This window comes from Bos indicus, chromosome 1, assembly GCF_029378745.1.
Source record: "Bos indicus isolate NIAB-ARS_2022 breed Sahiwal x Tharparkar chromosome 1, NIAB-ARS_B.indTharparkar_mat_pri_1.0, whole genome shotgun sequence".
NCBI classification, from domain to species: Eukaryota; Metazoa; Chordata; class Mammalia; order Artiodactyla; family Bovidae; genus Bos; species Bos indicus.
In genome coordinates this window covers 99,888,402-100,025,091 of record NC_091760.1, presented here as the reverse complement: position 1 = coordinate 100,025,091, position 136,690 = coordinate 99,888,402, and the positions used below count along the sequence as shown (strand labels likewise).

The 136,690-nt window shown below is 37.5% G+C and overlaps 1 protein-coding gene and 1 pseudogene across 5 annotated transcripts; one reads left to right on the top strand and one right to left on the bottom strand.

The window, feature by feature from the left end:
• Nucleotides 1-65,806: 65,806 nt before the first annotated feature.
• On the bottom strand, nt 65,807-75,029 carry LOC139181280 (peptidyl-prolyl cis-trans isomerase A pseudogene; annotated as a pseudogene).
• A 5,562-nt stretch (nt 75,030-80,591) lies between these two features.
• On the top strand, nt 80,592-111,352 carry LOC109564383 (leucine-rich repeat-containing protein 23-like). Of its 5 annotated transcripts, none has more exons than XM_019967856.2 (8): nt 80,596-80,755; nt 88,886-89,030; nt 94,068-94,161; nt 100,053-100,171; nt 103,226-103,368; nt 107,703-107,900; nt 110,008-110,069; nt 111,184-111,299. In XM_019967856.2, the coding sequence occupies exons 1-7, from the start codon at nt 80,730-80,732 to the stop codon at nt 110,051-110,053; spliced, it is 771 nt and encodes a 256-aa protein (XP_019823415.2). In that variant the 5' UTR covers nt 80,596-80,729; the 3' UTR covers nt 110,054-110,069; nt 111,184-111,299. The 5 variants fall into 5 exon arrangements, with proteins under 5 accessions (XP_070635710.1, XP_070635568.1, XP_070635527.1 ...); XM_070779555.1 differs by having other exon boundaries at nt 110,871-111,299; XM_070779467.1 differs by lacking the exon at nt 110,008-110,069 and having other exon boundaries at nt 80,593-80,755; nt 103,247-103,368; nt 111,184-111,352.
• The last annotated feature ends 25,338 nt before the right edge of the window (nt 111,353-136,690 follow it).

Genomic DNA, 136,690 nt, shown 5'->3' with positions numbered 1-136,690 from the left:
GGTTCCTGATGGTTCTGGAATACACTTGTGTTTGAGACCTCTTGAGAGATACGTCCTTTATGTAATGTTTTGCTTTTATTTTCTAGTACAAATGTTGTCAATTCCAGTGGGGACAGTATCAATTTCTTAAGTTCTCTAGTAAATTATTTTGTTATCCTGTGGCTGAAATAACGGCATTCCTTTGTTGGGGGATGGGTGCATGGGGGAAGGAATAATCTCATCAGATTCCATGAATGGAACCAGACTCATTTAATGCCAAATGTTTGATTCTTTGATTAATAATTTCTGAAAAGGTTCTAAATGTTTCAAAATTTAACAGAAACAGTTTGATTGTGACTTTCTTATATGTTAGGTATCTTGCTATGATTTGGAGCTGTTAAAAGGATTGATATTGTTAACTTTAATTCTGTTCAGGAGAGCTGTGGTTTAGAGCAAGCAGGCCTGACTTTGACATACTGAATTCTAAACTGAGAGGAAAAACTTGAAAATCTGCATTTTTAAAAAGTTCCTTTGGTGATTTTGTTATACACTAAATCTTGAATATTGCTAAAATAAAGGATACATGTGGAACACTTAAATATTATTTGTTTGCATGCATGAGTACTCAGTCGTTCAGTCATGTCCAACTCTGTGACCCTGTCGTCTGTAGCCCACAAGGCTCCTCTGTCCATGGGGATTCTCCAGGCAAGAATATTGGAGTGGGTTGCCATTTTCTCCTCCAGGGGATCTTCCTGACCCAGGGATTGAACCCACATGTCCTGTGTCCCTTTGTATTGGCAGGCAGATTCTTTACCAGTGAACCCCTGGAAAGCTTCACTAGTTTCAGATCAGATCATGTGGTTAATTTATAGAAAATTAGATCAATCAATGAAGTACCCTAAATTGGTTTTTTATGTGTAATGCGATCACTTGGGTATCTAATTAAAAATGCAGATTCTCATTTAGTAGCTTTTGGGTGGGACCTGAAATTCTACATTTTTAACAAGTTCCCAGGCCATGCCATTACTGTTGGCCCGTTGACTCAGGCCCCCTGACTTAAGTGGAGCAAGGTTTACCTATTGAAACAGAAAAATTTTATAATTTTCATGCAACTTGGAGAGATTCAAGAGAGAGGGTTGTAGTTTACATTAAGAGTGCAGTAAATTTATTAGAAAATTATTGTACTTGAGAGTTCTTTTTTCTATTACACACTATAGAAAAATGCAGACTTCCTTCGCATATTAGAACACTTGAAATATAGTCTTTAAAAATATAAAGACATTTATAGGCAATGCCCACAAAAGAATTTATGAGTATCCAAGGACACAATATTTAACATTTAATCTTTTACTACTTGTATATTCATAAGACTTATAGTTTATTCATAAAGCTGAGGTTATTGGAGACCAGCGTTCTTGTTTTCATTTATAATGTACACAGGCTGTTGATTCAGTATTGATATCCTGAGTTTGTGATGTTCTTTATTACCATTTCACTACTTCTTAAGCATTACCTATATTGTTATACCTGTGTAGCCATCAGTCAACTAAATGAGTTACCTATAAGGGACAGTAAACATCATTAGACAAGCATGTGAATTTTATAAAGTCCAAAATGTAATTTTTATTTGCTGATATAAAATTAAACTTTACCATTCTGAATGTTTACCTTCAGTTCAGTTCAGTTCAGTCACTCAGTCTTGTCAGACTCTTTGCGACCCCATGAATCGCAGCACGCCAGGCCTCCCTGTCCATCACCAACTCCCGGAGTTCACTCAAACTCATGTCCATCGAGTCGGTGATGCCATCCAGCCATCTCATCCTCTGTCATCCCCTTCTCCTCCTGCCCCCAATCCCTCCCAGCATCAGAGTCTTTTCCAATGAGTCAGCTCTTCGCATGAGGTGGCCAAAGTACTGGAGTTTCAGCCTTAGCATCAGTCCTTCCAAAGAACACCCAGGACTGATCTCCTTTAGAATGGACTGGTTGGATCTCCTTGCAGTCCAAGGGACTCTCAAGAGTCTTCTCCAATACCACAGTTCAAAAGCATCAATTCTTCGGCGCTCAGCTTTCTTCACAGTCCAACTTTCACATCCATACATGACCAGTGGGAAAATCCATAGCCTTGACTAGATGGATCTTTGTTGGTAAAGTAATGTCTCTACTTTTGAATATGCTATCTAGGTTGCTCGTAACTTTCCTTCCAAGGAGTAAGCATCTTTTAATTTCATGGCTGCAGTCACCATCTGCAGTGATTTTGGAGCCCCAAAAAATAAAGTCTGACACTGTTTCCCCATCTATTTCCCATGAAGTGATGGGACCAGATGCCATGATCTTAGTTTTCTGAATGTTGAGCTTTAAGCCAACTTTCTCACTCTCCTCTTTCACTTTCATCGAGAGGCTTTTTAGTTCCTCTTCACTTTCTGCCATAAGGGTGGTGTCATCTGCATATCTGAGGTTATTGATATTTCTCCCGGCAATCTTGATTCCAGCTTGTGTTTCTTCCAGTCCAGCGTTTCTCATGATGTACTCTGCATATAAGTTAAATAAGCAGGGTGACAATATACAGCCTTGACATACTCCTTTTCCTATTTGGAACCAGTCTGTTGTTCCATGTCCAGTTCTAACTGTTGCTTCCTGACCTGCATAGAAATTTCTCAAGAGGCAGATCAGGTGGTCTGGTATTCCCATCTCTTTCAGAATTTTCCACAGCTTATTGTGATCCACACAGTCAAAGGGTTTGACATAGTCAATGTTTACCTTAAAATATTTCAAAACAATTTAGATGTCCCTTAAATGAAAATGGAGTCTACCTTATTATTAGCATGTTTATGGAGTGCTTAAAAATAGAATATTTGATAATACCAAGGTTTTCCTATTGTTTTGTCTTGTTTATAATTTCTTCAATATTTCCTTTCTATTGAAAAATAAATCTTTTTTTAGTTTCTTTTTATTTAAATTGGGGTGTAGTTGATTTACAATATTATATTATTTTCAGGTATACAACATAATAATTCAAATTTTTTATAGCTTATACTCCATTTAAAGTTAATATGAAATACTGCCCGTATTCCCAGTGCTATACAGTATATTTTTGTTGCTTGTTTATTTGTACATAGTAGTTTTTACCTCTTAACCTCCCTATTTTATCTTGCCCCTCTGCTCTTTTTCTCCCCATTGGTAACCACTAGTTTTTCCTCTACATCTGTAAGTCAGTTTCTTTTTCATTACATTCGTTTGTTTTATTTTTTAGATTCAACATATATGTCATAACATACAGTATTTGTCTTTCTCTTATTTTACTTAGCAGAATATCCTCTAGGTCCATCCTTGGTTTTGCAAATGGCAAAATTTCTTTCTTTTTATGGCTGATTAATATTCCATACATATACATATGCCACATCTTTGTTATCCATTCATCTGCTGTTGGGCATTTAGGCTGCTTCCATATCTTGGCTATTGTAAATAATGCTGCTATGAATCTTGGGGTACATGTATCTTTTCAAATTAGTGTTTTCATTTTCTTAAGCTGTATGCACAGGAGTAGAATTACTGGATCATATGGTACTTATATTTTTAGTGTTTTGAGGAGAAAAATTAAAAAGTATAGGCCAGTTTCATTTCCTTTAAAATGTGTGTTAACACACAAACACACAGGCACACATATATGATGTGCACAGCCAGCTTACGAAAACTTTTCTATTTGTCTCATATCTGGGGGGAGGAAATCAACAACAATCATACATTTTCTGCTTTTACTTTAAATCATTTTTCCAGCTTCACTGAGGTATAATTGACAAACAAAACTGTATATATTTAAACTTTACAACACAATGATTTGATGTACGTATATGCTGTGATTAACACAACCAAATTGATTAACAAATATATCACCTCGTATGGTTACCTTGTGTGTGTGTGTGTGTGTGTGTGTGTGGTGAGAATGCTTTAGATGTATTCTCTTAGCAAATTTCAAGCATATAATATAGTATTCTTAGCTATGGTCAGCATGCTCTGCATTAGATCTCCAGAACTTATGCATCTTATAATCAAAAGTTTGTATCCTTTGCTCAATATCTCCCTATTTCCCCCACCCCTCAGCATGTAAAACCACCTTTCTACTCTCTGTTTCTATGAATTTGACTGTTTTTTGAGGGTCTCACATATAATTGATATCATACAGTATTTGTCTTTCTTTTTATGACTTATTTCACATAGCACAAGGCCCTCCAGGTTTATCCCTGTTATTATAAATAAGCCCCTCAACCCTGGCAACCACCATTCTATTCACTTTCTATGTACTCTTACTTTTTATTTTATTTATCTTTTATTTTTAGATTTTTCATTATGAGACCATACAGTATTTGTCTTTATCTTATTTCACTTAGCATGGTGTCCTTCAGATTCATCCATGCTATTGCAAATGGCAGGATTTCCATCTTTTTATGACTGAATAATATTCCTTTGTGTGTGTGTGTGTGTGTGTGTATATATATTTATATATGTATTACACAGGAATACATATATTACACTTGTATATATATGTATTTGTGTATATATATATATATGCGTTACACAGGAATACATATATTACATTTCTTTATCCATTCAAACATCAATGGATGTTTAGGTTATTTTATGCCTTTATGAATAATGCTGCAATAATGCAAGAGTACAGATATCTCTTTAAGATACTAATTTTTATTCCTTTGGATATATACTTTAGATATTAAACCCTTGTCATATATGGTTTGCAAATAATATTTTCTCCATTTTTTAGATTCCCTTTTCATTTTGTTGATGGTTACTTTTGTTCTGCAGAAGCTTTTTAGTTTGATGCAACCCATTTGTTGTTTTTGCTTTTATTGCCTGTAATTTTGGTGTCATATCCAAAAACTGATGGCCAAGACCAAAATCAGGATCTTTTCCCCTGTGTTTTGTCCTAAGAGAACAAACATAGAGAATATGAAGCTTAACTCCGCTGCTTTGTTTCCTGTCTGCCAACTAAGTTATTCCTGAGGGAATTCTGAACTCTCTACATGAACATAAAAATACTTCATGTAAAGAACTCCATCTTATGAAAACTGGGAGAGAGATTTCCACAAAATAATCAGTCTACAGATAGAATACAGTTTAACATTAATAAGCTAAAAACTAAAGGTGCATCCTAAATATATTGGCTTCTGATTTTGATGAGACAAAGATGCACAGAGTTGTGAGAAAAGTGTTTAATTAATGAAAATAAAACCAATTTCAAATAAGATACATACTGTCCTTTGTCCAAATCTGGGCCTTATTATAAGTGAAATATAGATAAACTTTTCCTCTTGTTGAAAATTGCAGAGATCTTTCTCTATTTGGGGGAAAACTGCATAATTATTTGTGACATATGGCATGTTCCAGAAAATGTTTCTTTAGCAGTCATCATAGCTACTGGCTGATATAGCAGTTTTTTGTCTTCCTCAAATAGAAGACAATGTTTCATCTCTCCCCTCTTCTGAAAGTTTCGTGATAATTCACAAACATACAAATCTGATATTTGTTCACACAATTGCTCTTTGTCTGTTATTTAAGGAAAATTGCCAGTGGAGAGCATATTCTCTTCCATATGATTGAGTCACCCCTGCTTCAAATATTTTCTGCTTAAGTATTTATAACCAGTTTCCTATGGAAAAACACAGATCGTGTGGCAAGAGAGAAAACCAAATTTAAACACCAGATCTGCCACTTACTAGATGTCTGTCCTTGGAACCAGTTGTTTGATTTTCATCTGTGTATTGAAATAGTAACATCTACTTCGTAGGGTTATCTGAGGATTAAATGATATAATGTGTATGAGGAATACAGTAAGTACTTGACACATAGCAGTCAGTCACAAAAGGCTAGCTGTTAGCATTACATGACCATATTTCAGCTCTTCTAAGGCACATCATTTTTCAGATTTTAACATTCAGAGAATGGAGTGATCAATGGTGTCTTACAATTGCTGGTGAAGGTAACAGCCATGACTTAGATGGTATTGCTTGTATACGCAGCAATCTTGTTACATGATGGCAGTCTAACTCTTGACTTCTTAGTCCACAAACCACTGAGAAAGAATCATAATGACTGTCTGAGGAAGCACTGTGAATTGTCTAAAAACTTTTCATTGATTTTTCTGTCAGATAAAGTGCCAGTTTCAAAACTTGTGAAACAGGTGTCAATAGCTTAAGGGAAAGTCCTAGAGACAAAAGTTACACTCTGGGAATGTCTGTGTCATGCCGCGGCTCTTAATAGCATGGAGGACAATGGTGTGGGCAAACGCAGACCTCAGTCACCGCATAGGAAGGGACTTGGAGCTGGACTCTGTTGAAAAACATTGCATTTTGTTCATATTTTCACTTTAAAACATACATAAGTATGATCCATAATAAAATGTATTTAAATAAGTCTAAAAGATACACTTAATGTCTCAAATGAATTTTGAAATACACCTTCTGTTTAATGTGTCATAGTTTAACTGAAAGCAGGTTTTTCCTTCTAAGCTTACATAAAACAAAGGAGTGTCCTAAAACTGATGTCTTGAATTGGACGAAATATATTAATCACAGCAAGATGTGTGAAGGAATCATATTTGTTAAAGTACATAGTGAGTGGAAATGTTGTTATATATCATTTTCAAAGGAGATTGCGTTCCAGACTTTTAAAAGAGGGGAGGGAGGCAGTGTGTGAGCAAGAAAAGGAAAATGGGAGCAGAACAGCAAATATGCACAAGCTACCTGCAAGTGGTAATTATTTTCAGCAAAATGACTCTACAATATCTAAAGTAGACTGAACTTGGTCATTAAAAAGCATCTGAAAGAAGAATTTTTCTGGCATTCATCACACAGAAGTGAATGTTAATGACTGGAATATGTGTGAGGAGGGCAGAATGGGAGGGTGGGAATATTGAATCTAGTTTTTCTTTTTTTCTTAATTTACACCTCTTAATGTAGTTTAATGACATTCTAACCTTACATACTCTACATACTAATTAGAGGCAGTCCATGAGGAAGCTGATAAGTATCAGATTAAATGGCAGAGGTTTAATTTTGTCCTGAAAATTTTTTTCCTTCCTATAAAAACCTTTCTTCCAATAAGACTGTTTTTAATTAGCTGGTCTTGACAATTCACAGAAGCTATAATCACACAATACTTCATTAGCAATGGAATTTTAATTTTTAATTTCATTGTCTGCATGGATCAATTTCTAGGGCCTTTCCTGTGTCATAATGATGCCAATGGAATAAAATTTTAAATGAATGCTAGATCTTGGTATTTTCGAAAGAAAATATTTTTCTAATTGAAATTATCCAGAAGTATTTACTTGAACCAAATAAACTGGATTGCATTTTATTCATCTGACTTGTATTTCAAATAGTAGTTACTGAGTTTTTTCATTAATATCTATTCCATTAATAAAACTAAAACTCTTTAGCAAGAACTAAAATCTTAGATTTTGACCTGGGCAAGTTTTAAAAGGGAAAATGACATGCCACAAGATGTCACTGTAATCCTAATAAACCAATAAGGGTAGTAACTGCTTTTATTTCAACATTAAAAGAAGTTAGGTGAGAAAACACTCAAAATAGGCACAAAGCACCTGGTAATGTTACAATCTATCTTTTCAAATCTATACACAACTCTTAAAAAATACACCTTGGAATGAGCCTCTGGTATTCAATGACAACTTTCATAGAATAGAATATGAATCTTTCATTCTTTTGAAATAAAATCATCTTCATTTTTATGACAAAATTCTATCTAGCCTATTTCTGATTCAGATTTCAAGTAGAATAATACTTTGGACTGATTGGAAATAAAAACTTCAGGTTTAAGATCCACTGAAAGTTCTCTATACCAGTTCTATGATGCTTTTGATGGAGATAAAATTGTGAGAAAAACACAGTGTAGGCCATTAAAGAAAAAAAAAAGGAAAAAAATCTCTCTTGGTAATATATTTGAGACAAAAACCATAAATGAACTACTCATTCTTGTTAACTTCCCTGTAGAAAATCTTCTGATTCACATCCTACAGTCAAAGCACACAGATTAAAAGGGCATCTATGAACCTCTGTTTCAACTATAGTGACAAGCTCATGGGGAAAAGTGAGTTTAGTTGGTTATTTTACTAATAAAACAACCTGTCACTTATTAAAGCAAGTCCTTTTAATGCTCTGAACATGTAAAATGATACTACATTCAGAAGTTTTATGCTGTAGTTACAAGGAACTGATTGTTTTGTATATATTGATTTGGGGGCATTTTTTAAAAAGTTGTCCCTTTTTTAAAAGGAGTGTCTCATCAGATAAACGTTTTGAAAAACAAATTCTTCTGTACACCTGAAACTAGTAAAATACTGTAAATAATTATACTTTAATTTTAAAAGTTACAAAAGCAACTCATAACCAGTTATACGAAAGCCTTTCCACCAGTAACTTTGGTCATCACTTTTCTTTTACTGAAGTTTTTTCCATATGTATTCACTTAATTACTAATTTATCATGCTACAGAGAGCTACAAAGATGAATGAGATAGAGCCGCCAGACTCTTAAGGTTCTTGATATCCAGCTGAAGAGAGCAACTCTATTAGCAGATGATGTTGGGGTAGGAGCTCATACCGGGTGCAGCTGGGGCAGAGATGAAAAGGTGAGTTCCCCAAGAGGCAGAGTAAAGAGGTCCAGTCTATATAAATTTCAAGCAGGAGGCAACATAGACCTTTAGATGACTGCTATTTGTTCACTAGATATGCTGATTTATTTTCCTCTACGATGAAAAAAAACCTGCCAAAATGCATCATTTCAGCTTTCTTTCTGCTTTGATAAATTTACTTAACTCATCAAACCATTGTTAATGTGAAAGAAATGTAAGAGATTGTTTACTTGAAGATAGAAAATATTCCTAAAGAGAAGTTATCTGAAGCAATGCTCATGTGGCTGCATAACCATATTGAATTCCACACTTGCTTGCTTCTGCACATAACTTAGTGCAAAAAAAAAGTGCTTGTCTATTGATCTCCTGGTCTGTAAAAAAGGAAAAGGTGAAAAAAATTAATGGAGAATAGAGATACAGCAAAGCTTAGGAGTTTATCTTGTCAGCTAGAAGTTCTTTCCTTATTAGTAAAGCACGTTTTGATCCCTAAACCTAGTCTCTGGAGTTAGAAAAACGAGTTCTCCCCTGTAATAGTCACAGCTAGACCTTCCCTTTGGAAAGCCCCAGCTCAGGCATAAACATCTCCGTTGGCCTTGATATTCAGGGTCATGTAAAAAGATTATTCCAGTGCTGGCACAGAAAGATCTCTGTGGTCAGAGCTTGTATATCATTACAAGGTGACAAAAGTTCCTAACTGGTAGATTTAGAGCCATGGACAGCATATTAAAAAGCAAAGACATTATTTTGTCAACAAAGGTCCATATAGTCAAACCTATGGTTTTTCCAGTAGTCATCCAGTGCGGATGTGAGACCTGGTCTATAAAGAAGGCTGAGACCGAAGAATTGACGCTTTGGAACTGTGGTGCTGGAGAAGACTCCTGAGAGTCCCTACTACAAAAAGATCAAACTAGTCAATCCTAAAGGAAATCAATTCTGAATATTCATTGGCAGGACTGATGCTGAAGCTGAAACTCCAATACTTTGGCCACCTGATGTGAAGAGGTGACTCATTGGCAAAGACCCTGATGCTCAGAAAGATTGAAAACAAAAGAAGAGGGTGGGAGAGGATGAAATGGTTAGACAGCATCACTGACTTAATGGGCATGAATTTGAGCAAACTCTGGGTTGAGAGTGAGTGAAGGACAGAGAAGCTTGATGTCCTCTCGCCCACGGGGTTGCAAAGAGTCAGATACAACTTAGCAGTTGAATAATAACAACAGATACATGAGCTGTTTCTGAACAATGACCTGGTCAGAAGTAAACAGGAACAAGTTCATTCTTATGGTCTTCCAACATTGGGGCAATCCCTTTCCAAAAATGTCACCAAAACCACCAATTCCTGGGCAACCCCTATAAGGGAGCCATGGAGTACAGTACCCACCTAGTCACATCTGGCATTTGCATCTTTTGAACCACTTCTTTGCTATATGGGGGATAAACCTAAGTATAGGCAACCTAAACTAGGTCTGAGTTATTTCCATATCCATCCTGCAACCCCAACTATCTTTCTTGATCTGACCTAGCACCTGCTGTCTATTACTTCTTTTTTTGACTTAAAAAAAATCTTTTTAGTATTTGTATTTACAAAATTGAATGTAAATGTTTTATCAGTCTTTAGGTGTGTGTTTTGTTTGTTTGTTTTTAACTTTTTATTTTGTATTGGGGTATAGACAGTAAAGAATCCACCTGCAAAGCAGGGTATTGAAGTTCAATCCCTGGGTTGGGAAGATCCCCTGGAGAAGGGCATAGCAACCCACACCAGTATTCTTGCCTGAAGAATCCCATGGACAGAGGAGCCTGGTGGGCTACAGTCCATGGGGTCGAAAAAGTCAGACATGCTGAGTGATTAAGCACAGCACACGTAGCCCATTAACAATTTTGTCAGTTTCACGTGAAGAACAAAGAGACTCAGTCATACATATATTAATACATGGATCCACTCTCCCCCCAACTCCCCTCCCATCCAGGTTGTCTATGGCTTTTCTTAGAATAAAAATGTCAGCTACTGTCAAGAAGAAGATATTTTCTTCAGAGAATTAGATTTTTAAAAATTAAAAACAATTGGCAAAACAAAAAGCTTCAATAGCAAAAAAAAAAAAAAAAAAAATCCCAAACCATCTGATTATAAAATAAGCAGAGGACCAGAGTAGATATTTTTCCAGAGAAGATATTCAGATGGCCAACAGGTGCATGAAAAAATGTTAACACTACTAATCCTCAGGGAAATGCAAATCAAAACCTTTTAGAATGGCTGTCATCAAAAAGACAAGAAGTAGCAAGTATTGGCAAGGATATAGAGAAAAGGGAATGCTGTGCCTTCATAGGAATGTAAACTTGTGCAGCCACAATGGAAAACAATATGGAGGTTCCTCAAAAAATTAAAATTAGAACTACTACATGATTCAGCAAGTCCACTTCTGGGCATATATCCAAAGGAAATGAAATCACTATCTCAAAGAGATATCTGCACCGCCATATTCACTGTACCATTGTTTACCATAGCCAAAACATGCAGACAACCTTAAGTACCCATGGATGGATGACTGGATAAGGAAAAGGTGATATATTATTCAGCCATAAAAATCCAGGAAATCCTGTCATTTGCTACAACATGGACGGACCTTGATGGCATTATGCTAAGTGAGATACTATATGATATCACTTATATGTGGAATCTAAAAAAACTCAACTCAGAAACAGAGAATAGATGGGTTGCTGCCAGAGTCCAGGGTTTGGGGGAGTGGAGGTTGAGGGTGGTCAAAAGATATCCCCAAAGCCAACAGTTCATAGGATAAGATATGACTAGCTCTGTGACAAAAAATGACTACTTTTCACCACTGTTTCATTTTCTCCTGGTGTTAGCAGAGGAGGGTCTGGAGACTCCTCCTCCCATGGGCCTCTGTTCTTGTTAAGGAGGCAAAGAAGAATCTGAGGTCTTACACACTGTAAGAGAATTTATTGAAGATAAGAAAAGAGAGAACAGAGTCAACACCTCAAGAGAGAGATGGGCCTGGCCAAGGGAGGCAATGGCCCTGGGGAGCTGGAGTGCAGAGTTTTTAAGGCAAGGTTATTTGCATAATCCAGGAGGTCATTGACTGACAGTCTTGATTGACAGCTGCAGGTTATGTAACAAGAGGCTCTACTCTGCATGTCCTTCCCATAATTCAGTCTGTTATACTTAGATGCATGCATTCATAGAATATTTATGAATATTTAATGAGTACAATGGCCACCAAAGATTACCTAAGTACATGATAGTGTGAGGTGTATGCATATACCAGAGTAAGGAAAGTCCTGCCAGTCAGTCAGTGGGGGATTTTTTCCAGTCCCCTGTTTTGGAGTACTGATGGGGGTATATCTGGGGTGGGGTTGGTAAATAGCTTGGTAGGATTAGGTGGCCATTGAATGTTTAGCCAGTGGGGTCACCTCTCTTTGCTCGTAGCTAACTTCCTGCCTAACACTCCGAACCCAGCAAATCCCAGCTTGCCCCAGTTATGTGCAGTCAAGTAACTAAATTTTGACCAGCTCTTTCTCTCCCCTTATCTGTTGACTGGGTGCAGAAAATCTCTAGTGGGGCTCAGGCCTTCAGAGCTGGAAGAACCCCAAGAGGGATGGAGCTTGGTTTCCTGAGCCGCCACTTGTAGAAGAGATGTCCAGAAGAGCCATGAGACCAGGAAGATGCATTTGACCTGTGCAGGAGCAAAAACTAAAATATGTATAGTTGAGTCACTAAATTTGAGTTTGTTTATTATAGCAGTTTGCCTACTGTGACTTTTCTAGGCATACATATGACTGATTTATTCTTATAAGCATGCTGTATACCTTTACACTTTTTTCCATTTTCCTTTTCCTTGACATTTTGTCAAAATAATACACTACACAGTATACTTACTCCAGATACCAATGTGGTCTCCAATCAACATATTTATTTTACATTAATGTTTGATCATTATGAGGTTGCTTTCATTAGAAACTGAATAGAGTTCCCCTGGTGGCTCAGATGGTAAAAGAAACTAATGAACAATGCAGGACACTATTTTCAGGAAGGATTTTCAAATGCTGGCAGCCTGTACAGCCCCCTTGCACAAGCTTACTGTGTCAACTAATAACTATTGATAGGATTTTTACCACTTCTCTGCTTTTGATTCTAAGAGCCAGGTATTTGAAATAGCTCGTTTCCTGAACCAGTCAGCCCCAGGACACTACATCTTTTGCCCAGTTATCTTTCTCAGAAACTTCAACCTGCACTGAAGAAGAGCCCTGACTGGTAGATCACCCTCCACACCCTCAAGCCAAGGCTGCCACAGGTATTCACAACCCTTATTCCCCTCCCATCTCTTATCAGGCCAGAGCCACCAAGAAAAGCAGCTAGGCAGGATAATAAGATATCCTATTCATGAATATTTATTCACTTATCAATTTATTCATCTTTCACTGAGCACCTTCCGGCTCTGTGAGGTCACAGAGAAACCAGAGAGCTTGGCTCAGACCTTACCTTCAGAGAGCTTACACTCTTACAGAAGGAGGTAGAGACAAATGTCCACTAAGGCAGTTAAAAGCCTTAAGAGATATGTGATAGAGGGAAGCTCTGTTAAAATTAGGTCACGCAAACTTTAGATTTGTGCCTTTTATTGCATGCAATGTAAGACATTTAAAAAACATTGTCTAAAAAGGAGCCTATTAAAGCATTTTTTAAAATAGCATTTGTTATTAGCCTTCTGCTGTAAGAAACACTTCCTTTAGATTCATTTTCATGCTGCATTTATTTAAATATATTTTCCTGTTATTCTGATTTTTAGTTTGGGTCTTTATTTTCTCTGAAAAATCAAGATGTTTACTGATATTTTATAAACTAACCTACTTTGGGAGTATTTATGGCATTCTCATTTCACAGGCATAACACAAATTAAAACAGTGCTAAGATACTTTGAAAATATAACATGCAGTGGAAGCTCCAAGTGATAACAGAGCAGATGAGGGAAGCATTGCAGGCAATTAGTAGTTTTGTGTGCTTTTCTCCACCAAGAGACAGAGTTCAAGCTATCAATATAAGAACTCAGCTCTGAATTCTTAAGTTTCAAAATCAAAACAGAACTGGTGAAATCCCAAAACCCCAAATGTCAAGCAAAAACAAATAAAAGCAATGGCCTAAAACAAACGATCTGCCCCAAATATTATAAGTGGCAAAGATAAAAATAGAGCGATTTTTAATAAAATTATAGGAAAATAATAGATCACTGAATATGACCTTTGAAACATATTTTAAAATTGATTTTTAAAAATAAATAGTTCTATTCCTTAAGTTCTAAAATCATGACACATTTAGTAAATATAATTATCAAGTAATAATTTACCTGGTATTAAGACTGTGCATATTTACAAGGTAGACCTTAAAAGTTTTGCAAGTATGTAAAGAGTATTATCAGAGTTCCTCTAATGGTGACTATTCAGCTTTGATCCTGACCAAGAACACTTTATTTCACTGTTTTAAAGAAAGTATGACCACAGCTAGGTCTTGGCATGAGGTACAGATGTGGCAACATAAGCATTATGGACACTTAGGCTGTGCACACCTCAGGAACAGAATTTTTATCTTTGTGTGTTTTGCACTTCCAACTAGCCCTTAAAGGCCTCCCGGGATGCCTAATTTATTCTAAGGGAATGGAAGTACAAATATTTTCTGCTGTAGTTCTTCCCCGCCCATGGCCCCCATGTAATCAATTATTTGCACTTAAAGATAACCTGGTTCAACTCCGCATTTTATAGTTGAAGAAACAGAGACCCAAACAAGTGCAGTTCTTGCTGGACTTAACCATTATTATCAACTTAACCATTGTGTTGACTCTTGCACTCTCTGTGCTGGCCACTATGCTTTATATATTGCACCATATCATCCTCTTACTCCTGGGTGCTATTTTCATTTCCATTTATTAATAAGGAAACTGATGCCCGAACCATTGTATACTGTGCTCAGGATCACACAGCTAAAATGTGATTCATGGGGCTTCTTTCTTCAGAGCCAGCATTCTGAATCATTGCACCAGATGGTTGTTGGTTGTGGAACCACAGAATCCAAGCCTCGGGACGACCAAGTATAGTTGGTATAGTTATTAAAAAACTCGCCACATTTTAGGCATTCAAAGATGCTGTTGAGCAAATGAATGAATGAAAATTAAATGCATAAAACATAGTGCTTTGTCATCACAAATTTATCTGTGGCAAATTTTCACCAACACGTTTGAAGGAGTGGTTCCATCCACATAATTAGTTAGACATCAGTTTCAAGATTATCTTTCAAAAATTACTTGTACATTACAATCACTATGTTGACAGAAAATAAAATATAAGGTAGTTCAGAGGGGAGAAATGTGTGTTATCTGTTGAGAACAAGGCTGAGACATCTGAGTGTGTCTTGAAGAAAATAAGAATAAATGTAAAGAAATTATCAATGATAAAACTGAAACTCTAACATTTTAAAAGAATTAATATAACATCATTTTTTGAAATTTCTAATAAAAATCTATGTAGAATATAATAATAATATTTATGTAAAACATATCCATATTTCCCTAAATGGGAGCTGATTTCTATTCTAAAATAGTGCCATCTGATACTTCTTCTTTTTTTTTTTTTTTTTTACTTTTAACAGTTAAGTTTTTTTTTTAATTTTATTTTATTTTTAAACTTTACATAATTGTATTAGTTTTGCCAAATATCAAAATGAATCCGCCACAGGTATACATGTGTTCCCCATCCTGAACCCTCCTCCCTCCTCCCTCCCCATACCATCCCTCTGGGTCGTCCCAGTGCACTAGCCCCAAGCATCCAGTATCGTGCATCGAACCTGGACTGGCAACTCGTTTCTTACATGATATTTCACATGTTTCAATGCCATTCTCCCAAATCTTCCCACCCTCTCCCTCTCCCACAGAGTCCATAAGACTGTTCTATACATCAGTGTCTCTTTTGCTGTCTCGTACACCGGGTTATTGTTACCATCTTTCTAAATTCCATATATATGCGTTAGTATACTGTATTGATGTTTTTCCTTCTGGCTTACTTCACTCTGTATAATAGGCTCCAGTTTCATCCATCTCATTAGGACTGATTCAAATGTATTCTTTTTCATGGCTGAGTAATACTCCATTGTGTATGTGTACCACTGCTTTCTTATCCATTCATCTGCTGATGGACATCTAGGTTGCTTCCATGTCCTGGCTATTATAAACAGTGCTGCAATGAACATTGGGGCACACGTGTCTCTTTCCCTTCTGGTTTTCTCAGTGTGTATGCCCAGCAGTGGGATTGCTGGATCATAAGGCAATTCTATTTCCGTTTTTTAAGGAATCTCCACACTGTTCTCCATAGTGGCTGTACTAGTTTGCATTCCCACCAACAGTGTAAGAGGGTTCCCTTTTCTCCACACCCTCTCCAGCATTTATTATTTGTAGATTTTTGGATCGCAGCCATTCTGACTGGTGTGAAATGGTACCTCATAGTGGTTTTGATTTGCATTTCTCTGATAATGAGTGATGTTGAGCATCTTTTCATGTGTTTGTTAGCCATCTGTACGTCTTCTTTGGAGAAATGTCTATTTAGTTCTTTGGCCCATTTTTTGAATGGGTCATTTATTTTTCTGGAGTTGAGCTGTAGGAGTTGCTTGTATATTTTTGAGATTAGTTGTTTGTCAGTTGCTTCATTTGCTATTATTTTCTCCCATTCTGAAGGCTGCCTTTTCACCTTGCTAATAGTTTCCTTTGATGTGCAGAAGCTTTTAAGGTTAATTAGGTCCCATTTGTTTATTTTTGCTTTTATTTCCAATATTCTGGGAGGTGGGTCATCTGATACTTCTTTATTGAAGCTTTAATGTCATCTACCAGATATTGAATGAAAGGGATAGCAAAGCATGCAAGAATCTATTATAATCTACCAAAATCATGTCTCAGACTTTCTAGGAAAATATCAATTTAAAAGAGATATTCTGCCCACACTACTTTTTTATAAAACACCCAAGTGTTTCTGAAATTTCCAAGTTTTGATGACAACATGCCCTCTCCCAGACATTTTCTCAAAGCCCAAAATCAATAGATTCAATATCAACTTATTTAATGAATATTTACTGTCCATCTATTATATGCCAGGCCTCAAGAAGAGAGGAGTGAGAATTATTCCTACCCTTAGGTTCAGAAAAATAGGTAGCTTTATGTCAACTTGATGGTAAATTGTACATTAAAATTCAGTTGACCTTTAAAAAAGGCTAAAACTGTCTCTTTCTGCTGGATGTGTGACTGCCTAGGAAGCTTCCATTACAAAGAAGCTAAAATAGCTTTTTCTTCTACATTCTTTTTAGTATTTTAGAGAGTAAATGGTTTTTTAAAATTTTAAATGAGAAAATTATGTCATTATAAGTTTAAATAGAATTTACCTTTATATAAGGGGAATTTATATAAGAATATTTGCATTTTAGTGGCAAAATCAGATAATCCCTGCAAGATATCACAGCCAATGTATTATCTGAATTTCATCATGTAATATTTTTTAGTAGTGCTCAATAATCTCAATACTTTTGTGATTTTTAAAAGATAATATCTATTTATTTGTATAAAATATGAACTGGGTCCATCAAAACTGGAATGGATGAATAGATTATTTCAGATTCATACAATTTAACACTATATATCATGGAGGAATATGAAAAAAATCTCAAAAACATAGCATTGAACAAAATTTCTATAAAATTTTAAGCCACACAAAATAGTACCATATAATGCTAAATGGATGTACATAGTAAAAATATAAAACCCTGTTTTGATCAAAAAGACAAGATATGAGATCAAACAAGGGTATCCAAGGGAGGAAGATATCAAATGTATGTGTCATACAGTCCAACAGTTACCAGCAAGTAGAGTGATTTTAGGGCTCATCTGCCTTTCCTCAAGCGTCCCAGTGCTATCTGTAGTCCAATGTCAAGAAGTGGTTGTTTCCTATAATTTAAATTTTTAAGTTGTTTAATCCTCTTATTTCCTTATGGTTTGAAGTGCAAGTATTAATTAATTCTGAAAAATAACCTGAAAGAAGGAGGGAAGGGAAGGGAAGGAATAAACTCAATAAAGCACTTTGAGTTTCCAGTTCTGAGATGGTTATTATGTTATACCCCACACTTTTCTATAGGTTTGAACTATGTCATAATTTTATAAATTATTTAAGATAGAAATAAGAGAACATTTGAAAACCTTCTGACAAGCCAAAGGAGAAACGAATTTTCATTATGCTACCACCATAAGTCAACCGTCTAGAAATAACAACTGTGACTGTATTCTGTAGTCATATGTATGGGAAATGACACCATGCTTTTTGTTGCAATTTAAAAAGTTATATTATACATATATTTTCAAAATATTAAATACTTATTCTTACATCTTTCCTGAATGGCATTTCATTATATGTCTATAACATGCTTTATTTAATCAATCTTCCCTTCCTGAAAAAGTAGGCTGTTTTAATTTTCATAATTTTAAATAATGTTTTAATGAATATTCTTGGATGTATATATTTTTTCATAACTGTGATAATACCCTTGAATATGGTCTTATAAGTAAAATTTATGGGATTAATCATGTTTTAAAATTGCTTTCCAAAAAGATTATATTAAGTTACATCAATAGACTATGTGACAGCCCATGCTCTCAGAGTAGCATCTATTATTTTTTTTTAAATCTCCAATAGTTACATAAAGTGGAATTTTACTATTTTGGAAAGTATTTCATGCCTTTTGTCTATATCTTAACTAGACATTTATCTGTTTTTTAATAGTTCTGTAAGATTTTGGTATTAAATACATCAATATTTTTGCATATGTTGTAAATATTTCCTCCATATTATGTTTTGCCTTTTTATTTTGGTTTAGAGTGTTTTTAATGTCCCATATTTTGTAAAGTTATATCTATAAATACTTCTCTTTATGTTTTTGCATATATATATGTATAAGATCACTTATGTAATTGTTAACATTTCTGTTTCATTTTGATATTCAACCCATATGGAGTTTATTCTAATATATTTGGACATATGGTGCTAGGATCTATTTTATTATAGATTATTACAAATAATTGATCAACTGTTTCAAAAGCATTCATTGAACAATTCAGACTTAACCTACAAACTTAAACTTTTTTCAATACTTAATTTTTATATTTCCTGTTTGTGAATTTTGTATTTTCTTCCCATATTCAGACAAAATATCAGTCCACAAAAAGGTGTATTTTTAATACAGTTTTGAAAGAACTTTAAGAATAAGTTTGTGTTAAAATTTTCAACACAAACTCACTGTGGTAACATTTTTAATGCAATCTATATAACTTAAATTATTGGTTTTTCTTACTTTCACTGATCTTAGAATTCTAGTCCTACTCATGCCTAGAGAAGAAAAAAGTATTAAAACATGATCTATTGGTTACTGACACCTAGAACCATTATACTCAAAATCCCAGGAATTTGAACTCATAACGAAAATAATTAAAATATACCAAACACAAAGATAGACAATACTGGCTTAAATGTTAGGAACAGGAAATCACAAAGCTGGAATATATTAGCCTTGACTTAAGCTACTGTATATTATCATTTAAGAGATTATCTAAGTTTTACATCTCTGTGATTTGTTTCTCCTTTGGGTCAGTGGGCAGAATGAAAATTCATAGGACACGATCTGAAAGTTCTTATTCTTATCCTCTTTCTCGCCCAGCCCACATACAAGGAGTACCTGCACTCATACATTACCTCTTCTCAAATTACATGGAATACACTGCTATGACCATGGAAGAGAGAATGTTCATAAGGTATTTCTTCATTGGACAAGCGTCCCTGAGCCTTAAAATCTATAACTGTTTGGTTTTTCATTAATTGTACTGTGTGTATGTGTTAGTTGCTCAGTCACGTCAGACTCTTTGTGGCGCCACGGACTGTAGCCCGCCAGGCTCCTCTGTCCATGGAGTTCTCCAGGCAAGAATACTGGCGTGGGTAGCCATTCCCTTCTCCAGAAGATCTTCCCGACCCAGGAATTGAACCTGGGTCTCTCGCATTGCAATGCGGGAGACCTGGGTCCGATCCCTGGGTCGAGAAGATCCCCGGAGAAGGAAATGGCAATCTACTTCAGTACTATTGCCTGGAAAATCCCATGAACAGAGGAGCCTGGTAGGCTACAGCCCATGGGGTCGCAAAGAGTCGGACACGACTGAGCGACTTCACTTTCCTTTCATTTCACTTTCCTCTCGCATTGCAGGCAGATTCTTCTTTACCATCTGAACCACCAGGGAAGCAATGTGTACAATTTAACTGATAAAAATTTATGGATGATTAGGCTGAATCTGCTCCAAAGAATACATTTCAGACCTTATCTTTCTAGGTTTCTAGAAGAGTTAATTTTGCTGTATTAGAAATTTTTTTAATTGGAGTATAATTCCTTACAATGTTGTGTGGGTGTCTGCTGTGCTATATGTATACATGTATCTCCTCCCTCCTGAACTTCCCTCCTACCTACCGGACCCCACCCCACTAGGACATCACAGAGCACAGAGCTTAGCTCCTTGTGCTACAAAGTAGCTTCTCACTAGCTATCTGTTTTACACATGGTAGTGTATGCATGTTAATACTACTCTCTCAGTTTGTCCCACCCTCTCCTTCCGATTCCTCAAGTTCATCCCCTACATCTGTGTCTCTGCCCTGCAAATAGGTTCATCAGTACCATTTATTTTATACCAAACTTGAGAAGAATAAGCTACCATGTGTCCATCACTGAATTTCAGAAACTATCAACCTTTTGTGATTTCTGTCTCAACACCTCCCTCCTTTTCTTCAGATAACACATTCTCCTAGTTTGCTTTTTATTCCTCTGGGAGCTGCTTCTCAGTCTTTTCTTTAAATTGTTAGTTTCCTCTTACATGCAACCACTCCCAGAGCTTTATTTACCAACTCTTAAATTCCTATGTCTGGCTCAGATATCTGTGAGGGAGAATACTAAACTCAGTGTGAGTGAATGTAACACATCCTCTTTCATATTCTCCGCAGTTCAGTTCCTTATTTCATGCCTCAAGAAATGATATATCCATCTAATTATTTATTCCATAAACAGAGATATGATTCTTAATAATCCTCTCTTTCACAATAAATTATCAAATTACTCAATCCAGTCTCCTAAACACTTTTCAAATATGTCTACTTCTTTCCATCTCCATTGTCAACACATGAACACTGTCTGATGAAATATAACGTAATCCATACATGCAAGTCACCCATATAATTTTATATTTTCTAGTAGTTAAAAAGGTAAAAAGAAATTGATGAAATTGAATTTAATAAGATATATTAACTCAATATATCCGAAGTATTACTATTTTAACATGTAATGAATATAAAATATTGTTAATGCAGTATTTACATTCTTTTTTTTCCTTACTAGTTCTTTGGAATCTGAAGTGTACTTTATACTTACAGCACACTGTCATTTGGACAAATCACATTTCACAAGTGCTCAGTAGCCGCCTGTGGCTAATGCCTCCCATATCAGACTGAGCAACTCTAGTCCACCCTCTGACCATCTCTTTTTGTAGGGTCTGTTAATGAGCTTCAACCATGCCCACTTAGTACCCTTTAAGTTCATTCTTCATGGGAAGCCAGAATAATTTTTTCTCAATGCAAAACTGCTTTTACGAGTAAGCTTAAACCCTTTAGTGACTTCCCATTTTTCCCTTTGGCTAAAGTTTGAAACTCCCAACATAACCCACCACACTTTCTACAATCTGATCCCATTTGATATCTCCAATCTGTGTATTTCAAAGTTTTTTTTCATATCATAGCCTCCATACAAGTTTGAAATATTTTTGCTCTTATCATCCTTAATTCTTAAAGCATAACTTACAGAAATTTTCTTTGATACCCCTTTCCTCTTGCTTCCCCCAGAACAGTTTAGAATTCCAATAACATAGCCTTACTACATACAGTACATTTATTTTATGGCAGAAATGATTTGTTATTAATTGTTCAAAGTAGGCCTCCCATTGTTTTTTTTGTGTTTGTTTGTTTTGGAAGGCACTGCACAGCATGTGGGATCTTACTTCCCCAACCAGGGATGGAACCCATTCATGGAACCAAACCCCTGCACTGGGAGTGCAGAGTTTCAACCACTGGATGACCAGTGAAGTCCCAGGCCTTTCATTTTTGTTCATCTTTATTTTCTGGCATCAATAACAGTGTTTAGCAGTGAATAAATAAATTTTGAATGTGTGAATTTGACCCTCTTAGCATTATTCAAGAGAATAATGAGAAATAATGAGAAAAAGTCAAGGTTGCCATGATCAGATTAGATCAATTGACACCCCTGGGCTAGGGAATGGATTCTTCTACCTTGAGCACAAACCTATTCCATTCTTGAAGAAAATTAATGTTCTGCTAAGACAAAAAAGAGAAAAGAGGTGGTTATTGGGTAGGCCACCAATATTGTCTAATAGAATTTCCGATTTACCATTGCGATAGACTGCTCACCTACTTTGGCTTACATCAGCACTGAGACAAACAAAGGAGAGCCATCTGGAGATAAATTTGTGGATGGAGGAGTTTTTTGTTTTGAGCTGTAAAAATAAAGAGGAAGAAATACTATTTTTGTCAGGGTGCACCAAAGACACAAAACCAATAGGATATATAAAGATACATAAAGAGATCTATTATAAGAATTGACTCATGTGGTCATGGAGCCCGAGAAGTCCCACAGTCTGTTATCTGCAAACTGGAGAACCAGGAAAGCTGATGATATAATACAATTTGTTTGAAGGCCTCAGAACCAGGAGCTGTGATGTCCAAGAACAAGAGAAGATGAACATCCTAGCTCAAGAAGAAGGAGAGAGAATTTGCCCTTCTTCTGCCTTTTGTCCAGTCAAAAAGGGACTGAGCACATCCCTTAATCCAGTCAAGTGGACACATAAAGTTAACCAACACACACGAATTATTAACCAGTATTCACAAACATTTTCTTGCATCACTGCATTTGGTCCTCCCAATAATTCTGGACAACTTCATTAACTTGGTATTATTACTATTATGCCTAATTTATAAAAAGTGAAAGTGAAAATCAGTCATGTCCAGCTCTTTGTGAACTTTGTGAACTCTGTATGAACTACAGCCCAGCAGGCTCCTCTGTCCATGGAATTCTCCAGGTAAGAATACTGGAGTGGGTTGTCATTTCCTTATCCACGGAATTTATAAAAGAGAAGTCCCAAATCAGGAGCATTCAGTGATTTTTCCAAGGGAATTTGGCAGTTAGATGCTACAACTTAAAGAGGGACACAGGTGATCTTATTCCCAAATCCAGACTCTTTTCCCCTACACCAGTGGTTCTAAGTATCAGCCTCACCAAGCAACTTACTTTGTAAATCAAATTCTTTGGTCCCACCCCCAACTAAAGAATCAGAAATTCTGGGAGTCCAGCACAGCAACCTGTATTTAACAAGCCTTCCAGAGGATCCTGATGCACACTTAAGTTTGAGAATCACTTACAACACCCTGCTGCCCACATTTCCTGCTCTCAAGTTGATCAAAGTTTTTTCTAGTTATTTTAAGATTTGAAGAAGAAAAACACTGCTATTCTTGGAGATGAACCCAAGAGATCTTGATATGGACACTCGGGTACATCATAGGAAGCCAAAGTTATATTTACCCTACTTTCAGATTCAAAGGGCTCTTGAAATTAAGAATCTATCCAATAGACTCCTTTCCCAAGGTTACATTCCTGAATTAAATGACTAGTAGCCAGTTATTCCCCATATATAGCTCAAGTTAAATTTTTATGTGAGCAGACAAGGAAAGCTAGGGAAGATGTCTCAGAGAACTTATTTTCTTAACAATGAGCAACATTAAACTCTCTCCTCTGCCAAAGAAGAAGAAATATTGTATGACATCTCTTCTATGTGGAATCTAAAAAGAAATGATACAAATGAACTTACAAAACAAAGGGACTCACAGACTTAGAAAATGTACTTATGATTGCGGAAGCGATAGTTAAGGACTTTGGGAAGGTTAGGTACATATTGCTTTATCTAAAATGGATAACCAACAAAAACCTATTGTATAGCTCATAACTGTTCAATGTTATGTACCAGCCTGGATGGCAGGGGGGTTTGGGGGAGAATGGATACATGTAGATGTATGGCTGAGACCCTTCACCATTCACCTGAAACTATCATGACATTGTTAATTGGCTATACCCCAGTAAAAAATTAAAAATTTTAAATAAAAAAATCCATAAGATCCTCCTTTAAAAGAACTTGTACTATTAACTTATTATCTGATTAAAGTTACTGTAATTATCTGGGGTGGGGGGGGACCTCTCTCCTCTGCTGAAATGAAAGCCCTTTACTTTCTAGTTTTCATATTCTTCTGTGACCCAAACTTTTTTACCACAACTTGCAATGTTTTCTGCTTCTTAAAAAAACAAAAACATTTCAGGGACTAATAATCATCTTTGACAAAGACGCTCTAATTTGAGCACAAGAGAAATTTGTTTTCTTCCAACTTTTCCATTCTTTTGCCATATTTTCAAGACCACAAGAATCCTAACACAAAAATCATGGGCTTACGCTTTGTGTACTAGCTATTCTCCACCTTTTCAGCGTATTTTGTGAGAATAAAAGGAATCATAGACACAGGGTCAATTTCAGCCCTGTGGATATATTGGGAAAGTCTGTCTCCCTCTCCTAATTTTGGAACCCCGTTTACTCTGCTGGTAATCACCTGGCCATAATGATTATCCACAGGCTTCTGCTATTGCTGGAGTTTCTGAGTCCTACTCTGTCTTACTTTATCATATTTTCTCCCCAACAGCACATCTCATACCTTGAATCCTATTAACATTTATCTCCACCCAAGGAGGAAGCACTGTGCTGACTTTGAAGTCATAGCTGATGACCTTGAACAAGCTACTTAGTCCTTTAGTTCCTCCCCTATGAAATGGGCATATGCAGTGGTTCTCAAAATGTAGGGTACCTTAGCATTACCTGGAGGGCTTGAAAAAGAGAAAACAGAGTGCTGGGCCCTCCACAGAGATTCTGATTCGGTAGGTCCAGGGCAAGGCCTGAGAATATGCATTTCCACAAAGGTCCCAAGTGATGCTGATGCTGCTTTTCTAGATCTCACACTTTGAAAACCACTGAAACAATGTCATTAGGATGAGAAATACTGTTTATAAAGTGCTTGATTCAAAGTAACCACCTCGTGAATGTTACCCTCCTGTCCTCCACCTCTACATGTCCTCAAAGCAAAGGAAATAGATGATAAAAATGAATTAATGACATTGGATTTGAATGAAATTGAGCTAAATGCAATTATCTTTGGGCTAGGTTTTTCTGGAAGCAAACCAAAAGAGATATTTCTGTGGAAAGAAACCAAAGAAGATATTTTAAGTAAATGAATCTTTAGAAGCTATTAATAAATATTGGCAAGGGGATCAGACAAAGGACATTCTTATACATCATTAGTAGAAAGAAAATGCATGTAATTTTAGAAGTTGATTCGGTAGTATCTACCAAAATGTGAAAGATGCGTATCTTTTGATCCAGCATTTCACTTCTAGAAATATATCCTTCAGAAAGACACATGAATGCACAGGAATATTGTGCAACATATTTGCAAAACAGCTTCTAAACTCAAGAAATGTAATTTTTTTTTCCCTCTAAGTCAACTTGATTTATACTTCAAGCCCATTGCACCATGTGGTAAAAATAAATCTAATTCATTTCAGGATTCATTTCCTGACATTTTTCTGGAATTGCATCTGAGAACCAGGACGCATGCAGAGAAAAGAGGGGTTGGGGTATGCGTGGATACTTGGCTTTTTGTCATAATCCAGCCATGCTGTCATCTTCTGACTTGGCCATCTTTGTATTGGTACTTGGTAGATTTTATACACAGATGTCTACTTCCTTATCACAAGATTTCCTCCTTGTGGTCCCATCCTGCCTGCTGCTTCTACAACTGCCATACAAGATGCCAGACACTTTTGGGAGGCTGGGACCCTCATTCCTTTGATGCTACTTTCAGATGCTTGGGACATTCTGATGTTTTTGTGTATCATAAATTCTGAGGTTATCTGGGGATCTAATCAACTACATAACTACTTATTTGAGTCCCACTAATAAAGTAGATTAATAAAGTTCAACTGCTAATATTCAGTGTCACAGATTGCTATTTGAAATCTTGAATTACTTTTAGTTTTTATCAAATACTAAAGAAAAGAAAATAACCATTTTAATGGTGAAAAATCTTGTTTTCAAGACAAATCCCAGAAGTAAGCCACCCTTAATCAGTGACTCAGTGATTATAACTTAGCAACATGCAAGTCTGTGTTAACTATATTTAGCTTTATTTTTGTATGCATTGAAATGAGCCTCTGATGGTCAAAATAGTTTTATGTTTTAAAAATGATAGCAGCTGCTTATCCTTAATTTTGAGAATATTCAGGGAGCTATTACTCTACCTTTTGCCCAAAAGACAGGAATGACTTCACTGTTTAGATGCAGAAAGAAATATTCAACCAATGCTACTTGGAATAGACTTCTTTAAAGCATATTTTGATTGTGTAACTGTTCTGAACTAAACTTGGCTTGTAAGTCTCTGACTGTTATGTAACCTCTGAGAAAATATTCAATACAAAAGTAAGAAATAAGGAGAGAATTAAATGAAAGACAATAATGTTGAAGCATTTCAGCATATGCATTTTTAAAGCACACATAATGTGCCAGATGTTGCAGATTCAAAGATAGATTGAACACAGTTCCTGTCAATGAGATCTCAGACTAGGTGGGGAGATAATCAAGTAACAGAAGATTCCATCAAATAATAAATACAAACTACAGAGCCAAACAGCCTTTGTCCTATCTGAAGAAAAGCTTCACAGTGGAGGTAATATTTAAGCTGCAATGGAAGAGACACATATTCAAGAAGCAGGGACAGAATTTTACCGAGACAAAAGTATCTTATTTATTAGAGACTGTTAGCTCTGTGTTGAAAGGAAATATATCTAATTTATCTACTACATCCTTAATGCCTAGAAGAGTGCTTGGATGCATAAGAGATGATATACATTTGTTGAATGAATGAAAACATGATTTTAAACAAAAATGAGCAGTTCCTGGTGGTTCTATCTGGTTAAAGCAGAAAGATTGGTGTTAACAGATGAGAGGCTAAAAAGTTGGGTATGGACCAAATTCTATAACTATGGTCTTCTAAGGAATTACAATTTTGTCTTCCAGACAGTGAGAAACCATTAATAGCCTTTGAGTAGGACCATGACACAAGTGAGTCTGTAGTAGAATGTTGGGATTAGCGCTGTGTGCTTGGGACTAGAGTTCATAACTGAGAACCAATGTTAAGTATTTCACATTATAAAAAGAACAGTCAATGATTCAGGCAACAGGTTTTACCCTGACCTCCCTTAATCATCACCTCCCTTCCCACACATGCATACAAGCAGCACTGGGAAAATGAAGAGAGGGAGTATAGCATTCTTGGTGAGATGGAATGTCCCCTCCCTTGGCCAGGATGCCTGGGTAAACCTATAGCCTCTGCTCCCTCCTGTAGCCTCCATGCCCCTTTATAGGAAGCCACGAGAATAAAAGTGATCCTCTTATATTCTTTCTGAGGGCCATGGGACTTGGGAATGGCTTCTTCCCTTTGATTTTTCTTTACAGGAAAATTACAGAACAGTCTCTTTTTCTAGGCAAACGATTACAGCAAGCATCCTGCTTTCATGCATTTCTAGACTAAAAGGAGAGACCAGTTTCTATGTTTCAATCCAAAAGCCACCTTCAAGTTTTCCCAATGATTCTTTCGCCACACTCTCCACTGCATTCTGATGCCCCATCAGTGTGGTGCCAAGATCCTGCAACTGATCAAACATTCAGCCAGGAATAGAAGCAAAATACACAGCTCCATCTCTTGCAGTGACCTTCAAGCTTTAATTTCCACCTCCTACTTTCAAACCTTATCACTTGGCTTGAAAGTGGATGAAATATGCATGTAGGAAGGAGAGGCTGAAAGCCCTTTTCTACAAACAGTGCCCTTGGGAGTGTACTGTTTGGTTGAAGTTGGGACTGTAGAAGAAAGAGTTCCCCACATTCTAATTCAGAGGGTTGTTTAGCCCAGTTTCTGGCTGCTGTTTTTGGAATGTGGGGCTAGATAGCACTTGTCCTTATCTATAGGTCCTAGAAGCCAATTTCAGGGCAATAGGAAAAGTTTCACTCAATATTCAACATTGTTTTCCAAAAGAAGTATAAAGTAAGCCACTTAGGCAATTCTAAATTTTTCTAGCAGCCATATTAAAAAGGTGAAGAGAAAGAGTTTGGAATTAATTTTATAACATACTTCACCCCAGCTTATCCAAAATATATTTCAACATGTGATCAATATAAAATATTAATTTAGATAGTTTTCATTTTTGATACTGTCTTCAAAATCTAGTGTGTATTTTATAGTTACAGGACCATTTAAATTTGGGTTAGACTCATTTCAGTGCCCAGGAGCCATTTTAGACAACTCTGTTACAGATTATCTTGTGAGGAAACCTAACAATGGTTTTTTATCACTCATAGAATAAATCCAGCTTTCTGTTACAAACATGTTTGTGCTTTAGACAAGTTTTCTGAAGGGTGAAGGGGCAGGCACCTTCCCTTACCATAGGCTTGGAGATTTCACCCTCTTAATATGTCCTTACCTATTAATCAATTATATAGAAACTCAGCTGTTTTAAAATATCCTTTAAAAAATATTTTTTTTTGTAACTCAGGTTATTGCTCAATTAAACAGAGAAAAATATCTAGAATAAGTTTTCTTTGAACTTTGTATCACAACTTTTAGAAAGAAACTGATGAAATTTATTATCTCTTAAAACACAAATCAAGCTTTTCTTCCATGAAGGCAGCTCAATATAGCTCTTTGCAGATGGATGGGTCTACTTCAATGCCCAGGTAATCGAACACAGGCTGGATATGCCCCATCTGTTCTGTTTCAGATTTATTTCTTCAGACAGAGCAAGAAAGAATCAAAAATCAGAGGTAAAATTGAAGTCATTACTTTTCAGATTTTTTTTTTTCCTGTTTTCTTGGTTTGGCAGCTTGCCTCATTCCACAGAGACTTTATGAGGTATACTTGTGTCTTAGATTTTTGAAGGTGAGAACTGTGGTCTAATCTGTATTCTATAGGTTGCCTAGCACACAGAGGGTCCCCAATAAATATTAAACAGGAAGACTTTATTGAACCACTCTACACCATACACTTCCTAGTTCATCCATCATGTCAGCTTCCAGGGCAGAATCATTATGAATAGATGGGTGGTTGGATAGATTAATGAGAGAATTTATTTGATAGTTTGCTGCCAAAATTTTGCTACCTATAATTAAATCATATTTCTTGGTCTTTTCCCATGAATCACAAGGAGAATACCTTCACTTATATTAATAAAAAGCCTAAGTCTGTATAAATACAGAGTAAGATCCTTGTCTCTGAAAATTTTAAAGGAAGTTAAAGCTCAATAAGCTCCATTTCCATCAACCCATAAAACTAGAACCCCCTAAATGACCTTCTGGCACCTCAAAATCAAAATACTTTAATGATGTCAAGATATGTGGAAGTCAATATAATATTGACTTCCAGTTATTCAATACTGAATTATACTCAGTGTAGTTTTAATGCTAAAAGGATTGTATTTCTTCAAAGCTATTAATTTATTAAATTCATTGATTTTAAAAGATTATATAGAATACCTATTATCTTCCAAGCATTATTTCCAGATCTGGACAATAGATAAAAATTCCTACTTTAAGCAAGTTTACAATCTATTGGAATACTTAATTCAATAGGTACTCAGTTAAGATATTTAAAACATTTAACCAACTATTTTCATTTAATTCCAGTATGTAATGATTTAATTCATTCTTACAAAACATAAAATCCAAAAAGTAGATAGTAGAACCAAGACAACAATCAAGATTATTTGATTTAAAAATGTATGTTCTTTCACAGTACTGTGACAAGTACTTGTCTTTCTATTCAATTTGTTCAGGATTAGGTTAATATAGCTACAAGATCTCTTCTAACTCTAAGACTTTTTTTTCTAGCTCTGTAATAAAATATTGTAATGCAAATTAAATCTAAAAAATGTGGATATCAATTTGAAAGTGAATATAATAAGTCTAAAGATAATACTGAAAAAATGACCCACACCTAAAGAGTTTCTACAAGGGAAATTTATGAAAAACTTGAGCATAAAAGGGCAGTACAGGCATATCTTTATAAATTTGATTCATATGACATAAATCATATGGTAAACTGGAACCATTCTATTTGATATTCAAATATATTACCACCCACACTTCCAGAATTGTTCCAAAATGTGTTTCTGAGACTGATTAAAATTCAATTGTTTTCTTATAAATCATGTGTATGCATTTCATGAATGCCTTCCTCAAATATCACCTTCTCCCTTCACCTGAAAGCCTCCAACAGTTGGACTGCTTTATATTACTCTTGAAGGCCCGTAACAAATATGTTTATGTTTTAAAAGGTGGATCAGATAGTAAAGAATTTGTAATGAGAGAGACCTGGGTTCAATTCCTGGGTCAGGAAGATCTCCTGGAGAAGGGAATAGCTACCCACTCTAGTATTTTTGCCTGGAGAATTCCATGGACAGAGGAGCCCGGCAGGCTATGGTCCATGGGGTTTCAAAGAGTTGGACACAACTGAGCAACTAACATTTTCACTTTATATATCAGACCGCAGAAGGACTTCCCTGGTGGTCCAGGGGCTAAGAATTTGCATTGCAATGCAGGGGACAGAGGTTTAGTCCTTAGTCAGGAACTAAGATCCCCACGTGCCTGGAGGAGCTAAGCCCGTGCACAGCTACTACTGAATACTTGAGCCACAACTAGAGAGTCTGTGTGCCACAATGAAAGATCCCACATGATGCATGAAAATCCCACATGCTGCAACTAAGATCCAACGCAGCCAAGTAAATAAATAAATGAAACAAACAAAAAAATTAACTTAAAAAAAGGTGGTAGAGGGGGAAAGTAATGTTGAGAAGGAGTTGGGAAAGACAATCTCTTAAATATTAGAGACCATTCAATTATTTAAAAAAATCACTTGTCATTTTTTAAAAAACCATTTGTTTTAAAAATTCTGAAAGATGTGCTATTGTTCTGGCCCCACTGACTTGTTTAAAGGCAGGCTAGTTTCTAAAATTAACTTGTCTTTGAAATTTGAATCACAACTTTAAGAAAATTAAATAACTGTTTTCTCTTGCACCACCCATCAAGTTTCACTGTGTACTGAGGCAAGCCAGGGCACCCCACTTGTGAATGAGATCATGGATACCCTCAGTGCCATGGCATTCTGAGCTCCTCAATTTCACTCTATATTATAACTGCTTTCTCAAATTTTGGTTTCTTAAAGAATTTGCTAGTACCTCAACATCAAAATGATACCTTCAAGTTCCCTTCCTGAACTTCTCTTGATTTCATACATCCCAATAGCATTTATTCAATAATTTTACGTGCCAGATGCTATTTCCCAGAGATGCAAAAATAACTGTTTTGCTACTTGCTTTCAATTTATTCATAACCTGGAAAAGAAAAGAGATATAAGGAATAAAAATGGAGTTGGCATAGAGATAGAGACAGGCATATCCTAACAGAAGTATCATGAAAGGGTCTCTAGTCTAACTAGGACTCAGAGAGAAGGTGTCCTCGGGGAACTGGGGAATGATGCCCAAGAGAATCCAAAAGAGCAACTGGGATTCCTCAGTTAGGCACGAAGGCAAATCGCCCCTGCATTTTTCTGGAATGTATACTCATCGTGTGCTCATGATTAGTACATTCCATATGGCGTATCTCCCATTCTAGACAGTGAGTTCTATGAGTCAAGGCCCATATCTGGCACAAATTTTTCTTTCACTGGGCCTAGAATGATGTCTTTAACATCAATTCTCAAACAGTCCCATTCTGCAGTACACAGGTGATTTGGGATTAAGAGATCTACAAGCTTAGCAAAAAGGTTTATGTTAATTACATCACAACCACATCTTGCAAGACTTGACATTTTTCTCATATGAAAGCAGGTATAGACATCTGAAACCTTTTAAGAAATAACTGAGTAACTCAGTTTTCAAAGGCCATGAAAAAAACTCTAAAGTATCATTTCTATTTTGCGTAGTGTGTGCATTTGTCAAATCTCACCTAGAACAGTGTAGACAGCATAAGTGAATACTGAATTAACCATCACTTTAGCACTGATGGTGCTAAAGAAAGTAACCTGTCACACCATACATCAAAATGATAGCATTGAAAAGCAATGCAAGACAAAGCAGTATCAACTGAAAGAGACTGATTGAGCTGTAGCCTCCTTATCCGTCTTCTCTCTCCTCTGTTGTCAGTCCCAGGAATTCACAGCAGGATACCACACAATGGTGGTATATATAATGTGTATATATTTTATTATAAATGCATACAAAATCCTGGTAAATACAGTCCTAAATGCTTACAGCAATTATCTCCAATTGGTATGTTAGAATCAAATAGCTTCTTTTATTATTTTTCTTTTTTTCTATTTTCTTTTGTCAGTGGATACATATTACATTGATAATCAGAGGATCTACTATACCATTGAAATTTTAATCCTAGCTTGTCTCACTGTGTATGTGATGAGTGTCCTGATTCAGCCTGCGATTTTCTCTCTCTCCGAAGTCCCATGCCGTGGACCCTGGTCTCTAACCAGTATATTTGTCATGAGTAGGACATCCTGTGGTGTTGGAGAAGACTCTTGAGAGTCCCTTGGACTGCAAGGAGATCCAACCAGTCCATCCTAAAGGAAATCAGTCCTGAATATTTATTGAAAGGACTGATACTGGAATTGAAACTCCAATACTTTGGCCACTTGATGCGAAGACCTGACTCATTTATTTGAAAAGACCCTGATGCTGGGAAAGATTGAAGGTGAGAGGAGAAGGGGACGACAGAGGATGAGATGGTTGGATGGCATCACAGACTCAGTGCACATGAGTTTGAGTAAACTCCAGGAGTTGGTGATGGACAAGGAGGCCTGGCATGCTGCAGTCCATGGGGTTGCAAAGAGTTGGACACAACTGAGTGACTGAACTGAACTGAACTGAACAGAGGACATCCTCATGGAAATTTTTTAGCTTGAAGAGAAAGAGGGCATTTAAAATTAGAAATCCTGGGAGAGGCGTTTTGGAGTTAATCTGCACACAAATGCTGGCTGACATCAAATATTTTATTCTCATTCCCACATTCACTGTAAACCCTGACTCTGTTTATGTGGAATGTTCAAGTTACACGTTATGTATGCAGATTATTACAGCAAGCTACAGATTCTCTCTTCTTTGACCTTCAAGGTACACAGTCCAACCATAAAACAATATTGAACTTTCTCTCTTTTATAGATATGATTGTAGACTGTAAACTCTTTGAGAAAGGCTTTGTTTCTCCTTTTTGTAACTCCACAGAGATGAGAATTCAGCTGGTTTAAACAGAATACCTTATTCACTTCTGTATTGCAGTGGGAAAGTTGAGTGCCCTGGGGAATTTGAAAATGCGATGTTTAAAAAAATATATTTTTATGCTCCTTTTTAAAAATGGCCTCACCAAACACATGTTATAATAGATATTTGGAAATCTTCCTCATAATGAATGAACTATTTACCAATCTATACTTCATCGTAAATAAAATGACAACGTGTATGCGGTTATTGTTAAAATCATACCTTAGAAATATAATAGGCTGTCTAAAACAAACCTAGGAACATAAGAAAACAAATAAAAATGCCCCTCCCTGAGCAGTTAATTTCTGCATTTTTGATAAATCTTGGCTTGCTTACAAGAGATTGTTTCGTTTGAAAAAAAATGAGATAAACAGTTCACATACCTATCGGGTGACTGTCATGTAGGAAACAGAAGTAGTGAATGTAAAATGGTATTTCCTAATGAATTTAGAATATTAAACCCTGAGATTTTGTGAGATGAGAATTAACTGGTTCAGGATAAGGATGAAAAGGATGAATTCATCAGGAGATAGTCCTTTGCTGTCCAACTGAGTGGGATTTACATTACATTCTTCAAACAGCAGGGCCCCAGAGGACCTGGAGAGCTAGACATTAAAATCAGATTCAGGGCTCCAGGCATGAATGAGACAAGCCATGTATACTGACAGCAATTCTCAGTAATCCTTGGGGCTTCCCTGGTGGCTCAGAGAGTAAAGAATCCACCTGTAATGTGGGAGACCCAGGTTTGATCCCTGGGTTGGGAAGATCCCCTGGAGAAGGAAATGGCTACAATTCTGTTTTCCTTAGTTCAAGACTTTTTCAGCAACTTAAACCAGAGAAAAGGTGGAGAAACACACACCACTCAAAGATATTAACTTTAAAACAATTTCATACTTTTTCTTGCCTCAACTCTAACTGAGAAAGGAGATGGCTTGGTAGGCAGTGTTTCTCAAATCCAAATGTGCACACTGGTTGCCTGGAGGTCTTGTCTCCCAAGTTGCTGATGCTCCTGAATTCAGGACTGGGTAGCAAGCACCCAGAGTACCAGAGTCCTGCATGGTACACTGAATCTGTTGGGTTATGAAGGACTGGAAAAGCTCTGCCTTGTTTTCAAAGCCAACCATCTAAATCAGTGGAAGGTAGCATTGGGTGGGGTGTAGGCAGCCCCTGATGTGATGGGAAGCTCCAAGCCTGATCTGAACTCTGCACTTGCTCAGGTCACATCAGATGCATGTGATGTTCAAGGAGAGGCCAGCTTCATTCCTTGTGGGGCTGGAGACCGACAGCTCCTAGGATCACAGTTTAGACAGCGGAGGTCACCTGCTGCCACAGTGTCACAACATCTGCAGTCAAAGCATCATGACATAAATGACAGTGTCCTCTTTTAGAGGAAGCAAGGTGGAGCACGGGAGAGAACACTAAATCCCTGCCCTTGTGGCTTCCCAGAATCCAACTTTCCAGAAGAAACTGAGTCCCTTCCTTCTGTCCCCACCTCCTGGTGGAGTGTTGAGCTAGATCTTTGCCTCAGTTCATCACTGCAACATTTTCAGGGCTCCCCAAATTTCTCTCTGGGACCAGAAATGTGGCAGCATCTGACCTGTACATCAGGCAAGATGCAAGGCTGTATGAATCGCAAGCTGGAATCAAGATTGCTGGGAGAAATAGCTACAACCTCAGATATGCAGATGGTTCCACTCTAACCACTGAGTGGCAGAAATTCAAAAGGAACTGAAGAGCCCCTTGGTGAGGGTGAAGAGGAGAGTAAAAAAGCTGGCTTAAAACTCAACATTCAACAAACAAAGACCATGGCACCCAGTTCTATCACTTCATGGCAAATAGAAGGGGAAAAAGTTGAAGCAGTGACAGATTTTACTTTCTTGAGCTCCAAAATCACTATGGATGGTCACTGCACCTACAAATTTAAAAGATGCTTGCTCCTTGGAAGAAAAGCTATGACAAACCTAGACAGCATATTAAAAAGCAGAGACATCACTTAGCTGACAAACATCCATATGATCAAAGCTATGGTTTCCCAGTAGTCATGTATGGATATGATAGTTGGACCATAAAGAAGGCTGAGTGCCTAAGAATTGATGTTTTCAAATTGTGGTGCCAGAGTAGAGTCTTGAGAGTCCTTTGGACTTCAGGGAGATCAAACCAGTCAATTCTAAAGGAAATCAACCCTGAATATTCATTGGAAGGACTGATGCTGAAGCTGAAGCTCCAGTACTTTGGCCACCTGATGCAAAGAGCTGATTCATTGGAAAAGACCCTGATGCTGGGAAAGATTGAAGGCAAAGGAGAAGGAGGAGACAGAGGATGAGATGGTTGGATGATATCACTGACTCAATGGACATGAGTTTGATCAAACTCCGTAAGATAGTGAGGCACAGAAGAGCCTCGTGTGCTGTAGGCTATGGGATCACAAAGAGTTGGACGGGACTTAGTGACTGAATAACAACAGCCTCCCTTCAGCCCTTCAAGACACATTTGTGCAGATCAGAAAATGACCCTTCATGTGGGAAGAAAGATGTGGGCAAACTGAGGGACCGTGTGTGTGTGGAGCAGGGCTGGTCCTGGGTGGCCACTTGCAAGGCACAACCCGCACGACTGCATCAGTGCCTTTCCTCCGGCAGCTCCCTAACACAGAACCAGCAGCCTGCTGAGAACCACCCAGATCCTTGAGAGTGTGTCCAGCTGCCAGCGAGTAGATGATGATTTGCGGGGGAAAACTGCTTGGAGCTCTTCCAAAGAGCCCTCATCTCCCAGTACCAGCAGCATCCTGCCTTTCTTGGCTCACATTGGGCTCCACCTTTGGGTGAGGCCACTTCTCTCAGAACCCTTTCTGCCAACCTGCAGGGCCTGCAGGAGGCCTTGAGGAGAACCCAGAAGGAGGCCAAGACTGCTAGTGGTTCAGGAGCCAACAACCTGGGGGAGATGCCTTAACACTCCCCTCACTGGACTGAGATGCCTCTTCTGCAGTCCTAGTGGGGAATCCACCCTGGGCCCTGCAGAGCCAGAACAGCCTGACTCATTCTGCTGCTTGTGCCAGAAAAATCATCAGAAATAGGCCTGAATCCTTGCCAGGTCTGCATCGCCATGAATTCTGTGTACTATGACCTTAAATAGCCTAGATAAGCCAGAAGCCTAAAATAGTTCAACTCTTAGAGTAACAGAATTTAGTCTTCTTCTCCTTCCTTAAGTTGAATTCTTAATTGTTAAATTGTAGGCTTTCTTTGTTGCTGTAAAAATGTTCAAGGCTACAATTCTATAGATTTTGAAGTGAAATGCTCAGAAGAGTAATTAATTTGCCATAATTAGCATCTGATTTCTACTCTGATCTGATGGGTGTTTAGAAGAGTACTTTTGGTTATTTATTCATGATTTTGTCATTGAATCCTAGTTTTACTGGATTGACTAAAGAATATATAGCTTCTATTGCTCTTTATGAGATGAAGTATATGACTCACAATTGAATATGCTCTAAAATATGGGAAAAGAAAGCATGTTCCCTTTCAGTAAAATATGAATGTTTTAAATATATGTATGTGTAATTGTAAATATTTGAAAAGGAGTCTGCTGAACTTATTTTTAATGCATTATATCTTTAGTTGATTAAATTATCTTTGTTTGTGTGAAAGATTTTATTTTATGTATTTTTGATGCTGTGTGCCTGGCAAATAAAGATATCAACTTTGCTTTGTACTTTAGCTTTTACCATGATAAAAGAACCCCTTTGTCTCATTTAATGCTCTTGTATATCTTACTTCATTTGATATATCAATATTGCCAGCCCTTCTTACATTTTTATTTGTATTTGCCTCTGTGATCTGCATATCCTTTTCTCAATTTTTATCTTCATTTTTATTTCAGGTATGTTTCTGATAGATAGTATATATCAGTATGCTGCTGCTAAGTCACTTCAGTTGTGTCCGACTCTGTGTGACCCCCATAGACGGCAGCCCACCAGGCTACCCCATCCCTGGGGTTCTCCAGACAAGAACACTGGAGTGGGTTGCCATTTCCTCCTCCAATGCATGAAAGTGAAAAGTGAAAGTGAAGTCGCTCAGTCGTGTCTGACCCTCAGCGACCCCATGGACTGCAGCCTACCAGGCTCCTCCGTCCACGGGATTCTCCAGTCAAGAGTACTGGAGTGGGGTGCCATTGCCTTCTCCGATGTATCAGTATACATCAGTATATATTTTAAAATTCAATTTGATATTCACTGTTTCATGATAGGGAATTTATTGTGAAGATTAATAGACTTTTAGTCTCATCATATTTAATATTTATTAATTTTTTCTGCTTCTACTATTTATTAATTTTTCTATTTTTATCTCTCTATGTATTTTTGCTAATCATATTAGGCCTTTTTATGGCAAACATTAATCATTAAATTAATGGTGTTTGATGAATCTCCATACCTCTAAATATTACCTTACAAATGTAAGAATAATACTTTAATTTATGTGTCTGTTGTTCAATTGCTAAGTCGTGTATGACTCTTTGCAACCCCATGGACTGCAGCAAACCAGGCTTCCCTGTCCTTCACTATCTGTCGGAGTTTGCTCAAACTCATGTCCATTGAGTCAGTGATTCCATCCAAACACCCCATCCTCTGTCGCCCCCTACTCCTCCTGTCCTCAATCTTTCCCAGCATCAGGGTCTTTTCTGATGAGCCAACTCTTTGCATCAGGTGGCCAAAGTATTGGAGCTTCAGCTTTAGCATCAGTCTTTCCAATGAATAGGGTTGATTTCCTTAGGATGGACTGGTTGGATCTCCTTGCAGTCCAAGGGACTCTCAAGAGTCTTTTTCAGCAGCACAACTTGAAAGCATCAATTCTTCAGTGCTCAGCCTTCTTTATGGTCCAACTCTAACATCTATACAAGACTACTGAAAAAACCAGAGCTTTCACTATATGGCCGTTTGTCAGCAAAGTGATGTCTCTGCTTTTTAATATGCTGTGTAGGTTTGTCATAGCTTTCCTTCCAAGGAACAAGCATCTTTTAATTTTGTGGCTGAAGTCACCATTCATGGTGATTTCAGAGCCTAAGAAAATCAGATCTGTCACTGTTTCCAACTTTTCCCCATCTATTTGCCATAGAGTGATGGGATCAGATGCCATGATCTTCGTTTTTTGAATGTTGAGTTTTAAGCTAGCTTTTTCACTATCTTCTTTCACCTGTATCAAGAGGCTCTTTAGTTCCTCTTCTCTTTCTGCCATTAGAGTGGTGTCATCTGCATACGTGAGGGTATTAATATGTCTCCCGGCAATCTTGATACCAGATAGTGATTTTGCGTGATGTACTCTGTATATAAGTCAAGTGCAGGGTAACAATATACAGCCTTGACATACTCCTTTCCCAATTTTGAACCAGTCCATTGTTCCATGTCTGGTTCTAATTGTTGCTTCTTGTCCTGCATACAAGTTTCTCAGGAGGCAGGTAAGGTGGTCTGGTATTCCCATCTCTTTAAGAATTTTCCATAGTTTGTTGTGATCCACACAAAGGCTTTAGTGTAGTCAATGAAGCAGAAACAGAATTTTTTTTTTTTTTTTCTGGCATTCTCTTGTTTTTTCTATGATCCAGCGAATGTTGGCAATTTGATCTCTGGTTCCTCTGCCTTTTCTAAATCCAGCTTGTGCATCTGGAAGTTCTCAATTCACATACTGCTGGGGCCTAGCTTGAAGGATTTTTATCATTACATTGCTACCATGTAAAATGAGTAAAATTGTACAGTAGTTTGAACATTCTTTGGCATTGCCCTTATTTGGGATTGGAATGAAAACTGACCTTTTCCAGTCCTGTGGTCACTGCTGAGTTTTCCAAATTTGCTGCTTTAACAGCATCGTCTTTTAGGATTTTAAACAACTCAGTTAGAATTCCACTACCTCCACTAGCTTTCTTCATAGTGATGCTTCCTAAGGCCCACTTGACCTCACACTCCAGGATGGCTGGCTGCACACGAGCAACCGCACCTTAGTGGTTATCTAAGTCATTAAGAACTGTTTTTGTAGAGCTCTTCTGTGCATTCTTGCCACCTCTTCTTAATATTTTCTGCTTCCCTTAGGTCCTCACTGTTTCTGTCCTTCATTGTGCCCATTTTTGCATGAAATGTTCCTTTGGTATCTCTAATTTTCTTGAAGAGAAGTCTAGTTTTTCCCATTCTATTGTTTTCCTCTATTTCCTTGCATTGTCCACTTTAGAAGGGTTTTTTTTTTAATCTTGGTTTGCTCTTCCCTGGAACTCTGCATTCAGTTGGATATATCTTTCCCTTTCTCCTTTGCCTTTTATTTCTCTTCTTTTGTCAGGTATTTGTAAGGTCTCCTCAGACAACCACTTTGCCTTTTTGCACTTCTTTTTTCTGGGGATGGTGTTGGTCATCGCCTTTTACACAATATTACAGCATCTGCTCTCTCCATAGTTATTCAGTTCAATTCAGTTCAGTTGCTCAGTCCTTAGTCGTGTCTGACTCTTTGCAACCACATGGACTGCAGCATGCCAGGCCTCCCTATCCATCAATACCTCCTGGAGTTTACTCAAACTCATGTCCATTGAGTCGGTGATGCCATCCAACCATCTCATCCTCTGTCGTTCCCTTCTCCTCCTGCCCTCAATCTTTCCCAGCATCAGGGTCTTTTCAAATGAGTCAGCTCTTTGCATCAGGTGGCCAAAGTATTAGAGTTTCAGCTTCAACATTAGTCATTCCAATGAACATTCAGAACTGATTTCCTTTAGAATGGACTGGCTGGATCTCCTTGCTGTCCAAGGGACTCTCAAGAGTCTTCTGCAATACCATAGTTCAAAAGCATCAATTCTTCAGCACTCAGCTTTCTTTATGGTCCAACACTCACATCCATACATGACCACTGGAAAAACCATAGCCTTGATTAGACGGACCTTTGTTGGCAAGGTAACGTCTCTACTTTTTAATATGCTGTCTAGGTTGGTCATTACTTTTCTTCCAAGAAGTAAGCGTCTTTTAATTTCATGGCTGCAGTCACCATCTGTAGTGATTTTGGAGCCCAGAAAAATAAAGTCTGACACTGTTTCCACTGTTTCCCCATCTATTTCCCATGAAGTGATGGGACCAGATGCCATGATCTTAGTTTTCTGAATGTTGAGCTTTAAGCCAAATTTTTCACTCTCCTTTTTCACTTTCATTAAGAGGCTCTTTAGTTCTTCTTCACTTTTTGCCATAAGGGTGGAGTCATCTGCACATCTGAGGTTATTGATATTTCTCCTGGCAATCTTGATTCCAGCTTGTGCTTCTTTCAGCCCAGCATTTCTCATGATGTACTCTGCATATAAGTTAAATAAGCATGGTGGCACTCTGTCTACCAGATCTAATCCTTTGAATCTATTTGTCACCTCTACTGTATAATCATAAGGACTTGATTTAGGTCATACCTGAATATCTAGTTGTTTTCCCTACTTTCTTAGATCCAAGCCTGAATTTTGCAATAAGAAGGTGATGTTCTGAGTCACAGTCAGCTCCAGGTCTTGTTTTTCTCTGACTGTATAAAGCATGAGATGTAAGAGATGTGGGTTTGATCCCTGAGTTGGGAAGATCCCCTGGAGAAGGAAATGGTAACTCACTCTAGTATTCTTGCCTAGAGAATCCCATGACAGCAGAGCCTGGTGTGCTACTGTCCATAGGGTTGCAAAGAGTCAGACATGACTGAAGCAACTTAGCATCCACGCATGTATCTTCACCTGCAAAGAATATAATCAATCTGATTTCTGTATTGATCATCTGGTGATGTCCCTATGTAGAGTTCTCTTATATTGTTGCAAGAGGGTGTTTGCTATGATCAGTGCATTCTCTTGGCAAAACTCTGCTGACTTTTGCCTGCTTAATTTTGTACTCCAAGGCCAAACTTGCTCATCACTCCAGGTATCTCTTGACTTCCTACTTTTGCATTCCAGTCCCCATGATGAAAAGGACATGGGGTGTTAGTTCTAGGAGGTCTTATAGGTCTTCTTAGAACTGTTCAACCACAATCATGGAAAGCTAACCAAAATGATCACATGGATCACAGCCTTGTATATGTCTTTCCTAGCACATAAAAATTAATATTTTATTTGCCCACCATCTCCTGCCCCTGCTTCCCCCTCACTCCCTTTCAGAGGAAACATTTCTACTTGTCCCCACCCCTTCATTCTGAGCCAATCCCCACCCTTGCCAACAGCCAATGCTTTGGTTTTTAGTAACAGTTTCATATTTTTAATGTTTTATATCCTGGCTAAATATTCTCAGACAGCATTTTCCTTGGTTCAGGAGTAACTACTCATAACTTAAATACATTCCATGCATATTATCTTTTCCATTTTTTATCTCTATATTTTAAAATCCATCTCATGGTTCAGCATTAGAAAATTCATCACTATGATTCATTAAGTAAACAAATTAAAAAGTAGAACATCATATTGCTTTTTTATGCTTTTGGTTTTAGTAGTATCCTTTCACATTCATAATCCAGATCATGAGATAGGCAAGATTTTATCCATCAAGGCTCCCCTTCATTACTCTGCCTAACAGAAAAAACATTGCTGCCATTTTAGTCAACAGTTAATCTTTACTATAAAATATTCTAACACTAAATGAACCTGCAACTCACACAGTGATGCTTAAATCTCATTTGGCAAATCACCAAACTAGCAGATTCTGAAACATGGTATTCTATGAGCTTTAGGGTGTGGATGTGTCCAGGCCTTCCATGAAAACTGACCTTAAATACTTCACAAATACCATACCACCCAGGAATTCACATTTTCTTTATTTAATATAGAACTGTGAAGTCTGTAGAAAATAGCTGAATCATTATTTCTTAACTATCTCCTGCTATTAAAATAAGAACTATGAAACAAATCAAGGGAAGAGAAATTTCTTTGATTATATTCATAGCTTGCCCCTGTCCAAATCACATATGAAAGGATGTAGACAAATAGAAATTAAGATTAAACTTTGAAGTGGCTGAAGAACTTCCCTAGGATATAGTAAATATATAAACTGAAAGCTGATGTACATCATGAATTCAGTCCTAAACAAATAGACTGAAGGATCACAATGGTTTTGTGGACATTTTTCTTTTCTTCTTTTCCTACTTTCCCAGACTTCTACAAAGAGATCTACTAGGAGTAATAAAAAGATAAATAAATTTTAGTGATGCTAAAGATATGTATAAACAAATTCTCTTCACTAATGGTAAAGGTGCAAATTAGCATAGACTTTCAGAAAGACTGAGATGTATATACAGATCTTTCTCAACTTACTACGATAGGGTTACATCACCATAAACCCATCGTAAGTTGAAAATACTGTAAGTTGAAAATTTGTTTACACCTAAACTACTGAATGTCATGATCTAGCCTACTTTAAACATGCTTAAACACTTGAATTAGTTGGGAAAGGGGTAAAATTGTCTAACATGAAGCCTATTTTATAATGAAGCATTGAGTATCTCATGTAAGTTATCGAATACTGTACTGAAAATGGAAAACAGAGTGGTTGTAAGGTGTTGTTTACCCTCATGATCCCATGGCTCACTAGGAACTGTGGCTGCCGCTGTTGCCAGGCATCACAAGAGACTATCACGCTGCATACTGCTAACCCAGAAAAAGACCAAAATGCAAAACTTCAAAGTACAGTTTCTACAAAATGCATATAGCTTTTGTACCATCGTAAAAATAAAAAAATAAGTTTAAACTACTATAACTTGGGGATCATCTGTACTTTTTTTTGGTATATAATTGCTTTACAATGTTGCATTAGATTTTACTGTACAACAAAGTGAATCAGCTATATGTATACATGTATCCACTCCCTCTTAAACCTCCCTCTGCTCCCCCATCCTACCCAACTAAGTATTCACAGAGCACTGAGCTGAGTTCCTGGTGCATACACTTTTAAAAATTTTAATTTCATACTTTAAAAAACTTAATTTAAAAACTAAATTTAAAACTTAAGAAACGATTTAGGTGGTTGGGCCAAATGTATGTAAAAGTAGGTTCATTCATTGTTCTCAATAGAAAAGTAATTGAAAAAATTGTACAGACATCTATTAAGAAGGGCCTGGTTCAATAATGTATTGTATATATTCAGCAATTTATTAATAAAATGGCCATTTAGATCACTATATATATATATATTTCTTTTTATTTTAATTGGAGGCTAATTACTTTACAATATTGTAGTGGTTTTTGCCATACACTGACATCAGTCAGCCATGGGTGTACATGTGTTCCCCATCCTGAACCCCTCTCCCATCTCCCTCCCCATCCCATCCCTCAAGGTCATCCCAGTGCATCAGCCCTGAGCACCTAGTCTCATGCATCAAACTTGGACTGGTGTAGATCACTATATATTAACATTAAATAATACCTGCAATATACTACATCAAAAGGCATAAATATATAGAGAAATATGTCTAATTAGAGAAAGTCTATGTATACATTTATAAATACAGTACGTGGGAAATGTCTGGAAGGCTGTGATCTAAAACCTTATTGGTGCTGTTTTTCACAGGAGTGGGGACTACTTTGACCATACTGATTATACTGTGGGCATTTTTTTTATGAATGGCTGCCAGTATTTTTTGCTTCTTTTCTTCTTTATTATTTCCTACTTCTCATTTTCCTCCCTTCACTGAGTATTGACTCATTTGAAATGAATAACACACTCATATTCCAATGAAAAAGAGGAGATTAAAATAGGATAAATATGAGAAAAATAGGGAAGATATCTTACAGAGCATAAAAATGTGGATACTGGCACCTTAACTTTTGCAAAACGAAAAGGAGAAACAAAAGAGTCATTGACTTTTTTGAATGCTGACATTTTAAATTCATTCCCATTTGAAGTAGCAACATGGATGTTTGCTATCACTACTATTATGCAACACTTCTGGTAAAGTTATATATTACCCTTGTAATTAAAACCTGTGATGGATTCATTTTGATATTTGGCAAAACTAATACAAGTATGTAAAGTTTAAAAATAAAATAAAATTAAAAAATAAAAAATAAATAAAATTAAAGTCCACATGTGTAAAAATAGCTAGCTCATGGGAAGCTACTATAGAGCACAGGGAGGTCAGTTTGGTGCTCTGTGACAACCTAGAGGGGTGGAATTGGGGCCAGGGTGGGGGGTCTGTCCATGGGATCACAGAAGAGGTGGACACGACTTAGTGCCTAAACAAAACAAAATGGCTGGTTCATGCTGTTGTAAGGCAGAAACAAATACAAAATTATAAAGCGACTATCAAAAATAAATTAAAAAAAATTAAAACCCAACAAGCTTTCTAAACCAACGTATTATAATCAAGACTAGATTTTACCTCATGGAGGTAAAATTTTAAATATATTTCACTGCTAAAATCTCCCAAAATAAAATGATATAAATGAGAAATTATGAACTAGTGCTGTAAGATATGAATTCTTTCCAGTAGGCTGGAGGTTGGGAGGAACATGAAAGAAATTTCCAGAAACAGAAAACAGCATTAAACTTATTGCAATTTATTTGACATTTTAAGTGTAATCACTCTTCATTTTTACAGCTACACATAGGGTTGATTCAGGCACATACTAATAAGTAAGATGTACAGGGTGCATCGTGGTGAAACTTCTGGTAACTTTCCCAAGTCTCTGCATTTATTCTTATTTATTCATGTGTAAATCATTCATTTTACATATATCTTCCTTTCTACTAAATTAACATTTAGGATATAATCAAATTTTATTTTTTAGATTATTAACAAATTAAAATGTTAGTGACAAACACAAACTTTTTTTGCAGCTTTACAGAGTAAACATGAACTCTTAAGCTTTAGAAGAGGTTAATGATTAAGAAGACACCAAATATTAGATGGAAAATGCTTCCTTTATCCTGCTTTTTAGAGAAAAAGTATTGGGTTTTCTATAAAATGATAGGTCCTTAATATTCCACTGGACTGAAAAAAACAAAAATGGAACCTCTTTCAAATGTACACTGTCAGTACATATACTTCAAATAGTATTTTTGAAGTGTGCTGTTTTATAAATATAAGGTCCTTCAACAACTTCCTACTTCATAGCAGAGTATCCTCTCTTCACCCAGAGTATTACAGTGCCAGCCTGAGTTTTAACATCACTCACCTCTTCTTCCAGGTCACAAGACAACTGTTTTTCATTAAGATGCTGGAAAGAATTGAGGTGTGGATGTGGCCAAGCATCAGCTACTTAGACTCTCACCCTTTATTTTGTTCCTAAAAGCAGATATTTAGTAAATGACAAAACTGTGTTTTGAGTTGTATTCCACGGTGACTGCAGAGCATAGAATTGTTCAAACATGTTATTTTGTAGATTTGTCACTAGAAAGCAGAAGTATTTCTGGTTCCCATAGAGATTAGATACTCATATTTACCCATAGGAGAATTTAACAAGTCTTCTGATAATACTTTCCTAAATTATTCTTAAATATAGCCAGCATGAAACATATGATATTCAACTGCACTCAAGTTTTTAACATTTGCAATTTAGGAAATTTTGAAGTAATTAAAAAAAAAACTTTTAACAAAGGCAATAAAAAGTAATTGCTAATTACTTACTCTGGGTCAAAAAGATTGATGTAAACTTTTCAAGTATCTTTTTTCCCTAAGCCCACACTTTGTTTTTCACTTTGTAAAACTGTAATCAATGGCTGTCCTCGAGCTTCTTTGCTTTCTTGCATCCCTTTGCTGTTATTTCAGGAAGGATGGATACAACAAGCCTTGAGGAAAAAGAGCAACAACTCAAACTTAATAGTTGAATTTCTAATGTGAAAGAAAGACATTACTGAGATTCAAAACAAATATTTTCTCAAGTTCCAACTATGATTTTTGTCTGTCTCCTTGGTGGTTTCTGACTTGCCAGTCAGAGCTGAAAAGCTCCTTCCCTGTCAATGCAAGCCAGGAATGCTAATACATCATCTGTCCTTGAAGTGGAACAAATATCCTTTACTAGCACAACTGATCCAAAATGAAAAAAAAGTTATTACAGCAAACTGTGATGGTTGTCAATAAGGACACTTTCATTGTGACTATTCATTCACCACATCATGAACAACTGCAGTATCCTCTTATCCAAATGAGAAATACCTTTCCCACTCAATCGTGTCTTTACAAAGTTAGGGAGCTCTATTTTAAACTTTGCATTGAAGACAATTCTAGTTACAATAAATCATCATATACACATTTATTAATTCATTTTTTCCCCTGAACTCTACCCCTTCAGAAAACCATGTGATGCCAATGATGAGCATGATGATTAAGCGTTTTGTTGGTGAAGTCTTTCCAGGCCTCAGCTAAATCAGCACAGGAACTGACAGGATAATACCCAGTTCATAGGGATTGTGAGAATAAAATAATACAGCTAGCATGTGCCTAAAAAAAAAAAAAAGGAATAACAGGGCCCAGATGGATTCTCTTCCTTCAGTACAGGAAACAAAGCTTAAGACCTAAACTAACTTCACTTTCAGCCTCTCCCAAGAATGCAACCTTTCATCAGTTAATCTGGGATTACCTGATCAGAATTAATCAATCAGCTGGATAGACTCCTTCCTTTTCCCTAAAGGATGGCAACCGTGCCTGAAACAGTCCACTCTTTGTCAGAAACTTCCTTTTTCATGCCCTCCTGCCTATAAAAGACTTCGATTGCATACAGTTCCCTGGAGATCCCTCCTATTTGTTAGACAGGATGCTGCCCAACTCATGAATCACTGAATAAAGCCAATTATATCTTCAAGTTGACTCAGCTGAATTTGGTTTTTTAACAATGTGAAAGTCAATCAGTCGTGTCAAGCTCTTTGTGATCCCATGGACTTTATAGTCCATGGAATTCTCCAGGCCAGACTACTGGAGTGGGTAGCCTTTCCCTTCTCCAGGGGATCTTCCCAACCCAGGTATCGAACCCAGGTCTCCCGCATTACAGGTGGATTCTTTACCAGCTGAGCCACAATGGAGAGTGATAAAATAAATACTAGCTAATTTTTCAGTCATAATTTGAGTGAACTGTTTGTATTACTTTATTACGAATAACTGAAAAATATTTTATTTGCTGTGAAAGTAGCCTAGAGTACTCAAAAGATCTCTGCATAAAAAAACTAGGTCCTTAGTATTGCATTTTGAGATACAGTTCCCATACTGCAGTCTCACAATTGTCTTTATAAAAATGTGTCAATGCTGAAAAAAACAAAGGAAGAACGAATTTTAAGAAAGGCTCCTCTTTAAAGGTCTAGCTTACATAAAAGAGGAAGCTATGATGAGGGGTTGTGCCCTCTTCAGAGGGGTTGTCCACAAAGAGCAAATTCCTGACTGTTCCCTCTGTTCATCTGATGCTTCAATATTGTAGACATTAAAATAGGGCCAGCTAACCTACTTCCATTCTCATTGACCCAGTCTTTACAGTTCACCATAGATTTTAGAAAAATACTCATGAGTTATTTTAGCAAACAGTTCTTAAAATGCATCCTTAAAATGAATAACAGTATTTCAGTATTAGAGACTTCTATCCCATGAGCAAATATGTTTCACCCCAAATCCAGCATAAACGATCTAACAAAGAATTATTTTTCCAATAATAGACATTGCGATCTGATTTGTTGCCCCCACTCTGCACTAGCAACTGCACTATATTTTATTGCCTCTGTGGAAAGGGACTGTTGCCTGGCAATTCACTAAACAAGTAATGCTGCCTGCCTATCAGGAGCAAACCTTCAGCTACTGCACATACAGCTCCCTCCCTACCCATCCTACCCTCCCTACACACCCACGAGGGTGTGTGTGTGTGTGTGTGTGTGTGTACACAACTTTTAGTGACCCAGTGGATTGCAGCCTGCTAAGCTCCTCTGTCCATGGGATTTTCCAGGCAAGAATATTGGAATGGGTTGCCATTTCCTCCTCCAGAGAATCTTCCTGACCCAGGGATCCAAACCTCATTTCTTGTGTCTCCTGCATCTCTTGAGTCTCTCGCATTGGCAGGTGGATTCCTTACCACTGTGCCACCTGGGAAACCCCTCCCAAGGTTGTACCCTGAGGTGAGTTCAGGACAGAGAAAAACAGTAAGAATCTGTACTTTGGATAGTGAGTGAAAGTCACTCAGTCGTGTCCAACTCTTTGCGACCCCATGGACTGTATAGTCCATGGAATTCTCCAGGCCAGAATACTGGAGATGGATTCTTTACCAGCTGAGCCACAAGGGAAGCCCTCAATAATTTGGATGCATAGCTAAGGAACCGGAGAAGGCAATGGCACCTCACTCCAGTACTCTTGCCTGGAAAATCCCATGGATGGAGGAGCCTGGTAGGCTGTGGTCCATGGGGTCGCTAAGAGTCGGACACGACTGAGTGATTTTACTTTGACTTTTTACTTTTCATGCATTGGAGAAATGGCAACCCACTCCAGTGTTCTTGCCTGGAAAATCCCAGGTACAGGGGACCCTGGTGGGCTGCCATCTATGGGGTCACATAGAGTCCAACACGACCGAAGTGACTTAGCAGCAGCAGCAGCTAAGGAACAGTTTCCACAAGCCCATAGTCTTGCATCTTTTCATACATAAAAAAGCACTAAATTCATTAGTTAAAATGTCTATGCTTTGTGATTAGCAATAATCTTTTGATGTTGGACTACATGTTTTATTCCAGCTAAAAATTCCTTTATATCCTGGCTCCTCTTTTCCTTCTTTGGAGCAGTTTTTCAGAGCTATCTGAGAGGCTGTCTCCTAGGCTATAATCCTCAGTATGATCCCCGAACAAAACTTAATTCACAACTTTTAGGTTGTGCCTTTCTTACAGCTTACATTGGCTATTTCAGGTTGGACATGAAAGGGTTAAAAGTGAACTTTCTGAAGTGTCATGGTCTTCTCATTCGCATTTCTGTTCAGTTGCAGTGAGTAGTAGCTACTCTCTAGTTGCGGTGCGTGGGTTTCTCATTACAGTGGTCTCTCTTATTGCGAGCTCTAGGGTCCATGGGCTTCAGTAGTTGTGGCTCAGCCCCTCTAGAGCTCAGGCTCAGTAGTTGTGGTGCATGGGTTTAGTGGCCCTGCAACATGAGGAATCTTCCCAGACCAGGGATTGAACCTGAGGCTCTTGTGTCTCCTGCATTGGCAGGCAGATTCCTAACCACTGGACCACTGGACGACTGGGGAAGTCCTAAATAGAGTCTTCAATTTTCTCATGTATTTATGGTGTATGCTTCCTGATTTTTTCTCTTCTGCACTAGAATGTGACTGCAGACTGCAACAGAGGCCTTCTCTGTCTTGTTCACCTTCATGTCCCCAGAATAAATGACAATGCTTGACACAGAGCAGGCCCCAAGTATTTGTACTACAATATACGCCAGGTGCTCTTCTAAGTTATTTAATCCCTACATCAGCAATATGATGTAGGGTCTATTATTAGCCCCATTTACAGATGGGTAAATTAAAGAACAGAAAAATGAAGTCATTTGTCTAACTTAGGAGCTAGTAAGAGGCAGAATCAGGATCTGAACTCAGGCAGGCTGTCCCTAACACTCTTATTCCAGCCAATAACCTCTGGTGATTATGCATCTATTCATACCTGTGTATATTTACTGCATAAGTAAATGAAAACTTCTTTCTGCCTGGGTGCATGGGACATTAAATTATAACTAATCCTTTTGGATTTAATTCAAACTTCTGACCATAGACAAAGTAATGGCTCATAACAGACATAATGATTATCCCACCACACACTTTGTACTACGTCATTTTTTTTTTTCAACTTTAACTACACTGCTTTTTCACTATTGTGGTTTTACAACACTTTATGACTGAAGTACCACATTCATAAAGTTATGCCTCATAAATGTTATACACTCAGCATTTTCATGAGTAGTTTAAAAAAAATCTTAATGCAGACAGATTGCTCCCAGTTTGTGTTTCCACATCTTTTGTGGGGCAACAAATTTTGTGACTAGTTCATTTTATAATCCTGACTGACTTCAATCCGTGATTATTTTCTATAAACTAGAATTGTGGGGGGGAAGGGGACACTTCCTAATATATGGGAAAATCCAGAACTGAATATTTGAAATTGGAAGTACCTGAGAAAATCATGGTGTCTGTACATCTTTGACATAAATCTCATGAAGAATGATATATTTTCTTTCCTTGTCAAGTGATGCAACCAAAGTCAGACTTCTACCAAAACTGACTGAAAATGTAAACATTCAGATGATCGGTTTGGTGGATGCTTCGCCAAATTTTCTAAACTCCCAGTTACTTATAAACCAGTTACAGAACAGCCATGGTCTGAAACAATATATGCATCGTTATTATGAAGAGGATCAAGTAACCATGCATCCGGAAAATACCAGGTATGCCTGATAAGCCTGCCCCTTCTTCCAAAATGGTCCCCAAGGGACTGGGCATCTCCAGAGTATTGTTGAAAAAACACTGAAGTAGACAGATTCTAAATTTCTTTCCAGTGCTAAAGTGCGATAGTGGTCTGAGAAGCCCTCAAACTTGGAACAGTAGGTCATACAGATTAAGCTTAAAGAGTAATATACTGTAATTCATTGATAAATGACTATTGTTCATTTAATGCAAACAACTTTTAGAGCTAAATTCATGCTTTTTGAATGGACTTTTGCACACATTAAAACGTTTAATTCAATGGTTATATTCCTCTCTGAGTACATCATAGAATCTATTGAGGTTAACAATTTAATTGGGATGTCTCAAACTCCATCACTCACCAAATGGGTGGCTTTGGTCCAATTACTTAACCACTGTCAGCTACAGTTTCCTCAACTATAAAGGGTAAAAAATCATAACAATGATTGTTTTAGTGTTGCTAAAAGGATTAAATGATGCCTATTCCCTACCTGACAAGTAGTAAGTTATACATTAAACGTTCATTAGTAGAAGAACCAAGAGTAGTAGCTACCATACTTAGAGAGCCATCAATTCTGTTTTCCAAGAATTCTGCTAGTGAGAATTATATTTTGTTTTGTTTCAGTTGCATTGCTGTATACAAGAATGCTAACTTTCGTCTTTAAGATTATTCAAATAGCAAGTCAGGAGAAAATCTATTTGTCAAGAGTCTGTCTCAATTGGCTAATAACCTCTAAGGAAGATAAAACTGCATGCCTTTCTTGGGATGTTGTTGTTTAAAAAGATTTTGAACAAGAGAAAGAAATGAAGAGTCCCTCTCAAAAGAAAGTCCAGTTTGGTAGTGAGAAAACTTTAGGGACAGTTGAGTAGAATGCAAGTCAGTAACTAGCTTTCTCATTGTGGGAAAGAAACACTAAGAGCCCATCCAGAGTTGAGAGGCAGGAGAGAGGATGGAAGGAAGATGAAAGATGAGACTGTCATCATTCACCACTTCCACCTGAATAATTTTGAAAAATAAAGTAATAGAAATGAGGAGAAAGGAAAAGTCACCATTTTATCCCCCCATTGTGATTCAATTAGAAAAAAAAAAAAAAAAGATGCAGATACCAATAGTCTCAGGTTGTGTTCTCTTGGTGGCAAGATTTGCTTGTTTCTGTGGCTCTCTGAAGTTGAAGGCAGTGTCTGCTACTAGAAATAAAATATGTGGCAACAGTAGCCCAAGACACGGAGATCTTCAGAGTGGCTTCTGAGAGGGTTCGATGTAAAGTTGGAAGAGTCTAGAGAATTCATATTTGAGCAATTATTGGGAAAGAATAAACTAGGTTAGGCACTACTTGTTCCTAGACTTAATGTTTTTCCAACTTGCAAATGAGATTTTGTTCATATTCATATCAAGAATAAGGAACATAGTGTTTTGTGCAGCTCCTATATTCCAGACACAGTATTAACCACTTTATTGCCTTTTATCTTATTTAATATTGAGCAGGTGGAATTATTAGCTCCATTATATAGCCCAAGAAACCAAAGCTTAGAGAGATTAATTAACTTGTTCATATTCATACAGCTGGTGACTGGTAGAAATGGGATTTGTAATTATTTGATGCCATATTTGATGGTGAACACAGCCTTTTATATTTTACAATAACTTTTCATTTTGTTTTATCTTTGAAATGTATGTTCATCATAATAAACAAAATACAGATAGGCAAAATAAATATATCTTTACATTAAAGGGTTTAATTTGCTTAAGTTATTTCAAAATCTTACTCAGCAGTTTTGCACACTTCTCTTCCTAAGGAGGGTTAACTTTTTGAGGGTTTTCTTTTGTCCACCCACTATTCCTGGGATAGTTCTTTTACCCATTATGGGCAATCAAATGTATGTGGACCAAATAAGTCCAAGAGAAAGTTGCTTGTTGGGGCTGTCACACCAGCATGAGATCACATTTTTTAACTGTAGTTTCCAGAGTTGGGTGATGATACTTGGCCAGACAACCCAATTTCCTGGATATAGAGCACTGTGATGCTATAATACCTTCACAAGTGCTATCAGAAAACTTGGTTAAGAGTGAATATCATGGAAGTGCTTGCTCCATAATTTTCTACTCTCGAAACATCTTTGAGTGGTAACATTCACAGACAAGAACATTTTTTTAATCTTCAATTTTCTCTTATTTTTGAATACTGTACTTGATTTTGCAGGAAATGTGCTCAGTGAAAGAAAGAACAAGAGAATATGGTTGACAAAGAATAAGATAATAAAATGTATGTATCAAACTTAGAAAGTTTAGGTTAGGGAATTTTACTCTTTAGGTGAGTCCTTATTTAAAAAATAATTAGAAATAGGAACCCAAAGATGAAAGCATTCAAATAAGATTCGTGGTCAGCTGTTTCTTTTGATGGATATATTTTATCATGTATTTGAGCTACAATATTTATTTATCAGGAAGAAGAAAAATTTAATTATAAAATTATATAACATCCTTTCAACATTTGATCTTACTATTTTCTTCACATGCATGTTGGAGAGTCATTTCTTTGTATTACTATGTCCAGACAAGATCTTTGTTGTCTTGGGGAGCTTCTCCTCTCCCTTTCCAAAATATGGTCCTCATGGGGGCTGCTAATCACATTATTCTTCCCCCATCTCCGCCCCAGGATGGGCACGGGTGCCAGACGGGGATCAATCACATATGTCACCTTTCTAGTCATGGAAATTAGCTAAGGGACAAATGTATCAATAGGACTCGGGCCAATCTGAGTACCTGCATAGAATTTTTCTAACAGAATCTGGCAGGAAATAGCTTTGTTTCTTGTTAGTTAACAAGCCTTCAGAATACAAGCCCAGAGCTTTCTGCTACCAGTTCTTGCCTTGTGGAGGTCACAGGCCTAAGATGATGAAGACATCAATCAGAAGTGGAAAGAAGTGTGTGTGTGTGTGTGTGTGTGTGTGTGTGTGTGTATGTGAGAGAGAGAGAGAGAAACCCAGTGTCCCTGAGGCTAAATCTACTTTCCAAGCTTTGCCTTTTTGCCTTTCAGAGCAAATAATTTGCCCACTTGCAGAGCAAGTTCAAGCTAAGTTTTTGTCATTTAACTAAAAGTCCTGACTAATAGCCAAAACTCAGGGTGCTAAGTAAACAAAATCTGCAAGACATCTATTTTCTAGCTTCTATTCCCCTTGACATCTGTCTTGAAAGATTTATATAGGAAATGTTGAAGTCTTTTTGGCAACAGCATAAAAATCATATTATTCAACAAACTTATTCCATGCCTTTTTAGGGCCAGGCATTGTGCTAAGCACTTAAAATACTAAAGAAACTGAGGCAAGAAAGTACCCTGTGTCCATGGCAGAAGCATACATAAAAACCAGTTACTACAGAACTGTGTTGGAGAAGGAAATGGCAACCCGCTCCAGTGTTCTTGCCTGGAGAATCCCATGGATGGAGAAGCCTGGTAGGCTGCAGTCCATGGGGTTGCAGAGAGTCGGACACGACTGAAGCGAATTAGCAGGAGCAGCAACAGAACTGTGTAAGAAAGGTTTTGTCTCTTTTTAACTTTTTGGCCGAGCTGGACAGCACGTGGGATCTTAGTTCCCTGACCAAGGATTGAACTGGAGTGCCCGATGTTGGAAGTGTGGAGTTCCAACCAATGGACCACCCAGGAAATCCCAGAACAGCTTTAATAAACATCTGTGGAAAGTGTCAAGGGCACTCAAAGGAGCAAGCAAGTTCAACACTTGAACTCTTGAGTGTATTTTAAAGAACAGTAGAATTTTACCAAGCAGAGAACAGAGAAAAGGGGACTATGGACAGAGGAAATAACAAGTTGCTAGGTCATGGACATATGAAAAAGATACATGTCATGTTTGGGGAATAACAAAACCTTTGATGCAACTACAGCATAATGTTTTAGAGTTGGATAATGGTAAGGGAGAAGGAAATAGCAACCCACTGCAGTATTCTTGCCTGGAGAAGCCCATGGACAAAGAAGCCTGGCTGGCTGTCTTGGTGACTCTAGGGTCACCAAGAGTCAGATACGACTGAAGCGACTTAACAAGGACAACAACAATGGTAAGGGATTTGGCTAAACAATTAGGCAGAACTCTGTCTAAAAAGTCTTAAATGCCATGCTACGAAGCGGACTTCATCCTACAGGCTATGAGAAGCCATCTGAAGTTCTCAGTCAAATGAATGACAGAATCAAATTTGGACATACATGGATGTAATGAACATGTGCAAACTCATCACACAGTAAACAATTATATCAACTCATGTGTAAGGTTGGACAACTTTTCATACTGTTAAGAGCAGTTTATATATCTTTTTCTATGAATTTTCTGTAGACCACTTCTTGGCCTTTTTCATCTCTATATATCAGTATACCTTTCACTGTATATTTTGCAAATATTTTTCCCAGGCTGCTACTTGTATTTTTTAAATTTTGTGAATGGTATGCTATATTTTTATAATGAAAAAAAATTTAACTTTTACAAGATAAAAATCTGTCAATCTTTTTTCTCATTGCTTCTAGATTTTGAGTAATATTTAGGAATGTTTTCTTATCTCCTGACTATAAAGGAATTCACTGAAGCTTTTTCTACATGGTGTTTTTTTATATCTTTGATTTAAATATCTGATCTGTTGGGAATTTATCCTGGCTTATGATGTAAGAAATGGATCCAATTTAATTTTTCTCCATATGGCTACCCAGTAATCAAAACAACATTTATTTAAAGGTCCATCTTTTCCCCAATGATGTGTGAAGGCACCTATAATGTATATTAATTTCCATATGGAATTGGATCTATTTCTGGATTTTCTACTTTTCCCTTTGGTTTATATGCCTATTCATGTGCTAATATAAATTGTTTAACTTACAGAGGCTTTATAGTACTGTAAAAAGTCTGATATGGGACTTCCCTGGCAGTCCAGTGGCTAAGACTCTGCTACCAATGCAGGCGGTGCTGGTTCGATCCCTAATCAGGAACTAAGATCCCACATGCCAAGTGGTGCAGACAAGAAAAAAGAAAAAAATCTGACACAGGTTTTTCTCCCAGTCTTTAAGTCAGGGAGAATTGACATCTTTATGATGTTGCCTCTTTCTCTCCCAGAATCGATATGTTTTTCCATTCATTAAGATCCAGTTTTTTTCCAAAAACAATCCCCAGTTTTGCTTATTTAAGTTTTGGACATTTCTTGTTAAGTTTATGTTATTATTTTTCTCTTTTCTTTATTTTCTATCATAAATGGAGTCTTTAATTACACTTTCTATTTTTGTTTATGCATATATATGTTTATAAACATACATACATACATATATATCCTATTAATTTTTGTATCCTTACTTTATAAACTGGGGCTTCCCTGGTGGCTCAGACAGTAAAGAATCTACCTTCAGTGCAGGAGACCCAGGTTCGATCAATGAGCTGGAAAAATCCCCTGGAGGAGGGAATGGTAGCCCACTTCCATATTCTTGCCTGGAGAACTCCATAGACAGAGGAACCTGGTGGGTTACAGTCCATGGGGCTGCAAAGAGTCAGACACGACTAAATAACTAACACACACACAGACAAACACACACACACACACATTTATAACCTATTATTTTATTCAAATTCTCTTACTGATTATTGTATTTTTTCCATGGATCCTCTTGAATTTTCCAGATATATAATCACATCTTCTCTTAATAAAGTTTTACCTACTTGTTTCCTTGTCATAATCCAGTAGTTGCTTTCTCACATCTAACTGCTTTGGTTAGTATCTGCAATATGATGCTAAATGTTATGGATATGGTAGGTATCTTCTTGACTTTAGAGGAAAAGCACTACAACATTAAATATTAAACATCAGTTTCCTTAGCTTTGGGAAAACTGATTCAGGGATTGTAATTCAGGGATTGTATATTGATCTGTAAGATTTAGATCTATCATCTTAAGGCTTCTGTAAGAAGACATAGAGTGAGGACCTCCAGTGGATATGGATGGCTCTGTTTTCTTAGGAAAAGCTCTAGATGGGATATTTACTAGGTCCTTATTTTTTGCCAGATACTGTGCTAAATGAATTACATGAATTGCTTCATTCTAACCTAATCACAAGATATTAGAGTTATTATCATTCTCAAATTCCAGGACAGGAAACTGAGACAATGAGGTTAAGTAATTTATCAATATCACCTAACCATTAAGTGGTCAAACTAGTATTAGAATCCAGGCAGCCTAATGTCAGAGCTTAAATATAACTTCTATGTATGTGATGCTGACTCATAGGATTTGGAGAGAAACTAGTTATTCACAGCAGCTGAAACACGGGGAATGAATTGTATCCTTACAATTGTATAGATTGTATAGAGCAATAGTGAAGAGTGATGAGAAAAGTGCTGAGAGACGAAGCATGAAAGAAGCAGGCAGAAGAGGAATCCAGGGGAGACAGTGAGAAGGGGCAGGTAGAGAGAAAAACAGAGTGTATACCGTGGAATTAGAAAAGAGTCAGCAGTGATGGAGAATTCTAGTATGGAATATGGTTTATTTTCTGACCCTGATTCTTTATTTTCAGGTTCCAAAATTTTCCACCATGTTCATCAATTCTTGTTTGTTTGTTTGTTTCATTATTTTCCAGGCAAGAATACTTGGCTGGTATGAAATACTGCAGGATAGTTACAGCCATTTTAATGAAATGTTCACAGAATTGTAAAACTGAAAAAAAAAAATCCCTTATCATAAGGGAATATTAGTATGTTTCCTTAGGAAAATTACAAACTAACAAAGGTTCACATTTTGCTTAAATATATTTCAAGTTATCAGTCAACACATAAGTAATATGAAATCCCACAAAAGGAATTTGGTTGATTATAATCTCTAGCAGATTCTAAATGGTGGCTTAGACGGTAAAGTATCTGCCTACAATGTGGGAGACCCTGGTATGATCCCTGGATAGGGAAGATCCCCTGGAGACGGAAATGACAACCCACTCCAGCACTCTTGCCTGGGAAATCCCACGGACGGATGAGCCTGGCAGGCTACAGTACATGGGGTCGCAAAGAGTCAGATATGACTGAGTGACTTCAGTTTCAGCAGATTCTAAAAGTCAACTTTTGCATATGGGGGACAACATTAAATGCTGCAGTATTACATTATTTTAACAGCCCTGGTTTCTTCCTCCTCACCTACTCTTTAACTGGAACTGCCATATAAGGAATAATAAACAACACAGTGGTCAAAAGAACAAATGCCTTATCAAAGCTTTTTTTTTTTTTTAAAGGTTCTATAACTAGTTTAGCATAGCAGTAAATATATTGGCTTGTTTTGTGATGTTTATGTCATGTCCTTCTTTGTAAGATATAAAATGCAAGATCAATGTGGTTATCCATTTGGCCTTGGTTGAAAACATTCCAGTACAACATTGCCATTCATCTTCATAGTCATTTAAATGCAATCTGTTACTCAGTTTTGTGATTTAATTTTATATTTTATGGAGTTGATAGGATTCCAGAATTGCTTTCTGAATCATCTGTCTTATACACATGTAGGGGAAAGCTTTAATCCTTCCATCTCTATGCAAGGAAAACTGTCACAGAAATCAAGCCCCCAGAAGGAGTTCATCAAGAGCGGGGAGGGTGGAGAGATGAATCAATAGGGTTTTATGTTTCCGCAACTCATAATTTTGAGTAATCTTATAACCAGTTTCCTTTTGAGAACGATTTGTTGAATATGGTAACATCTGCCATCTACTGGCTGATTTGAAGTACCACATAATGAACTCAGTTCAGCTCAGTCGCTCAGTCAGGTCCGACACTTTGAGACCCCATGGACTGCAGCATGCCAGGCTTCCCTGTCCATCACCTACTCCTGAAACTTACTCAACTCATGTCCATCGAGTCGGCAATGCCATCCAAATATCTCATCCTCTGTCACCTTCTCTTCCCACCTTAAATCATTCCCAGCATCAGGGTCTTTTCAAATGAGCGTCTTTTCTTTGCATCAGGTGGCCCAAGTATTGGAGTTTCAGCTTTAACATCAGCCCTTCCACTGAATATTCAGGACTGGTTTCCCTTAGGATGGACTGGGTGGATCTCCTTGCAGTCCAAGGGACTCTCAAGAGTCTTCTCCAACACCACAGTTCAAAAGCATCAATTCTTTGGCGCTCAGCTTTCTTTATAGTCCAACTCTCACATCCATACATGACTACTGGAAAAACCAAAGCTTTGACTAGATGGAACTTTGTTGGCAAAATAATGTCTCTGCTTTTTAATATGCTGTCTAGGTTGGTCATAACATTTCTTCCAAGGAGCAAGTGTCTTTTAATTTCATAATGAACTAGAAAATTTTATTTTTATGTAAATAATATGGGGATGGGGTGGCTTCCCAGGTGGCCCAGCAGTAAAGAATCTTCCTGCCAATGCAGGAGACACAGGAAACGTGGTTTGATCCCTGGGTCAGGAAAAATCCTCTAGAGTAGGAAATGGCAACCCCGCTCAAGTATTCTTGGCTGGAAAATTCCATGGACAGAGGAGCCTGGCGGGTTACAGTCCATGGGTTCACAAAGAATCAAATACAACTGAGCAACTGAGCACGCACATAGAGGAGGGCAAAGGTTTTGGTCATTGCATTTCATCTACATTTTCTGTTGTTGATATCACTCAGATTTTTAACAAACTATTTTTTTTGTGCCAAATTTGATCTAATAATTTACTTTCTTTGTGTACTCATGTTCAAAGTAAAGGGGGAAGAAAGCAGAAAGTAAATAAAAAGAAGAGAAAGAAAAATAAACATTTTTTAACCTGCTGCAACAGAAGATACAAACAGTAATAATTTAACTATATTTCTTAAATTGTTTCACTTTTAGGAAGATTCCATTTTATCATTGAACAAATGCTAATTTATTCTTGAAACATAATTAAATAGACTATTTAAATAAAAACATCACAGATAAAAATGAGTGCATAAATCTTGCCCTTTATTTTTACTATTGCTAACCTATCATACAGATGGTAAAGAATCTGCCTGGAATGCAGAAGACCTGGGTTCGATCCCTGGGTAAGGAAGATCCTCAGAGAAGGGAATAGCTAACCACTTCAGTATTCTTGCCTGGAGAATTCCATAGACAGAGGAGCCTTGCAGGCTGCGGTTCACATGGTCACAAAGAGTCAGACATGACTTAGCTACTCACACAAACTATTACATGCAATATTTTACCGTCTCTGACAGAACTGACTTTAATTGGATAGTCTCCATGATGAAAGCGGAGAGAGCAATGGCACCCCACTCCAGTACTCTTGCCTGGAAAATCCCATGGGCAGAGGAGCCTGGTAGGGTACAGTCCATTGGGTCGCTAAGAGTAGGACATAACTGAGCAACTTCACTTTCACTTTTCACTTTCATGCATCTGAGAAGGAAATGGCAACCCACTCCAGTGTTCTTGCCTGGAGAATCCCAGAGACGGGGGAGCCTGGTGGGCTGCCGTCTCTGGGGTCACACAGAGTTGGACACGACTGAAGCAACTTAGCAGCAGCAGCAGCATGATGAAAGTAATGATGGATTTTCCATCCTTACCTTATTCAGTTCTCAGCAGCACTTGACATAATTGACAGACTCCTCGCTCCTGGAAGCACTTTCTTCACTTGGATTCCAGGACACCATATTCTTCCTGCGGCACCAGCCACATAATTTGTGGGCCCAGAGCAAGATGAAAATGTGGGCTTCCTTGTTCAAAAAGCAAGGGAAAAAATATCTAAAGGTCATAAATCATAAAAAAGCTTTTTCCTTTCTTCCACTGTCTCTCCCTCAACTTATCATTTTTTTTTGCCTTTCAATGTTGTTCATAAATAAAGAAAAATTTAGAATTTAAATTATCAACATGAATTTTACCATTCAGTTTTACAATATGCAATGCCAGAGTTAATGAAAATATAAGGGCATTTAAGTCATATGAATTACACAGTTCATAGTTTGCAGCCAATGCATGCATATATATTTTTTATTTTTCCCAGAACAGTGGAAGTGCTGCACAGGACTAATTCGATTATTTTTATTTCACTTCTTGTGATGCATTCATTCTATCAATACTCTCTACTTTGGCTAATAGATGAGAAAAGGAGGACTGAAAGGAAAAGGCTCTATGGGTTCTTCTATCTTTCCCGCTCCTTCTACATTACCCTTTCCAGTGTAAATGGTTGGCTAACACAGAGAAGTAACGTAAGCAGCTCTTTGCAGTAGACAGCCCTCAGCAGGAGGCCCCTTTTCTTGTCACTTTAACAAATCTATACTGTAACTAACTTTTAAACCAAGCACCACCATCCTCTACTCATCTCTGGCTCTACCACACCTTTCAAATCTCTTAATCACACAATGCCTTGCCTAACCTGTTGGTTCTTTTTGTAGATCAAAGAAGTAGAAATGAAGAATAAGTAATGAACAGATGACTAGATCTCTTCCTTAGCTTCCCTTTCAGTAATCTTCCTAACAAATTGTGTGACCATGTGAAGAAGATAACTTCTAGAGGAATGTTTCGAGGAGTGAAAAGCCCACACACAAGTCTGCAACAGTGGGGGATGGTGATGACCCTGACCCCCTATCTCAGTGATTAACTGAAATTACTTCCTTCCTTTCCTTTAAAACTTTCATGGCCCAGCAGAATCTACAGAGATGATTTTCAGGGAACACTGAGTCTACCTCAGGCTTTCCTTTCTACCATTTGTGAGAAAACAATTGCTTTTGTAAGCGATGAACATCAGGACCCCATCAAATGTTAACAGCAGCATAAGTAAGAAAGGACAGGATAGGGTTCTTTGGTTGTTCATGCTTTTTAGGTCACCATTGCCTTCTTCTGCTCTAAAAGCAACTTTTGGTTTGAACAGAAAGTACCGCCTCTAGACGCTGTCAGCACCAGCACCACCCTTGCTCTGTTGTAGGTGTAATTCGCTTACCTGTCCTTGATTTGAGTCTCACTGAACACCCAAGCAACATGGGTCCCCTAGAACTCTGTGCTTATGCAGCATCAGGAATGTTAATGGGGGTGTCAAGGAATGGCCGATATACATAATGTGTGTATCTTCTCTCCTCACTTGCACATTCCATTGTCCCATCAAACTTCACCTACAAAACATAAGATCAAAGATAAGTAAGAATTGGTGGCAGCTGAGCAATCAAGTATGGGGCCCTTCTGAGTGCAAAGCGCTGTGCGCTGCATGGGTTATACACCCAAGAAGCTTGATCTGCTTCCTGGGTTTCCTCCTATATTATTGGCTGCACCTTCTCAGTCTTCCTCATTGGATCTAGATATTACGACTTGCATAAGAGCTAAGCCTCTTCTTTCATTTATTTTTTCCTTAGGTGATGTCATCCAGCCCCTGGGCTTCAAATGTCATCTATGTGGGGATTACTCCTTAATTTGTTCTACAAACCCTGACCTGTCCTCTGAGCTCCAGTTGTACATATCAAACTGCCTGCTTAGCCTTTCCACTTTGATGTCTAGGGTGAGGGTGAAAGTTGCTCGATTGTGTCCAACTCTTTGCAACCCCATGGACTATATAGTCCATGAAATTCTCCAGGCCAGAATACTGGACTGGGTAGCCTTTCCTTCCTCCAGGGGATCTTCCCAACCCAGGGATTGAACCCAGGTCTCCTGCACTACAGGCGGATTCTTTACCAATTGAGCCACCAAGGAAGGAAGCCTCTTATATCATCTCAATTTCTCCACAGACTTCTGCCTCCTCTTACCATCTTAGCTCACTATTCACTATTCACTTTATCACTTAAACACAGAAGTCTTTATTATTATTATTGTTATTATTCTCCTCCAGTTCCCTTAAATCTAAATCAAACACAATACCTCTCAGCTTTACCTCTACAGTATATCTCCAATTGAATCACTTCTATCTACCTGAGATCAGCCTGGGATTTCTTTGGAAGGAATGATGCTAAAGCTGAAACTCCAGTACTTTGGCCACCTCATGTGAAGAGTTGACTCATTGGAAAAGACTCTGATGCTGGGAGGGATTGGGGGCAGGAGGAGAAGAGGACGACAGAGGATGAGATGGCTGGATGGCATCACTGTTTGGATGGCATCACTGACTCGATGGACGTGAGTCTCAGTGAACTCTGGGAGTTGGTGATGGACAGGGAGGCCTGGCGTGCTGCGATTCATGGGGTCGCAAAGAGTCGGACACAACTGAGCGACTGATCTGATCTGATCTGATCTACCTATGGGACTTCCCTGGTGGCTCAGTGGTAAAAAATCCTCCTGCAAGGTAGGAGACACCAGTTTGATCCCTGGGTTGGGAAGATCCCCTGGTGGAGGGTACAGCAACCCACTCCAGTATTCTCACCCTGGAGAATCCCATGGACAAAGGAGCCTGGTGGGCTACAGCCCATAGGGTTGCAAAAAGTTGGACAAGTCTGAAATGACTGAGGACACATGCATGCACGTCTACCTTTGGAAAGAAATTTAAGACACCTAAGACACTGCTGTTTATTTCCTGAACTGCTGTAATGGCCTCTTAGCCCAATATTTGCTTCCATTTGTTTCTCTGTGATTATTTCTCCACATGGTAGCTGGGGTGATCTTTCTAAAAAGAGAATCATTTCACAAACTTTCCCTGCTTAAATCTCATGAGTGGCTTCCCAGCATATTTTAAATAAAATCCAGACTCATCAAATGACCCTCAGATCATGTCTCCCCTCCTGACCCTATGTTCTACCAGCCTCTACCTGCGTCCCTGAGTTCCAGTAGCTTCACCTTTCTCCTTGTTGAAAATACCCCAAGTTCAATCTCATCTTAGAGTCTCTATGTCTGCTGTTCTCTCTGCCTGGAATACCTCTCCTGTCCCATTCTTCAAATTGCTCACTTTTTCAATTCTTTCAGTTCTCTGTTCAGATATTGTCTTCTCCTGAATGGTCTTTCCTGGCTATTGTACCTAAAATAGCATCCTCTCCTGCTCCCCAACCTTATATACTCTGCCATTACCCCTTCTTATACTTTTCAGATCACCTATCTGTAATTGTACTCCTTACCCATTTGTTTGTCTGTCTCACCCACTAGAATATAAACTCTAAAAGCACAAGTCTTTGTCCATTCACTGCTGTATCTTCAAGGCTTAGGACAGTGTCTGGCATGTAGAAGGTGCTAAATATTTCTGGAATGAATAAAGGAATGCTTTATCTTTGTATCCATGGAACCTAGCATAGCACAATGTTTTGCTCAATGCAACCGTTCAATAAACATTGTGGAAGGAAGGAGGTTGGAAAATAATTTCCATTTCTCAGTTTATTAGCTCTGTGTAAAATAATAAATAGCTTACTTAGTTCTTGTGATTGGCATCTAAAATATTATTTCAAAATTAGATGAATTCTACCAACATACTTTACTTTTTTAAAAAATATATTTTATTATTCTACTAATAAGATTAAAATTGCTTTTTATTGGAGGGTGAATGGAATTAGGGTTTAAATTGCAAGAATTTATTTTTATGATCCATGATAAGAATTATTAGTCTCTCTCTCTTTTTTTTTTCTTAAAGCTCTGATTTACCCTACTACAAAGGTATATACACAAAATACTTAATTTTCTATTTAGTTGTAATAGTCTCACAGGCAAACGTCAAAATGAGATTTGAATTATGCTTTGTTGATGGGTGACTGATTGCCTAATGAATATCTAAATAACATTTCGTTGCCTTTGTTGATAAATATGACATTGTATTTTCATCTATTATGCATGAAAACTGATAAATATAATTGCTATAACTTTTGGAAAACAAGCATTTAGGAGATCTCTTTAAGTACAACAAAAGCAATATTACATCTTAATAAGACTAACCTTGTTCTAATAAATTCAGTAAATATATGGTGACAACATTTATATGGCTTTTTCATTTGAATTCAGTATATACACAGTTAATGAAATAGCTATTTTGTTATGAATAAAGTCAGGATCTGGAAAGTAGATATAGATAGGTAGATATAGTTAAACGAATGTAGCTGTAGTAAAATTTGGTTTTCCTTGTTTGTTCACCTTTCCACCTCTCTTTCTGAACCAACTCTCCACACCTTCAGGAATAGTCACCTCCTTCTGGGTTAAGTTCAATAAGCATTTTTAAATAACTCACATCCACAACACGAAGTGTGCTAATACTTGGAATGTAATCACGAATAAGACATGTTTTCTGGTTTTTTTTTTTTTTTTTGAGGTTCACAGCTTATTGGGAAAAGTAACAGATATCTTCTTATCCCCCAAAAGTTAAAATATAGGGGTACTATAAAGATATTGCCAGAGTAATAAGAAAGCAATGTGGACTAAATTATTTTGAAGGACAAAGAGGTAGGTTGTGTTAAGGTATGTGGAGAGTGTTAGAGAAAGGGCAATTAGAATGAGACACAACACATGTGCCTTGGAAATATTAATATTTGAAATGTTCTAAATAGGCAACCACTCTGAAGTTCTCAGATATCACACTATACAATGAAACCCACTGAAGGGTTTCAGGCAATGGAGTGATGGAGGCTAAAGTTGTCATATACAGCTGAGCTTCTCAACACTTTCAAGTTTGTACAAATTGTTTGGGGATCTTCCTAACTGTGAATTCTGATTTAATATGCCTGGTGAGACCTGCATTTACTACAAGCTCCCAGGTGATGTGCTGGCTGATTACTGCTCTGTGAAACACTCTTTGAGTAGCAGCATTTCAGGGGAATTTCCTTAGGAGTACCCACTAGGGGCAAACATGATAGCTTAGGAAAGAGATGAGGGTCTAAGGTAAAGCAGTGGTGGAAACTAAAGACTTCTTGGGGCAGATTGAAAGACTTTTCTAACGGATTCAAAAAAAAAAAAAAACTTACAAAATGTCTAGTATCTTACAGTGAGTACCCGTATTTGTTGTTGCTCAGTAGCTAAGTCCTATTTGACTCTTTGTGACCCCATGGACTTAGCATGCCAGGCTCTTCTGTCCTCCATTATCTCCTGGAATTTTCTCATATTCATGTCCATTCAGTTAGTGATGCTATTCAACCATCTTATCCTCTGCCGCCCTCTTCTGCCTTCAATCTTTACCAGCATCAGTGTATTTTCCAATAAGGCAGCTCTTCCCAACAGGTGGCCAAAGTATTAGAGCTTCAGCTTCAGCATCAATCCTTAAAATGAATCTTCAGGGTTGATTTCTTTCAGGATTGACTGATTTGATCTCCTTGCAGTCCAAGGGACTCTCAAGAGTCTTCTCCAGCACCACAGTCTGAAAGCATCAATTCTTCCTTGGATGCTCAGCTCAGTCTTCTTTACGGTCTAACTCTCACATCTCTACATGACTACTGGAAAACCATAGCTTTGACTATACAGAGCTTTGTCTGCAAAGTGATGTCTCTGCTTTTGAACATGCTGTGTAGGTTTGTCACAGCTTTTCTTCCAAGGAGCAAGCGTTTTTAAATTTCATGGCTGCAGTCACCATCCACAGTGATTTTGGAGCCCAAGAGTGGGAAAAATCTGTCACTGCTTCCACTTTTTCCCTCCTAGTTGCCATGCCATGAAGTGATGGGACTGGATGCCGAGACCTTAGTTGTTTTTAATGTTGAGTTTCAAGCCAGTTTTTTCACCCAATCTTGTTTCACCTTCATTAAGAATCTCTTTGGTTCCTCTTCACTTTCTGCCATCAGAGTGGTATCATCTGCATGTCTGAGGCTGTTGATATTTCTCCTGGCAATCTTGATTCCAGCTTGTGATTCATCCAGCCTGATATTTCACATGATGTGCTCTACAAATGTTAAATAAGCAGAGTGACAATATAGAGCCTTTTCATACTCCTTTCTGAATCTGAAGCCAGTCTATGGTTACATGTTCACTTCTAGCTGTTGTTTCTTGAATTGCATACAGGTTTTTCAGGAGACAGGTAAGGTGGTCAGGTACTTCCATCTCTTCATGAATTTTCTACAGTTTGTTGTGATCCATACAGTCAAAGGCTTTAGCATAGTCAGTGAAGCAGAAGTAGATGTTTTTCTGGAACTCTCTTGCTTTCTCCATGACCCAGTGAATGTTGGCAATTAGATTTCTGGTTCCTCCGCCTTTTCTAAAACCAGATTTTACATCTGAAAGTTCTCAGTTTACCTACTGGTAAAGCCTAGCTTGAAGGATTTTGAGCATTAGTTTGCAAGCATGTGAAATGAGTGCAATCGTACAGTAATTTGAACATTTTTTGGCATTGTCTTTCTTTGAGATTGGAATGAAAACTGACTTCTTCCAGTCTTGTGGTCACTGCTGAGTTTTCCAAATTTGTTGACATATTATGACTTTTCTTGTATAGTTCTTCTGTGTATTCTTGCTGCCTCTTCTTAATCTTTTCTGCTTCTGTTATGTCCTTACCATTTCTGTCCTTTATTGTGCCCACCCTTGCATGAAATGTCCCCTTCATCTCTCTAATTTTCTTGAACAGATCTCTAGTCTTTCCATTCTGTTGTTTTCCTCTATTTCTTTGCTTTGTTTATTTAAGAAAGTCTTCTTATCTCTCCTTGTTATTCTCTGGAACTCTGCAATTTGTCTTTCCCTTTCTGCCTGGCCTTTCCCTTCTCATATACCCATCACCTAATTCTACAATTAACATTTCATTATACCTTCTTTATCATATTCATCTATCCATCTCTCCATCTATCCATCTATTCATCTATCCATCTCTCAGTACATTCACCTGTTGTTCCTTTTTCAATGTATTCCAATGTAAGTTGCAGACATCCCCTTGCAATAAAAATAAAAATTTAAGATCAATTGAAAGTGTGGGTAAATTGAGTTTGGGTTGTTTCTTAAGTTAATGTTGATGAGGAAGAATGCATAAATAAAAGTTTATGGGGTGTATTGAGCTCAACCCAATAACACTGAACTAGAGATGACCATTTAATATAAGTATTATGCATATATACATGCCACATCTATTGTTGTTGTTGTTGCTCAGTCCCTCGGTTGTCTCCAGCTCTTTGCGATACCATGGACTGCAGCATGCCAGGCATCCCTGTCTTTCACCATCTCTCAGAGTTTGCTCAAATTCATGTCCATTGAGTTGGTGATGCCATCCAATCACCTCATCCTCTGTCATCCCCTTCTCCTCTTGCCTTCAATCTTTCCCAGCATCAGGGTATTTTCTAATGAATCGGCTCTTCATGTCAAGTGGCCAAGGTATTGGAGCTTCAGCTGCAGCATGAGTACGGAATGTTCAGAACTGATTTCCTCTAGGATTGACTGGTTTGATCTCCCTGCAGTCCAAGGGACTCTCAAGAGTCTTCTCCAACACCACAGTTTGAAAGCATCAACTCTTTGGCACTCAGTCTTCTTTATGGTTCAACTCTTACATCTGTAGATGGACCTTTGTCTGCAAAGTGATGTCTTTGCTCTTTAATATGCTGTCTAGATTTGTCACAGCTTTTCTTCCAAGAAGCAAGTGTTTTTTAATTTCATGGCTGCAGTTACTGTCTGCAGTGATTTTTGGAGTCCAAGAAAATAATGTCTCTCACTGTTTCCCTTAGTTATTCTTCTCAGTTAAAGATACGGACTGGGAATCATTAGCTGGTAGTTAAAATAAGAGTAAATGTGAGTTTTCAGACATAGAATGCACAAATAAAAGAAGATCAAGGGTAATGGTTTGAAAAAATGACACTTAAGACATTAACAGAAGTAAAGTGATGAAATAAAGGAGATCTAGAGGGGATTAGGGAAACAAAAAAGAATCAGCAGAGGAAACAGGGACAGAAAACTTTTCCTTGTAAATCTTTCACTGCTTGGGAATAGTGGTTTTAAAAAACGCTGACATTACACTGTATATTTATGATATAATCTATATTATATTTATATATTTATATTTTAAAATGCAGAAATTATACCATGATTAGTCAATCTCAACTTCACACTGCCTTGTGTACATACCAGTGGGAGTAAAGAGCCATTCAAAAAAGATGTTATTAAGTCACTTTCTCACTGAAACATCAATAAGTGTTCCTTGTTTTGGCTGGAAAAGGGAAGGCAACTAACTGGACCCGCCCATTCTTGTTTCTCAAGTAAGGGGTCCTTTTAAGAATCACTGACCCATAGACATAGGTATATATCACAGTGAAAAGTAACTTTCACTTAACTTGAGACTCTTAGGGCATTGGATGTGGTGAGAAAAAGGTCTCTTCTTATTTTAGATTTAATAAGACATCTAAAAATTCATTTCATAAATTACTTTAAAAATTTTATATTTTGGTTCCACATTATAGCTATTTAATGGAGAAAGAAAGAGTTAAAGAGGAGGAAACATATGAAAAAGAATTATGGATGACAGGAAGAAAAAATGGGGTAAACCAAGTAAAGGAAAGAGAAGAAAAAATAGAAACAGGAAAAGCAAAAGATCTTCCCAGGAGGAATAACTCCGTGTTTTATTGGAGAACCATGTATTGTCTAAGGAGGTAAAGCCAAACTTTTCTTAACAAGGATCATACAGTCAGTGTTTTGGCTTTGCTCTGTTATAACTTAAATTCTGCCACTGTAATACTAAAATAGCCATAGAGAGTAAATTTTTAAAAATGCATGTGTGTGTATGTCTATGTTTCAATAAAACCTAACTTATAAAACTAATGCAACCATCTGGATGGATGGCATGTTTTGCTGGCCTCTGCAATAGAGCAAAGGTCAAAAAGTTGGATCAACAAGCTATTTCTATAAGGGCCGCATATACTTCTGTAGCATATTCTTTGTTGCTATTGCTTGGTTTTTGGTTTGTTTTTACAACCCTTTAAAAATGTAAAAAGGGTTCTTACCTACAGGTCTTATCAAAAGTAACTGTAGGACAAATTTGACCAGAGGTCAGGAGGTTGCCTGGCCTTTATCTAGAACACACCTTCTTGTCTTATCTAATTTCAATTTGATGGGAGCTATTAACTCTGTGCTTTATAAATAACTGATACAATGCGGAATAATTTTTGTCTATAGACAATGATACTCAAATTCTGTTCCACAGAGGTCCAACGGTCTCCCCTCACTTATTACGGAAGAAGAAGTTAGTTTCACTTCTATTTGCTTATAATTTTAATATTCCAGATTTATGCCATTCAGGTATGACCTAAGATTATACAGTGACCTAAGATTATACAAACCCCTTAAGATTATACAGTGGAGAAAATACATAGATTCAAGGGATTAGATCTGGTAGACAGAGTGCTTGAAGAAATACAGACAGAGGTTATGGAATTCCAGGTGAACTATTGCAAAGTTTAAAAGATGCTGCCGCTAAAGTGCTGCACTCAATATGTCAGCAAATTTGGAAAACTCAGCACTTGGTCATGGGACTGGGAAAGATCAGTTTTCATTCCAATTTAAAAGAAATGCAATGCTAAAGAACGTTCAAACAATCATACAATTGCACTCATTTCACGTGTTAGTTTTACTGAGTCTAAGCTTGCTCTGCTTGCCACAGGATAAGTCAATGAATCCAAGACGAAGTGTTGGGATCAGGAAGGGACTTTATTCGGAGCAAGTTGACTGAGAAGATGGCAGGCTAGTGCCTCAAAATAACCATCTTATCAGGGCCTGATTTCCAGATTCCTTTATGGATCAGAGATGGGCAGTGGAGGTGAGGAAACAAAGTAAAAAAAACTATTCAATCCTTGCAAATGTCCCCTAGTATGGCAAGCCTCAGGCAGGGGACTGTGTTAGTTTCATTTTCTTACAGTCCTTCACAGGTGGGCAGTTCAGGTTATCTCTCTGAGGCAGGCCATTATTTATCTTACAGAAGTGGCAAGATGAGAGTTAAAGTCACAGAAGCAGATCCAGCAAAAATTCAAAATTAACCTTTCTAGCATGGTAAATGAGTGCAATTGTACAGTAGTTTGAACATTTTTGACATTGCCCTTCATTGAGATTGGAATAAAAACTGACCTTTACCAGTCCTGTGGCCACTACTGAGTTTTCCAGACTTGGTGAAATATGAGTGCAGCACTTTAACAGCATCATCTTTTGGGATTTTAAATAGCTCAACTAGAATCCCATCACCTCCACTAGCTCTATTCATAGTAATGCTGCCTAATGCCCACTTGACTTCACAGTCCAGGATGTCTGGCTCTAGTGACATCTAGTGACCACACCATCACGGTTACCTGGGTCATTGACACCTTTTAAAAATAGTTCTTCTGTGTATTCTTGCCACCTCTCCTTAATTTCTCCTGCCTCTGTCAGGGCCTTACCATTCCTGTCCTTTATCATGTCCATCCTTGCATGAAATGTTCCTTTGATATCTTCAATTTTCTTGAAGAAATGTCTGCTGCTGCTGCTAAGTCGCTTCAGTCGTGTCCGACTCTGTGCAACCCCATAGACGGCAGCCCACCAGGCTCCCCCGTCCCTGGGATTCTCCAGGCAAGAACACTGGAGTGGGTTTCCATTTCCTTCTCCAATGCATGAAAGTGAAAAGTGAAAGTCAAGTCGTTCAGTCGTGTCCGACTCAGCGACCCCAAGGACTGCAGCTTACCAGGCTCCTCCGCCCATGGGATTTACCAGAAGAAATGTCTAGTCTTTCCCAATTCTATTAATCTTCTTCTTCTAAAAAAGCTGGAGGAGGGCATGGCAACCCACTCCAGTGTTCTTGCCTGGAGAATTCCATGGACAGAGGAGGCTGGCAAGCTATAGTCTAAGGGTTAAAATGAGTTGTAAGTAACTTAGCATGCACACCCATAAAAGAGCAACTCTTTATGACTGGGAAATATTACTCATTTTACTGGACACTGGCAAAACAAAGTAGAATTCTTGGCATATATATTTTTGCAAATGAACAATTTTTAAAATGAGTTTCATTGGGATTTGGCTGGTTGCTGCTTCTATTGTAGAGAATATAATTTTCATAACCTATTGGTTAGCATGTATTAAGTAAGAAAAGATGATATATATATAAGAAAAATTTTAATATTCTAAGAATCAGCAGTAATATAACATCAGATGTGAGGCAACTCCAAATAGAATACTATTTAGTTTATTTTCTTACTTCTTTTATCAGAAGCATCCTGTACTCAAAATTTAGGTCTCCAGAGTTTAGCTAACTCATCCCATTATTTATCTGAAAGCAAGCAAGACTTTCTTCATATTTCACATAAACCCCTTGTGTACAAATGATGTTATCATACCATAACACATGAGTTATATTAGCATGACATGCCCTATGTCCATCTGTGAGTTTCAGGATGATAAATCTGCTAAATAAATATCAATAAAATGTTCCTACTCCATTATGCACAGTCCAGCAGCCTGCTTCCTTCTTAGAATTGACTCCAGAGCAGTGACTGCCAGAGACCCAAAGACGGACCACAGTTAGTATCAGCAAAGCCAAGGGCAAACAGGGAAAATAAAGAAAACATAATAGAGTTGTTTTTTTTTTTTTAAAACAGAGATAGTTTGTTAATTTAATGAAATATTTTTTAAGATAGTATTTTTCTTACATGGATTATGCAATCTTTTAATTTTAGAAATGATGAATGTATATAGTATTTTTGCTGTTTTTGGTTATTTTATATAAAAAACTGTTAATTCATTGCCAATTAACTAATTTTTTGTGTGTATTTAGAAAAGACTCAAAATGGAAAGTACTACTTTATGACTTTGCAGCATGAGCTACTTTTAAGTGAATTCAACTTTAGATTAAAAATTTATATTATACATAAACATACACATGCAAAGGGGTTTCCCAGTGGCTCAGAGGTAAAGAATCCACCGGCAGTTAAGGAGATGCAGGAGATGCTGGTTCGATCCTTGGGTTGGGAAGATCCCCTGGAGGAGGGCATGGCAACCCACTCCAGTATTCTTACCTGGGAAATCCCATGGACAGAGGAGCCTGGCAGGCTATCGTCTACAAGGTAACACAGAGTTGGACATGACTGAGCAACTGAACATAACACAGCACATGCAAATATACATATAGAAGATTTCTCATGTAGCAAGGATATTTAAAAAGATTTAAAATGCCAGAAACCTGACCCATCTCATACATTCTATTAATCATTTTTGCCTAATAATAATTTCTTCCAGCTTAAGTTTAGAACTCTCTTAGTCTGCCTTTTAATGGGTACTGCTCAAGTCCTTGTTCTGCTTCTCTGAAGGTAAGATCTTTTTCTCTTCTAATTAATAAAGTCATCTCTCAAAGAACTCCCAATTCTCTGGTGTCACCTCATGATTGAGTACCTGTTAGGTACAAGACCCTAGCCAGGTCCTCAAAATTCTGCTACACGGAGCACAGAACTGTTCACATCGCAGGAAAAAGAAAGGGCAAAACCTTGATTTGTCTCCAATTTAACCTTACAGGAAGGAAATGAACACTTTTTCTCATGGTTATTTTCTCCCCAAAGAATGGAATGTGAGGCAGAATCCATACATCTGCGTTAGAAATGCCATGGAATTTTTCTCAGTTTTTCCCTTATTTGCCTATCAGTTATTCTTCACACTCTCATAGGAAAATATGCACTTGTTTTTCTGAAGATTCTAGATCAATCTGTTGGGGACTAAAGTGCGTTTCTACTGAAAGAAGGCTCTTGAAATGTTTTCTTTAATCTATGCCTTTGTAAACACACAAACTTTTCTCAGTAGTTAACACAGTGAAATATTCTGCAGCTTAGTGACCACTTCTCAGCTGTGAACTCCCTCCATCTTCTGATTCAGAAGGATGGCTCTAGACCCTGCACTGTTGCTCATTCATTTAACCAGAACTTATTTCATGCTTATGATATTCTAGTCACTGTGTTTGGCATGAGAGATATCAAGTAGTGAATGATATACACAGGGAAAGTACTATGGGTATTAGTTACTTAGTATAAGGCAAAAAGATCATTATGGAGAAAGAGCAGAGGAAGGCTAGTTAGTTACTCATTTGTATATGTCTGGAAGAATTTGGTAGAGGTGAAGACTATCCCCGAGTAATCTTGTTTGATAGTACTCATTATAGGGCACCATCTCCAAACCTACGCTCTTCATCTCACCCTTCACTTCCTGAGTGCCCCTCTGCTTTCCCCTGCTGCAGTTTTGCAAACTGGCCTGTCCTTCCTGGCATCATGTTCTGAGTTCATTTTTCTGCTATTCCCTGGTTTCCATTTCCATGGGAATTGCCAATTATTAACCAGCTTTTTATCAATCTAAATCTTACGCAGAAATCCATTTATAAAATAGATACAAGCACAACTCTGCCTAAAGTGTTGAAGGGGATGTGGGGGCTTAGATGGATCACCTTGCCTGCCTAGCAAATCACCATTTCATGACAAAATACAATAAGTCAAAATGCATCAGCAGTACTCCTAGTAAATATTCAGGTTCATTTTAGAAGGGCTTTCTGAGTGTCAAAAATAAAGCAAAACAGTATTTTTTCAATATCTGTAGGCAATGCATCCCTGTAAAGAAATAACCACTTAGTGGAACTCACGTGTATAAAAGAGATTAGAGCAGTAGGCTGTTCATTTAAGCTCATTTTGAAGTTCAAATATACATTACTGATAAAGATAATCAGTGAGGAAAATAGGGCTATTTCCATGAGCACAGAAATTTGAGATTGAGCTTATGAGTGGCTGTTATAGTTTTATTATACCTCCACAGCATTTTACTTCTCATTCTATTTCCTTTTTCCTTCTCTCACTTCTCCTCCTTTTATCCTTCTTCCTCTCTGTGGCTCTGTCTTTCTCTCATACACACGCACACATGCGCACACACACACACACACACACACACACACATACTCTTTCCCTGTCTCTCTCTGTGTATGTGTGTGATTGACATATAATAAACTGCACAGATTTGAAGAAAACAATTTGATAAGCTTTGACATATGTATATACCTGTGAAACCATCACAATCAATATAACATACATTATATTGTTTGTTATCCATTATCCAAAAATGTTTTTAAGTACACCTTCATTATCCCATTATTTTTTTTCTTAAAGATAAAACACAAGTCAAATTTGCTGGGTTTGTCCAGAAAAGTCAGCAATGGTGATATTGCTGGGTTTTCCATTTCAAGGCTCTCCATGGCTTCCACAGTATTCTTGCCCTCTTTCACCTTGCCAAAGACCACATGCTTGCCATCCAACCACTCAGTCTCAGCCTGGCAGATGAAAAACTGGGAATCATTTTTGTTAGGGTCAACATTTGCCATGGATAAGATTACAGGACCTGTATGCTTCAGGATGAAATTCTCATTATGAATTTCTCCCCAAAGATGGCACTGCCACCAGTGCTATTATGGCCTCTGAAGTCACCACCTTGGCATATAAATCCTGGAATTATTCTGTGAAAGGAGGAATCTGTGTAACCAAATCCTTTCTCCCCAGTTCTCAGAGCATGAAAGTTTTCTGTTGTCTTTGGAACTTTGTCTGCAAATAGCTAAAAGGAGATGTGGCCCAAAGGCTTGTTGTTGATGGTGATATTGAAGAAAATGATGAGGTTGACCATGGCTGGGCAGTGCAGGAGGCTTGGGGTAGGACCACCTGCAAGGCTGTAATCCTATTCTTGCTCTGATGAATGGTGGGCATATTCCCTGCCCAATTTCCAAACAAACAGATCTGCTTTCTGTTACTATAGATTACATTTCATTAGTTAATTCATTTTTATTGCTATGTAATTCCCCGGTATGAATATATCGTAATTTTTAGTCCATTCACTTCTTTTGGCTAGAAATTTTGTTTGTTTGTTTGCAGTTTTTTATTTTTAATTTTAACCATTCTAATAGATGTGTAATGGTATCTTGTTGTTTCAGTTTGCATTCCCTTAATGACTGATGCTTTTCATGTGCTAATTCATCATCCACATATGTACTCAAACTTCCTTTCAAATATTTTGCCCACTTTTTTAGTTCCTTTCCCTTTCTCCTTACTATTGAATTTGAGAATTTTTTATATATTCTGGATATATTATATGTATTCGCAAATAATTTTTCCAAGTTGCTTGCCATTTCTTTCTCTTACAAGTATCTTTTGAAGAGCATAAGGTCTTAATTTTGATGAAGGTTAGTTTATCAATTTTTTTCTCTTTTATGGATAATGCTTTTGTGTTACATGGCCTCCTTATTTGGCCCATGGCCTCTTTACATCTGCAAAGCCAGGAATGGCTAGCTGTCTTTCTCTGACACCAATTTTCTTTACTTCCTCTTATGTTTAAGGGCATTTGTGATTACATTGGATCCACCTGGAGAAACCAGAGACTCTTCCCTGTCTTGAAGTCAGCTAATTAGCAACCTTAATTCCATCTGTTATCTTACTTCCCTTTTTCTAAGTAAGGTAACACATTCCCAGGCTCTGGGTATTCAGATATGGACATCTCTGGGGGAGATATTACCTGACACAGGGTGAATTGTGAGTCCTTCCATCTAGTGATGCTATTTTGTTTTATAAGACCTTAAGTTTTCCCTTTTATCTTTGTCTCCACCTCCTAATTGCCAAAGGGAAGTTCTCACTTCTTTTTTCACATTTTTCTCTCCCAGAAGTTACTTATTTCAAAGATGTCCCCTTCACATCATGCCTGGGCTTTTTCATCTGGCATACTCTGAAGTCTCTTCCCTAATAATCCTTCCTCTGATTTGTGTGGATATTTTCATAACACATCCTGGTTAGGCTGGACTTAATCTTTTCTTGTGATAGTTTTAGATCTACATTGGACTCCATCTTTTTCTGTCCTTTCCACAGTTTTTCTTGCTCAGCTTTTGCTTTCCTTGAAATACTGCTGTGGAGTGAGGCTAGGACTAACAAATGAGACACACATGAGATGAAAAAAAGATTCATCTTTTTTTTTTTTAATTCATAGTTATTTTGAAGTTTTAGTACTCTCTGTTCTCAAGGTCTGCTGAGTTTTTGTGTAGACACACTCTTCCCTTCCTTTTGTTTGGTATACTTCTCAGAGGACCTAGTGTGTGTGTGCTGCATGTTAAGAGGACCTCTTAGGGATCTGGTAACTAGTCTGCTACCACTGTCTGAAGCTACCCACAAACTCTACCTTTTGTTTTTATTTCACAATATTGAGAAAACACTCCATTATACAGAGAAACACTTGTAAATGGTAGCCTTTTTTTTAATAGCTCACATTCCACATTTGGAACACTTCTTATTTTAACTGGTCCTGAAACTTAAGAGAAAAGTAGTGTGCATACTTAGTCACTCAGTCGTGTATAGCTCTTTGCAACTCTTTGGACTGTAGTCTGCCGGGTTCCTCTGTCCATAGGATTTTTCAGACAAGAATGTTGGAGTGGGTTGTCACTTCCTACTCCAGGGGATCTTCCCCACCTAAGGATCGAACACGAGTCTCTTGTGTTTGCTGCATTGGCAGGCAGATTCATTACCAAAAGCGCCACCTGGGATGCCCATAAGAGAGAAAAGGAGAAGGATGTTTTCAAAGAGTTAATTGTCTAACATCAGGTATCAACCTGGGCTTCCAGGTAGTTGTCAAAGAACCTTAGTCAACTTGAATCTTGATTGTTTTGAGGACAGTTCAAAAGTAGTTTTAATTTTGAGATATTACTTTTTTTAATGCCAGATATATCAGTGCCTTGTAGTTCCTAGTAAGCATGCTGGTCCTTTCTTTGTGACATAGATAACCGTTTGAGTGTTTGATACGGAGAATGACTAACAGAATCACTCTGCATGTTGTGTTTGAGGAGAGAATGTGGGGGGGCATTGTTTGCAACAGGAGACTAGTGAAGTGTCTGTTGCAATACGACTGTTAAGAAATATGGGGGTCTCACATCAGTGTTCACAGAAGCACTATTTACAATAGCCAAGACATGGAAGCAATCTAAGTGCCCATGAACAGATGACTAGTTTAAGAAGATGTGCTATATATGTACATTGGAATATTACTCGGCCATAAAAATAATGAAACGCTATTGAGGCAATATGGATGGACCTAGAGATTATCATACTAAGTGAAGAAAGTCAAGCAGAGAAAGACAGATATGACGTGATATCACTTATATATGGAAACTAAAAATATGATACAATGAGTTTATTTACAAACGAGAACTAGATTCAAACTTAGAAACAAGTTTATGGTTACCAAAGGAGAAAGTAGGGTAGAAATAAATAGTTAGGGATTAACAAATACACACCACTGTATAAAGTTGATAAACAACAAGGACCCATTGTGTAGCACAGGGGACTATATTCAATATCTTATAATAACCTATCATGGAAAAGAATCTAAATATATATTCTGAATATCCTTGCTTCACACCCAAACTAACACAATATTGCTAGTGCTCATTACTATAGTTTCTATAGTTCAATAAATAAATGAGAAATATGGAGTCTTATGGTACCATAAGTAGCACAGGGAACTTTGCTTGATGTTATGTGGCAGCCTGGATGGGGAGTGTGGGGAAAAATGGATACATGTATCTGTATGGCTGAGTCCTTTTGCTGTCCACCAGAAACTATCACAACACTGTGAATTGGCTATATTGCAATACAAAATACAAAGTTAAAAAAAAAGAAATATGAGGTCTGTGGTAGCCATGGAGTAGATGGGAAGTGGCCAGATTCTAAATATATTTTGAGTTAGAGCTGAAAGGATTTCATCAGGGATTGGATGCAATATTTGAAAGAAAAGAGTAGTTAAGGATGATTCCATGATTTTGGGTTTGTGTAAATGAAGGATATAAAAGGGGTTGATCTGGATAGGAGATTTAGAAGTTTATTTTGGGAATATTAAAATGGAGGCGACTGTGAAACATCCAGGGGAATGTCAAGTAGGCAGGTAAATATATAGGCCTGGAATTCAAGAGAGAGAAGGGGGGTCTAGGATGGAGTTATAAATATTGGAGTCATTAGCATAGAAATTGTTTTTAAAACCATGAGACTGGATAGGATCATTAATGGAGTGAGTTAAGAGAGAAAGAAGTCTAAAGACTGAGATTTGGACACATTAGTATTAAGACATTAGTTGGATGAGTAGGGAACAGCAAAAGAGATTATAAAGTAGAAAGAAAACCAGTGGAGTGTGGGGTCCTAGAAGCCAAATGAAGAAAGTACTTCAGGGAAGAGAGTAACTCGATGTTTCAAATACAGTGGCTAGATCAAGGAAATGAGAACTAGGAACCAACCACTGAATTTAGTGACTTGAAGGTCATTAGTGGCCTTGCCAAATGTAGTTCTAGTGAAGTAGTAGAGTGAAAACAACACCTGAATGAGTTCAAGAGGGATGGGAAGAGAACTGGATGCAGCAAGCATAGACAACATTTGTAAAGCTTTCCCCACACTGTAATGGATGTGAAGCAATGGGATGAAGCTGGATTGAGAAATGGATCCAGGGCATTTTTGTTTGGTTTCTGCTTTAAATGGGGAAAATCACAGCATGTTTATACATTTGTGGGAATGATGCAGTGAAGAGGAGAAATTGATGATGCAGAAGAATTTCTGGACCAATGGTCTTGAGTAGAGATGAAGGGATAGGCTCTAGTCCACAAATGAAAATAGAAGTGCTGATGTCATACCTGTAAATGAGGAGAAAGCATGAGAAATAGGCAGGAAGATGAGAGTAAGTGGATGAATGGATGATGGGACCCTGAGGAAATTTCTTTCTGTTTGCTTTGTGGAAGTAAGGATGGGAGCAGAGATCTTGGAAGTTAGAAGATAGAGAAGAAAGTGTGAGGATCAACTGGGAGACTGGGGAAGACATTGGATCTGAGGATTCTGGCAAAGTCAGAATGAAAACTTTGAGTATGAATAGCTTTTGCCAGAGGTAGTGAAACTATGGTGTGTTTTGGGGGGCTAAAAGCTAAAAAGATTAATTAAGACCAGTTTATAATTTAATTAATTCATCTTGGGATAATACTGGTTTACAATTTTTGGACTTGGGGAAATTCTGAGGATGCTTAGAAATGACGAGGGTAAAGAAATGTCTGCCATTTGGCATCTCTACTCATCATGGGAAAAATAGTCAGAAAATTTGAGATCTAATTATTATAGATATTTGATAGCTTTTCTTAATTATACTAACTTGGACAGAAACAAATCAATTGTGGGTCTTTACCAAATATATCAAATGATATTTTTTAGCATAAAAAGTTTTTATGGTAAGTTTCAGCCTGAAACATTTTTGTAATATAAATTCTAACAGAAACGTAATGTAGAGAATGTGTTTACACTCTTTTGATATGAAGCAGATCTCTAAGGTTCCTGAAAATTTTTACCTATGGATGGATTGCCACTGCATGGAAAAAGAAATGGAGACATAATGCTTTTTTCCAGGACATGCCAAACATCTTGTTTTGAAATGAGGTTTTGAATAAAATGGTTTCCTGAATGTCTTGTTCTCTGAATCAGTAGAGACTATCAAAGTGTTTACTGTGCTTCTGGCAAACAACAAGTTCTCAGTCCTCAAAAGCACAGCTCACATTTTCTATTTGGAGGAAAGAAGGCATGCAAGGAGCAGGCTGAGAGAACTTTTATCAGCTCCTGAAGTTAAAAATTCACAGTGCTATCTACACACATAGCAGGTACTATAAGCAGACTTCTTGAATCAGTAAATGAGAATACAATATGATATGATATCCTTTTTCTGTGACAGGTTGTAAACATTTGCTTTGAAATACTTTTTCTTTCCTTGTGCTGAACAAGGCAGAATTCCCTACCTTCAGGTCCAAGGTGTTTTATCTGAGCAAGTTTCAAGCTGGAATTAGATAACTTCCCTTTTGCTCCTTCTGCTTGTTCTGAAACTACAGAAGAGGAGTATGAAACCAAATACTGAGGGATACATTGCATGAGTACCACTTCAACTAAACCCAAGCCAGATGCAGACAATTCAAGAAATAATAGAGCTGAAGACAGCACACTTTTCAGGGATGCCAGGGCCATTTGCTCCCTCTGCTATAATTTATGTTTCTGTAGTCAAGGTTCAGTTATACCACAGTTTAGAAAACTCCCTGGAAACAACATTCACCATTAGCTGCTCCAGGAGCACAGGAATTCCTTTGATGAGCACTAAGAGATTGGTAACAATACCTCCTAAAGGGCCAGGTTGCTAGGTAACAGCTTGTTTCCTTGGTCACGGTGAATACATGGAAGACCCCAAAAGGAGGCTGTTGATTCTTGCTGGACAGCTCTTCTGGGAATGGGATGAAAAATGTCTTCAGAAAAATAGGTTTAGGAAGGCCAGAGGAACTTTATGCACCAACAAGACATGTCTGAAAGGTAAGCAAATGAAATGTTGTAAGTGGTCTTATTCATTCCTTGAGAGAAAACAGACAACCAGAGGTTTGTGTGTTCCTGGATTAAATTTCATTTAAAAATGTAAAATAATGAAATCTGGGTTACTGATGACTGTTGCTTAGAGAAATGAGCCACCGCCTCTCCTATATGCAGGCAACTGGCTACAAATGCAATTCAGGTAATCTATCTAAACTGCTGTAACAGAGAGCTGGACTTACTGTCTAGTAGTGGTACATTTATAGCTACACACAGCATGTTAAGAGAGCGTGTGTGAACTTCAGGGGGAAGGTCAGATAGGACAGCCAGAAGGAAATATCTATTAGTTAATATCCACTGCCGCCGCTGCTGCTGCTAAGTTGCTTCAGTCATGTCCGACTCTGTGCAACCCCACAGACGGCAGCCCACCAGGCTCCCCCATCCCTGGGATTCTCCAGGCAAGAACACTGGAGTGGGTTGCCATTTCCTTCTCCAGTGCATGAAAGTGAAAAGTGAAGTCACTTAGTTATGCCCGACTCTTCACGACCCCATGGATTGCAGCCTACCAGGCGCCTCCGTCCATGGGATTTTCCAGGCAACAGTACTGGAGTGGGGTAATACCCACTAATTATAGTTAATATTAGTTTCATCTATGAGTTACATTTAAATGAAATAACTACCAGAAAACAGGACTTTTACTAGATCAATAAAGTCATAAATCAGATTAAATTAGAGGCCAAAATCCAATACTTGTTTCCTCATTCCTAAATTTTATAGCTGTTTCATAAATGTTTCTCAAAGCATGCTGATAATTAGACAATATATGATTAGGTCTCTTAAGGACTTGAATGTTTTGTCCTTATATGAGTTTAAATTGGCTCTCATCCTTAAAAAAGTGAGATTTGCACCTTCACAGGATGAAATACATCATGCTTTCATGATTGTGTGAAATTTATTTATAGCTCCCTAAATTTACTGCCTATAGTTAAGATAGGAATCATGCTTAAGTAGGGATTTAAAGGCTGAAGCAGTTATATTACAGAAGTTTTCTTTTAGTTAGCAAACTCTGAACATCTCATCTCAGCAGTATGTAGATGTTATGTTGATTTTAATGTCAAAAACTGAAATAATTAGAAATGGGCAGGTGAATCAATAGTTTTTAAATGTGTAGAAATTTTGTGACCAGTTATAAATTTATTTTTCCTACTTGCTAACACCCTTGAATACACTGTACCAAGAGGAAGTTTACTCATGAATTCTGTAAAAAAAATGATATTTATGATCAATATTATTATTTTTAAGCTAGTACATTTTCGGAGAAGGCAATGCACCCCACTCCAGTACTCTTGCCTGGAAAATCCCATGGATGGCGGAGCCTGGTGCTGCAGTCCCTAGAGTCGCTGCAAGTTGAACACTACTGAGCGGCTTTGCTTTCACTTTTCACTTTCATCATTGGAGAAGGAAATGGCAACCCGCTCCAGTGTTCTTGCCTGGAGAATCCCAGGGATGGGGGAGCCTGGTGGGCTGCCGTCTACGGGGTCGCACAGAGTTGGACACGACTGAAGTGACTTAGCAGCAGCAGTAGCAGTACATTTTATAAAATTATTTCAGAGACAGGGTAAAAGTGATAACCAGGCTGCTAATTTAAACTTTAATCTTCAAATTTTGAAGGAGTGGGGAAAGAGTGGGAGGGAGGGAAGGAAGGAGACAAAAGGAAAAAAAAAGTTTTCTTAGTGCCAGTATTTGTTCGATCACATTTCTGCACATCATGAAATAAGCCTTGATCATACTATCTTCCTAACATACTGTTAATTTCATTTGAAATTTTCTAGTTTTTTCTCTGTTAACAAAACTACCTAATCACATATTGTCCTTTAGTGTATATATTCTTCTCCCTTTCAGTGTTACATGTGGCTGAATTTTCAAAACTGTGACAATATAGGTAGTAGTAAAACATTCCTCAAGTACTGGGAACCTTCTAAATAGCAGATATATATGTGGTTACAATAACATTCTAAAAATTTCTAAATATAATTTTATAAAGAAAACATAGAGGTATCTCAGTTTATCTTCATTGTTCCTAGGATTTTAATATAACTTTGTGTTTCTAAAAATATCAATGAGCCCATTAATAGGTACTGAAGTTTACAAGCTTTTCCTCTAAAGAATTTTGATACATTTGTCCTTTTACTCTTGTTGCACCTTAATATGGGGGCCTATTTGTGTTTATAGGAATGCACATGGGGCTAGAGGAACAGGAACAGGAAAAATTCATTAGAATACAAGGTTACATAAAATTAAAATCTGACCATTAAGATAGAAATAAAGAAATGACAATTTTTGTTGTATATTTTTCAAAATTATAATTTGTTCCTCTATGTTTTTAGAATCAACAATCTAAATAATTTCTAATCTAAAAAATCTAAATCTAAATAACAGATATATCTGTTAAAATTCTGGGCCTTAGGCACTAAAATTTTAGGGATATTTGTAAAATACATGAGTATTTTAGAACATTCATTGCTATATGATTACTTAATTTATGAATTTAGTTCTAGGAACTTAATTTAGAGCCATCAGAAATTTGAATGCAATAACATGGTATACCAAATTTGCTATTTCAGACACTAACATGTTATAATTGCAAAAGACTTCTTGATTTCATGAAACCTCCATTCTCGGTGTTTTACAATATCTCATCACCATCCCTAACATGTAGATAGCACAATCATCACCTGTTTTACAAATGAATTAACTTATACATAGGCATAGAAAGGACAGGGTTTCTGGATTTTAAAAGATAAGAAGAATTGTCAGAGTAATCAGAGATTGGATTGATATCTTCTTTCAGCCAAATTTAATGCTCTAGAGTTCATGGTAAGTTTCCTCTAGCTGATAACCTAAGTGCATGGGTTTAGCAAGATCCCACTAGATCTGAGAACCTCGCTCAATAATGTCGGGGGAGAAAGAAAGCATCTGAGGACTTGGGGAGCGTCCTTTGATAACTGAAAAATACAATTGAGCTTTTTCTTTTTCTTCTAAATACAAAGCTCTCATGATGCAGCACTAAATATAAATGGAACATTTAGAAATGGAGTTGTAAGCAATGCCATCTTGACCACGCTGACTGTCTGAAGCAGCCCCCTGGCCTTCTGGATGGTGTGTGTTCAATACCGCCTCCTTCGCTTCACCTTAGAAACTCGGCCATCTGCCACTTCCTCTTTTCCTCTCCTTGCAAAGCTACATAATCTCCAACTTGACATTTTAATTAAACAGATAGCATCCCTTTGCAGCCGACAATTTATGAGGCTTATCAATTCCTGATTGTAAACAACAATGCAATCTTCCAATGAAAGGGGCTCATGAATTGATAACTTATATTATTGTTGTTTTTTGTCCTGCAGTCTCAGCTCACCAGATTCCCTCTTGTTGGCCATTCTACACTTTTTGAAACCAAGAACAGATGGCCAATTCAGATAATACCACTTATTTTAAAGACATCATAAATCACTCCTGACAAATGCTGTACTGTTTTAGTCATGGCAACATTATATTACAGCATTAATAAAATTAATTTCTCTTTCATAAGGTTTAGAGTTGCAATTTATGATAATTGTTTGTTCAATGCAGGCAGAAAGATTAAAAATGAGTAAACCAAAATACTAACTAAACTATAAGCCTGGTTTTATTTTCCTTGGGGAGGGAAGACATGAGAGGGTTTTTAAAACAGCTTGATATCACCTGGAATGATGTTCTCATAGGTTCTACTACTAAAGGCTTACCATTTATTTTCAGTAAAGAGTCAGTGCTCAGATTTACATGTTTTATTAACTACTGAATTATTTATCTGTAGTTAAGTGAAGCAATCAGAATAGGAAAAATCAATACTAATGATCTTCCCTAATAACACCTGCATCTGAATAAATGATACAGATTTACAGTTATTTAAAGAATCACAGTAACTTGTCTGAATCTTATTTGAATTGTAGTAATTAAAAACACTTGATCATTTACTTGTTTGACTTGGACAAGTTATGTCACCTTTTTGGGTCTCTGCTTCCTCATCACTAAAATCAAAATAACAATGTTACGCACTTCGGTGATTTTAATGATTAAATACTTTGGCCACCTGATATGAAGAGCTGACTCATTGGGAAAGACCTTAATGCTGGGAAAGATTAAAAGCAAAAGGAGAAGAGGGTGGCAAAGGATGAGATGGTTGGATGGCATCACTGACTCAATGGACATGAATTTGAGCAAACTCTGGGAGATAGCAAAGGATAAGGAGTCCTGATGTGCTGCAGTCCATGGAGTTGCAAACAGTTGGACACAACTTGGTGGCTGAACAACAACAATGATTAAATGAGTTAATCTCTGTAAAGTTCTTAGTGTAATGCCTAGCACATAGCATATGATTGCTAATGCTAATACTAAGTCACTTCAGTCGTGTCCGACTCTGTGTGACCCCATAGATGGCAGCCCACCAGGCTCCCCCGTCCCTGGGATTCTCCAGGCAAGAACACTGGAGGGGGTTGCCATTTCCTTCTCCAATGCATGAAAGTGAAAAGTGAAAGTGAAGTCGCTCAGTCGTGTCCGACTCTTAGCGACCCGTGGACTGCAGCCTACCAGGCTCCTCCGTCCATGGGATTTTCCAGGCAAGAGTACTGGAGTGGGGTCCCATTGCCTTCTCCGTGGCATATGATTAATAAATGTCAATTATAAAATCATTATATTAGTAATAGTTGTCATCCTGTTAATATTGTTGCCAAAAAAACACAAAACCAAACCAAAAAAGCTTTTAACTCAGGCAGAGTCCGCATCATCTTCTGAATATTAAAGGTAAGGATCCACCAGAGGTGCTAAGTGACCCAAGGTCATAGCAGTAACAGTTTTACGTTCCCAGGACTCATGGTTTTGCACTCTGAACGTCAGTGACGTGTGCATGAAGGCAGATGGGGTAGAAGTTTGGATTAGTTAGATAACCTGGAAGATGCTCTACCTTTTTTTTTTTTAAACTAAAGGATCACAGATTATCTTTCTTTGCTGATATTTTTCCCCCCAAACTGGACCAAAGTAAACTTCTATATGGAACTTGTGATAGAAGTAATGGAACAAAGAAGAGCTTCAGAATTCCCCAAAGGTTTTACTTCACGATGTCAGCACACTGCTCTTCACCACTGCCCTCTGGTGTATGTCCAGGAGGAATATACGAGTATGAGAGAAAGAATTCAGCCTTTGAGACCCACAGAAAGTAATCACACTGAAAGAGAGTCAGACTAGTTATCTACTGGTTAGAATCTTCTCAGATAATCTGTCCTTAGCTGAAACTCTAGACCAAATTTATTTCATTCCATTCTGGCAGGAAAAAAGCCAGTGAAAGAGAAAGAAAGAGTGCGGATGTTATTTGCCTATTTATTTCTGTTACCAAAGTTTTAATTACTTTCTGTTATTCGTAAATGTCTAGTAGCAGTCAAGATAATTGCACAAATAGTTCTTCCAGTTTAAACTCTCAAATAATCTAATGTAAATTAAGATAATGAGATGATTTTCAGTTACTTGTAAATGTGGTTTTCCCTTGAAGCTGTTGTACGTGGTCTTGCAGCACTGCCCAACCAAAGCACAGTGAAAACCCAATCAACTGGATCTTTCTTATCAGACATTTTGGCTTTGTGAATTTATGGTTCCCTGTGTGCTCTCCTTTAAACAAAATAAGACCATTTCTCACACTTTAGGTTTAAAAACAAGAGAGAGAGAGACACTTCTAGATTTTCCTGTTGGGTCTGCTTCTCATCACTGTGCTGTTGTTCAGTTGTGAAGTCGTGTCTGGCTCTTGGTGACCCTATGGACTGCAGCACGACCCCATGGGCTTCCCTGTCCTTCACTATCTCCCTGAGTTTGCTCAAACTCATGTTCATTGAGTCAGTGATGCCATCCAACCATCTCATCCTCTGTTGTCCCCTTCTCCTTCTGCCTTCAATCTTTCCCAGCATCAGAGTCCTTTCCAATGAGTCAACTCTTTGCATCAGGTGGCCAAAGTATTGGATCATCAGCTTCAGCATCAGTCCTTCCAATGACTATTCAGGGTTGATTTCCTTTAGGACAGACTGGTTGGATCTCCTTGCAGTCCAAGGGATTCTCAAGAGTCTTCTCCAACACCACAGTTTGGAAGCGTCAGTTCTTCAGTGCTCAGCCTTTTTATGGTCCAACTCTCACATCCATACATGACTACTGGAAAAACCAAAGCTTTGACTATACGGACCTTTGTCAGCAAAGTAATGTCTCTGCTTTTTAATACACTGTCTAGGTTTCCCATAGTTATTCTTCCAAGGGGCAAGTGTCTTTAATTGCGTGACAACAGTCAGTGTAAGCATTGATTTTGAAGCCCAAGAAAATGAAATCTGACACAGTTTCCATGTTTTCCCCATCTATTTGCCATGAAGTGATACAACTGGATGCCATGATCTTAGTTTTTTGAATGTTGAGTTTTAAGCCAGATTTTTCATACTGTTTATAGGGTTCTTAAGGCAATAATACTGAAATGGTTTGCCATTCCCTTCTCCAGTGCCCCATGTTTCGTCAGGCCCTCATCCCTGTGTAACCATGACTAAAGTTCAGAATCACAGAAGAGTCAGTCATGTCATTATCCTTATTTTCCTGGTTTTATTTTGGCAGGAAATGGCTAGCATATTTTCATGAAGACAAGAGAACCAAAAGTCAGTTAAATGTTTATCCTCTGTTCATCCCCTGAAATACTATTCCATTTTGCATTATTTTATTCTCCCTGATTGCTGGCAAAACTCTGGTTAGAGATAGCAGGATTTACCCGCTTCAGGAGTAATACATTTTGCACACTGTAATGTTTTTCTAATGTTTGTTAATTTGTTACCATGGCAAAGTATTCTTTGGTAATGTCAGGAAAACCATGTCCAGGTTATTAAAGAATTGCTCAGTTGGGGAATATTGGAGAGGTATATATTTTCTGATGGAGGGATAATTTTTTCCTTGATAACAAGGCACAGTTTTATTTACTTAATGGCATAGTAGCACTATTTTTAGAATATGATGTAATGGCTATGCTCGTCTACTCTAACACATCAGTTAATACATGAAAAATGAAAGACATTTCTACATTATACTTCATGAAGGCAACTTCAATATACAAGAGATGTGTCAGTTTCTTGTAAGCAAAATTGCTACAGACCTTCATAATAACTGTGCCATAAAATATAGAATGCTGTCTCTTAAGATTCTCGGAGCCTGAAAAATAATCCATCAAGTGTAAAAAGAGGCCAGAGATAGATACAGTTTCTAGTTTTATTTAACATGGAAAAGCATACTCAGATATCATTTTTAAATTGACCTAAAGTAATATACAGTACCAATTACAGAAAGAGAAACATAACCACTCCTGAGGAGAAAGGGAAAAGTGCAAGAATAACAGTAAATAATAAATGCAGGAAAGCAAAAAGACATTTTATATCTCAGTGGCATAACAGTGGGAATACAGAGAGAATAGGACTGTTTTTAAGTGAACTATTTGAGCAGTATTTCAAAGTGAGTAAAATTGATTAAAGAACCTGAATTTTTAATATGTTTGCCACCAATTTGAGGAAATATAATAGGTTTTGGGGAAATTTCATGGCAAATGGAAGACCCAGATCAGTGGGAAAACCAGTAGGGAGTTTAAAGCTTATTTGGCCTAAGCCAAATCTGTACCAGGAATGGTATTCCAAAATTAGGGCTGATTTCCTTGTTCACATCCTATGAGCATGTCTTCGTGTGAACCATTAGATTTACTTTTCTAAGATGTGCAGTCTCTGTAGACAGTCTTACCTGGAGGAGAATTTGCCTTAAGTGACTGTCAGCCATAAAAAATGTGTTTAGGACTATGACAGAATTCCTAGGGTATCATTTATCTCTCTTATAAATGGAAAAGCTGGTGCTTATAATTTGTGGCTATTGTTTTATACAAAGATGTTTACATTTAAAAACTTTAAGCATTTTTTAAAATGTTTAATTGGAGGATAATTGCTTTACAATGTTGTATTGGTTTCTTCCATGCAAAAATGTGAATCAGGCATAAGTATTCATATATCCCCTCCCTCTTAAACCTCTTAAGCATTTTCTTTTGCTCAGCTCCTCAGGTCAAAACACAAGCGATCAGAAGACTTGTCCATCTAATTCATCCTACAGCTCCTATCTGAGTGAGATACACACTCTGTGGGCTCTCTCCAGGAACAGAACACTATATTCTCGTTCTGATTCTGGAATATCATCCCTGGTAAGAATTTTTTAATTAGTTCTTTACTTAGTCATAAGTTTAACCTGCATTTTACTTAACATTTTACACTTTTTAATAAGTGTATACATGTCTTCCAAGGTGGCACTAGTAGTAAAGAACCTGCTAGCCAAGGCAGGAGCATAAAAGATGTGGGTTCGATCCCTGGGTAGGGAAGATCCCCTGGAGAAGGGCATGGCAACCCACTTCAGTATTCTTGATTGGGAAATCCCATGGACTGAGGAATCTGGCAGGCTACAGTCAGTAAGGCCACAAAAAGCTGGACTTGACCAAAGCAACTTAGCAAACACACACACATGTCTTAAACCTATCCTTGTAACTGGGGAGAAAATGAAAATTGCTACTCTCAGTCCCAACTCAGAAAGGAAAGACTCTGGGGTGGAGGAAGGAAAACAAAGAGATAGAGATGAATAGAAAAGATAATGACCAGAGACATAACAATGGTGTCCCTTCCTTTCCCCACTGAGTTCAAATTCTGTCTCTAGTCTAAAAATTATCTCCTTTCTTTATGGAATATCCTTTGTCCACAAGATAAAAAAATTTCTTCCTAAACTCACCATTTCTAAGATTATTCTTCAACCCATCTAAGTGGAATCACAAAGTTTTGTCCCTCCTTTCCTTCATTCAAAAATTTTCCAATTGTTCCTTGGATGAAAATAAGTGATTTCTATGTTTGCCTCTCAAATTACAGAAAATGAGTTTTTCAAGCACAAATACCATATTTTATTTAACTTTGTATCTTTAGTGTCTGAGATAGTGCCTGCCACATAGCAGGGGCACCATATTTATTTTCAATAAATTAGTGAGTTGAAATGAAGCATTCTAGTTTCAAAAATATTTATTGAACCAATGGGTTAATCACTTGGTTCATCAAAATCAAAAAAGGAAGAAGAACAGGGTAAGACATAGGAATATTCACCAGTCCTTTAAGAAGAAAGCATGGTCACACAACTGCAATATGTTGACAGCCTTTCATAGATATAAACAAAGAAATGCAATGGCTCATTTTCCTGTGATGCTAGAAACCCCCAAATCAACCACATAACTCCTTTAAAAAACACAGTTTTTTTACCCAAAATTAGATATCAGTTGAAAAACGGAAACTTTATTTTCAATATAGCTTTAGCTTAAATTCATTTTTTCCCCAGCTAGAGTCTCAGGAAACAGCACAAAAAGGCAATTGGATGTGGCAACTACAGGAAATTTAACTTAAAAAATTTTTTTATTCTATGACAGTAACAAGCAAAAAAAATTCCAAAAGCACATAACAGATTGGGAAAGATGCTTCCACAAGCATGTAAACCGAACAGCCAAAGACAGACTACATTTTTCAATAATCTAAAACGTGTTTTCGTTTCTTAGTTTTTTAAAAATAGTTCTGAAGAATAAGTGAATTACTTGAAAGTATGTTAGCGAATCCCCAGATTGTCCCAAAGAATTTCTCAAGCATTAATTAACTTTTTAATGTTGCTGTTAATCAAGTTAGAGAACTTTGTTATTTTTAAAATGAATATGTTTACCCTGGAGAAGGAAATGGCAACCCACTCCAGTATTCTTGCCTGGAGAATCCCATGGATGGAAGAGCCTGATGGGCTACAGTCCACGGGGTCGCAAAGAGTCAGACACGACTAAGCGACTTCATGAGTCATAAGATGATGCCCTGGGCATATACTGATGAAATTTCTGAGCCCCAAAGACAAAGAGAAAATCTTGTAAACTTCCAAATAGAAGGCATTCCCAGCAAAGGAGAGAGAAACAGACAGCCTTCTCAAAGCCACAATTCTGAACACTTAAGACAGAAGAATAATCATTACAAAGTAATGAGACAAGGGACAGTATTCTAAGTTAAATTTCTACAACTGACCAATAAGATCACTCTTATGTGAAGGTAAAGGAAATTTTCAGATGTGGAAAGATAACCACCTGCATTCGCCTTCTGGTAAAATGACTTGAGGAAGTATATCAGCAAAAATAAGCATAAAACCATGCTAAAGGTCTCATTTTGGAAGAGTAGGATAAAAATAGTTATTATTTAACTTTGATAAAGTGATACAGAAATTTAGTTACATGATAAAGTGATACAGAAATTTAGTTACAGGATAAAGTGATACAGAAATTTAGTTACACTTAATTTAAATATGAATGCAATTACCAACATAATTTTAAGTACTGGTGGAGGATTTAACTTGTTAAACTTTTTAGAAGTAATAAGGGAATAAGAAGAAATAAACAAAAAATATAAAATAAGATGGTAGAAATCAGACCAAACATATTAGTTATCCTAATGAAAGTAAATGGACTGAATTTCCCTGTAACAAAAAAAATCAGATCCCAAGTCTTTTCTTCCACAATATTCATGTTTCAATGAAAAGAATGTGAGGCTTGGAATTAACCAGGTCTGGCCATTTTACTCAACAATTTTCATCGACCTAACTTCCCTGGAAAATGAGCGCCACAATGAAAGAAAATACATCACTTAGAGAGGGGAAAAAACATCTGCTTCAGAGAGAAGGAAGGGGAGGAGAAACAGGGAAGAAGGTAGGGGTGCATTCACCACTCACAGCACTGCAACACCCAGGAGCCCCTGTTATTGTTCTTTAATAGCTTCAGAGAGAAAACAGCTACCATTTTTTAGCCAGCCAGAGCTAGGTTTCTGTTCCGGTTCAATAACTACCTACCTATATGACCTTGAAGAATTTTCTTAAATCTGAGCACCAATATTGCCATCTATCAACTCTCACTGATACTCAGCAGCAGAAGGTAGGGAAGATGCTTCATGGTACAGCTCTCCATATCCTGGGCTAGAGATACCCTGGACCCAAATGGTAATGATAATGATTAAATCTAGGAAGGTTACTCAGAAGCCCTAGAAAGAGTGTTCAAATACAATTTCAACTGTTGTACATTTTTGAATGGCTATTAAAAAGGAAAGTGTGTTTTATTATTTGAAAAAAAAATAGTCTCATACATTCCTCTCAACTATCTTCAAGCACATTTGTTCCACCTCCCAGAGACTTCCGGAACACTGATGCCACTTGGTTCTTCATTCAGTGGCCACCCCATTTCCCTCCCTGTGCAGCTTGCACAGTCTGCCATTATGATGGATTACATAGCTGTGCAACCAATCACTGATGGCTGTAAATCCTTTAAATGTCTTTAACAGGTAATACAGTCATACAGTTCCAAAATAAAACCATGTCAGATGTAGAAAACAAACTTACAGTCACCAGTGCCGGAAAGTGGGGGGATAAACTGGGAGATTGGGACTGACATATACACACTACTATAAAAAATGGGGTTTCTCTGGTGGCTCAGACAGTAAAGAATCTACCTGCAATGCAGGAGACCCAGGTTTGATCCCTGAGTCGGGAAGATCCCCTGGAAAAAGAAATGGCAACTCACTCCAGTATTTTTGCCTGGGAAATCCTGTGGACAGAGGAGCCTGGCAGGCTACAGTCTATGGGGTCGCAAGAGTTGGACGTGACTGAGCTACTCAACAACAGTAATAACAGTATAGCACAAAGAACTGTACTCAATACTCTGTAATGGCCTATATCAGAAATGAATCTAAAAAAGAGTGGATATATGTATAACTGATTCACTTTGCTATACACCTGAAACTAACACATTGTAAATCGACTATACTCCAATAAAAATTATTAAAAATAAGTAATAAATAAATAAAATGAATGTGTTTAAATATTCATGGACCAACTAAGGTCATTCAGTAAGTAAGTAATGAAGGTAAAAGATCAAAGTTAAATGATTATTAAAAACCCACCTCTTCCCAATTTATTTTGAGGCAGCTTGCCCCAAATTTTGCTTTATAGGATGGGCTAGTTCCATGTGCTACGCTAAGAATGAAAGGTTCTATGGTTTAAAACTCTAGGAAAATACTTTGTAGTACAGACTCACAATATATCTTAAGATACTAAAGGTTCAGAGCAGTCCTGTAGTAAAGATAAATGCTTAGCTTGGTTTAATCCAGTGCCTCATAAGCTTTTTTCATGATGAAAATGTTCTTTATGTTAGTCACACAGCCTCAAGCAAAGAAAAATTATGCAAAATACTGTTCTGTGAGATGAATGTAGTTGTTCCAAATACTGTACTGGCGCTTCTTCAAATCAAATACCCTTGATTTGCCTGTACAGGTATAACACGGCTAACAGAAGAATCAATCTATGGTGTATGTATTTAACATGTTCTTTGCTGAGTAATATGCCTTTTAGTTTGTGCTAACCTTGAAACTATCAAAAGTCATGTAAGATACTAGGAATTTTGATTGGCTACAGCTTCAGTAGTAACAAACAGCATAAAATTGCCCCAGATGTGATCTTGACACATATTCTGGTCAACAATACATTGTCCAGAACAAGAAAGATGAGCAGAGACCCGAAATATTTCATTCAATATTGGCCACACATTTTAGGAATAATGTCAATAAAATGGAACTCTTCCCAAGGAAAACCACGCTTCTCCTGAATAGTCAATAATTTGTAAACCATGATCTATAAGTAATAACTAAATGATAAAGAGGATGACAACTATTATTATACACTTAAAATAGTAGTCACATGCGAAGGGATTCTTCTGGGTAGCCTCAAAAGGCAGAGCTTTTGTAACTGGACTAACTCAGAGGGATTACTTCAGGTCCATATAATGAAGAACCTTTAACAATTACAACTATTCTAAAATAGAATGAGATTCCTCATGAGCTATTCAATAAATAGCAGAGGACAGATTATTAGAGGTGATGTAAAGTGGATTCATGAATGGGTGCATATATTTATTTGTGCTATCATTTGTCAGCAAACATAAATCAATTGCAGGTGTTGGAAGATGCAAAACTGAATAAAAATAAATAATTTAGATTGGACGAACATAACATCAATAAGCACATCATTAGGTACCTGGAGTTCAATTTAGCTTAATGTTTGGATGGTTTCACATTACTTGTACACATAAAGTAAGTGAACTATTTATCGCCAGATGATATTTCTCTTCTCTCTTACTTTAAAGCTTCCATCAGATTCTTTTAAGTACCTCACTTGGCACAAAGTAGAACAAAATGACATCCAAGGAAGTCAACTGCGTTGCCCACGAGTAAGAGAAGGTAAAGGAACAGAAGTGTGTGATCTTTTTGTACATGCTCTTAGTAGATGTTTTTTGAAGATAACAAGACATTACTTGGGGATAAAAACCTGTATGACCCAGAGGTAGAAAAATTTCCTTTTTCAAGACCATATAGTTGTTAATATAGTGAAACCACCTTTAAAAGCATACTCTTTTTCCTTTAAGATTTATTCATTTGTTTATTTTACTTTTGGGCTGTGGTGGGTCTTTGTTCCTGTGTGTGGGCTTTCTCTACTTGCTGTGAGGGGGGACTACTCTTCATTGCAGTGCACATGCTTCTCATTGGGCTTCTGTGTGGGCTCTGGGGTGCAAGGGCTTCAGTAGCTTCAGTGTGTGGACTCAGTAGTTGCTGCTCTCAGGCTTTAGAATGCGGGCTCAGCTGTTGTGGTGCATGGGCTCAACTGCTCAGTGGCATGTGGGATCTTCCTAGACCAGGGATCAAATCAGTGTTCCCTGCATTGCAAGGCAGACTCAACCACTGACCACCAAAGAAGCCCTAAAAACATAATCTTATAGCTGATCATATAAATAATAATGTTCTATATTAGAAAACAGAAACAGAAGAACCTGTAATTCAATTATCCAGAAATAGTCACTGTGACTTTTCTTTCCATTTAGTCTTTTTTTTGAAAAGCATGTATATATTTCCTTACAAAATAATGTGGACATCTGTATTTTTTGAGTTTTTTCACCTGATATTGTGAGCCTTTCTTTCCTCCATGTTATAAACATTACTCTAAACAAATTGTTTAGAAGTTGCATATCTTTCCATCATAAGGATATTATTAAATTTATTTAACCAATGATCTTTGTTGGAGTTTTATGATCATGAATAACACTGTTACTTCAGTGGATGACTTTAAGCTGGTTAATCCTACATTGATTAAAAAAGCATTAAAAGAGAATCTAAATAAACCAGTAGTCTCATTATGCATTTTCACTAAACATTTTAAACTTGGTAAAATAACCAAGGCTTTATTATTCCTCTTTCATACTGTCAGATTTTATAAGTGTGCCGGTATAACAGTATGAAGGATTTTTAATCTGAAGCCCTCGATATACATAATGTTTTATTTCTAGAAATAGCTGCAATAGATTATAAGTTCTATAGGAACAGAGACTGTTATCTTTTTGCATCCTTCTTAAGTGGATGAAATAATATTAGACATAATTCCTGCTGCAGTGAGCATTTGGTCTTTACAAAATATCAAGTATCTTGGCTAATTTACATCTGTATTTGTAGACTTGCAGATACATTGTCTATCATACAATTGTAATATTGATATAAGCAAAGTTGCTATAGGTATATTCATCTGCCCATTTCCACCTCTCAATTGCATTACTTTACCCACTAATGCTTTTCTTCGTTCACTCAAACTCAAATGACAAAGGTGATTAAAATAACATCTTTTTATAAAACTGTGAGTTAAATATGCTCTTATGGTTTAACTCTACCATATCTATTTGCAGCTAAGCATTCACTGCTTATATAATAAAACATTATTGTATACAATAATTTAATTATATATTATATTAATATATTTTATAATAATAAAATGTTATTAGATAGTACTATTAGAGGTAAATTATACTTTCCTTTGGAGACCTTAGAATATTTTTCTAGGAGCAACAAATTATGGGAAATTAGTGACATGTACACACTTCTATATTTAAAGTAAATAACCAATAAAGACCTACTTTAAAGAAATTTTAATGAAAAAAAAACAATAAAAAATAAATTATGGGGAATTAGGAAGGAAGGAAGGAGATCAGAGGCCATGAGGCCATGTATGTCACAGGTACAGAGTTCATCAACAAAAGAAAGAGAAAGGGTTACATAAGGAGCTAAAGAAGGCAGAGTTTAGTAAGCTCTTAAACTTCAGTGTGTGCACAAGTTACCTGGAAGTGTGTGGAAAACACGGATTCCCAGGCCCTATGCCTGAAGCATCTGATGTAGTTAGTATGCAGTGGGGCCCTGGAATCTGAATTTATTAAAATTATTATAGGCGATTCTGTTGCAGGTGATCTGAGATCCCTACTATGGGAAAAACTGGTTGAGGGGGCTTGGAGAGAGGCAGGAAAGGAATACATTTGAATAGGAAGTGAAACACTGGGAACAGAATGTAAGCGTATTGGCATTTATGCAGGTGTATGTGGGAGGAGGTTGTTGATAATTGTGGCAGCCACCATGAGGCAAAATAAATTGCATTTGGAGTGACAGGTGGAGAGTTGAGATTTAGAGAGAACTGCAAAACTGAAGAAACTGGAGGAGATGACAGGAGAATAAAAATCTAGGAGTAAACTGAAAAGGAGCATGTGTAAAGAGTCCAGCTGTCTCCCTCCTTCTCTGATCTAAGCAGGCAAGTCATGTGCTGAGGTCATCACTCAGCAAAATCAGCCCTCATGAAGATCCCAGTGGTCATTCATGCAGAGGATAGCATCGCTCTCCAGAGATAAGGCACATTTTGCTTCCATTAGGCCATTAACAACACCCAATCTCTCACAAGTGACTGGTCGTAAAAGGAATGGAACATGATCTAGGGGATAGGAACCAGTGAAAAATCCCATCAACTCAAGCCATGAAGAAAACAGATGTCCCTTGTTCATTGCCCTAAATTTTGCTTAAGTGTTTTTTTGTGTGAGATGGAGAACAAGTACATTTCAAAAGCATTCTAAGAATGCCCCCTCTTTCTAGATTAGATCCTGAAACACCCATCAAAATTACTGCAGTTGATCTTAGTTGCCCCAGTTGTACATTCAGGAAGAGTTCCCAAGAAAAGAAAGGTTAGCTGGTGTGTGATAAACAGCAATTTCCCAGGGCTTTGGTTGCCAGATAGAGACTGACTTACCTCCTCCCAATTAAATGAAGCCAAAGAGCATATTGTTGGCAGAATTACCTGTGGCGGATTCATTTCGATATTTGGCAAAACTAACACAATACTGTAAAGTTTAAAAATAAAATAACATTAAAAAAAAAAAAAAGAATAGATTCTTCCTGTTTGAAAATCCTCCAGCAAGTTAATTCAGTCACTGCTGTTAGGAGTTAGAAATCCGATGAAGGGACAAAGAACAAGCTCAGAGATGGCAGGTGAAAGCCAACATCTCTGGGCTGTCAGATATTCCAGATTTCAGTTCTCAGCTGCTGAGATATATCTTCAATTACCAAGCAGGTCTGAGGGTTTTTTTTTAATAAAAAGAATCCAATTTAATACATCTCCTCACAGTGGAAGTGACCTTTGGCTTCTAACTTCAAAGAAATCTTTGCAAGCTGCTTTAAAAAGAAATAATTGAAAGAGCAGAAGATCAATAGATATCAAACAAAAAATACAGGGCAGAGTTTAATAACTCTGGTATAGCTATTGCACAAAGAAAGCTACCAAATTTGGTGTGGGGGAGAGGGTGTAAATAAAGACAATAAAACCTGAGGTCTCCTCAGTCAATGAGTTGACTGGTCCAGTTTTTCCAGTTCTATAAGTTTTAATTCCAATCATCCTAATCAATGAAGAAGGTGATTTCCTAGTACAAGGATATTTAATTTGTAAAGTAGCTGGGATACTACCACCTTCCGGCTATGTAATTTCCTGAGTGGCAACATTACAGCTTGTTATGAGAGAAGTGCCTGAAAGCGCAGGTTAGATTCTTGGCTTCCACCTGTGTCTGATGAAAGAACTGATGTTTTTGTCAAAATAATGAAGCATTGGCCTCTTGCTCTTATTGCCTTCCATAAATCCATCTCAAATGGACTCATTATCACCCATCAGAGTCCAGACAGACTTGCCACAAAAAGCAAAGTTTGTTCTTGAACCTTCAATATCGTTTCTGTGTTCTTTTCACCTTTGAAACCGTGCATTCCAGAAAAAATGGAGTGAGGAGAAGTGGGTACAAATGGTGCCAGGTCTGACTCTTAGAATACAAGATGTTAGAGTTGGGAGCAAATTAAAATCAAACCCGGTGGCTCGGCAGTAAAGACTCTGCCTGCCAATGCAGATGTGGGATTGATCCCTGGGTGGAGAAGATCCCCTGGAGAAGGAAATGACAACCCACTTCAGTATTCTTGCCTGGGAAATCCCATGGACAGAGGAGCCTAGTGGGCTACAGTCCATGGGGTCTCAAAAGAGTCAGACATGACTCAGGGACTAAACAACAAAGTTTAGGGTAGATTTCAGGGGCCTGATTGGCATCAGGAGAGAGTGAAGTGTGCCTGTGGCAGCATGATAGGAGTGTCAGGGTCTATGACAATAAGAAAACCTATGTTGGTCTAAAAGTATTAGAAATAATTTTATAAATTAGAAATTTATAAAATCTTTATAAAATATTGTGAACTTCAAACATAATTTCTCACCAAATTCAGCCTTTGATGGGCCCTTGATGCTAGACTTCCCCATATTTTCGCAGACGTGGAAAACTGAACAGCTCAGAAAAGTCAAATTAATCATCTGAAGTCAGACAATTACCTGCTACTTAACTCCAGACTGAAAACAAAATACCCTTTCCCCTACCCTGGAAGTTATGTGCAAACCTGATTTAGAGGACAATAAGGCTGGAAAATAGCAGGAAATGAGTTTGGAAATGGGGACCTGGATAAGATTGTAGAAAACATTGCCTGATGAACTAGGCTTTTCCATCTTTATTTGATAAGCAATAAGAAACTTCTGAAAGGTTTTGAAAATATCAGTCCCATGGTAAACGCTGTTTTTAGGAGAGCTGGGTAGCAATTTGTGTCATTTATGCTGAAGAAGAGAAGATTACAAAGCAGGAGATCTAACAGAAAGTAGCTACAGTTCAGATAGGAAGATGTGAGTGCCTGGACATTGAAAAGGAAGGGACAGATTCTCAAGGGGAAAACTGGTAAGATTAGGTGGTTTATTGAGTTAAGAGACAAAAGAGAAAGAAAGTCAAGAGTGACTTCATGATCCCTAAAGAGAAAATTACATGAAGATTAAAGCCACTATACTGGTGATTTTTCTCACTTGCTTGAGCTAGAAGTAATTGATGTAAGATTAAAAGTTAACTCCACATGTTGACTTTTCCCTACAGTTAATAGAGGTCATTCCTCCCTTTTAATTACTCTAGAAAGTCATCAAATTTTCTCTGAACCTCACAATATTTGTCATAGTACTGTGCTAAATTGCATTTAAAAAGAAATCTATATGTGAGAATTTAAGTTAAAGCTGACTTTTGATCCTCTGCAGAAAACTAGACCATAGGTAGCAGACTGTGAAAAATTTAAATTAAAATAATCTACAGCCCTATTTTTTTTTCTGATAACTGTATTCACTTTACTGTAAACTGAAAAAAAGTAAAACAGATGAAAAAGAAATAAAATTGCTGATTTGTTTGCTATTTCCTTTCTCTTGTATAACTCATCTGGTGATGGGAAGGCCTAGGAAGTAAGCTCATCAGAGATGGCCTCAAGGTTTCTGGCAGCAGGAAGAGAAACACAGGAACTGGGGGATTTAAATATTTAATAATCATTTCTTGATTAATCTATTATTGTCATACCTGGGCATCTGATTTAGTGTTTTCACATTAGAGGTTTCACTGTATTTTGTTTGGAAGACATGAGAGTTATTCAGCAAATTTCAGGGAAAATAATTTTAAACAATTAGAAAGTGTTCATAGTGGTCAAGTCCTGGCTCCTCTTCTGTCCCCATCTCTCCCCCAGCCTGATTAGGCAGGCAGAAGTGTATTTAGTCACATACATCACATTTTGTTAATGCTCACACTATTGGGGCATAAGAGTTCAATCCTATCTCCCTCAGTCCTAATATCAAGTGGAAGTTTAAAACAACCAGTCAAGCATCCAGCGAGGGTGTTGGTCCTGTTTTCCGGAACCTACTTCCAAGATCTCACCTTGTGATTTCTGCTCAGGACCCTCTGCCGAAGAGCTGCTCTTCAGAGAGGAGGAATGTACTTTGCCTTCACAGAAAAGAGTCCTTGAGAAAAACAAATGGGAAACGTGGCTGCAGGAAAACTGGGAGGACTGCACGGTGAGAGCTTAAAAAAAAAAAAAAAAAAGTATATTTCCTTCGTTGACTAAATTATGGCATTTTTTAGAAAGATCAATTGCCAGAATAAACATCAAAACACATTTAAGCACATCTCTAGAAATTTCTCTGAAAATAGTTGTGACTGGTGATCCATCTCTTTTCCCCACCCTTTATCTTCATCAAGAAATGCCTATTATACAGAGTGAAGTAAGCCAGAAGGAAAAACATAAATACAGTATACTAACGCATATATATGGAATTTAGAAAGATGGTAACAATAACCCGGTGTACGAGACAGCAAAAGAGACACTGATGTATAGAACAGTCTTATGGACTCTGTGGGAGAGGGAGAGGGTGGGAAGATTTGGGAGAATGGCAATGAAACATGTAAAATATCATGTAGGAAACGAGTTGCCAGTCCAGGTTCGATGCACGATGCTGGATGCTTGGGGCTGGTGCACTGGGACGGCCCAGAGGGATGGTATGGGGAGGGAGGAGGGAGGAGGGTTCGGGATGGGGAACACATGTATACCTGTGGTGGATTCATTTTGATATTTGGCAAAACTAATACAATTATGTAAAGTTTAAAAATAAAATAAAATTGGAAGAATAAAAAAAAAAAAAAAGAAATGCTACTTATTTTCTAATCATTTTATATTGATATTGCTGAACTTTGGAAAAAGTTTAAAAGAACGGAGAATGAAATTGTATTTTTGATAATAAAAAAGTCAAGTGTTGAATGATAATCCTTATCAATGAGTTTATGACGTAGTCTGGACTCTGAATGATGTGGTAAAAGCTAAAAGTTTTAATGATCTAGGGCAGCCACTGGGGTCTGAACAGAGCTATCGTGGAACAAATCAAACTTTCAGTAGTGAAGGATTTGAGATGTGGTTTCTTGGTGCTGAAAATGACTCAGCTGGCTGAGCCACTAGCATTGAAACAGTTCCCATAGTTGGCTCTCAACCATTACCCACCTGTGAGGTTGCCATCACTCAAGCTTTCAAGTCATGGTTAAGCAGAGGACTGAAGACTTAACTGTGAAAAATAAACATTGGTAGCAATAAAAGAATAATGAACTTCTTTATAACAGAGTAAGATGCCAATATTTTTGAGGCTTTTCAAAGTGATCAAATTGCATGTGAGGATTTTAGGAAATCTTCCAGAAATGAGACTTATTGGGATCTCCCAATGCCTCTTCTGTTTCACAGATGAATCTTGTATGTCATAGAATTCTAGAATTAAGGGTTGGGAAGGAGCTTCAGATTGGGTCTGGTCCAAACACTTTCCTTTCAAAAAGGAAAGGAACGTTTAGAAAAAGAAACTATTTGCCCGAGGTCACACAACTTATTAAGGGAAGCTAGGAAAGTAGAATATTGTTTCCCAGTACAGTGTTTTCTTTTCTTTCTAAAATTAATTTTAATTAGTCACCTATAATGGATACATTCCACTCTTTAAAATTTATATAGTGCACCTACTTATTTATTTGAAAAATTTAAATAACACACCTAAAACTTTAACCTCCACTCCCAGGATTCTTTTAAAAGTAATTATTCCAGTGTATACAAGCATTTGTTCTTTATAGCTGTCATTTAAACCGTGGATATATTGCAAAGGCCAATGGTACCTTGCTAAAAATTTCTCATAGAAAGTTTTATTGGCCTTTAGATAATTGTACTGCAAGCGAATGGCTAAATGAAGCCTAATCTATTACAGAAAAACTTATTGGGAAAAGCAGCCTATTTGAGAAGGTGATGTTTAATGTGGGAATGATAGATATAATCTCAATATTTCTTTAGTTTTGTTTAGAATGAAGACCTTTAATATTCTGGGAAAATAGAACTTAAAGTATCAAATTTCATAATGTTTAATATCTGAATATATCAAGACCTTTTTTAGATAGAGATATCTGTATTTCTTTAAAAATGGTAAATTATTTTGCTTCAATTTAAAAAAAGGAATGTCATCTTATGCAATAATTTCTAGTCACAGAAATTTACAGCAAAATTTTGGAAACAAAAAAAGTAAACTTGACTTTTAGAAATAGAGTTTACAAGAGCAATGCTACCACTAAGAGTGGTTTTAATCTCTTTGACATCAAAGTTGACTCATGTTAAAAGTAACAATAAAATATCCACTATCTCAGAAATATGTCACACTGCAGCTGCTGCTGCTAAGTTGCTTCAGTCGTGTCCAACACTGTGCAACCCCATAGACAGCAGCCCACCAGACTCTGCCATCCCTGGGATTCTCCAGGCAAGAACACTGGAGTGGGTTGCCATTTTCTTCTCCAATGCATGAAAGTGGAAAGTGAAAAGTGAAAGTGAAGTCGCTCAGTCGTGTCCGACTCTTCTCGACCCCATGGACTGCAGCCTACCAGGCTCCTCCATCCATGGGATTTTCCAGGCAACAGTACTGGAGTGGGGTGCCATTACCTTCTTCAATGTCACACCTCATATATGTATATACCCCTGGTTATTTTAAAATGAAATCACATTTTCCATCTTTTGAATGATGGCATCTAACTCTGAAATTTTTATAAATGAAATTTCTGAGTATTTCCAAGGAGGCTAAAGACCTGGGTGCGATCCCTGGGTTGGGAAGATCCCCTGGAGAAAGGAATGGCTACCCACTCCAGTATCCTGGCCTGGAGATTTCATGGACTGTATAGTCCATGGGGGTCACAGAGTCAGACACAACTGAGTGACTTTCACATTCAAAGATAACTAACTAATCATATAAACCCAAACAGTGCTTTACCCCCTCTACTTTTCATATCAGAAAAATTTCAAAATCTAAGGATCTTTCCATCTCTATCTGCCACCTCCCACCTGGTGTTTAATTCTAAACAATCCAGTCAATATCTTCATCCTCCTTTCCTATCTTGAAAATCTCTGCAATAATTGTGAGTATTTGGATGTGTGAATATTTTAGAAGACCAAAAAACAAAACAGTAAAAACTGCTGACTTAAATATATAACAGTTAAAATTAAAAACTATTTTTAAAAGTTGACAAAGCACTTGCTTTTTCTTTTTATTTGTTTTTCCCTTCAGAATTTGAACCTTTCATTTCAGGATTTGGGGGACCCTTATCAAGTTGAAAATTTTAACAGGATTCTTAGAAGACTAATTCGAGTTGAAACCCTCTGGTTAGTGGACAATTCACTGGTGGATTTAAGTGCCTTAAGATTGCCAAGGTACCTTCTCCTTAGCATGTCCAGTTTCTAAGTTAAAGTCAAGTCTTTATTATATGGGTACATGTGATCAATGTCTTTACCTATTGTGGCTCCCTTCATGTGGTCAGGCCTTGAAAGTGAAAGTGCTTTTTGATTCATTTTGATATTTGGCAAAACTAATACAATTACGTAAAGTTTAAAAATAAAATAAAATTAAAAAAAAATAAAATAAAAACGAAAAAAAAAAAAGAAATTGAGAGTGCTAAGCGATGTCTGAGCAAGGCAAAAAGGGAAATTTATAAATCAAACTGTCACAATTTAGCAGGAAAAATCTATTCCTTTTCAAATTAATATTGTTATTATCAGTTCTTAGGGGAATAATTAATAATCATAGGACATATTGGCAGAAAAGCTTGCTATGTTCCTTGTGTAGTGAACTGGAAATACAATCACATCATATATACATTATCATTGTAAGATAGTGATTTTTAGTCATGTTTATTGACCATTTACAGGGAAATACTCTATAGGTAGTTAACAAGAGTCTTGACTTCAGGTTCACTTGCTTTAAAAAAGAAATTTTTTTTTAACTGAGAACATTTTATTTATTTTCAATTTAATCTCTTATTTGATTTAAGATAAAATTCTTTACATTCTAATAGAGGGGTAGGAGTTGTCAATGAGAACAGTGACAGACATAAAAGAAATTTTAATTTATGTGGACTCTTTGATGTCCCAAGGACACTAAGGATAATATTAAAGATAATCTGCCTCCTTGCTCAGGATTGCTTGAGAACTCTGTGGGGAGCTGCCCTTTGCTTCACCAAGCAGGTGTATAGCTAGAACAAGCTGTGGTAGCCATCAGAGGGGCAGACAGAACTTCCCAGAAAAGAATTAGGAAATATTAAGCAGCAACAAGAAGGAAAGGTAAATCCTCGAGCGAGTTAAGTTACATCTCTGAGCCGGGGCTGAGGCGGGGCAACGAAAAGAGCTCATCACAGTCAACAGGGGAGCGAAACGGGCCAGCAGACAGAGGAAGTGGCAGAATATGCAATGATCCCTGAAGATCTTCAGTCATTTTCAAAGTCCCTTCCCAACTTTAGACAGACTTGTGTAACATTTGATTTTACTTATGTTCTTTTCAAATGACAAATTAAAAAATACCAAAATAAAAGTTTTCAGAGGAATCTTAATATCACTGCCATTTTAATTTATTCAGTTTGTTGTTCAGTCACTAAGTCATGTCCGACTCTGTGACCACACGAATTACAACATGCCAGGTTTTTCTGTCTTTCACTAACTCCCTGAGTTTGCTCAAACTCCTGTCCACTGAGACAGTGATACCATCCAACCATCTCATCCTCTGTCACGCCACTCTCCTCTTGCCCTCAATTTTTCCCAGCATCAGTTACTTGATGTTAATTTGTTCAATTTTTCCCCTTAGCCTCTCTTCTAGGGACAAAATAAGGATGTATTGGTTATATTTTGTAATACTTATTTAAATAAATGTACAAGAAAAAATATTAATAGTCACATAGCATACTTTAGAAACACTACGCTAGAAGACCATTAATTTGGGGTATGTGAATTTGACTTGATCCAAATCAGTAAACTTCCAAATTTTTCCTATCTTATATAAAAAAGAGAGAAAAAGGGAAACTGTTATCATTAAAGAAAAGACGACCCAGTTTTAGTATTCTTTAGATGTATTCTTTTGGCCTTTCTTTCTTCAGAAATACAATGTATAATGTAAATTATATAATTGCAATTCAGACTCTACAACTGTCAAATCAATGTATCAAGAGAGTAGAAAATTGATGCATGTATATTCATAGCCTCCTTCTCTGTTGCCCCAGGAGAAAAATCACACTTGGTTTGTCAGTCATGTCCCCTAACATTATCCAGTTGACTGAGGATCTGTGCGATGGTGAATATGAGAGGCTGATTTGGCCTTGGAGTACAGAATGAAGCAGGGCAAAGGCTAGTAGAGTTTTGTCAAGAGAATGCACTGGTCATATCAAACACCCTCTTCCAACAACACAAAAGAAGACTCTACACGTGGACATCACCAGATGGTCAATACTGAAATCAGATTGATTATATTCTTTGAAGCCAAAGATGGAGAAGCTCTATACTGTCAGCAAAAACAAGACTGGGAGCTGACTATGGCTCAGACCATAAACTCCTTATTGCCAAATTCAGACTGAAATTGAAGAAAGTAGGGAAAACCACTAGACCATTCAGGTATGACCGAAATCAAATCCCTTATGATTATAGTGGAAGTGACAAATAGATTCAAGGGATTAGATCCGATAGACAGAGTGCCTGATGAACTATGGATGCAGGTTCATGACATTGTACAGGAGGCAGGGATCAAGACCATCCCCAAGAAAAATAAATGCAAAAAGGCAAAATGGTTGTCTGAGAAGGCCTTACAAATAGCCATGAAAAGAAGAGAAGCAAAAGGCAAAGGAGAAATGGAAGATATACCTATTTGAATGCAGAGTTCCAAAGAATAGCAAGGAGAGATAAGAAAGCCTTCCTCAAAGATCAATGCAAAGAAATGGAGGGAAACAATAGAATGGGAAAAACTAGAGATCTCTTCAAGAAAATTAGAGATACCAAGCAAATATTTCATGCAAAGATGGGCTCGATAAAGGACAAAAATGGTATGGACCTAACAGAAGAAGATATTAAGAAGAGGTGGCAAGAATACACAGAAGAACTAATACAAAAAAGATCTTCATGGCCCAGATAATCATGATGGTATGATCACTCACCCAGAGCCAGACATCCTGGAATGTGAAGTCAAGTGGGCCTTTGGAGGCATTACTATGTACAAAGTGAGTGGAGGGGATGAAATTCCAGTTAAGCTATTTCAAATCCTAAAAGATGATGCAGTGAAAGTGCTGCACTCAATATGCCAGCAAATCTGGAAAACTCAGCAGTGGCCACAGGACTGGAAAGGGTCAGTTTTAATTCCAATCCCAAAGAAAGGCAATGCCAAAGAATGCTCAAACTACTGCACAATTGCACTTATCTCACACGCTAGCAAAGTAATGCTCAAAATTCTCCAAGCCAGGCTTCAGCAGTACGTGAACCATGAACTTCCAGATGTGCAAGCTGATTCAGAAAAGTCAGAGGAGCAGAGAGCAAATTGCCAACATCCATTGGGTCATCGAAAAAGCAAGAGAGTTCCAGAAAAACATCTACTGCTGCTGCTAAGTCACTTCAGTCGTGTCCGACTCTGTGCAACCCATAGACGGCAGCCCGCCAGGCTCCCCCGTTCCTGAGATTATCCAAGCAAGAACAGTCAGATACAACTGTTTACATGGCACACACCTAGGAAAGAGTGGAAACCTGAAGTTATCAAAGATATGGTTAAGACTGCAAAATATCCCTATGGAAAATGGAAGGAAACAAGGGAAATGAAAATAATGGATGTGAAAAATTACAATGAAATGTGCGGGGCGGTTCAAAGTGAATTTAATTTGTCATGCTGCTGTGTGACTGTCATCTCTCTGTTTAGCACCATGTTTACTGTTCAGTTCAGTCGCTCAGTCGTGTCCGACTCTTTGCGACCCCATGAATCGCAGCACGCCAGGCCTTCAGCGATAATTATTTACCAAGTGTCTTTGTGGGCCATGAGGTTTATAAATAAATACCCTGTGTTTCCCTCAGAGTATTAAATCCCAGCTTATGCATAAAGGAATTCTTCTGTAAGGCAAGGCGTCAGTGATGGATTTGGAATTATTTTCTTTAATGGCATGGTTTTATACAATTATGGTTTTAAGGCAAAATATTAAGAAGCATTATATTCTGTCAGGAAAATGTATTCAACCTCAATGCCTAACACATATTTCTGTTCCCAAGGGTAATTTTAGCTTTCTTTTGCATTAAAAAAAAAGGACTTTAAAAAAATTTTTAAATACTATTTTCTCAATATTGAATTTAAGTACAGAAAAGTAGAAAGAAAGGAAAACAATTATAATCTCACTACTTAGGGGCAATACTCTTCAGAAGCTTTGAGTGAACTTTTATATTGCTGAGATTTCAAGCAGCCCTTTACTCTTTCATCCAGGACTTATTGAGAAGTCACCAAGAACCAAACACAGTGAAAAGAAAACATAGTCTTGCCTTAGACAAGCTTTCAGTCTTATCTGCCCTGTTTATTTTCTCTTAATATTTTAATATACATATTTTGTTTTTCTTTCCCACCATATTTGTAGAAAATGTCCCTGTCACACCTTTGAGGTGTCATAGTCTAGGTGAGGCATGCTAGTGCTTTGCAGTATTTGGTAGTTCACCATCCTCTTTAGGAGACAAATGACAGGATGTTTATATTTTATATACAGTTGCAGAGTTTTAAATATGAACAAAAACCATCTCACATCTTTCAAGCAATTGCCAAAGATCCCTCAGATACAGCATTTATCCTTGGCTGACAACCATATTGAGACTCTGACTGGGCTGTCCAGCTTACGGTGCACGCCACTGGAATCCCTTATGCTCAAGAGGAACCCTTGTGAATTTCACCAAAACTACCGAAAACGGTGAGGTCCCAAATGCTTTAAGTCATCTTTTCTACTTCATTGAATGTTATACTTTTAACCATTGTTCCCATCTTGCTTAAATTTGCTCAGCAGGTATTTAGCTTATCTACTGCGTGTTGAACAATTCATGCTTCTAATCTCACCTAAAGTGAGATTTGAACTGATTTGAACTGATCTTGTGTGTGTGTGTTTAATTTTTAATATACTCTTCTGTCAGTTAATTTACAATGCTGTGCAAATTTTAGGCTCCTCCTGTAATGGGACTATACATAAACTTAGATATTTAATTTTAGACTTGCAAATCCTATGCATTTTCTCTCATGATATTCAGCAGATGTCTTTTATAAAATTTCTAAATGTAGGTTCTCATCAAGGCCCAAGTGACCATCTTATAAACTGTTTATTCTCTGGTTTTATTTTCATATCTTTGGGCCACAAGGGCACCATTAATTAAGTGAATACAAAAAAAGTAATTGATTCGATCTCCTCTGGTGGTTGAAAGAGCTGGAAACCTTCCAAGAATAAACCATTTTTATTTCTTTGTCAATATTAGGAACATTCTTAATGGTGATAATAATGGAATCTAAACAACCTTGAGTGTGCACCAAGTAATATGTCCATCCATTTATCTGCAGCTAATTCCCAGCACCACTATTAGTCCGTGTGTGTGCTCAGCTGCTTCAGTTGTGCCTGAGTCTTTGAGACCCTGTGGACTGTAGCCTGTCAGACTCCTTTGTCCATGGGATTCTTGAGGCAAGAAAACTGAAGTGGGTCACCATGCCCTCCTCCAGGGGATCTTCCTGACCCAGGGACTGAAACCATGTCTTCTGCATTTTCTGCAATGCAGGCAGATTCTTTACCACTGAGCCACCTGGCAGCCCACACTGTTAGTATACTTATGGAAATTAAAATGGTAGAAACAAGCAACTGAGTTCTAGACCTATATTTGCCCCCAGATGACCACAAGTCATCTCATCTCTCACTCTGAATCTGTCTCACAAAGGGTTAGATCATTTCTAGGCTCCATTCTGGTCTGTGATTATAGTCCTTCCTCCACATCCAATTTCCACAAAATATAGTTCTCTCACCACTTTCCTTTCTCATACTGGCATTTTCCCATAATAGCAACTATATTCTAGAGGCCTGTATAATATCAGACTCTTCAGTCCATGATGTGCAATGAAAATTGTCAAAATAAAAATTCTAATCTCTGTTGTTACTACGTAAATCTCATTACTGCAATTGTTTTCCCTTTGACTATAGTCTGAAAGCAAAATTTCATATTCTGTGACAATAAATTCTCAAATTGATATTATATAAGCAAAATCTGGTGGCACAGTTGCTTTAATATTGAACTAATATTTAACCAAAATAATGTTTTGAAGCTTAAAATTAATTCTATTTCCTACAGTCAGAGGAGTTTTAGTTAGACATTTCAATGTCATTCATAAAATAGCACACGTCTGTCTTAAAAATAATTTATTAGTATTGTATTTCAGTTTGGTTAATTAATATGTGGGATTTTAGAAAACACTTTGATCCCAACTCAGTCACTTGCCTCTCTTCAAAGAATGCCTTATAACAATAGTGTTAGATTAACTGTCTGAAATCTGATATGCCCTGAAGTCTCACTATAAAGCTGTCTTCAGAATTCATGAGGTGGTATAGAATTTATGTGGAAAAAAAGGATATAATGAGGTTCTTCTATTTGTTTAGTATTAATTCGATTGGATTGAGTCCAAGGTGCATACATACTGACAATCAAGTCTACAAAAAGCCAGGTTATATTGACCAAGGTAGTGCAGGGTTGCTTTAAAACAGAAAGATGTGGTCATTTTAAAGCATGAGAGAAGGATTTAAGTATTCACTCCTACTGAAGCACTAAGCTGAAGTCTCAAGTTCATCCAAATTTAGGTTTAATTATCTAGCCAAAAATCCACATGAGGATTACAGCAGCATTCATTTTGTCACTGGGTACATTTGTGTTGAGAATTTAGGCCAGACTTTCAGTGACCCTTTACATCACGATCAGAATATTTAAGTATAAGCTTTTCTTGATCACTGACACCTAGAATTGTGACTGTCTTCCCTTCCTCCTTTGTTTCAGATCCTCCAATAAGAAGACAGCACAGTTCAAAAGAGAAAGGACTTAATGATAGAGCTAATGGTGTAAGTCCCAGGAGGTAGAGGGCAGCCCACTTCTTGGGACACCCACAGGCAAATTCTTTTACCATTCTTCAGAAGTCAGGATTATCTTAGTTCACCAATAGTTTGACTTTAAAAAAAGAAAGGGGGGGACTAGGAGTTCCTGCCAAGTCTGAAAACTGGAGCCAGAAGACAGATTTTAATCTTTACTCCATCACCTACAGGCTTTATGATCTTGGATAAGTTACTTAAAATAGGGGGTAAAAACTAACTTGACAGGATTGTTTTGAGGATGAGATAATGTGCAGAAAGCATTTAGAGCTAAGAAAATCATGCAGCCAATGGGAGTATTCCAGGAGGTTGGCACCATCATTAGTCGGCATGGCATGTCTCCTGAAAGGTTCAGCATCTTTCATCCTGGGCCAACGCCACTGTCTTCCATTTCCCCTGGCCTGAGCCACCAGAACTCCCCAATCAGGAAAGCTGTCCACTCGAAAGAAAACGCTGCTTTATAAAGCTGCTAGGCATACGGCTACTGTTTAACTGGGTTGACATGAAAGACCACCTCCTGAAGCTGGAAGTGACTGTCTAAATTTGAAATGTGAGCTCCTCTGTCAAGAGAAAATAACTCAGCACAAAATTGTTTCCCACCCCTTCTTATAACTCTCATCCAGAATTCTTCCTTAACTATCACTAGACAACTCGGACTTGCTTTACTTTAAAAAACAGCTTCCAATTTTATAATGTGTACATATCTCATGATCTCATTCTTTCTCTCATGGTTAGTTAGCTAAATCCACTCATTGATTTTTTTTTTCTTCATAGGACATTGTAAAAACTGGAATGATGTTCTCTTATGAAAACAGAGTGTATGCAGTTTCACTCCTCTGCTCAATACTTAGAATCTGCTGAATGATCTAGTAGCTTCCCGAGAGGCAATCTATGACAGGGTCATCAGCTCAATCAACACAAATTGTACTTTACCTTAATGTCATTGCAAAGATAAGGAAAACAGAATAAAGTGATAGCCACTCATCTTCCTTTTAACAATAGGCAAAGTCCACTCATTTACAGAGTAAGTGAAATACAATTCTTTTGTTCGGTACAGTTACTTTTTTTTCTTTAACTTTTGCTTTAGAGTGTTCTCCTGTTTGCCAAACTTAAAAATGCTGGATGGGATCCTGAAGCTACCAGAAGATACTCCACCACCAGAAACCAATATTTTTTCAAAAATATGTATTGTATCCTAATTAAATCTGTATAGAAACAAGCCACCACCATTGTTTTTAAAAATGAATAAACAAGAAATGTATGACTAAGTATTATGACTTGTTTTATATATATATATATATATATATATATACACACACACACACAGATATTATATATTTATATATCTATTGCTTTCCTTTTATCCAGTTTTCTCCAGTTTTTAAAATTCTATGCCTTATCAGTAAATAAATTTTGAGCACATAGATTTTAAATAATTTAAATAATTTTATTTTATTAATTTACTGTTTAATATTTTTAGAAGTTGTATACATAAAATACTAAAATGAATATATAACATCTATTTAAAAACATAGAATTAAAGATTTTTAAATGATGGCGATAAAAATTTAACATAAATAAGGGCTCTACGGTTTTCCCATGCTCCAGGGACTCTTCTGGTCCACCCCTAAGACTATAAGCTCCTTACTTAGAATGTACTGCTTTAAATATCTGAACCTATCAGAAGGAAAAGGGACGATTAGAAGCACCTTGTACAATTTTAAATCACATGCACTGGATTCTTCATTTTAAATATTCTGTCATTTATTAGTGATTTTCACACAGCAGAAATTTAGGGAGGTCCTAAGCCATATGCTATTCATGGAGTACTTAGAAAATAAACAATAATGGTAAAGCTTCTTTTTAGAGAATTTCACAAATACAATTTTGAGACTGCCTTCCCTATGTGCTAATAAGAAAGAACACAATTCACTTTCATTGCTTTCAAAATTTACAGAAAGGTCAACACCCAAAACAACTTATGACTATATTTTTTTTATTGATAAAGATCAGTGGAGTTGCAGAATTAAGGTTTTCATAAGATGGTTTATTGATTATCTAGAGATCCTAGCATGAAATAAATAACATGCTTTCTGAATCATTCTGCCAACTAACTTCTGCTTGTAAAATTATATAACAAAGATTCTAACAAGACCAAGACACAGGCCCTTCCCTCAAGGATCTTATGAATGATTGAAGATTGCACACAAAGACCTTAAATTCAAAGAACTGTGTTATGAATAGCTATTATATGAGTAAGTGAAAGGAAGAGATTTCATTTTAAATTACAGGAAGCCATCTGAGATGGATATTGAAGAGTCATAGACCTTCCCAGGTAGTAGCAGGTTCTTCCAGTCAGATAACACAGCATGAAAAGGGATACAAAACCTAGAAATTGTATCTAAGTTAGGAATGGGCCTGGCTAGAAAAATCAGAGAAGTATATTGACAGTGGTTTAAAAAAGAGTAAAATATTAATAAAAATAGCTGTAACTTTTGAATATCTATTATGCATCAGACATAGGACAGAAACTGTACATTCATCTTTAAGTCCTCAAAAAACTGTGAGGTTGTGGTTATTATTTTATAGGCAGGAGTATCTGAAGCTCAGAGGGGTTAAGTAATTTGTTTAAGATTGATGATAAAGGTAGGTCACATGGCAAACCCAAGATTCAAACCCTGAACACCTTTCAACACTTTTGCTGTCTCTTCTAATAATTTGGTTCTAATTTTAAAATTCAAGATGGTACTTTTGTATTTCTAGCAACAGCTTCATCTTCCCAAATTCTAGCATCACAAATCCTAGTATTTAATCATAATCAAGAATTCACTATTCCTTGAACGTATCCTAAACTTTTCTTGTTCAAGTTTTTCGATTTCTGCAATACTTTTCCTTTGAAAGCACCCCTGAGAACACCTTTCTCCTTTCAACGCTCATTTTGAATAGTATTTCCTCCAAAACTCTTCCCTCATCATTTCAATCAGATCTGTTTTCTCTGTAAAAAGTACTTTAAAAAAATATTGGTCTTATGGCATATTTTCTCATTACTGCTTCTATTTGATTTTAAAAAAAATTAGATTTTGCCTGCTTTCAAAACAAACAGGGACTTTACTCATGAAGTAAATAAGAAACTGGGACACATTTCATTTTAGGTGTTTACACATGTAACCTTCTGCCTCTCTAACTCAGTGTGGGAAAATACTTTCAGTAAAGGCCCAGAGAGTAAATACTGTAGGTTTTATTGGCTATATGGTCTCTGTACTAACCACTCAACTCTGCCATTTTTAGTGCAAAAGCAGCCATAGACCACATGTAAATTAATGGGTGTGACTGTGTCCCAATAAAACTTTTGTTTAAGAAAGTATATGATAGGTTATCATTTACTGACCTCTGCTCTAAATTTTAAGGTCATATGGTTGGTTTTCTTTATGAGTTTTTTTTTTTTTTTTTTTTTGATAACGTGTTTCTGTTTTTTGTTTTGGTTTTGGCTCCTAGGCTTGTGGGATCTCAACTCCCTGAACAGGGATTAAACTTGCACTCCTTGCATTGAAAGGTGAAGTCTTAACCAGTGGACCGCCAGGGAAGTCCCTCATGTGGTTGATTGCTTTACTCTTTATCAGTATTCGCTGCCCTCCCCAGAAGAGGTGTATACTTGCCCCTACTCTTTGAAGTCAAATGTGTCAAGCAAATTGATTTGGCCAGTGAAATGTAAATGAGTCTGACGCAAGTCACTTATAGGCAGAAACTTTGAAAATGAGTTTGTGCTTTGTCACACTTTCTTTTCTTGCACTTACATTAACAGGCAAATTTCCAGATAATGGCTACTCCATCAATCTAGGTCCTTATGTGAATATGGTGTGAGGCAGAGCTGCAGTCAACCTACAAAGGATGTACAGCAAGAGAGGGTGAACACATGTCATTAACCTATAAGATTCCATTTGATGATACACCATAACCTAGCCTTTCCCAACTAACAAACCTCCTCAAATTTCAATTCAGTTCAGTCCCTCAGTTTTGTCTGACTCTTAGCAACCCCATGGACTTCAGCACTCCAGGCTTCCTAGTCCATCACCAACTCCCAGAGCTTGCTCAAACTCTGTCCATCTACTCAGTGATGTCATCCAATCATCTCATCCTCTGTCATCCCCTTCTCCTTCTGCCTTCAATGTTTCTAAGCATCAGGGTCTCTTCCAATGAGTCTGTACTTCCCATCAGGTGGCCCAAATATTGGAGTTTCAGCTTCAGCATCAGTCCTTCCAATGAACATCCAGGACTGATCTACTTTAGGATGGACTGGTTGTATCTCCTTGCAGTCCAAGGGACTCTCAAGAGTCTTCTCCAACACCACAGTTCAAAAGCATCAATTCTTTGGTGCTCAGCTTTCTTTATAGTCCAACTATCACATCCATACATGACTACTGGAAAAACCAAAGGTTTCACTAGATGGGCTTCTGTTGGTAAAGTAATGTCTCTGCTTTTTAATATGTTATCTAGGTTGGTCATAACTTTTCTTCCAAGGAGCAAGCATCTTTTAATTTCATGGCTGCAGTCACCATCTGCAGTATTTTTGGAGATCAAAAAACTAAAGTCTGTCACTGTTTCCATTGTTTCCCCATCTTTTTGCTATGAATTGATGGGACCAGATGCCATGATCTTCGTTTTCTGAATGTTGAGCTTTAAGCCAACTTTTTCACTCTCTTCTTTCACTTTCATCAAAAGGTTCTTTAGTTCATCTTCATTTTCTGCCATAAGGGTGGTGTCATCTGCATATCTGAGGTTATTCATATTTTTCCTGGCAATCTTGATTCCAGCTTGGGCCTCATCAAGCCCAGCCTTTCTCATGATGTACTCTACATAGAAGTTAAATAAGGAGGGTGACAATATACAGCCTTGATGTACTCCTTTCCCAATTTGGAACCAGTCTGTTGTTTCATGTCCAGTTCTAACTGTTGCTTCTTGACCTGCATACAGATTTCTCAGGAGGCAGGTCAGGTGGTCAGGTATCCCCAACTCTTTCAGGATTTTTCACAATTTATTGTGATCAATACAAAGGCTTTTGCATAATCAATAAAGCAGAAGTAAATGTTTTTCTGGAACTCTTTTGCTTTTTTGATGATCCAGAGGAGGTTGGCAATTTGATCTCTGGTTCCTCTGCCTTTTCTAAAACCAGCTTGAACATCTGGAAGTTCACCGTTCACATACTGTTGAAGCCTGGCTTGGAGAATTTTGAGAATTACTTTGGTAGCATGTGAGATGAGTCCAACTGTGCGATAATTTGAACATTCTTTGTCATTGCCTTTCTTTGGGATCGGAATGAAAACTGCCCTTTTCCAGTCCTGTGGCCACTTCTGAGTTTTCCAAATTTGCTGGCATATTGAGTGCAGCACTTTAACAGTATCCTCTTTTAGGATTTGAAATAGCTCAACTGGAATTCCTTCACCTTCTCAAATTTACAGACAGAAACTTTACTTATTCAATACAATAAAGTGTTTGATATTTGGTATTGCCAACCAAAATAGCAGAATTGGCATGTAAAATGTTGAATAAAGAGAAGGCAATGGCACCCCACTCCAGTACTCTTGCCTGGAAAATCCCATGGATGGAGGAGCCTGGTAGGCTGCAGTCCATGGGGTCGCGAAGAGTTGGACATGACTGAGCGATTTCACTTTCAATTTTCACTTTCATGCATTGGAGAAGGAAATGGCAACCCACTCCAGTGTTTTTGCCTGGAGAATCCCAGGGACGGGGGAGCCTGGTGGGCTGCCGTCTATGGGTTTGCACAGAGTCGGACACAACTGAAGCGACTTAGCAGCAGCAGCAGCAGCAGCCTACCATCAGAAACCATAAATGGGGTGGTATAACTACCAAGTAGGATACAATTATAATACTTTCAGTAAAATGTATTAAAAAACTTTAATTAGGGCAATAGTGCTGGAAATAGACATAAATTATTGAAAGGTTGTTGCTGAATCACGCAAAGATGCAGGGATCCTTGGCCTCCGGAGGAGAAGAATTCAATCTGGGGCCAGAGACAAGGCTTGATCGCTCAGAGCTTTTGTGTAATAAAGTTTTATTTAAGTATAAAGGAGATAAAGCTTGTGACATAGACATCAGAGGGGGTAGAAAGAGTACCTGCTTTCTAGTGTTAGCAATGGAGTTATATACTCTCCAATGAATCCAAAGATGTCTGGAGGTTGTAAAGACCTCACCAGACCTACTCCCATAATTTACATTTTAAGATAACAGAATTAGCCAGAAGGTTTAATCCAGAGATTGTCCTCAGGCAGGATACATTATTGTTATATAATCTTATGGAATGTAGAGGGGAAAAAAAGGTTTGTCCTTTGTTCCTCCTTGAGAATTCCAGACCCCTCTCTCCTTGGGGACCCCTAGACTTCTTATCAACCTGCCTAGGAAATGACTCTCTAATTATGAAGACATGAAAAGCTGGGGAGTTATGACAGCCAGCAAATTGTTTTATTATTTAAATTACTTTGAATTAAGTTATTATCTGCAAGCAAAAACAGTCTAATTACAAGGAAAATCATGGGTTTCATAAGAGGTGCTGGGTGGTAGATAGCTATGAAGGATAATGGCTAAATGCAATGTAATTAGGGTCTCAAAATATGTGTTACACTATTTCTAAGAGAAAGCTTGTATTGAATAGCAATCTGATTTTCTGATCTTAAGAGGTATAGGTCCTATGGTCAGTGTGGCCAGAGCACATTGACTCAAGTTGGTGATGCTTACCTACACCAGAGGGAACCAACTGGACCAAGGGAAATTGACTAAATAAAAGCTAAATCCCAAATTGAGGCTATTTATTCATTGTGGTGCCAGCAGTTCTAATAGCTATCAGCAATGATATTATATGTCCAATGGTGGTATTGCTATTATTTCAGATAAATCTATTCACTTGACCTGTGTAAAATACTTCCTTGTATATTCTATAATCCCCAGAGATCTGAACCACTCACTCCCATAGCTTAAACATACTAGCAGGCATACGTTATTAGGAAATATGCAGGGATTAAAAAAAAAAAAAAATCAGCAACAGAGCTATTTTTGTAGGAATTTTGTACATAGGTGCCAAAGATTTTCTGGCCATATTCTGTTTAACTCAACAGAACCATATAAAGTTCCTACTATAAAAATTTTAGGTACATTCATCCTTCAACAGTTGTAATATTCAGTTCTTCTTCAATACACAGAGTGATCGGCATAAAAGGATATCCTAAAATCATTTACTATTTCACGTCTGTGTTTGTGTCCCAGTTTCATTCTTCCCCTGAATGAAACACGTGTGTAGGTTCATGATTTTCTTAATGACTTTAGTTCAAAATAGTGGCAGGAATTAATTGTGTAGATACTATTCACAACTATGACTTTCTGAGAGACAGCACAGTGCAAATAACTCCTTCATTAGAAAATTATTTCAGGGAGAGAAGCTCATTCATGTACGAAGAAATCTTACATATCAACTAGTCCAGCTTCTCAACAGCATCCAGTGAATGCTTGGATCAACTCTATATTATCCAGTAAAAGGCTTTCCAGCTTACATTTGAGCAAATTGAAGAATTAAAAACATTGAATAAAACTACTTTTGATCCATCTGAATCTCTGGGAAGTTCATCCTGTATTGAACTGATGTCTGCCTTTTGCCATTTCCAACTAACTGTTCAAATCTTTCATATAAGTGTAATTAATTTCATCTTGTAGGGAATTTTCTTCAGCTTCCAGGTTCTTAAAAGTACCCTGATATTTTCTCTTATATTACAAGGAAAATGTAAATGATTAAACTAATTAATGGGGTGAGGATGATGAAGGAAGGGCAGAAAAGCTAACTAGAAATCCCCAAAGTTAGAAAAGAATTTAATGAATTCCCTGTGTCAACTTTTAAAAAATTAAGTGAGCAAGCTCACTCTTCAATTCCTTTAGAAGTCATCTGCTTCCAATTATTATTTCTTTCCAGAATAGGACAATTATAACTAATTGCTTGTCATTATACTACCAAACTATGTTAATAGATGCTCATCTTTTTAAAGGCTAATTGTAGTCATGAAACAAAATTTCTAATTGGTTTTAGAGCTTTGGAGCAGATGCATCAATATTTGAATTATGCAGGTGTATATTTGCTTAGCTGCTTTTTTCTCTTTAAAAGACATATTCTATCAGTTCTGTTCAGAATTTCTAAAAGGTTGTGCTGTGCTGTGCTGTGCTTCACCCCTCTGTTGCTTTGCGACTGTATGGACTGCAGCCAGGCAGGCTCCTCTGTCCATGGGGATTTTCCAAGCAGGAATACTGGAGTGGGATCTTCCCAACCCTTGGAATCAAGGCCAGATCTCCCACATTGCAGGAGGCTTCTTTATCATCTGAGCCACCTCCAAAATACATTACATTATAATTATCATTGTGAAATATATTACTGCTAATTAAAAAAAATGTTTCTCTAAATTCTCAGTGTCCTTGAGCTATAAATATTTTAAAGTAATTTTCATTTTATATTGTATAGTCTAGCTATTTTGATAATGTCTAAAATGCAAGTTGCTTCAAGAGCTGGATTCATCTTAATTCTTCTTTATACCCCTCCAAAACAAAATTTTGTTAATGAGTATTAAGTGGATGAATGTGAAATCTGAGTATATTCTCCTTGAGGTTAAATCTCTAGGGTTGAAAAAAAGTTATATATAAAAAAATACATTATAAGGCTGACAAAATATTTTATGAACACCAAAAATCTCACTGAGACAAGGACTCTTGTGGGACAGAGGAGAGCCTTGGCATTGCTCCAGCTTCTTTTCTGTCCATTTTCTCACTCCTTCCCCTAACCAAATCAGACCTCCAGCCAGCAGTTCTGCTGTCCCTTTTCCTTCAGCTCAAGGAAAGAGGGCTGAACTGCCTAGACACTGATTACTGACTCCATCGCATTTTTTATGGGTGGAGCTTATGAGGTGGCTTTTATTTTCCTAATTCGCCCTTTTCTGTATTTGGAACATGGTAAGGGCACCATCTTTCTTCTCCCTTTCCTCCCTCCCTGCCTCTCCCCCTTCTTTCTCTCTCTCAAACAAACACATACACATACTTCGCCTGTCACTGTCCTGCTTGCAGGAGACTTTGCCTTGGTCTGGGAGATACGTATGCCAGTCTGGTGGTCCAGGTATGGTCATTGCTGGGCAAATAGAGCCAGTGTTCTTTTGTCTGCTTTTGTTCTATAAGAATGGTCATTTCCTAATGTCAAATCTGGGCTCAGCAGGATGGCACCCCCTCACATATCTAGCTGGGGTGTAAATTCTACTAAATCACAGTGTGTGTAATTTACTAGACTTTGCCAATGGTCTTTGGGGCAGAGACTTAAGTTATAATAAGATGTCCTTTTGTTTAACTAGTTATTGCTCTTTTCATTTATCACCTTCCTGAAAATTGTGGGAGGTAGGATTCTAGCATTCCTGAGTCCCATGGCCAAAATGCCATTTAAATAAATCTTACTCTACTCTGAATATTAGAGTATGTGTTTGCATGTGTGTGCATGTGTGTGCGTGTGTGTGTGCTGTCACTCAGTTGTGTTAGACTCTTTGAGATCCCATGGACTGCAGCCTGCGAGACTCCTCTGTCCATGGAATTCTCCAGGTGAGAATACTAGAGTGGGTTGCCATTTCCTCCTCCAGGGGATCTTCCCAATTCAGGGATCAAACCCACATCTCCTGTGTCTCTTGCATTGCAGGCGGATGCTTTGCCACTGAGCCACCTGGGAAGCCTCATGTGTTTACATATATACATACAAATATGCTGATAGATTTTATATTAAACATTGAATAGAATTTTACCTAAGTAAAACCTATAAACAAAGAAAATAATACCTTGATTATGTTTTATTGATCCAACTCTTACACATTCTCAACCTATTGCCAATCTGGTCAGAGAGAGTTAATGCTATTCTCTGCCTATTGCATAACACAGAAAGCTAATAACATGGCAAAGCTTTGTTGTGTAAATTAAGGATTAAAATAAGGAACCAAAGTGAATGTACATTTATCTCACACAGAGCTATAAAATTCAAGCAAATAGCTGAATATTGGTCTGTACTATTCCGAAGAATTATGGCTTCTCTCTTTGGCTTTCTAAACTAAAAATAAAGACAAAGCAATTGATCACTGAGTAAAAAGATCAAGGATGCCTTTCAGATGAATTTATATTAAGTATCTGTAGGGTATATTGCCATCATTTTTTAGAAGTAAAACTCATTTTGGTGAAAAATTGTGTTTTAAAAGGTTCATTTATTTCCCTTTTGCAAGCACACACCTGTTCAACGACTGGATATATTTCCTCTGCTTTTAAGACCATTATCTGTCTAAAACACATTTTTAAAAAGCTGTGTGTCTTTTCTCTCAGTAAATTACCATGGATAAACATAGAAAATGGCTCATTGGTGGGAGGAAATAAATTTATGAAAAGCAAATGAATTTTATCATGCATTGTTATTCTAATACTCTAAATTTTAGGTGAGGGTTTATGCACATCTTTGGCCTGGCTCCTCCCACACTTAACTCGCCACAGTTTTGTAACCTACACAAAAGAGCACACATAATCTAGCTTTGATTTAAAAGTTGTAACAGTGTGTGTTTCACTAGATAAAAATCTGATATTTTATAATATTTTTAGTAGTGGGGGTGATGGAATTCCAGTTGAGCTATTTCAAATCCTGAAAGATGATGCAGTGAAAGTGCTGCACTCAATATGCCAGCAAATTTGGAAAACTCAGCAGTGGCCACAGGACTGGAAAAGGTCAGTTTTCATTCCAATCCCAAAGAAAGGCAATGCCAAAGAATGCTCAAACTACTGCACAATTGCACTCATCTCACCCACTAGGAAAGTAATGCTCAAAATTCTCCAAGCCAGGCTTCAGCAATTCGTGAACCGTGAACTTCCTGATGTTCAAGCTGGTTTTTAGAAAAGGCAGAGGAACCAGAGATCAAATTGCCAACATCCGCTGGATCATGGAAAAAGCAAAAGAGTTCCAGAAAAACATCTATTTCTGCTGTATTGACTATGCTAAAGCCTTTGACAGTGTGAATCACAAGAAACTGGAAAATTCTGAAAAAGATGGGAATACCAGAGCACCTGACCTGCCTCTTGAGAAATCTGTATGAAGGTCAGGAAGCAGCAGTTAGAACTGGACATGGAAAAACAGACTGGTTCCAAATAGGAAGAGGAGTACATTAAGGCTGTATATTGTCACCCTGCTTATTTAACTTATATGGAGAGTACATCATGAGAAACGCTGGGCTGGAAGAAGCACAAGCTGGAATCAAGATTGCCGGGAGAAATATCAATAACCTCAACTATGCAGATGACACCACCCTTATGGCAGAAAGTGAAGAGGAACTAAAGAGCCTCTTGATGAAAGTGAAAGAGGAGAGTGAAAAAGTTGGCTTAAAGCTCAACATTCAGAAAACGAAGATCATGGCATCTGGTCCCATTACTTCATGGAAAATAGATGGGTAAACAGTGTTAGACTTTATTTTTTTGGGCTCCAAAATCACTGTAGATGGTGATTGCAGCCATGAAATTTGGCAAAACTAATACAATTATGTAAAGTTTAAAAATAAAATAAAATTAAAAAAATAAAAAAATTTTTAAAAAGGAAAAAAAATAAATAAAATAAAATATGATCCATCTGCTATTTGCATTTCACAAAGTAATATAAGCAATTACATTATATTCATTGGCTAATCCTATTCTAATCATTGGCTAAATCTCATTTTCTCATCTAAACCAGAATTGAGTTATACAAATACAAAAAGAAAACTCAAAAAAAAAAAAAAAAAAAGAGACGCTTACTCCTTGGAAGGAAAGTTATGATCAACCTAGATAGCATATTGAAAAGCAGAGACATTACTTTGCCAACTAAGGTCCCTCTAGTCAAGGCTATGGTTTTTCCAGTGCTCATGTATGGATATGAGAGTTGGACTGTGAAGAAAGCTGAGGGCTGAAGAATTGATGCTTTTGAAGTGTGGTGTTGGAAAAGACTCTTGAGAGTCCCTTGGACTGCAAGGAGATCCAACCAGTCCATTCTAAAAGAGATTAGTCTTGGGTGTTCTTTGGAAGGAATGAGGCTAAAGCTGAAACTCCAGTATTTTGGCCACCTCATGCAAAGAGCTGACTCATTGGAAAAGACTCTGATGCTGGGAGGGATTGGGGGCAGGAGGAGAAGGGGACAACAGAGGATGAGATGGCTGGATGGTATCATTGACTCGATGGACGTGAGTTTGAGTGAATTCCGGGAGTTGGTGATGGACAGGAGGCCTGGCGTGCTACAATTCATGGGGTCGCAAAGAGTCGGACAGAACTGAGTGACTGAACTGAACTGAACATTTACTTAGCAGCCACAATATGCAAGACTATGCTAAGATTTTTCAAATCACCTGTGTAACTTCTACACCATCCCATTTTATTCGTTTATTTATTTTTGGCTGCACTGGGTCTTTATTGCTGCGGGGGCCACTCTCTAGTTGCGGTGTGTGGGCTTCTTATTGTGGTGGCTTCTCTTGTTACAGAGTACAGGCTCTAGGCACTTGGGCTTCACTAGTTGCAATGCAGGCTCAGTTGTTGTGGCATACGTATGCAGTTGCTCCATGGCATGTGGGATCATCCCAGACCAGGGATCGAACCTATGGCCCCTGCATTGGCAGGTAGATTCTTCACCACTGAGCCACCAGGAAAGCTCTACCCTATCCTATTTTTCAAATGTAATTCTAGCAGTAGATAAGGTTTAGGGATTTCAGGATCCTCATATTGGCTGTTCAGTCTACAAACTCAGGATTTTTTTTTTTTTTTTTTGTGCATTTGGGCCTTCAAATCCACCTGGGAGCAGATATTCTTCCCCCTTGAGTCTTGACTGAGCAAAGTGGAAAGGAGAGAGGAGGTAGATGTGGTCTAAGCATAATTGGACATGTATCAAGTGTGATGGTTAATTTTATGTGTCAACTTGATGAGATCATGGTACCCAGTGTCAACTTGACTGGGTCATAGTGCCTAGATATTTTATTTGGCCAAACATATTTTAGATGTTTCTGTGAAGCATTTTTTAATTTTAATTTTTTGGATGAAATTGATATTTAAATCAATGTATTTTGAGTTAAGCAGATTGCTGGCTATACTGTGGGTGGCCTCATCCAATCAGCTGAAGGTTTGAATGTAACAAAAGACCACTTCCTCTACTCCCATCTCTCACCCCCACTGTAACCACCCACCCCCTCACCTCCCAAAATTCTACCAGTGGGTGGGCGTCTGACTGGAGCTGCAACATTGGCTGTTCCCTGGGTCTCCAGCTGCCATTTTACTCTGCAGATTTTGGACTTGCCAGCCTCTATAGTTGTGTGATCCAATTCCTTAATAATAAGTACATAAATATGTTATAAATAAATAAACACACGCATGCCCTATTAGTTTTGTTCCTCTGAAGAATCCTAATAGAGTAGATAACCAGCCTATGATGTGTATCTCTTGTGTGCTTCCTATTCTCTCTGAGACTTCTACCCACCAACCCAGATAAGTGATCATCATTTCTGTTTTTATTCTAATTTCTGTGTGGTTGGAAATGACTTCAACATATCCCTAACTTTCTCTCCTGCGGTTTCCTTATACACCATGCCTGAGTCCACCAGCATCTAACTTTTGATACTTAAGGCTATTTTGAAATTCAAGAAACTCTTTTCTTGCTCAAGTGTCTAGTTGTTATCATTGAAAGGCAAGTTTTCAAAACTATTATTTTTGCTATATACTTTCTGAAGTTCATCTTGAAAATCAAGGTGAATCACATTTTTTTATCCTTGGTTTTCATCTTCCCACCCTAAAGCAATAGCTGCTTCATTATTTATGCTAACAGAGGCAAAGCAAAATAATTTATGAAAAAAAATTTTGATCCATGAGCTAATATTTGTAAATATTCTCACTCTGCAAGAGTTGCGTAAATGTGACTCTCAGCGTTGGCTTTACACTGGAATTATCTGGACCTTCAAAACTATTAATGCCCTAATTTCATTCCCCAGAGATTTTGATCAGGTCTATAAAGTTCAGCTGTTACGATTTTTACTAAGCCTGTTAGGTGATTATAATGTACAACCAGAGGTGGGAACTGATATTTTTTTTTGGGGGGGGGGGGGACTGATATTAAGCAAAGGCTCAAGGACTGGGTTCCAATGCCTGTTTTGCCAAGAACCAGCTCTGAGACCTGGAGGGATGCACTTCATCTATCTGGGTCCAGTTTACTCATATGCGAAATGTGGAACTGAGTTTCAAGGTCTTCAGTGAACTGTCCAACACTAACATTCTATAAATCCATCACTGTGATAACTAAAAGGGTGACCTCCTTCAGTGACTGGTTGAAGTATCACAAAAAGAGTGTAGTCACACAAACAAGGTTTCTACTTTGCTCTGAAGTAACATACAACAGGGCTTCCCTGGTGGCTCAGATGGTAAAGAATCTGCCTGCAATGAGGGAGATTCAGGTTTGATCCCTGGGTCAGGAAGATCCCCTGGAGAAGGGAATGGCAACCCACTTCAGTATTCTTGCCTGGAGAATTCCATGGACAGAGGAGCCTGGCAGGCTATAGCCCATGGGGTCCCAAAGAGTTGGACATGACTGAGCAAGCGACTAACACACATACAACATATAACAGCTAAAAGAACTCAATGCTCTTTTCACTACAATGGTCTTTCCCTGTTGTAGACTGTGGGATTATTTAGGGACCAACACCAATTTAGAAGCACTGCTCTGTGCAGTGCCACACCCTCTGTTCCTCAGGGAAATTCAACGAGATAAGCCTCAAGTACTTTTTTTTTTAATCTTGTTTTCTTTTTTTTATGTTTTATTTATTTATTTTTTATTATTTTTTTAATTATAAATTTATTTATTTTAATTGGAGGCTAATTACTTTACAATATTGTATTGGTTTTGCCATACATCAACATGAATCTGCCATGGGTATACACGTGTTCCCCATCCTGAACCCCCCTCCCACCTCCCTTCCCATCCCATCCCTCTGGGTCACCCCGGTGCACCAGCCCCAAGCATCCTGTATCATGCATCGAACCTGGACTGGCAATTCATTTCATATATGATATTATACATGTTTCAATGTCATTCTCCCACATCATCCCACACTCTCCCTCTCCCACAGAGTCCAAAAGACTGTTTTATACATCTGTGTCTCTTTTGCTGTCTTGCATACGGGGTTATCGTTACCATCTTTCTAAACTCCATATATATGCATTAGTATACTGTATTGGTGTTTTTCTTTCTGGCTTACTTCACTCTGTATAATAGGCTCCAGTTTCATCCACCTCATTAGAACTGATTCAAATGTATCAAGTACTTTTTATCTTGAAAGCATGTGTCTCAAAATATGTAAAGGAATTGTCCTGCTCTCATTAGTTAAGTATTTTGAAAATGTGGATTGTGTACAAGGAATTTCAAATGGTGCATTAAATTACACTGAACTGCATGGTAGATTCTTTCTTTTTAATTCTGTTTTATTTCTCTTGATTAGTCAATAAAAAATTAGTTTATGCTAGGATATCTTTTTCTAAATTCAAACTTCTGTTTATTGTTTAATCATTGCCTTTCACTTCTCCAATTTGAAAGATGAACATAATTTCTCTTGTCTTTACCTTTCCTGCCTTTTCCATATCCCAACAGCTGTCCCTGTTGGGATATCTTTGTTACATAGCTAATGTTTCCTAATGTATTGTCAGAAAGAGATGTTACAGTTCAGACTCAAAGTTTAATGCAGGGAACAGTATTTAGTTAATATGCAATAAATGTTGTATTTTCACTCTAAGATATGTTATATATATGCAGGTGGATTTCTATCTAAATAGATATAAAGCTTCCTTTTAAAGTTCTTCTGTACCAGTAAAGAAGAATTCACCTCACTGTCATGCAAAGATTCAGATGAAATTATTGAGAAAACATTTACTTGGGAAAAGATGCAAGAGAGTCAGACCTCAATTGGACTGGCTGATCAAATAAAAATTTCAAGTGTTTAAATGGGAAAATAAGGAAATTACTAGTTGGGAATTGAAATATTTTATTTTGTCATTGGCTGGATCTGCATCAGAAGTTGGAGATGACAGTAGCTTTTTTAAATGGGATGAATAATAAATGTTTATTGGCCATGTCTTACTATTCTACCTTATCATTAATTACAAATAAATTATTTTTTAAATGATCCAACTATATGTGTCTATATGAGACACACTTTAGATTCAAAGACACAAATAGGTAGAAAGTAAAAGTATAGAAAAAGATGTAATATGAAAGCAGTAACCAAAAGAGAACTGGAATGGCAACATTAATATCAGACAAAACAGACTTGAAAGACAAAATTGCTAATGGTGACAAAAAATACAATGACTTTTTTTTTTAAATGACAGAGTCAATCTATCAGGACCTGTATTAATATTACAGGAATTTCTTGTTTGAGGAGTTATATATTCTGATACTGTCCAGCTAGTCGTATGTAATGTTTGGACTTCGCTGGTGGCTCAGGGGTAAAGAATCCTCCTGCAATACAGGAGATGCAGGTTCGATCCCCAGGTCAAGAGGACCCCCCTGGAGAAGGGAATGGCAACCTACTAAAATATTATTGCCTGGGAAATCCCACGGACAGAGGAGCCTGGTTAGGCTACCATTCAATAGTGTAGCAAAAAGTTGGACATGACTGAGTGAGCATGAATGAGGACATTCTTTTTACTTGCCAAACAAGTCCATTCTTCTCACTCAAATTATTTTTAGTGAATGGGGGTCTTAGGTGAGGTTCTGGTACTTTGGCCTAAGGAGCTTATTGGAATACCCACCAGTATCTAACCACATCATCTGATTTGCATGTAGCCCAGAAAACTTAAAGAAGACAACCTGAACCTAGTTTCTATTGAGGAACAGGAGAGTCTAGACTAGGGAGAACCCCATTGGAATTCCTGAAAGAATAATCCCTATAAATAAGGAAAGACCCTGGCCTGATAGACCAGATTCAACAGTGTAGTCTGTCCCAGAGAAAACTGCAACAGACTGGAAGTGAGGGTGAAGTAGCCATGAGGTGGGTCTGTGTGGAAAGTCCGTAGGCATGCTCTCAGTAGAGACCTAAAAACTTCCCCACTGGGCAACTTTATTCGTCTTCTCCAAGAGAAGAAAGTGAAGAATATAATCTAATCAACTGGAAAGAAAGGTAAATTAGACTCTGATACTGGGTAGGAAAGTGGATGGGAGACTAGATTATCCAGAGATACCAGAGGTCAAGTACAGATCAGGACCAAGAGGAGAAGCCTGAGGAATGCCTGAGCCAGGCAGCCTGGAGCTGTGTACATAAGCAACTAGCTCACAGCAAGAGCAGATGCTTGAGTAGAGGAAAGGCAGATTCATCTGAAGGCATTCAAACTGAGTTTGAAAAGTCTTTTGGGGGAACCCAAAAGAGAGATTCAAAAGGACTAGAAATGCTAAGAAAAGTCTAGAAAATTATACAAAGTTCAAGGAAGTCCATGTCTCATCGATAGCTACTACTGGTGCAGCAGCCTTAGGCATAAAGTACAAAATGAACTCATGAGAGAAATTGAGAGTACCTACTACTATGAAGCAATGTATCTGTGCACACTGTGTAAAACGTTTATTCATATATGGCATATGTAATCTTCACAATTTGTCCATGAGGTAATATTATTTCCATTACATGGCTCAGGAAACTGAGACTTGAGAGGTTAGAGTGACTTCCTTGATATAACCCAGCTAGTAAGTGCGATTGCTGGCTCAATCCCAGGTCTTACAACCCCCAAGCCAATGGTTTTGCTGCATCACCTCCAGTCTTCACAGCTTTCAGTACAGATCTACCAGGACCCAATTTTATAGACATTCTTCAGGAGCCCAACATGCATTTTCATCACTCACAATGGATTTCACAACAGACCTAGTAAAAAGCTGATCACATGCTGCCTGGAAGGCAAGATTACTTTCACCTGGGGCCTAGACTTAAAACTCATCCTTCTTATCTCAATACTGGAGAAGGCAATAGCACCCCACTCCAATACTTTCACCTGGAAAACCCCATGGACCAAGGAGCCTGGTGGGCTTCAGTCTATGGGATCGCTAAGAGTAGGATGTGACTGAATGACTTCACTTTCACTTTTTGCTTTTATGCATTGGAGAAGGAACAGGCAACCCACTCCAGTGTTCTTGCCTGGAGAAACCCAGGGATGGGAGAGCCTGGTGGGCTGCCATCTATGGGGTCGCACAGAGTCGGACATGACTGAAGCGACTTAGAAGCCGCAGCAGCAGCATCCCAATACATGTAAAGCCATTCCCTGCTGATATATAATCTCAATAGCAGAAGTCTTTCAAACTTATAAAAGTACAGTATCTGGAGAGATATATTTCACATTAGGGTGACTAGGGAAGCAGAGAGAGAGGTGCATGTATGTGGTTGGTGTTGTATATGTGTGTATTCAATTGCTCTGTTGTGTCTGACTCTTTTGTGACCCCGTGGACTGTAGCCCACCAGGCTCCTCTGTCCATGGGATTTCCCAGGCAAGAACACTGGCATGAGTTGCTACTTTCTTCTCCAGGGGATCTTCCCAACCCAGGGACTCAAGATTAAATGTGGGGGAATAGATCTTCTTATTCTCTAATCTCTTGGACTGAACAAAAATAGAACTAAGATTCGCTTCAAAATCTTTAAACACCAGTTTTCGTGATGTAATATGGATCATTAAGGTGGGATCCAGCACCCTATACGTGCACTATTCTCCACTAAAATGCCATTTTTAAAGCTGCTGTTGCATTATACCAAGATATCTCAAAAGACTAAATGCATCACTTTTTGGTGACAGAGTTAAGTGGTGCACTCAAATGTAAAATTTGCTATTCCATGAAGAGAACAAAAGAGACACATATTTTAGATTTTAAAATTATAGTCATCTACAGTAGTACCATCAATACCCCAATTACCACCACCATCATCATCATTAGGGACAATTGTGGCATATATGACAGAGAGGAAAAATAATTTAATATACCAAAAAAAAGTTTAGGTTTCTTTTCTTTTTTAGCAAAGAAATGTAATCAATATTAAATGACACATTCTTTATGCTATTTTAATATTTCTAGAAATTAAGCAGTGGGGAACCAACCAAGAAAGAACAAAGGCCAAGGTGAATAGAACAAGAGTAATTTCTTATGAGACTTTCCTGGTGGCTTGGTGGTAAAGAATCTGCCTGCCAGTGCAGGAGATGCAGGTTTAATCCCTGGAGAAGAAAATGGCAACCCACTCCAATACTGTTGCCTGGGAAAGACCATGGACAGAGGAGCATGGTGGGCTTCAGTCCATGGGCTTGCAAAAGAGTTGAACATGACTTAGCGACTAAACAACAACAATTTCTTATGTGGTAGATATATACCCATATCCTAAAACAAACACACTCCATTCCTCATTTTTCATCTCTATAACCTATGGAAATTTCATTTAGATGATGTGCTTCATCAAGGTCATCACATACTTCATAGAAAATTGTTCAATTACAAGACATGCCTTAACAATCTATGGAAACTGTTGTTCTCAGCTTCTAGTTTCCATTTTGGGCTTGGGTCTCATCTTCCATTGGAAAACATGTTGCACTTGTTCCTCGCATGGAAAATCTAATATCATGTAAAATATCTCAGATAGTAGACAAATAAATAGTATCTTATTGGTATCTTGTTGATGATCTATAAAAAGCTGAGACCAAATCTGGTTTCCTACATTGTAAAGCATTGAGTTTATTCCATAACTCAAGCTTTCTTGGCAGAACTTTGCCCGTGGGTAACCATGGAGCATATATAGTTGTTTACAGTGAGTTTCCTTATATCATAAAATACAAGGAGTCTTCTAGAATTTAAGATATTTGCCCTTGTGTTATTCACAGTTTTTACTAATTAGCTTGCTGTTTAGTTTAGCTGACTTTTTTCTCCTTGAGGTAAGACTTTAATGATGTGTGAAACAGAATTGATTTACATTCTACCACAAACTCCTTAATCTGAACAACTACTCCAGATTATTCTCATGTCATTGCAACTACGTTATCAGAATTTATTCTCAAACTAAAATTAAACTCTTACCCATATTTGCTGACAGAATAATCACCATGATGTTCACATCATATGTATATATTTATATATATACATATATATTTATATGAATACATATATAATATATTTCTATGTGATAAATATATTCATATATTTATTATATAATATACATTTACATATAAATTATATATATATATAAAAGAATCGCCATGTTGGCAATATCTGTTCATTTGCCAACTTGTAGTGAAAAGAACTTTGCTAGCTTTATCTGTTATAACTTGCTTCCTTTATCTTTCATTCATTCCTGAATAGGCTGTGGTGTCACTGGAAAGTGGTTCAGCTATCTTCTTTGTGGCAGAGTCATACAAAAAACTTCCAAGCAAAAATCTTTACTACAGTCTTCTGCCTGCTGCTGCTGCTGCTGCTGAGTCGCTTCAGTCGTGTTCAATCTGTGTGACCCCATAGACGGAAGCCCACCAGCCTCCCCTGTCCCTGGGATTCTCCAGGCAAGAACACTGGAGTGGGTTGCCATTTCCTTCTCCAATGCATGAAAGTGAAAAGTGAAAGGGAAGTTGCTCAGTCGTGTCCGACTCTTAGCGACCCCATGGACTATAGCCTACCAGGCTCCTCCATCCATGGGATTTTCCAGGCAAGAGTACTAGAGTGGGATGCCATTGCCTTCTCCGAGTCTTCTGCCTAAGCCTCAGCAAATATATGTAATCTACATTGTAGATAACCCATACAGCACTAACATTCATACGTGAAATATAATGTTTATGTGTGAAAGACTGAACATATAGACTATATACCAATACTTCTTTCAGCTTTTCATTTCATTATTTTTTCTTACAAAGAATTCCTTTAGATTTAAATATATTTCTTTACACCACGAATGCAAATCTTGCTTAAATGTTTATGATTTCATTATTTCTTTAGCCAGTACCTTTTCACTGAAGTTTTAGTACTTCTCTGTTAATAATGGCCACAAAATTAAACACCATATATAAGTTATCATTTTTCCAATTAAAGAAAGTGACAGTTTTTTTCCGTCTTCCTTTCTTAGTAATCACATATTTTACTTCAACATTCAGAAAAAAAAGTCTTTTCTCTTGACAAAGAAAAAGAGAGAAAATTCTGTGAACTAGGCTCAGAAAAAGGCCATCTGTAAATTAGGGTTAAGTATAAACAATATAAATCTGATATCAAATTTTGCTAACAATGTTAAACTATAAACTTAAAATTCTGAATCAAAATGTAAAATGACTAAAAACTCTCTGAAGTATCTAATGCTTACTTGTTCTCAGATTTCTATACACTTTGGGGTTATGACTGACAAACTCTCTTTAAGATATTACCCATGACTGTATGCAGCTGAACCAAAAGCAAATTACCACCCAGCTTTAGCAGCATCTGTACTGATCTATATGCTATTAAACAAGATGCGTTTGCTATCATCAACTTGGTTACCATTGTATGCCAACTGCTATAATGGTTTCTATATTCTTACTCCCATTTTTCTATGTTTTCTTTGTATTATGTTGTTACAAGCCAATAATCAACAGCTTGCACACTGGTACTGAATGCAGAACCCACTTTGTCACTTAACATAATTATCTATCTACCTACCTACCTACCTATCTATAAGGAAAGAGAGTTGAAAGACTTATTTTAAATCTGTTGTTTGTATTATTACCTTTCATTATGTTTTATTATAAATAAATCTCTGTATGAATCAGATTTATTTAGCCATTGAAACCCTAGTGTCCTCTTCTATTTCCAGAAGTGTGTCCTAGTGTGATTTTCAGTTAAACCTTAGCAATGCCCCTAACCTCACCTCAGAACTTTTCTTTAGTAAAGCTAAGGATAGCATTTATTGCAAAGGGGTTCTTTAAATAGAAAATCTGACTGTTTCAGTATCTCCAGATTCTCCATTTAAAAAACGCTTTTGTAATAAATGATATCTTTTGTTTTACTAAAGAAAAGTTCTGAGATGAGGTTAGGTCCCCAGTGGCTTAGTGGTAAAGAATCCGCCTGCCAATGTAGGAAGACGTGGGAGAGGTAGGTTCGATCCCTGGGTCTGGAAGATCCCTTGGAGGAGAAAATGGCAACCCACTCTGGTATTCTTGCCTGGAGAATTCCATGGAGGAGCCTGTCAGGCTACAGTTCATGGGATCACAAAGAGCTGGACATGACTAAGCAACTTCCCAGAACACACATCAGTATCTCCTTTTCTCATCTTGATGAGAAAAACAACATTACCTTCTTAAAGGGTTTTAAAGAAAGATCACACAAGACTCCTTCAGAGAGGAGAGGGAAAGGTGCCAGCAGCCCTGGATTTCAAAGAGGAAGGTATTTAAGGGTTTTGTGAGAATTAGCACATGCCTCACTTCCTCACAGCTACCATGGAAGGTAGCGAAACTGCAGGATAGCATGATTTAACAATGAACCCAGGGAGACAAGATCCAAGACATCAAGGCTCTAAACTTGGCAAAGTCTGTGCTGTCAGAGCTTGGCAGAGAGGAAGCCCAGCAGATTGCCTCCAAGGCAGCATGTAAGTCTATCAGGAGAAGAAACCAGAGACTGTTTGCCAAATTTTCCGGACCTCATTAGATTCCCAGGACCTTTACACATCCTGGCAAAGGAGAGAGGAGGTCAGTGATGAATAATATTTCCTACTATTTGGGCCAGATAGGGGCTCAGAGCAGAAATGTGACTTAGAGAAAAGAAGAGCTATCGAATCTGCAAATTAATATCTACCATAATATCTATATAATAACAGCTAGCAGACAAATTTCATATTCAAGAGATTCAGAAAACCTTTTTAATGCTATTGGCTATGTGACAAGTGATCTCAACACACTCAACTCCTAGACAGATCTTCATGACATTCATTCAATTATTTGCTCATTCACCAAAATAAACCAAATTTCTTCTATGTTTAGGAACTGTTTTAGGTGCCGTGGATACAGCTGGGAACAAAAGAGACAATAGCTGCTGTGCCCCATGGAACTTTTAGCCATTTAGACAATAAATAAGGTAGGCACAACCTGTAGTATCTTGCATGCTAAGTTGCTTCAGTCATGTCTGATTCTTTGCGACCCCATGGACGGTAGCCTGCCAGGCTCCTCTGTCCCTGGGATTCTCCAAGCAAGAATACTGGAGTGGGTTGCTATGCCCTTCTCCAGGTGATCTTCCCATACCAGGGACTGGATGTGTATTTCTTATGTCTCTTGCATTGGCAGGCAGGTTGTGTACCACTGGTGCCAGCTGGGAAGCCCTGTGGGGTCTTACAGAGTCATAAGTCCTAAGGAGAAAAATAAAGCTCTAAAGGGAAACTTGGATTGTTGAGTATAGGCTTAAATTTTAGAGGGGTAATCAGGAAAGGAGTCACCTAAAAGGAGACATCTGAACAAAGCCCTGAAGGAGGTGTGCAGCACGGATATGTGGAGGGAAAGTATTCCAGGCACAAGGAATAGCACGTAGAAATCCTGTATTTGGGCAGATGTTTGCCATGTTGGAGGAAATGGGAAAAGGACACTGTGACTGAAGCAGAATTAATAAGGCAAGAGAAATCAAAGATGAAACCCAAGAGGCAGTGAAGGTCAAATCATGCAGGGCCTTGTAAGCCAGTGTAGTTTCTGGCTTTCATTCCGAGTGAGATAGGAATGATTGGAGGCATGTGCATGGAGGAGTGACATGATTTGACATATATTTTAAAAGGTCATTCTGGTGACTATAAACAGGTTTTTTGTTTTCCCAGCAAAATCCAGCTGCATGGATTCAAAGTGAAGTAATCACATGATGAAAGAAAGCTTCACTATTTAATTCCTGTTCTTTCTTGGTGTTGTATTAAATTCATTCTTCTTCCAGTCTGGTCAACCAACTGTCATTATTAGTAGACACAAAACCCACAATCTGTATTGTTGACAGGAGTGAATGATGGAAGGCTTCCTAAAAAGCAACGATATTTACACTCTGTAATTGGTTTTTAAAGGACTTGGCTCTGACAGAACTGCTACTTTGGGACAATGACAGCTCCAGCCAACGTCCTGGAAGGAAATGTGCCTCTAGTTCAGTTCAGTTCAGTTCAGTCACTCAGTTGTGTCTGACTCTTTGTGACCCCATGAATCACAGCACACCAGGCCTCCCTATCCATCACCAATTCCCGGAGTTCACTCAGACTCACGTCCATCGAGTCAGTGATGCCATCCAGCCATCTCATCCTCTGTCATCCCCTTCTCCTCCTGCCCCCAATCCCTCCCAGCATCAGAGTCTTTTCAATGAGCCAACTCTTCGCATGAGGTGGCCAAAGTACTGGAGTTTCAGCTTTAGCATCATTCTTTCCAAAGAAATCCCAGGGCTGATCTCCTTTAGAATGGACTGGTTGGATCTCCTTGCAGTCCAAGGGAATCTCAAGAGTCTTCTCCAACACCACAGTTCAAAAGCATCAATTCTTCGGGGCTCAGCCTTCTTCACAGTCCAACTCTCACATCCATACATGACCACAGGAAAAACCATAGCCTTGACTAGATGGACCTTTGTTGGCAAAGTAATGTCCCTGCTTTTGAATATGCTATCTAGGTTGGTCATAACTTTCCTTCCAAGGAGTAAGCATCTTTTAATTTCATGGCTGCAATCACCATCTGCAGTGATTTTGGAGCCCAAAAAAATACAGTCTGACACTGTTTCCACTGTTTCTCCATCTATTTCCCATGAAGTGATGGGACCGGATGCCATGATTTTCGTTTTCTGAATGTTGAGCTTTAAGCCAACTTTTTCACTCTCGTCTTTCACTTTCATCAAGAGGCTCTTTAGTTCCTCTTCACTTTCTGCCATAAGGGCGGTGTCATCTGCATAGCTGAGGTTATTGATATTTCTCCCAGCAATCTTGATTCCAGCTTGTGCTTCTTCCAGTCCAGCGTTTCTCATGATGTACTCTGCATATAAGTTAAATAAGCAGGGTGACAATATACAGCCTTGACACACTCCTATTCCTATTTGGAACCAGTCTGTTTTTCCATGTCCAGTTCTAACTGTTGCTTCCTGACCTGCATACAGATTTCTCAAGAGGCAGGTCAGGCGGTCTGGTATTCCCATCTCTTTCAGAATTTTCCACAGTTTATTGTGATTCACACAGTCAAAGGCTTTGGCATAGTCAATAAAGCAGAAATAGATGTTTTTCTGGAACTCTCTTGCTTTTTCCATGATCGCAGTGTTAGTATCTGCTGATGTGTGAGAATACATCTCACTAATTCCTCCTCTCTTATTGAACAGTAATGTTACTAAACCAAAGGAACAAATTATTCAAATAAATCTTGTATTTTTATTCCCCTTTTTTCTTTCCTTTGGTAAGTAGTCACAAATGTAGGTATTTAATTTCATTAACTGTGTTTCTCAGTAATATTTCTCAATTTTTTGGGGGGGAAACAACTAAAGCAGTGCTAAAGGGAAATTTATTACAATAAGTTCATTTACTAAAAAGGAAGAAAGATCCAAAATCAATAACTTAAGCATCTCAAGAAGCTAGTAAAATGAGGGTAAGTTAAACACAAGGCAGATAGAACAAAAGAAATAATCAAGATCAGAGCAGAAATCAATGATATGCAAGATAGAAAACAATAAAGAGAAAGAAAGAAACCAAAAAGTTGGTTCTTTGAAATATTTCACAAAATTGATAAAGCTTTAGCTAGATTTTTCAAGAATAAAAGTGAGAAGACATAAATTACCAAAATCAGGAATGAATGAAAGGACATCACTGGAGACCTACAAAAATTAAAAATATTGTAAGGACAAATCAAACAACGTGATACACTGTATTAACAAATTGAAAGATTAAAGCCATATGATAATCTCAATAGAAAAAGCCTTTGACAAAATTCAGCACCCATTTATGATTAAAACTCTTCAAAAAATGGTCATAAAAAGAACCTACCTCAACATAGTAAAGGCCATATATGATAAGCCTACAGCAAACATTATTCTCAATGGTGAAAAACTGAAAGCATTCCCCTGAAGATCAGGAACAAGACAAGCATGTCTACTTTCACCACTATTATTCAACATAGTTCTGGAAGTCCTTGCTACAGCAATCAGAGAAGAAAAAGAAATAAAAAGAATCCAGATAAGAAAAGAAGACATAAAGCTCTCACTGTTTGCAGATGACATGATACTGTACATATAAAACCCTAAAGACACTATCAGAAAATTACTAGAGCTAATCAGTGAATTTAGCAAAGTTGCAAGATACAAAATAAATACACAGAAATCACTTCTGTTTCTATATACTAACAATGAAAAATCAGAAAGAGAAATTAAGGAATCAAACAATCCCATACATCATTGCAACAAAAAAGAATACAATATATAGGAATAAATTTACCTAAGGAGACAAAATAACTGTACACAGAAAATTATAAGACAGTAATTCCAACAACACAAGAGAAGACTCTACAAATGGATATCATCAGATGGTCAACACCGAAAT

Bases quoted from the DNA above. Each gene is read 5' to 3' on its own strand.
- LOC109564383 (XM_070779426.1), top strand. From the start codon at position 80,730: ATGCACCAACAAGACATGTCTGAAAG. The intron at 80,756-88,885 runs GTAAGCAAATGA...TCTTTTGCTCAG, and splicing joins CAACAAGACATGTCTGAAAG to CTCCTCAGGTCAAAACACAA. The intron at 100,172-103,225 runs GTGAGAGCTTAA...TTTTCCCTTCAG, and splicing joins AAAACTGGGAGGACTGCACG to AATTTGAACCTTTCATTTCA.